Source organism: Polypterus senegalus, chromosome 16 (assembly GCF_016835505.1).
Source record: "Polypterus senegalus isolate Bchr_013 chromosome 16, ASM1683550v1, whole genome shotgun sequence".
Lineage (NCBI taxonomy): Eukaryota > Metazoa > Chordata > Cladistia > Polypteriformes > Polypteridae > Polypterus > Polypterus senegalus.
Genome location: NC_053169.1, coordinates 98,821,102 through 98,965,280, shown reverse-complemented (window position 1 = coordinate 98,965,280; position 144,179 = coordinate 98,821,102). Strand labels below are relative to the sequence as shown.

The 144,179-nt window shown below is 42.5% G+C and overlaps 1 protein-coding gene across 1 annotated transcript; it reads left to right on the top strand.

The window, feature by feature from the left end:
• The first annotated feature begins 45,590 nt into the window (after nucleotides 1–45,590).
• tmx4 (thioredoxin-related transmembrane protein 4) lies at nucleotides 45,591–139,947 on the top strand. Its single transcript, XM_039738130.1, has 8 exons — nucleotides 45,591–45,811; nucleotides 81,483–81,598; nucleotides 104,038–104,083; nucleotides 112,586–112,714; nucleotides 120,407–120,452; nucleotides 136,477–136,578; nucleotides 137,086–137,149; nucleotides 137,983–139,947. Exons 1-8 carry the CDS (start codon nucleotides 45,627–45,629, stop codon nucleotides 138,231–138,233), a joined length of 939 nt encoding a protein of 312 aa, XP_039594064.1. The 5' UTR covers nucleotides 45,591–45,626; the 3' UTR covers nucleotides 138,234–139,947.
• The last annotated feature ends 4,232 nt before the right edge of the window (nucleotides 139,948–144,179 follow it).

Genomic DNA, 144,179 nt, shown 5'->3' with positions numbered 1-144,179 from the left:
CCTAGTCGCACATGTGTAACACTGGAAAGGGGTCTCTCTTTGAACTGCCTTTCTCGAGGTTTCTTTAGTTTTTTCCCTACTGGGTATTTTTTGGGAGTTTTTCCTTTTCGTCTTAGGGAGTCAAGGCTGGGGGGGGCTCTCAAGAGGCAGGGCCTGTTAAAGCCCATTGCCGCACTTCTTGTGTGATTTTGGGCTGTACAAGAATAACTTGTATTGTATTTTATTGTGTGGTCTCAGGGACGTTCTTGCGACGTATCTTAATACGTATGACTTGCCTGGAGGATTTGGAGAGCTAACCCATGTATGGTCTCAGGGATGTTGTTGGGATGCCGGCGCTCACAAATGGACAGCAGAGAGCACCTGGACTGCCCGTCACGGTCACAAGATGTAAGAACATCCCAAAGCCCACCGATTAACCTGTTTAAATTAGTCGATCAGTCCAAAGGAGGCAGCGTTCAGAATAAAGTCTCCCTTTCCTGGCATACTGTATTGACTGTGGCTCTAACAGAAATTAAACACACAAGTCCACGATAGGTGAGTCGATGTTCAGAGTGAAAGCGTATGACAGCAAACAGCTGGCAAAGAGGTGCCAGAGGGAAGTTTCTTTTTTTTCTTTTTCGCCTCGTCTGCCTGCAGCAGAGCTGTCTGTCGAAAAGACTTTGCAATATGGCAGTAGCCCTGGGAATTAAACCATAAAGGCCGCTCTAGAGAAAAGCCCCGGGGTACAACAGTTGGCTCTGCTGGAAACTGATGGAGGTGTTTGTTTAAATTTGCCTATGGTCTTGTGTAACGTTTCTAAAATAATTGTACCTTTCCTTTACTTTCACAAATGAATGAATAACGCAGCAATTAAAAAGTATTCTTGGTAGAAAATGACTAAATAAGCTCAAATGACTTGCCCACCTTAATGAAAAGAAGAAGTGTCTGAGAAAAAAAAAAGCAGAAGACATTACAAAGGCTTTGGGGGGCACAGCCACCCCCTTATACTGAAACAATGTAAATCAGAAATCAAACACGTCTTTACAGAACACGCCTGTGAGGGTGTGGTCTGGAAACGGATACAAGTCGGATATGACATCATCACTGGGTGGGCCGGTGGTGACGTCACAGGGAGGGCATGTTCTTCGGCTGGTCTACAGAGGGACAAAAGGAGGAAGGATCTGATGACAGCGCCAACCCCTGGTCTGATGGAGAAATAACACCATTTGAGCCCCTCAGTTGTCTCCCATGCGCAGGAGGATGACACTGTGTATCCGTTGTGGGGGACTGCCGACTGCTCAACCCGGCCAGGATGCCCAAAGAGGGGAAAGATGAGGGAAAGCAGCTCCCCCAAGACGCCAGATGGCGATGTCCCTGCAGAACAGCGGTTCCCTAGATTCCCGCAAGGCATCATGGGATTTGGAGTTTAGCTTCTCAGCCCTGCTGGATTCCGTGGGTCCCGCCAGGAGACACAGCTGGGGGACTTGGAGACTCGTATCTTTTCCATAGTCATGGGGACAGAAGTTCTAAAGTATTTCCGGGCTGACAGAAAACTTAACTTCTCCAGCTGACCCGGAAGTGCAGGAATGTCACATGGATGGAAGAACCAAAGCACTTCCGGGTCAGACACTATATAAAGGACTGTTGGAGACCCAGCAAGTGAGCCGGAGTCAGAAGGAGTGTGACAGAGCTTGCTGGGAGGTGTGGAGGAGAGATTTGTGTTTGTTAGTTGTGATTATTATTGTGGTATTGTCTGTTTATTGTGCCTGAGGTGCTTTGGAGGCACTGCTTAAAGAAAGAAGCATTAAAATTCTTCATGGAGCTTTTATCCTGTGTCTGTTGGGTTTAAGGGTTGACAGCCACCCCTAGTGTTCTTACACCATCCAGTTGCTGTGTACCCTAACATTATAACCGATGGCACGTCACAAACATTAACACTGCTTTTACAAAATCCCACAGCAAATGGCACATATCAATTATGTTAACAGATGACTTACGCATCGTAGTTGTCATTCCAACACATGGTGCCTCACAGACATTTGTAGTCAGGCATTTTTATTGCTACAAATATTTATCATGTACCACCTGTTGGAAATGAACATTGCTTTTACACCCTTATACCAATGTTTGTTTGAAAACCGTGAAGCTGTAGAGGAACTGAAAGAAGTAACCATTTAGAAAATATTTGAAGTATTTACGGCGGGTTTGTGTGTTTCACTAGTAACACTTGTGAACACTTGAACTCCTCCGCTACGGGCAACTGTTCTCTTCTCTTCTAGAGAGAGCCATCCAGTCTTTTCCTAACCATGACCTCAGATTTGGAGGTGCTGATTCTCATCTTAACCCCTTAACACTCAGCCGCAAATCGCTCAAATGCGTGCCAAAGGTCACCACCTAACGAGGCGACCATGCTATCTAAAGCCTCTCCAACCGGACCCCCTCATACCCTCGGCTGTGCCTTGATGTCCTGTCCATGAAAACAACAAGACACAGCCTTGATGGAGCCCGACGCTCATAGTGACTTGACACCAGGTATTCAGACACAGCTCTCACCGCATCCATATAGAAGATGAGTGACACGTAAGAGTGCCCCCCAGTTACCCCCAAGTTCCTGCAGGACTTCCCACAACACTTGCTGAGGGTTCACGGTCACATGCTTTGTCCATATCTACAACACAAAACATTGTTGGGGTAGCACGTTTAATGCGTATATTCCGTGCCACATGGAAGACAGATAAAGCCCCCTTGGAATGGCAGGCGGTTGTGGTGGTCCCCATATTTAAGCAAGGTGACCAGACAGTGTGCTCCAACTACAAAGACATCACATACCTCACCTTCCCCGGTAAGGAATACACAGGGCTGCCGGAGGAAAGACTCTGCCTGATGGATGAGCCAAAGACACGTGAAGAACGATGTGAATGCCGTCTTGGTCGTGGAACAGCAGACCAGCTCTTCTCCCTCACTTGCTGGAGGGTGAATGGGAGTATGGTAACTGAGCCCACATTAATAAATCTTATTCATTTTAGTGTGGTTTCCAGGGTTTTATTTAGGATCTGGGGTCCACTTTGGTGACCCCTAATAATCCCCACTGCAGGTAGTTCTTTTGTAGGTTTTGCAAATGCCATAATGGAGGGACTGGCATCCCAAACAGAGATGGGTAGAGTGATTCCTGTCCTGGATGGGATTCCACAAAGGAAGGATGTGGATGGACGGACATTGATGTCCGCCGGGTTGATTGCCGGTAGCTTTCCTGGAATGACAGAGGTTGGCAGCGTCCATCTGGTGGAACTCCCATTTGTACAGCAGCAGAGCATATTGGGAGCTGTAGTCCTGCTGGGCAGCCCTGTTGACTGCCACTAGGGGGAGCTGCAAAGGAATGCTACCACTACTTTGGAGGGCTTCTGTCTGACCCTGAATGGTCGGGCACCACAAGTATTCCAGGGTCTGGCATAAAAGAAGCCTCCTGATTGGCATCGGGGGGGCAATGTAGATGTAGAAAACGGCGGCACCCTTTTGAGAATGATATGCTGCCGGACTGACTTTAACTCTCGGAAGATGTTATTGTCAAATTAATAACTTTTTATTTCACCTTAAATCTGTGTTTGGCTGAGTTGTGTTTGATGTTTGGGGGCTCGGTGAAGCCCCCCTAGTGTCCACAGTGTATTCCTTAGCCCTCCTTAGGGCAGCGTCACCTCATTTCCGTGCTTTGCCTGCTAGGCATTTCTCTCTGTTGTCCAGCAGAATACCAGGCTGCCACACATCACAATGTAAATAACACGCCATTCCGATATACCAATCCTAACAATTTCTGTTTAATTATATTAAAAGAGTCCTGTAATAAACTAGAAACTCTGCCATGACATTAAATTAGGCGATGAGGGCACTGCGATTCTTTTTTCAATCATGTCGGAGTTAGATGCAATAAAAATGTTAATTCAGTCAAGATAACCATTAATATTATAATGGAGCCTTTGCTTTGGCTACTGGTGTATTTTCATCCGTCAGTAACTTGCATTCAAAAAGCCCTGATGGCATTTCTCCCCAACGCATTGTGTGCCCATGAAGGAGGTAATCGTTTTGAATTAATATAATTTCCAGTCTGATAATAATAATAATAATAATAAAAAAATGTGTCAGAGATATACGGCAAGAAAGCTTCAATAAATGGGAATGTTCTCGTAAAGCCGACATCATATTGGATGAGCTGGGCTGCTTTATCTAACGTAGCCTCACAGTCCTGTAGCTCTGGTCGACACTTCTCGCCTCGGTCATTCATTTCTTTTTAATATTTTTGACATTTGAGTAATCGCCTCAGTCAATATGGAGCACACTTTCCTTAACACGTCTTCAGTGACATTCCCAGACTCAGCAGGACTTTGAGTTCTGTCACATCAGACGCCTTCATACAGGGAGACCCACCCGGGGGTTCATCGTGCCCAGGCTGTACTCTCCCTCACAGCTCTCTTCTAATTCTAATCTCTGGCTATCGTAAGGATCCTTAACTTGTCAGCCACACACATAGTTGATGCCAAGGAGGCAGGAGTGCCTTGCAGGAGGACTGGCCAGCGAACCCCCCTGCCGTTTGCTGTAATCCGCTTACAGCTCGTCTAGCAGCCATTCTCCCTGCACTGTGTCTCCAACTTCGACCCTTCCATGGAGCAGTAAGCTCCATAAGCTTGGAGGATTTGGAAACCAAGACCCTGAATGGTCTCAGTGATGTTCTTGCAATGTAAGCTGCATAAGTATGACCTGCTTGGGAGATTCAGAAAGCAAGACCACGTATAGTCTCAGTGATGTTCTTGAGATGTAACCTTAATACGTGTGACTTGACTGAAATTTGATTTCTAATTTGGAGAGCAAGACCACCTATGGTCTCAGTGATGTTGTTATAATGTAAACTCCATAAGTATGACCTCTTCGGTGGATTCGGAAAGCAAGCCCATGTGTGGTCTCAGTGATGTTCTTGTGATGGATGCAAGCTCCAGAAGTATGATTAAACTGGAGGATTTGGGAAGCAAGTCCATGTATGGTCTCAGTGATGTTTCTGTGACGTAACCTTAATATGTATGACTTGCTTGGAGGATTTGGAGAGAGCAAGTCCATTTATGGTCTCAGAGAATGTGTTGCAACTCAACCTCCATCAATATGACCTGCTTGGAAGATTTAGAGAGTAAGACCACATATGGTCTGAGTGATGTTGTCACAATGTAAGCAACATAAGTATGACCTCCATGGAGGATTCAGACAGCAAGACTATGTATGGTCTCAGGGATGTTCTTGCGACAAAACCTTAATATATATGACTTGCCTGGAAGATTTGGAGAGTAGAACCACGTATGGTCTCAGTGACATTGGTGTGATGGACACAAGCTCCATAAGTGTGACCTGCTTGAAGGATTTGGAGAACAAGCCCATGTATGTCCTCAGTGATGTTCTTGCAAGATGACCTTAATATGTATGACTTGCCTGGAGGATCTGGAGAGCAAGTCCATGTATGGTCTCAGTGAAAGTGTCACAACTCAATGCCCATAAGTATGACTTGCTTAGAGGATTTGGAGAGCAAGACCATGTATGTTCTCAGTAATGTTGTTGCGATGGATGCAAGCTCCATAAGTACAACTTGCTTGGGGGAGTTGGAAAGCAAGACCACATATGGCCTCAATGATGTTCTTGTGATGTAAACTCCAAAGGCATGATTAAATTGAGCGATTTGGAGAGCAAGACCATTTATGGCCTCATTTAATTTGTCACAATGCAAGCTCCTTAAGTGTGACCTACTTGGAGGATTTGGAGAGCAAGACCATGTATGGTCTCAGGGATGTTCATGCAACGTAACCTTAAAATGTACAACTTGACTGGAGAATTTGGAGAAAAAGACCACATATTGTCTCAGTGATGTTGTCACAATGTAAGCTCCATAAGTTTGACTAAATTGGAGGATTCAGAAAGCAAGACCATATATGGTCTAAGTAATGTTTCTGTGATAGACGCAAGCTCCATAAGTATGACCTGCTTGGAGGATTTGGAGAGCAAGACCATTTATGGTCTCAGTAATGTTGTTGTGACAGATGCAAGCTCCATAAGTACAACCTGCTTGGGGGATTCAGAAAGCAAGACCACATATGGCCTCAATGATGTTCTCACAATGTAAGCTCCATTAGTATGACCTGCTTTGGAGATTCGGAAAGCAAGACAACATATGGTGTCAGTGATCTTCTTGTGACGTAAACTCCAAAGGCATGGAAGCTGCATGAGTATGACCTCTTTAGAGGATTCAGAAAGCAAGACCATGTTTGGTCTCTGTGATGTTCTTGCGACGTAACCTTAAAACGTACAACTTGACTGGAGAATTTGGAGAACAAGACCACATATGGTCTCAGTGATGTTCTTGTAACGTAAATTCCATAAGCATGATTAAATTGGAGGATTTGGAGAGCAAGACTGTGTATGGTCTCATTGAATTTGTCACAATGCAAACTCCTTGAGTATGACCTCCTTGGAGGATTTGGAGAGCAAGACCATATGGTCTCAGTGATGTTCTTGCGACATAACCTTAATATGTACAACTTGCCTGTAAGATCTGGAGAGTAGAACCATGTATGGTCTCAGTGAATCTGTCACAACGTTAGCTCCATAAGTATGACCTGCATGGAGGATTTGGAGTTAATCTGAACTGGTGCTTAGCCCAGTTACATAGAGGGCTGTGCATTCAGGTTTTCAATGTATCTGATTAGAAGGCTAAATGGAGGCCACTTTCATATATAATTATAATAACTTTGTCTTTGTTGTATTTATATTAAATCTATTTTTTCTGACAAACAGAAATTCTTGTTTAATTTAAGAACTGCATTTTGGCTAAAAAAATACAAAACAAAGGCAGGTAGTAACTCAGATATCTAGCAGCATTTAGTCAGAAAGTCAAAGAGGAATGCAGCTACAGTTCTTGAAAAATAAAATTGTTGTCCTTGGCCTTGGCCTCGGATATGGGCGCAAGTATCGGACTACCAGTCGAAGAATCCCCTTTTTAAAATCCAACAGAAATGTATAATGGCGAAACAAAAAAATTGGTGACCTCCATGACTTCTCTTTCTTCATTCTGTCTGTGTTCATTCTTGTTATAAACTCAGAGTCCGAAGGCACGCAAGTCCCGAAAAGCAGTTCCTAAACTGCCCACCAGAGGGGGACATACCACCAAACCCAAGCAAGATAAAGTGCCCGACACAAAATCTGTATAAAAACAGTAAGGTTTTATCTTTCACGAAATGCTCTGTCACACGGTGAAACTCCATGGAGTACAAGAAGCAAAGGAATTGCCCTAAAACATCCCAATGCCGAGGCCAAGGTCACAAAAAGATTAAAAAGTCCAGAAAATCACAAGGTGTGGCAAAACACAATAAGTCACCCACTCCAGAGTGCATTTACAATGAAGTGCCAGGAACTATGGGAGGACCCCCAGATACTGAATGGAGGGCAATTCCTAACTGGTGGCCCCGCCTTTTGGCGGAGGGGACCACCCACAAAACACATGGGGCGTAACGCAATTAGCTTAAGGATGAGATCAAAAACAAAGAACAATGCTCATAATCAGCAAAGGCAACTGTGGTGGACGGCTGGAGCTCTTGCCCAGCTGGGACGCCTGGAGGATAAGAAGACTGGGAGAGAAGCCATATCTCCTCGGAAACACGAGAGAGCCTTTGGACAATTCCGGAGCCACGGACTGCAGCACATCCGCCACACCACAAAGATCATCAAGGAGCTCCTGTGGAGCACATCCGGTGACAATATAAAAGGGGCCGCATCACTCCAGTCAGGAGGAGGGGGACAGAGCTTGAGAAGGAAGGAGAAGAAAGAAAAGGAAAGAATAAAGAAGGAAAAGAAAGAAGGGACTGAGCTATTTTGGTGATTTGTGCACCATGTAAGCTGCTGTGTTGAGAATAAAAGAAAATAAAAGCGTGAGCTGTCTTATAAGTGCGCGTCTTGTGTCTGTCTGAGTTGGGGTGGGTAGCTGGCACACCCCCTACAGGTGTCACGCAACATTTGCATAAATAAATGGCACAAAACATGACAGGTCTCTTGCCTTTCTCCCATCAATGGGTCCATTGGCATGACAACCCTTTTCCCTTCTGGCACCAAACTTATAGCAGACTGTGAGGAAGGGGCGTGGCCTCTGGAGAGCAGGGCGTGGTCAAAGATCAGCTGGGTTTGGCCCTTCAGGGCTGTAGGGCAATAGAGAAGAAAAAGAAGGTTAGCAACAGCGCCCTCTATTGTCATGGAGTAGAACCTTTTATCTGTAAGATGTCGACTAGGCATGCAACCTTAGTGTGTGTGTGTGTGTGTGTGTTTGCATCTGCTGGTATTGTATTATCATCAGCTGTCCTGAGGACATGCAAGTAATCAATGGGGGAGCAAAGGATGAATATGGAGGGCCAAGCTCATTAGTGAGCCCCTTTCAAGCCCCGGCCATATCAATACAGTATGTAAGGGTGGTCAGTTGCAGAGGTTGGCGTCTGGAGTGGTGGGTTGCAGTGGATGGTTTTCCAGTCCTGGCACTGCCACTACAAGTTATGTACTATTTGATCAAGGGATGAAGAGCCTTCCAAATTTAAGTTTCTATGTTTCTAAATATTGGTGCTCACGAAATAATAAAATCTATGAGAAGCTGCATACTTTAGATGTGCATCGCCCATCTGAGGCGAATTTCATTAGAATTCCGTGGAGCTCCTGGAATCGCAGGCTGGCCTGGCTGGCAGTTGTCCGAAATGTGCGGCAGGTGGCACAGCCTGTCCCCGGGGACACAGATCTGAAGATGAACAATGCTGCTCCGAGCGAGTGACAAAGTGCACGGGTGGCTGAAGGCGGGTGGAACAGAACAATGAATAAAAAAGAAAATACGGCCAGCCGCCTCCCGAGCAGCACATTGGTCCTTAAGGTACGACCGTAGCTGTTCGAGGAGATGGAGCTCAGGGTCTGCTTGGGGACGTTCTGCTATGCATTTTAAACTGCAGCACTGGAGGCAAATGTTCTGGGAAGTGCATCACCAAGAAGAAGAATAAATAATGAAACGTGGAAAGAGCATCACAGACTGGGTGGTCAGGTTAATCAAGACAGCGTTGTCACTTATTGATTGGCTCTGTAAGGCTCATTATCTAAACGTCTAATCAGTGTTGCGGTCGTTTGTTACCATCATCCGCCCCTCGGTGGTCCCACTTAAACAAAATAAACCTTTTCAGAACAAGTCTCTCTATCAGTGCTGGACGTGCTGGCAGCCATTGTATAAGGAGACGAAGGGACAAGCAGAGGAATCAAAGGTCAGGGGGGCAGGTCTGCTAAAGAAATGGCAGGCGTATCACGCAGATGCGCTGCTGACATTTGCAAAGTATGGACAGAAGTGCCAATACTGTGTTTGTGGCTGAGCAGTTAATGAGGAGTCTGGCCACACTTCTGAGGCGAGGATGAAATCCAAATGGAGAAAACGGGGCCTTTGTCAGCTTTGAGGAAGAAACCCATGGCTACTAATATGAAGTGGGGAATAACAAACACGCGGTTACTGAATCAAATGATAGATGGGCGAAAAGGTGGTATATAGGTAGAGAGACGTGAAGGGCACTAGTAATAAACAGAGGAGGGAACGATACCAACGTCTGAAAATTATAGACAGATGGGAAAAGAACTGCATAATAAATAGATCAGCAGACGTGAAAGGCACTTTAGATTAAACAGTGTAACAAAAAGAGAAACAAAGCCTAAGGTGTTGGGGTACCACGGGGTGAACCCCTCAGGGAGTCTTCACAAAAAAATGGAACACAAAGAAAAATATGATCATCAGGTCAATGGCCACTTAATCAACATGTGTCCTCTTCAAGCATGAGTCCATTAAGGCCATCTTCTTCATCTTCCATTACTGCCAACTACTGGAAGGAGGTTCCCACTTCCTTCTTCTTCTTCTTCTTGTTTGTGTTCTTGTTGTTGTTCTTCTTCTTCTTGTTCATGTTCTTCTTTTCTTCTCCTCCCAGATAATGGCAGTCTGGGGTCGTTCATTATTGACAACTACTGGACAGAGATTCAAGCTTTCTTGTTCTTGTTCTTGTTCTTGTTCTTGTTCTTGTTCTTGTTCTTGTTCTTGTTCTTGTTCTTGTTCTTCTTCTTCTTCTTCTTCTTCTTCTTCTTCTTCTTCTTCTTCTTCTTCTTCTTCTTCTTCTTCTTCTCCCAGGTAATGACAGTCTGGGGTCATCCAATACTGCCAACTACTGGACAGAGATTCCAGCGTCCTTCTTCTTCTCCTTCTTTTTCTGGATAATATCAGTCTGGGATCTTCCATTGTTGCCAACTGGTGAATGGAGGCTCCAAGTTCATTTCACTATTTAACTTATAATTCCTTAATCTTCTAGAATGTCTTATACTTTTCTCTAGCAGTTTCCTACAAGGGCCCGTGGTGTAAGAGGCATGGCCACCAGTTTTTGACATCATAGATTCTCTAACCTGCAAATTTCAGATTGTCAGATAAAACAGGAGAAAATGCAGGTGAAATGTGGTGACAATGCCAACCCACAAGAGGTAACACAATCAAAGGATGGCATCAATTAAGCAGTTTTGGAAAATGGGAGGATTAAAGAGAATGTGACTGAAAATGGCTTCTCTGGAGGACTGTGATGTAAGCAGTTAGGGCCGAGAAACAAAACAAAAAGCTCTTAAAAACCACACAAAGCTTTTAAGTGACTTCCGCTAGCTGGAAATTATCAGTAAGTGGACAAATCATTATGAACTAAAACATCTGAGTAACTATAAAGTGACTATTGATATAGCTGAAGAACAGCAAAGAAGCGGCTCCTGTGAGAGAGGTGACACACTCTTGTGCCCCAGTGTACAGCAGTGAGGCCTTCAAATTAACGTTAGGCCCTTCACAAGTTGACTTGGATTTGGCCAAAAGTGCAGCATCCTTACTGTAAATTATTTGAGGCACATCAGATCACGTGTGGAATCCTTAATTCACACCCATAGTAGCATCCGTCACTAATTGAACGCTCCATCTGCTCTTTGGACGGATTGCATGTTAATAATAATCCAAAATGCTGCCTGTATTTTCTAGTTTTTTGTGTCATTAATTACTGTTTTCTTCTTTAATATTGTTTAGGACATTGTGACTTCATACCAGGCAGGGAAGATGGCGACGGGGTAAATCAGGACAGGAGACGAGAGTATATTGTGCTTTCTTGGGTACGAGCTGTACCCAGTATGACAGGTAGCAGGCGCCAGTGATACCCAAACCCCGGACACAACCCACTCAAACCACAAACAGAGCTTTTTATTATGCAGAGACCTCAACAAAGGTTTCTTGAAAAGGGTGCACAACCGCAATTACCATCATATTATTATTCCTTTCTTCTCTTTCCATCCACCTCTCTACAGTGAGTGTTGCCTTCCTTCCTCGCATCTCCATCTCCCTGAGGGAGGCTGGATGGCTTCTTTTTATGCCAGTGCTTCCAGTGCCAGGATAGAGCCCATTTGGGGCATTATCAGGTCAAATGGAGAGACAGGGATTGGAAAACCCTACAGCTCCTCTTGGCAGCAGCCAAGTGGGCTGACACATGGGACTACAACTCCCATCATGCCCTGCGGGTGTCCACATGGTTACTGAGGTCCTGGGATGATGCCATCTAGCAGATGGGGGTTAAAATGTTCCAAATTCAGAGTCTTCCACCACTGCTTCTTCATTTTGTCCTCCCATTCGGGTAAGGGTCCCATATGCCAAATAATCCTGCTTGGCACTTACAAGAGAAATGCAGGAATTCCTGATGAGGCCAAAATATCTCAAAAAATGGATGCTCAGTGCCCAAAATGAGGACCTATAGTCCTGGCAATGTGTGTCGATGGCCACTAAGGGGTAGCTTTCCCTGTAGATGTTCCAGTAGGAGCAGCATTGGTAATGGCAATGTGGGTCAGCAACATCATGGGGCAGCTTACCTGCGTGTAAAAGAGGACAAGACAAAGATTTGGAGCAACACCGCAACCCCGTATGTTGTAAAGGCAGCTTTTCAACAAAAGAACATCCCTAAGGACTCGACTATCCAAGATGGTGACACTTCCTGTTAAATGCCAGCCAGGCAGGAAGAGGCGGGTCCAGGCGGATGTGACATCAGAGGTAGTGAGGTTGTCGATCATCCAGTATGCCAAGGGTAGAAGAGGTGTTAGAATACAGCGCCACCCTCTGGAATGGGGAGTACCTACCACCACCAGAGCCTTTAAGCTGTCCCCATGGTGCACGTGTGTGACAGACGATAAATGAATAAGTAAAGGCAATTTAGAATGGAAATAGAAACCGACGCAATGCGACACGCTCGCAAGGGCTTATGGGTAATTGGACCATGCCCAGCACAGCGCTCTGCCGCTTGTCTAGTTGAAGCCAAGGTCAAGTGAACATGGACGCTCCACTGTGGGATTGCACCATTTGTTGAACGATACACCATCGTCAGATTTCCTTGGGTAGAGGGAGTGAATCCTGATATCTCCTTGGAATGCTTGGCCCGTAATGATACCAGTTAGAAAAAGTGGTACTGTGGATTGGCAACTGCTAGAGAGTGGTTATCCCCATACATGTAGAGGTAGAGGGCGTCAAAGCTGATGGTAATGTGACTTGGCAGCCGCTAGAGGGTGGGTTTCTTCAGTAGGAGGACCTACATGTAGTGCCAGTGTGGTCTGGAAGATGCTAGAAGGTCATTTACCCATTACTACCATATGATGGACCTACGGTTACAGTAAAATGGATTGACAGTCGGCAGAGAAGGTTTCCCAATTCTTTTATCCATAGGAAGATGTATGGCAAGGGTAATGTGTGTTGGCAGCCACTAGAGAGCAGTTTGTCCCATCCATAAACCTCAAGGAGGACCTACAGTAATGGTTATGTGTATCAATAGACACTGGGAGGTTCATTGCTCCATAGATGTACCAGTGGAAGGACCAATGGTGATGGTAATGTGGGTCAGCAGCGTCTTAAGGATGGTTTGTATGTGTATTGATAGGACAACATATTGGGTTGGCACAAATTAGGAGGAGGCCTGCCTCATTGTACCAATAGGAGGACTCGTGGTAACAGCAAAATGGCATGGCAGATCCTTGAACTGCTTTACCCATAATGGTACCAGCTCTAAAAACTGTGATAGTGATGGACTGGCAGCTGCTATCGAATGGTTTTATACCCTTCGTGTGTATAGGTAGTGAGGGCAATACGGACGGTAATGTGGTTCAGCAGCCACTAGAGGGTGGCTTTCTTCATACATTTTTCAGTAGGATGACCAACAGTAGTGCCAGTGTTGTCTGGAAGATACTAGAAGTTGGTTTACGCATTACTATCATATGCTGGACCTATGGAAATGGTAATAAGAATTGACAGTGGGTAGAGGGGGACTTTTACCGGTAGGGAAAAGATTGGCATTTGTATTGCGGGTTGGCAGCCACTTGAGGGCAGTGTGAGCCATACATAAACCTCTAGTAGGACCCACACTAATGGTCAAACATTAAGAGGCGATGTTCTCCAATCTGGTGACTTGTTTCTCTTTACAGTAAATTTAAGAATATTCAGCATGGCACAGTGGCACAAGGGTTAGTGCTGGCATCTCACAGCTTAGGAAAGACTGGGGTTGAATTTCGAGGCCAGTCACTGTCACGATGGAGTTTGCCCACTTTTCCTGTGTTCAGGTGTGTTTCCTGGAGGTGCTCTTCTTACACCCCAAATGGCATGCTGGTTAGTTGGGAGATGACCATAAACTGCTCTGGGGTTAGTGAGTGGGTGGGCACTGCAGTGGGCTGCTGTACAATTCAGCCTTACAGCTGACGATTCTTGGACAGGCTGTGGGTTCAACAAAGCTGCTTGGTGGAGAGTTTCACCACAAATGATATATGATGATAACTGGCAAATTAGCACATGAAGCGGGAGCTCAATCAAAGATTATCCAATTCTTACAACATGAAAGGTTATGATTGTTTCAGATCGCATGTTAAATATTTAAATTTGATGGACTTGTTCTCTGTAGTCAAGTTTTTAAAAGCAATGATTACTTAATGACCGACCATCAGCAGGAACACATAAGCGAGCTGTCAAAGGAAGAGCAGGCGTCTGACATTTGTGTGGAATAACACAGAATATGATTTGGAAACTGGAATGGTGGGAGACGGCCTTGGAGGGAGGCGCTGCTTAGACGCGGGCCACGGGCTGAACGATGTCCTGTGAATCACAGGATGGGAAAATGAAGGCCTGCCAAGTTAGAAATCTTTAATCTGAAACAGAAATCAGTGGGTAGGTAATGTCAAGTATGTGAGCACAGGGATGCTGGTTAAAAAGTGAGCTGTGAAAGGAGGCACTATAGATAGATAGATAGATAGATAGATAGATAGATAGATAGATAGATAGATAGATAGATAGATAGATAGATTATATGAATATATAATATAATATAATATACTATATATAATAGATAGATATATAGATTGGACTGTTTACATATTTCTTTCTTTCTTTCTTTCTTATTATATATTTAGCTGAAGCATTTTTTCATACTGTAATGACTTACATTGTCAGAATTTATCATATACTAGGTTTAAGAAAGGATACAACAGAGAAAAAAGTTTGGGGTAGGCCTGTGACACCATACAATGAAAATAAATGTAAATAAACAATGACCTTTTTTATAAAGATAAGATTGACATCTTAACAAATGGCATTCCAATACGGAATTGACTCAAAGATGGCTGAACCAGGGAGGAAGGGGCGGGTGCAGGAAGGCGGTCCGTGAGTGACGTCAGAGAGTTAACGGCTGTTAATCTTCAGTTCTGCCGCGGGAGGAACAGAAACAGCAGTAGAGCACAGCGCCAACCCCTGGAGAAGTGGGAAACTACTGTCACCAGATCCCACAAACTGCCTCCTAAGTACACATGTCAGACAATGGATAAATATTCATTTAGTATTTATTTTTCATTTGGAATGCTTACATTTATTATTATTATTATTATTATTATTATTATTATTATTATTATTATTGTTGTTGTTGTTGTTTGTTTTAAACATAGCTGACACCTTTAACCAAGGCAACTTATAAGATCAGGATTTGATTTAAAAATTTATTAATGTGTGTATTCATTTTTCATTTGGAATGCTTATTCATTCTTCTTCTTCTTCTTATTATTATTATTATTATTATTATTTTTATTATTATTATTATTAATAATAATAATAATAATAATAAGAAGAAGAAGAAGAAGAAGAATGTTATTATATCATTATATATTCAGGTGGGCACCACAGTGGCACAGTGGGTTGCGCTGCTGCTGCTGCCTCGCAGTACGGAAACCCAGGTTCACTTCCCAGGTCCTCCCTATGTGGAGTTTGCATGTTCTCCCCGTGTCTGCGTGGGTTTCCTCCCACAGTCCAAAGACATGCAGGTTAGGTACATTGGTGATCCTAAATTGTCCCAGGTGTGTGCTTGGGGTGTGTGTGCGCGCCCTGCCTGGGGTTTGTTTCCTGCCTTGCGTCCTGTGTTGGCTGGGATTGGCTCCTGCAGACCCCCGTGACTCTGTAGTTAGGATATAGCGGGTTGGATGGATGGATAGATTTACTCAGGTGGCACTTTTATCCAAGGTGACCTAAAATATCATGATTAAATAAATAATTTTATAAATATTAAATATATTCTTTCTTTCTTTCTTTCTTTCTTCTCTAAATTTAACTGAAGCTTCTATCCAGAGTGACATACAGTGTCAGAATTTATATTTATATGCACACAAATAATATTTATTTAGGTATTTATTTTTAAATTGGATTGGCTACATATTTTTCTTTCTTTCTTTCTTTCTTTCTTTCTTTCTTCCAAGTTACTATATATTTAGACACTTTCATCCAGTGTGACTTACAATATCAGGATTAAGTTAATGCATTTATGTATATGTGTATTTTTTAATTAACGAATACATTCCTTCCATAATGTCTTGAATAAATGAGGTATTTAGTTATTGATGCTCGTAATTTGTGTCGGCTTCTCATTTATCCAGCTGACGAGAAGCAAATGCTTGCCACTGCACTGGAGGATATCATAAATAAATAAATTTAATTGAATTAAAGAAATCCACAAAGTTTAAACTGCATTTCTTTAAGAAAGTATGTAAGTTGATGGATGGATGGATGGATGGACGGTAAGTATAAGTCCAGGTGACGATGGTCACTTCCGCTCCTCTCCACTTCTCCGATTGCAGACACTCTTGGATGGCGCGTCTCTCCCGCGGATTTCTTTGTAATTAGCATATCTGGCGCCTTCTTCTCCACCAGATGACCCCGCGCGGCTCCTCCGGTAAGTCCCGTTACTCAGTATCTCTTATCGGTTGCCTGTGTAAAGCAGCGGTGACCCTCCTGAGGGGTCCTTGCGGTGCAGAGCCACTCGTACACGTTCCCGAGTGTGCCAACCTGCACTTTTCTGCCCATAGATAACCAGCCTTGGGTGGAGTCCATTGTACAGTAGAGAAGGGACTCAACTACTAAATAAAATCAGAATAAACAATCGGACGTCTGTCACCTCAGTCTCGTTTATAAGTCACCCCTATACCACTTTCACAAACCGGCGTCCCTCGGCTCGCCTTCGGATGTCAGATTCTCTTTCTGGACCTTCCAGACCAGGCGCTGGTTTTCTACAGAAGGGAGAATTTCAAATCTCTCTGACCTTGACGATCAGCGCCCTGCTCGAGGTGGCTGAGAACGCTTCCGCTTGCCTAACCCCTCATATTAAAATGAAACCCCACGACGGCATTACACAAATGCATTTCGTATTCATAACTTCCTAGTCCACTGAAGCAGAAGCACCGATGTTCTGCAATGAGCCCACTGTCTCCGAAATCCCACGGTCATGTCAATTATTAGTGGATTTAAGATCTAAATCTGGTGCACGGCGCTACTGAGGCTTACTCGCGCATCAACAAAGAACACTCCATCCCTTTCCAAAATCAGACTCGTCTATTCGGGAGGCGAAAGGACGGCGAGTCATCAGTGAACGTATTAAAAATGCATATAACAGGACTTCACGCAGAGAAAATTCCAGAAGATTGTCTGCCTTTTTTTTTTAAGTGTCCGGCGTTATATCCGTGCTGGCATGAAGCAGCGTCACTTTGTGCCTCCATCTGAGAGCCTTCCGCTCCAATGCGTCCATCTCAGTCGGGCCTGATACATCTTTAATATGCCCTCCTTCAGAAGTGGTACAGGCGCCTCCATTAGCTTAGCCAGTTAAATCGCTCCACTTGGTTGGTACAGTAAAATCATCTTTGATTACATGGATTATGGCGTCCAAGATAGACTCCTGCTGCCCTTTAACCCTCTGAAGGAACTGACCAGTTCAGAAAAGTGGAGGAATGAAGTTATGCATTTGGATGCATTGTGGCACAGTGCTTGGCACTGCTACTTCATAACGCCTGTGACCTCGGGCACTGTCAGGGTGAACATCTGTGTAGTTTCCACTGGCAAATAGACACGCCCAGGGTTGATTTTTTGCCATGTGCCTGACTGCACCAGGACAACCCCCTCTATGCCAAGGCTTGTCACCATGTCCCTATATCCCTTTGCCCAGCCAAACAGACAGGCCATTTCTTCCACACTGTCACAGAGGTGTCTATTTATTAGCAGTAAAGGTGACACTGTGAATGGGACACACAAGGTCATTCAGCCACCAGGGGTTGGCCATATAACTCTTGTAATGACTGGCATGGAGCTGGTATGACTCCAGTGGTCTCCAGGTGACGCAACTCCAACTCCCTAAACTGCCATTGTCAGATATTTGTGAAAATTAAATTTAAAATCCGACGATGGATGTGTCAAAAGGAAAGACAAAAAAATGGACACATGAGGTGTGGCAGACGCCGATGTACTCCAGTGATCCAGCTAATGGGGCTGATTCTCCTAAAATCACAAAGAGTGCAGCATTAATGTACCGTCGAGCTGTCACTTGATGCCATCAGCACCAGTCAGCCCATGGAAAGCTTTGGGATACTTGCTGCTTTGCACTTAAGGTTAACAAGTTAGACTCTTGTCCCCAGCCTGTCTGTCTATGAATAAGCAGGGTGGAAAAATAAATGAAGGACAGGAAAATAAATGGATGAATGTCTGCTGCATTGGAATGACTTACAGTCAGAAGTAACGTGTAGCCTTATGTTTAATACAGACAGGGTAGGCTTTTGTCTTCAGCCTCCCTGAATGTATAGTATGGTATGGTCTGGTCTGGTCTGGTCTGGTCTGGTCTGGTCTGGTATGGTATGGTCTGGTATATAATGGTATGGTCTGGTCTGGTCTGGTCTGGTATGGTCTGGTATGGTATGGTCTGGTCTGGTATGCTATGGTATGGTATGGTATGGTATGGTATGGTATGGTCTGGTATGGAATGGTCTGGTATGGTCTGGTCTGGTCTGGTATGGTCTGGTCTGGTATGGTCTGGTCTGGTATGCTATGGTCTGGTATGGTCTGGTATGGTATGGTATGGTAGAGTGGCATCCTATCTGGGGTCGTTTGTGATCGCTTTGTCTTCAGCTCATCCAGCTAAGGCCATTCTCTCTTTAGTAATGCTGTATTGGACAAAGCAGGATTGAAAAAAGTAAATGAATGAAATAACAAACGAATGAATGTCGGCTGCATTGGAATGACTTACAGTCAGAGGTTCCTTTTGCTTATGTTATGCTTGACTAAAAATGTTTGGAGAATGAATGAACAAACGAACGAACAAACGAACAAAAGAACGAACAAACGAACAAACGAACGAACGAACAAACGAACGAACGAACGAACGAACAAATGAATGAATGAATAAATGAATGGATGAATGGATGAATATATGGGATGGTATGGTATGGTATGGGATGGTATGGTATGGTTGGTCTGGTATGGTTGGTATGGTATGGTAGAGTGGCATCCTATCTGGGATTGCGTGTGATCGCTTTGTCTTCAGCAAATCCAACTAAGGCTGTTCTCTCTTTAGTAATGCTGTATTGGACAAAGCAGGATTGAAAAAGTAAATGAATGAAATAACAAACGAATGAATGTCTGCTGCATTAGAATGACTTACAGTCAGAGGTTCCTTTTGCTTAATATTAACAGGGTAGGCTTTTGATCCAAGCCACCCTGAATGAATGAATGGCATCCCCTCTGGGATTTCTTGTGGCTTTGTGTTTAACTCTTCCACTCTTGGCTGTGGTCGATGCTATGCTTGACTAAAAATATTTGGAGAATGAATGCATGAATGAATGAATGAATGAATAAATGCCTGTTGCAAACTAATGTCATAAAGTCTGAGGTTACTTGTGCTTTTGCACTTAATGATGCCACGTTTGGCCCTTATCCCCAGCCACTCTGTATTAGAATATGCAGGTCTGGAAAATGAATGAATGACTGAATATTTGATATGGAGGGCAAAGTATCCTGTTTAAGATATGATGTTGTCCTCAGGCCTCCGTATTGGAATACCAGGCTTGGAAAATAAATTAGTGCATACTCTAGTGGATCCTGTCTGAGATTACGTGTGACTTTACACGCAGCACTTAGGCTGTTGACCCAGCAGTCCTATATTGGACTATGCTAGTTTGAGAAATGAATGAATGAATGAGTGACTGCAGGTCAGGTGAATTGACATTGCTATGATGTCCTGTGTGTGTGTCTGCTCAACCTGTGATGAGCTGGTGGTCTGTCCAAGTGTTATTCCTGCATCGTGCCCAGTGATTGCTAGGATGGGCTCCTGCTGCCCCAGAGAAGCGTGTTACGGAAATGTATTTATGAATGGATGGATGGCTGAGAAAATGAATGAGATTCAATTCAGGGTTGCTTACTACCTTTCTTTCAACACTGCTCAGATAAGCCCTACACCACATCACTCTATATTGAAATGTTCAAGTTTGGAAAATGAACGGATAAATGATCAGTGTACATGGACCCTGTCATGAGGCAGCACCTTGTCCAGGGATCATTCCTCCCCTGCATTAGTCGTTGCTGGAATAGACACCAGCTTCCTGCCATGCTGGGCAGAGTTACGGGGGAGAGAAGATGGGATGAGAAAGAGAGACCGACTGAATCAACTCCAGGGGTTTAACAATCCAACCGCTCAGGTAATAAAGTCTTGTGACACACACAAATACTAACAATTTAGGATATTAGAAAGGCCCTTCACATCATATTGTGAAGTATTACAGCCATATAAAAAAGAGCCAACACTTAATTTAAACCCCATGAAGCTGGTTTACTTGGTGAGAAAATATTATTCACGAAGACACCAATATCTACAAGAGAAACTGGTAAAACATAGATAGATAGATAGATAGATAGATAGATAGATAGATAGATAGATAGATAGAGTGAAAGACACTATATGATAGATAGATAGATAGATAGATAGATAGATAGATAGATAGATAGATAGATAGATAGATAGATAGATAGATAGATAGATAGATAGATAGATAGATAGATAGATAGATGATAGATAGCAGGATTAGACATAGTCAACCACACTGTTTCACTTTTTAATAAGACTCCACATGGTAAGCTGGGTGCAGGATGATGAGGGACAACTGGAATTTACACCACTTTTGATGTACCCTTGGTGTTGGGGTTATGGGTGATTAAGTTAATCTTACTCAGGACCTCACCTCTGGCCTTCTTTCCATTAATAGATCACATTCTATTGTTCATCACTGAGGTGTTTCTACACCTCATTTAGAGTCCACCTGTGGTCAATTGAATTGACTTCACATGATTTCGAAAGGCACAGAGCTACAGTATCTAGAGGAAGAATCAGGCTATGAGGTTCAAGTAATGGCCAGAAGAGCTCAGAGACACGACTGTGTCAGTCTAACATTCACTAATGTGTTTTTTGGAGTCAGCATGCAGCCACACATCCTCTTCATTCAGAACGTTTCACTCCTGCCAAGTGTGCTGGCAAAGGGAGGAATTCTAAGTGTATCAGTAATAATTACAGGGAGGAGTGACTTAATCGTGTGCGTTTATTACAGGGAGCCTCTTCCACTCTGGGCATTGCACTGAAAGATGGTACAAAATTAAGATATTAAAAATTTACAATGATGAGAATGTTCTGATGAATGCATAAGATTATTTTTTTTGCTTGGGGCATATGGAAGTTTAAAATTAGTTAGTTAATTAGAGCACAGATTCAGCTCACTCCATGCCAAGGAAATGAGAGGTAGAATCCTTTTGATTTTCACTCCTTTGTGAACTGGTAAACAGTAATTAAAAAAAAAGAAATTTAGTTTAATTAGAGGTTCTGCCTCACAGCACTTAAGCAATGGCTTGAGCTCCGAGCTGGAGTGCTTTGTGCATGGCTGTCATCTTCTTTCGACATTCAAGTATTATCTATCTATCTATCTATCTATCTATCTATCTATCTATCTATCTATCTATCTATCTATCTATCTATCTATCATATAGTGTCTTTCACTCTATCTATCTATCTATCTATCTATCTATCTATCTATCTATCTATCTATCTATCTATCTATCTATCATATAGTGTCTTTCACTCTATCTATCTATCTATCTATCTATCTATCTATCTATCTATCTATCTATCTATCTATTATATAGTGTCTTTCACTCTATCTATCTATCTATCTATCTATCTATCTATCTATCTATCTATCTATCTATCTATCTAATCCTGCCAACTACGCTATCTAATCTTGCCAACTACGCTATCTATCTATCTATCTATCTATCTATCTATCTATCTATCTATCTATCTATCTATCTATCTATTATATAGTGCCTTTCATATCTATCTATCTATCTATCTATCTATCTATCTATCTATCTATCATTATGATTAACATACAGTATAAATCTGAAAGGCATTGTATTAATAGACATATAGATATGAAAAAAGCTAAAAACAGAGTTACTAGAAACATTAAATGATGAAGTGCACTATATAATAAAATGTTTGGCAGACACCATGCTACTGCCGTTTTGAAAGCTCTATATAATATTCATACAGAAAACATGACATACAGTAAAGAAGGAAATGACATTTTAATAGTAAAGAGCAAGCAGTTCTGCACTGTTGGCAGACAAAAGACACTTGCAGAACATTCCATTTTGATAAAGAGCTGTTGCTATTCGTAATTAAAATTCCTGCTGCTGCAGGTGATAGAAATTACCATTGCTTTCATATTTAACACTTCACATTGAATGGCTTCAAGTAATTTTATTCAAAGATGGCATAAACATTTGTGCGCCGATCGTGTGCTCTCCTTATTACTGCCAACAGGTGCACACTCAGCTTTAAATACGCACCTGATGAATTGCGAATCTCATTTCTGGTAAAACCAAATCAGCTGCGCTCCCTCGGAAGGGTTTCTTTTTTTTCTTCTTTAATAGGAAACTTAACAAGAGGCAGCAGAAAAGTGTTTCAAGTAAAGTACTTATTGAAATGTTTTAATCAAGTATTTAATATGTATGAGAGCATCTCAAAATGCTAAGGCTGAATCCTGTTACTCTTTACTGTCGACTCCGCTAATCCTGGTAGGGTGTTGTTGTGGCTTGAATGTTGGACTTTAAACCTCAGGACTGCATATGTAATCTTTAGTTATGTTGTGTTACATCTTTCTGTTTTATTGATATTATTACTGAGTATTTTTATTATTTGTTATTGACACCTGGTCTCTTTAAATGATGTGTGACCATTTTGTGCACTTTGTGGGTGGAGCCCACAGGAGGTGGGTCATCATGATGTCACTGATGCTGGCTCCTCCCTTTGTCTTTTTTAAGTAGCCCAGAGGAAAGGATTCTGCTGCGGTTCATTGAGTTTGGGTGGAGTCTGTTTCTTTAGTATTGAGTTTTGTGATTTATTTGTTTTTCTTTTATGCATTTGTCATTTTGATTTTGCTTATTGATGCTTGTTTGCTTGGGATTGCTTGGCAACTCCTTTTTTGCTCTTTTGAGAATTATTCATTTCTTAAACAAACCTTCAATCAATTAAGATTCATCATTTGGGTTGTCTTCAGAAGCCATAGTGTTTCATGATTTCTCCCTGTTGTGAGGTATTTTGGTATTTTCAGACCGTTAAGAGCATTTTAAACTTGAAAAGCCAGTTGCCCCCATTTTGGGCCTAGCATAGGCCAAAGCCTCAGCTAAGCAGTTGGGGACTGGCTGGGATGTAGTGTGTTTCTTCTGGGCTGGCCAGTGAAGGTCCAGGCCTGCTTTTTGTGGATACATTTGGAGGCCTCATATCCTTTTCATTATGTTCCAGATTCTTCTTCACAACAAATTCTAAACCCTACATGAGTCACGTAACTGGTCTTGGGGTCTGATTGGAAAGAGGCAGACAAACATATATATTACTGTGCCCTTAATCTATAAATACTTCAAATCAATTAAATTACATTTATCATGGCACCCGAGAGTGGAGAGTGTATATGTCACAATAATGACCCTATAAACCTATAAATCTCAATGCTATGTGCAGAGGCCGATACAGCGACTGTCACAACAAATGGACTGAGGTCCCTTACAAACTACAGAACTTTGCTTCGTTTCTCTTTGTAACAATTCAAACCTGACCAATTCAAAAAACCTGAATATTCAAAATTAGGCCTGAGGCCTACACACTTCAAAAAGGCCTAAACAAGTCACTCAAAGGAAGAGAATAACCATAAAACCCCTGGCCCAAAGAGCACAACTATTATTAAAGAACTATTAATTATTAAAAAATGTAATTTAATTTATTAAAAGACCAGGCGATAAAATGTGAGACAAAGATTCATAACTGGGAAGACAGACACACACAGCTATCAAGCCAAGTCTAAAAATTGATTGCATAAGATTTGTTTGCCATGAACATTATCTGAAGAATATCTCACTAAACTCTTCATTTTCACTTCGTAAACTCGGGTGACGAAGACGAGCTCAGTGTGACCTCACAGCTGGGTCGATTATCTAGCAATGTGTGACGCCGTACCTACTGATAATTTCCACGGGCTCATCTTGTGGGATATCCAAGCAGAACAAGCCCCTCTGGTGGTGTCCGCACCCCTCTCAGCTCAGCTCCTCGTCTTTCACTGTGAATGATGAGAGGTCCTCCTCGATTCTGTCACTCTGTCACTCCGTCAGGGTAGCAGCACCACTGTGTTTCGGAGATGATTTAAAGCTTTAACACACCAGAGTCTAATCCTATTAAACGTTTCACAGGCTGATAAAGTCAAGGCCGTGTGAGAAGCTTAAATAGCAAGGCTGCCAACGGATATCAAGTGAAGCAGTAAGGGCTTCGGATTTTCAAAATGCTCGGCCAGAATGTAGAGGGGCTGCTGGTCAAGCCGTACAACTTGATATATTTAAGTTTTAAGAAGAAGAAGAAACCTTTATTTGTACAAAGAAATTTGGTGTGGCATCTCTCAAAAGCAGCAATGGGTCAAAGAAGAATAGCTCAAATTTTCAAAAGAACCAGCAGTAAAATAATCACTAGAAACTGTCATGGATGCCAGGTGTGGGTGGGCATCTCGGCAGGGATGTGTCTAGGTGCCCACCGCATGAACAAGAAGGAAGACAAAGAATGTTGATGATGGCAGAGAATTTAAGGCAGCTTGTTGTAATGAGTGTTTCCTCCTATGATGGCCCTTCTTCACCAGCTACTCATTTGGACAGGCAGTCAGTTCTTGGAAGATTCCTGGTTGTTCCAAACTTCTCCCATTGAAGACTTATGGAGGCTACTGTGTTTTTCATGATCTGAGAGTCCTTTAGGTGCCTTCTTGAAAACTCCAGATGGGCGTCTATGTGTCTCTTACTGAGTAGGGACTTCTGTCTGAACACTCTGCCGTAAAGCCCAGAATGGTGGAGTGTTGCAGTGTTGGTTGTCTATCTGGAAGTTTCTCTCACCTCCACACAGAATTCACTGGAGCTTTGTCAGAGGAGACTATCAGGGTCTTGGTCCCCTCTTTTACCCTGGCCGTCTTCTCATGACTACTAAGTATGGCTTTGTGGCCAACTCTAGGAAGAGTCATGATGGCTCCCGAAATCAATTATGGAGTCCACTGAGTTCCTGAGAACCTTCAATGCTGCAGGAATTTTTCTGTACCCTTCCCCAGATCTGCACCTCGGCAAAATTCTGTCTCCACAACGCTGCAGACAATTCCTTAGACCTCAGGACTTGGTTATTGCTCATTAGTAGGGCCCTCTTTAGGCAGGTGTGTGCCGCTCCAAATCCTGTCCAGTCAACAGAATTGATCACATCTCAGTGACGATCACCAGAATGGGAGGAACCCGAAACAAATTTCAAGTGGCCCAGCAAAGAGTCTGAATACTTGAGTCAAAGGGATAGTTCTTTTTTTTTTTTTGCTTTGTCATTCTAGGGTATTGAGTGTTGTTTGATGAGTGGAAAAATAAATTGAGATGATTTTAGAATACAGCCGGACAGAACAAAATGTGTAAAACAGGACTTTCTGAAGACAATGTGAACGTGAAAGGTACAAAAGGCAGTATGTTGAAAAATGTATAATAGATAGATAGATAGATAGATAGATGATAGATAGATATCTATCTATCTATCTATCTATCTATCTATCTATCTATCTATCTATCTATCTATTAATTATATAGTGCCTCTCATATTATCTATCTATCTATCTATCTATCTATCTATCTATCTATCTATCTATCTATCTATCTATCTATCTATCTATCTATTAATTATATAGTGCCTCTCATATTATCTATCTATCTATCTATCTATCTATCTATCTATCTATCTATCTATCTATCTATCTATCTATCTATTAATTATATAGTGCCTCTCATATTATCTATCTATCTATCTATCTATCTATCTATCTATCTATCTATCTATTATATAGAGTCTATCATATTTATCTTTCTATTATATTATGGACTTCCTGTCTGTCAATTTCAATGTGATCTAATAATTCACTGCCTTTGCATCTATATATTATACAGCACTTTTCATATCTATCAATCTATTATAAAGTGCCTTTCATATCTGTCTCTCTATCTATCTGAAACAGTGTGTCACAAGTTGAGCCCAACAATGTCATGATTTGTAATAAATAGTGAGTGAATGGCATTATTTAATACATACCTATATGAAAGCCACCATATCATAGATAGATATTGTTGTATTTATATTAAGAGACATTCAAGTGAAAAAGAAAGAAAGACTAGATAGATAGATAGCGTAGTTGGCAGGATTAGATAGATAGATAGATAGATAGATAGATAGATAGATAGATAGATAGATAGATAGATAGTTATCATAACTTCACTTTTTGCTCTTTCGTGTTGTATATGCTCTTTGATATTTTACCTTTCCAACCCAATGCCTGTTTCCTAACTTCACTTCTGTCCTCTCCCTTTAGTGTTATATGGAGGTCTACTTAGAGTTCTGTGGACTTCATGATGTTTTTTTTTTGGTCCTGTCATACAGTGTGAATTGTGAGACTCCCATACACGGGTACATGTGTGTCTTTCTCAACGACGTCCAAGCAATTCAATTTGCCACTGATGGACGCCACTCACGTTCTGTTAACATCTCATGGAGAATGAAAGCAAACCGGGTGGAACTGAGCACAATTCAAAGTGCCACAGCAAAGAGTTTTAATAGTTCTAGCAATGAGAGATTTCAATGTTTGATTTTTTAATAAATTTGTTAACTGAAATCATGTTCTCACTTTGTCATCATGGGTTGCTGAGTGGAGACAGGGAACAAAAATGGCAAATTTCCCCAATTAAAAATCCATCTTTTACACAGAAAGTGAAGGCGTCTGAATCCTTTCTCAGTCCTCTGCTCCTGTATTTTAAACCCAAACCTGTGGTTTCTACCCAACGTCTAAACAGCGAGAATTTCATCGAGCTGTCGTGTCCATAACAAAGTCAGTCACGGTTGTGGTCAAATATCCAGTCAAGTCTGTGATTTTTTTTTAGTTTTTTTTCTTTTTTCCTGTGGATGGCAAACAAAAAAGCCAAAGTGACGGCATATGGAGAGCAGCTGCTCTGAGTGCTCCTTTCCCCAGGAGGTGCCGACTTTGCCTCGTCTCCATCTCACTTGCATAAGGAGTGCGCGGCGTTCACTGCCTGTCAGAGTGATGATGCTGGTGTGCTCAAAATGCGTAATCACATTTGAAATTGCATTCAAGATGGATCAAGGCAAGACAGAAGAATATTTCTTTTCCTCCAGAGCTAGCTTTATTACCTGAATTTCAGTGTCATTTCCTTTAAAGAGATTATTGTTATTTTATATTTTTTTGAAGCTTGATGGGTGTGAATAAATTGAAATTCACTAACTGAATCTAACTTTGAACTTTCCTTTGCTGGAAGTCTAACAAATGACAGCGAGCTTCTCCTTTGGGAAAATTAGTGCTTAGCCTCTGTCATTCCACAGATTAAAGAAGCCGGCATTGCGCTTAACTGAAGTGAACTGCGTCTGCCTTTGAGATGAATGGCCGCACAGAGCTAAGAGTCAGATTGGACAATCTGAAGGAAAAGAAGAAGAATGAGGCCGCACTGCCTGGTCAATTAGTCACAACTGGGCGTCCATCTGCTGACTCAGCGTCATGTTACAACACCTCTCTAACGGGACCTCGAGTCTGCTCATCATGGGGGCACAGAAGAACAGGAAGGACCCGCAAACCGGACATCGTCTTCACCCCAACAGCATCCCTCGTGAATCATTTACTGAGCTTCTTCTATCCTTATGTTGAAAAATTTAACACAAGAGGAGAAAAAAAAGGAGAAATAAGAGAGATGTCTCTGGTGACGGCATTTCAGCTTTTATAGGTGGTAGACTTTGACAGGCTCTATAAAGGTTAAAATGGTGTAACCCTCCTAGAATATAAAATACAAGAAGGGGATACGAAACTGAGATGAAATTAGATAGATAGATAGATAGATAGATAGATAGATAGATAGATAGATAGATAGATAGATAGATAGATAGAGATAGATAGATAGATAATAGATAGATACTTAGACTTTTAGCTCTTAGATAGATAGATATATGCTCTTTGATCATTTTACTTTTTCTTTCGTGTTGTATATGCTCTTTGATATTTTACCTTTCCAACCCAATGCCTGTTTCCTAACTTCACTTCTGTCCTCTCCCTTAAGTGTTATATGGAGGTCTACTTAGAGTTCCTTGGACTTCATGAATTTTTTTTTGCCCTGTCAAACAGTGTGAAATGTGAAACTTCCATACACGTGTACACATTTGCCGTTCTCAACGACATCCAATCAATTCAATTTGCAACTGATGGACGCCACTCAAGTTCTGGAAACATCTCATGGAGAATGAATGCAAACCGGTGGAACTGACCACTAGTAACCACAGGACCTCAGGTGAAAGGTTGGTGTGCCACCCCTTATACTTCTTTGATCAAAGAACAAAATAATAAATACTCAATGGTGCAACAGCACAGCAAATCAATAAAATGTCAGCTATTACAATGTTAGTTAATCAGGCTTGCCATTGGACTCCCTTTCCGTAGGTGGGTTGTCTTCCAAGTGAGCATCCGCCTTCCAGCAGCGCCATCTTTTTATAGCTCCTTGAGTAGAAGGGATGCAGTTCTTTTCCCTCACTGGGCAGCTTCTCTGTGCTGTGATTGGAAAAGCAGACAAGGTGGTTAGCAATCATGTACCTTGGTGTCCCTGGGTGGTAGTGAGGAGCCATCTATCTATCTATCTATCTATCTATCTATCTATCTATCTATCTATCTATCTATCTATCTATCTATCTATCTATCTATCTATCTATCTAATCTTGCCAACTACACCATCTATCTATGATAATAAACAAAAACAATTCACCAGCACAAGGACGTGTGGTGCCACCACAACAACAGCCTGTTTAATGGAGTGTAAAGACATTTCCTAACTTGTTTCTTTTCCAGTTCCTTTCGAGTCTATGTAGTGCTACGGTTCTTTCTTTGACGTTATAGCCAGTGGGCGGTCCCAGGAGCAGTGATGTCAGGGTGGCCCCGCCTCCTTGGGTGCCTCCCATAGAACTAAAGGAATGGAGGCACATTTAAAGTGACAAAGTAGGGGTGGGGATCGATCTGTTCTTAACTCAATTTTTCTTTTTGTAAAAACTTGATTGCTTTGTATGGATTGTAATAAAATTAATAATAAAAAAAAAAAAAGTGACAAAGTAATTATAACAAAACATAAGCAAAACCAACAGAAATAACATAAAAACGGTAAAAAAATAATATTTGAAAATTAACCAAACAACAATAACAGAGAATCTAAATATGTGCCGGGGGGTAAAAAAAAAAAAAGACCTTGGCCAAAATACAAGCCTTTCTTCTTCAATTGGATTTTAGTCTTTGTAACTGGCAAAGCCCAGTGCACTGTGGCAACCTGACTTGCTCCGCACTGATTCATCATACAAGCCCCCTCAGGGTAGTGGGCTGAGCGCCATGCTGTGACTCTGTGGCCAGACACAGCTCCAAGTCCATCATTAAATCTGCTGACACCACCATCTATCATCTGATGTTGTGTTTAATGTCTGTGTTTGTATTTTTTGTCTGCTGTTGGCATTGTACCGCTGTCATTAGTCTGTAGGAGACATGCAAGTGAGAATTTCATTACATGGTAGACATAACAATAAACCTGGAGCCTGAACCTGAAATTGAATAACAAGTTAAAGTGCTCCACAGCCTTTCATTCTACACCTTTATTTTACTTTATTGCCTTAACACTGCCAGTTGAATGAACTCTGATTTGGTGATTTGTTACAAATAAAACAACCCTTGTAATCATCCCTCCCATGCAGCCGACAGATATCCAATTTATCTAAACCCTTAGACGTACAGTGAATTTGGAAAGTCTTCAGACCTGACCTTACTGTGCCGCAGATGTTATCTTAAACGGACATGTGGGTCATTTTTGCCCATCAATCCTATCCCATCATTGATTCTCCTAAATCCTGGTGAAGTTAGAAGTAGTTAACCTAATTTTGGAAAACTGATAAAAATCCCTGTGGTGGGCTGGCGACTTGCCCGGGGTTTGTTTCCTGCCTTGCGCCCTGTGCTGGCTGGGATTGGCCCCAGCAGACTCCCGTGACCTTGTGTTAGGATACAGTGGGTTGGGTAATGGTTGGATATATTGTGACAATAAAAAGTCTAAGACATCACCCATATATTGTTTCTCCCGGCTGCAAAAGTAGAAATACTTTTGACTGACTGACTGACTGATAAAAATCCTTTTACTTGTTACTCCTAAGAGGAGGACCAAAGGTGCAACACTCTGGCATTTTTGAACCAGTTAGGACCATTATGATATTTCAAGGTGCTTGATAAATGCGGACATTGATGCAGTTTTGTGTTTCACAGCAGTAACAGCTCCCTAAATTCCATCTTATCAGGGTGAAAGTTTATTATCCCCCTGTATTTCATCCAATATTTGAACAGTAGAAACAAATGAATTGATAAATTAAACCGCTTATAGAAAGAAAAAAATTGTACTTTGCCATGTCCTTCAGGTCACTTTTGTCTTTCCACTTCATTTAAGGTTGTTTGATTGTTCACATCTCATAACTGTCATCTGATTTAAATCCTACAGTTGTCAGTTCTACATGTAAAGATGGTCAATTGACTTAAGAAGGGTTTTGGGGATCGAAAATCTGATATCCAGAGCCCCAAAAAAGGGGTGCCAGATTTGGGTCAAAAATAACCAGTTAGTATTTGAAGTCATTGTAAACATTAAACAGGATAATCTCACATTTATACACTTTGTGGCCAAACATATGTGGAGTCCCCTCCAAATGATTGTTTTCAGATGTTTCAGTCACACCCTTTGGTAGAAGCTGCTTAAAATCCAGCACATAGCCATTCTGTTTCTATTGGCAGTAGAAAGGGCCATAATGAAGAACTCTGTGGCACTGCCATAGAATGCCACAAGTCAGTCAGTCATTGTCCAATCCGCTATATCCTAACACAGGGTCTCCTGGAGTCAATCCCAGGGCACATGGAAGGAACAAACCCCGGGCAAGGTGCCAGACCACAAACACACACACCAGGGACAATTTAGAATCACCAATGCACCTAACCTGCATGTCTTTGGACTGTGGGAGGAAACCCATGCAGACACGGGGAGAACATGCAAACTCCACGCAGGGAGGACCCGGGAAGCGAACCCAGAGTCTCCTTACTGTGAGGCAGCAGTGCTACCACTGCGCAACCATGCCGCCTTTGCCACAAGTGAGTGTGCAAAATCTCTACTCTAGTAGTGCTTCTCCAATCAGCTGTAAGTGCTATTATATAAATGTAACTTAAAGCTGAAAGTGCCCGAGATCTTTGCCTCATCTTAGAGAAGTTACCAACGTAATTTACCAAGGTTAGAAAGAAGTAAATGAGTAATGAGCCCCCCTCCCGAAAGTGGGGATAAACTGATTAGACAGCCCATAAACCATTCTTATGAAGATCAATAGGACAATCTGCAAAACACCACTCATAACAAAGAGGTGCTCAGAATAACGGGAGAATCAGCAAGAAATTACTGGTGGTGTTAGTTGATTGGATGAGGTAATAAAGTTCTGCATATTAAGATTCAGGTAACGTGATGATATATAAGATAAGGTATAAGTATAAAAGCAGATAAATTGTTTAATTGATTGTGCATATAAAGTACAAATAAATAAAAATTCTGCAGTCTCACCTTGGCTCTTTGAATACCTTCTTTGGAGATAGGAAAGCATTATTTTTCCATAACATCGGTGAATTGGAACATCTATTGCGAGACAAGTCTTCGCATCCAACATCCTTGCCGGACCTCAAAAATACTCTTTTTGAAGAAATTTCACAAATTCCCATAGGCAGACTCCAATATTCTCGAGGAAAGAAGAGTGAAGGTGGTTATGTGGGAGTGGGGGGGTCACCTCCATATTAGAGGCCATGGTTTTGGAATGGGATGTCCAACAACTTCATATGGGTGTGATGGTCAGGTATCTACAAATTGTTGGCCAGATAGTGTATGTTACGTGACTTCTGCATCACATAACATGTCAAATGTCAACAATACGTCCATTCGGAAAAATTAGCAACTGTGCCACCACAAGAAACAAAATGGTATTGCTAGAGGAACAATACAATATGTGAAAACACTCAGCAACAAAAGTACAAATGCAAAAACACATTAAGAGTTCATAACCTCAAAAAGATTCCTTCATACAGTATAATCACAGAGTGGTGGGCAAAAAAGACCCCCCCAAAACAAATCAAGGTTTTATTATAATAAGGACAAAAAAGAATCATCTGTATTCCCACCACCAGATCTCCTTTCCCAATGTTTCTATCTAAATAACTCACAGAAGAACATCAAAATTTAAATAACTAGCATCCACCAAGACCCCAGCTGTAAAAGGAAAGAAGAAAGCAGTACTTGACACAGTATGAGTAATGCACTCAGTTCTTCTTTTCGAAGGTCAAGGGCAAACATGCTCTAGTGTGGTCATTTGTAAATAACTCAGGAGACCAAGACACCGCTGTAGATATCCAGGATACGGTAATGGATTCCTCCTCAAGCTTATATTGTGCGGCCTCTGTAAATAACATTTGCGATGAGAGTCTTTGCTTTTCACAAACAGACGCACGCTTGAAAGAGAAAGATGGAATGCACTCGTTCAGTGATTATAAAATGGCACATCATAACGTAACATTCCCAAACCTGCTTAATCTAATGAAATGGTGCCAGAGGTAGGACAACTTCTCAAGTAACTTGAGACCAGGGAATTATACGGCATCCCTGCTACATTTTTACCAAACATTTGGGGCAGATAAGAAGAACATCTTGACGATGCTCAAAAGGCTCTATAAAGAGTAGGAGGTCTTCAATTATGAACAAAAGTGTAATAACTCTGCTGTATAAAAATGAAGGTGATGTCCCATTAGTCTATTTACTACAGACTACAAGATATTGACAAGAGTCCTTTGTGGATATTCAATACTCCGGCGGTTCTCAACCTGTGGGGAGGGGGCGCGAAGATGTGAAAAAAGAAAACAAGAATCGAAAATATAAAAAATACATCTATTGAAACCAAAACAAATTAACAGCAAAAAATATCGGAATACATTTTATTAAGGTTTCAAAAAAATGTTAGGGGAGCCAGATTAAAACTGTTATGAAGACTCGGGTTGCAAATACTTAAAGGTTGAGAAACGCTGCAATACTCTGAATTGCTACATTTGCTCAATGAGAATTTTTGGTCAAATCGAGTCACTTTTATTTTTTAGCACATTTAAAAACAGTAAAAACTGATTAAAGTGCTTCATAATAAAATCATCTTGCTGTGAACAAGGCATTCTGTTTGTAATGCTTCATCTATTAGAATGAAAACTTTAATGCATATGTCTCTGTTATATTCTATTTGGTGTGGCGATTCATAAATGCAGTGTTAAAGTTTGTGAAGCGCCGTCAGTTGGATTTACAATGTCATGGACTGGGAGCCCCAGACACTAAAGACTTCCAAAGCATGTAATCCCAAACACTTCCAATAATGCCCACTAGAAGGGGGATTTCACCATCAAAACCCCAGCTAGTAATAGGGGCAAGCACAGGACCTTTATAAAATAAAAAGGTTTGATTAAAAAAAGCATACTAGGCAAAAAGAAGTTGCCAGCAAGGGTGATCCATGGTGAACAAGATCCTGAAACAGAAATCCAAGGCAAGGACAAAAACCGAGCAAACAGATCTAAAATCCATAAACTCACAAAAAAGCACAGAAAAAAGGGACAGATACTCACCAACACCAAAGCAAATTCACAATTAACCCACCAGGAATTGTGGGAGACCCTCCTGGGTTTATAGGGTGGAGGGCAGTTGTGTCTCCCACAGTTCCTGGTGGATCATTTTGAACATGCTAGGGAACTGGTGGGTATTCATTGTGTTTCTTTAATGTATGTATTGATGTAATTTCTGAACCTTACTGCTTTGTTTTCTTTTTTTTTTGACCTCACATTTACTTATATGGCTGACGCCTTTTTTCATTTATGATACACTTGGTTCCATTTCTTTTTGGTTTTCTAATTGGAGCCCAGGCAGGTCAAGTGACTTGCTCACGGTCACACAGTGGTGTCAGTTGTGGGATTTTAACCTACAGCCTAAGGTTTTGAAATCCAAAGCCTTAAACACTATGACCGCAGTTTCCCCTTAATGATGGAAATGCTTCTAGACTTGCTTGGTTTGATCTTCATCTGGAGCTTTCTGGGCAGTCTCTGAGTACAAGCCTTGGTCGTGGTAAGTGTTGTAAGATCATCCATAAATGTCCTGATAGGTGGCATCCTCAGACCAGGTCTTATGTGTTGCCCTCCAACCACCCATTGAGATGCTCTATAGATCACCTCCGTAGGCTAGAGTGGAGATGGTGCAACCTGCCATGATTCGCAAGGAATTCGTTACATAATAAGAAAATCTTTGACATGATTGGTTACATCCAGTTGCTAATGGGACATGACAAACGTTGATACCTTAGATGACCACAATTTAACCGCATCCAATAGGTTGACTGATAGTCCTGTTAGCTTAGGGTGTACGTGACTTTTTAAATGCATTATTTTTATTTTTATTTTAAGAGACGTCTGAGTTTCTACACGTCCATCCTGTTTTCTTATGGATTTGAGAACAATGGTCAAATTTCTAATCCAGCTGGGTCCTTGCTAGAGTCGTCCTCAATAGGATCCGTGATCACTTACTCACCGACCAGCGACCGGTACAGTCTGGTTTTATGCAAAAGAAGTCTACCATCGACCGCATCCTGGCACTGAGGGTTCTCATGGAGCGCAAACGCGAATATCGGCAGAATTTCTTTGCAGCCTTTGTCGATTTTCGTAAAGCATTCGACTCAGTTGATCGAGGTGCCCTGTGGGACATCCTGAGGGTTTGTGGGATCCCCTCAAGGTGGCTGGATATCATGGCCGACCTGTACACTGGTACTGTGAGTGCAGTGCAGAGTGGAGGAAGGACCTCTGCGTTTCTCCCAGTTGATTCTGAGGTTCGTCAGTGGTGTGTTCTGCTCCAACTCTGGTCAATGCTTGCATGGACTGGGCGTTGAGCAAGGTCATGTGGGGCATCTGTTGGTGAAGAAAGATTCACGGATCTTGACTTTGCTGACGATGCTGTGATCTAAGCAGAGTCAATGGAGGCTCTGATCGGAGCGCTCAAGAGACTGGGTGAGGGGTCCAAGTGTCTGGGCTTGCGAGGATCCTGATAAAAACTGAGAGCCAGGCCTTTAATGACCTCTTGGGCACGGCCATCAGCAGTGTGTCTGTCTGAGGAGAGAGTGTCGACCTCATCATTAAGAGGTTTACTTACCTTGGCAGTGACATTCATGTCTCTGGCGACTCTTCCTATGAAGTCAGTAGACGGATTGGGAGTGCATGGGGGGTCATGAGGTCACTGGAAAGGGGTGTGTGGCGCTCCTGATATCTGCAAAAGGATGAAGGTCCAAGTCTTTAGAGTCCTGGTGCTTCCTGTCTTACTATATGGTTGTGAGACATGGACCCTATCCAGTGACCTGAGATGAAGACTGGACTCCTGTGGTACTGTGTCTCTCCGGAAAATCCTTGGGTACCATTGGTTTGACTTTGTGTTGCTCATGGAGTCATTGTGATTGCATTGTGAGGGAGCGTCAGTTACGGCACTATGGCCATGTGGCGCGTTTCCCAGAGGGTAATCCAGCTCGTAAGATCCTCATTGTTGGGGACCCGAGTGGCTGGACCAGGCCAAGGCATCGCCCACGTAACACCTGGCTGCGGCAGATAGAGGGTCATTCCCAGAGGGTAGGACTGGACTGCAAGCCTGCCTGAGGGGTTGCCAACCGGGATCCCAAGTTGTTTCGTCGTGTAATGGGTGTGGCAACGTGTTGTACCAGTGCAGGCTCCCCAACTTGATTTAACTTGACTTGGGTACATCAACAGGAAACTTAGTACTAAGCAAAGTACAGAAAAATGATTATACCATAAAATATAATATAAAATAATAAAAAATGCATTAATCATATTCAATAATAAAATCACAGCATCAGCTTTTAAGCCTAAGCGCCGAAGGCTATGAGACTCATACACATGCTAGGTGCACTTTGGACCAGGGTTCAAATTCAACTCTTACAAGCGTCATTCGTATTACAAGCATTATTGTAGAAATAAGTCTCTTGCAGGCGGTACGGTGGCGCAGTGGTAGCACTGGTGTCTTGCAGTAAAGAGACTGGCGTTTGCTTCCCGGGTCTTCCCTGCGTGGAGTTTGCATGTTCTCTCCATGTCTGCGTGGGTTTTCTCCGGGTACTCTGGTTTCCTCCCACAGTCCAAAGACTGGCGCCCTGTCCATGGTTTTTTTCCTGCCTTGCTCCCTGTGTTGGCTGGGATTGGTTCCAGCTGACCCCCGTGACCCTGTAGATAGGATATAGCGGGTTGGATAATGGATGGATGGATGAATGGATACATTTCTTGCTTCTATGTTGCCCTTATAAGGAGATGGTGTTTTGGGGGTATAACCCCCTCTAGTGGGCATTTTTGAAAGCGCTTTTGGAACTTTTTGGAAATCTTTAGTGTTTGGGACCTCTGTTTTGACGTGAAAGCACGGGGGAAAGTATTACCATTTGGGGTCATTAAATTTGCTCCAGAAAAAGCCAAGTCAGACTTGATTTTGTACTTTTTAGTTATTTTGAGGTATCGTGTACACCAGCTGATATGCAGCGTAGCCCACACTCAACAACACAGCTGAGCATCTTAAACTTACAACAAACTTTTTAGGCCTAAAATCTAAGCATGCTTGACTCCTTATGTGTCCTCCTCATATGTATATTCCAGGTGGTCCTTGCACTCATGTCATTTTCTAACCTGCTTAATCCGGATCAGGATTGCGGTGGGGTGCTGGAGCCTATCTTAGCCAGTATAAGCCACAAGGCAGGAACAAACCCTGGACAGGGCGCCACAGGGCAAACATACACACACACACACACCAACCACACACGTGGGACAATTTAGCATCGCCAACCCACCTACTCTGCACGTCTTTGGACTGTGGGAGGAAACTGGAGACCCCGGAGGAAACCAACACAGACACGGGGCGAACATGCAAACTCCACGCAGGGAGGACCCGAGATAAAAACGCTGGCCTCATGTCTGCACAGCCATGCCGTGTGGTCCATGCAGCGTGAACTTTAATTGGTTTGCAACATAAACAGTTTGAATCGGCTGTCAGCCTCTATTTACACAAGATGACCCCCATCTGTATTCCATAAAGACATTGCAGCTTCTCTGTGCGGAGGCTCGAATTATAAATGGATGGAGATCATTCCATATATCGACATTTTCCAGGACGAGTCGAAATGGGAAAGCCACGGGGCCGTCTGTGCTGTTTATCATGGCAGCCTATCCATTAACGGGGGTAAGGCGATGCCTTTTCGCTTTGTTTTTCTGTTTGATGAATTAGGACAGAACGTAATCTGTATTCATATGAAATGTATGCACGGCAGTTTATTTCCCACTTTGCCGCTTATGGTTTTACGGCTGCTTTTGAATTGCTTCAAATGGTGCCACGCACATAAAGGGGGCATTCGTTTGTGAGAGAATGAAAAACGAAAAGCGAAAAAATTTTATCAAAAGATGAAACCTCATTCATTTTTTTTATTTTTATTTAACCACTGAAATTACTAAAAATCGACTTGTGAATTTTCAATTGTAGGAGTGTTAGTTTTAGTCTTCCGCTCAGTTCTACCAGTATGGCCACTCATCCTCAAAAGGCTCCTCATACCATCACTCTGTGCTTCCTGCGTCTGAGCCCATTTTGGTCCCATTTATTATTATATAGTGCCTTTGATATCTGACTGAAACACTTGAGTCACCCTGAACCTAACACTGTCATGATTCACAGTTAGTAAGTAGGCAGATAGATAGATAGATAGATAGATAGATAGATAGATAGATAGATAGATGGCAGGATTAGATAGATCAGATAGATAGATAGAGATAGATAGATAGATAGATAGAGATAGATAGATAGATAGCGTAGTTGGCAGGATTAGATAGATAGATAGATAGATAGATAGATAGATAGATAGATAGATAGATAGATAGATAGATGAGAGGCACTATAGATAGATAGATAGATAGATAGATAGATAGATAGATAGATAGATAGATAGATAGATAGATAGATAGATAGATAGATAGATAGATAGATAGATAGATAGATAGATAGATAGACATCAAACTGAGGTCACAAACCAGTGAAAGTGGGGCCACAAGATGACCTAACAGCCTGCATATTCATTCAGCCTTACCAATTCAGAGTCTTTGAAAGCGAGAATGTGACTTACAGTCAGAATAACACACATTTTATATGTTTTGTTTTTAAGTTATTTGAAAAGACAACATCAAAGTAGTGATAAAGTGACTGCTGAGGATGTCATGCCCCCACACTTCTTCAGAAGCTGCGCCTGTGCCGTATTCATACTTCTCATCGGGAGGCTGTACTTAATAAACTGTGCAATGTGGCCTAGTTCAGTTTTTTCATCTCTTTCATACTAATGTATCTATTCATCTTTCATCACAGGCAAGTACTTTCAATTTAGTGAATATGTTTTTTCCAAGGTTTCATTCTACAGTATATTGAATTTGCTGTGTTGGTGTGGTTTTCAATTGATATTATTCATTTTTTAAACTTATGTTTGCTACCAGCCTTTTATTGTAACCAACTACTGCTGGGTTTTTTGTTTTCTTGTTTTCTTTTCGGTTAACATAACTTGGGTCCTAAAATAAGAGATTACATTTTCAATATTGAGTGGGGTCTCTACATAACTTTAATGTCAAGGAGGTGAAACGCCCTCTCTGCTACAATTTTATGTTATTCTATACACAGATCAGGAACATTACTGTGAGTGAATTCTTGTAAAGTTTGCTCACAAAAGGATGAATTTCAAAAGGTGCCTAAAATAAAAAATAAAAAGGGATGCCTTTTGTGAAAATGGAGTCACCATTTTCTTCACTGTTAAAAAGAAAAACTAATAGATAGATAGATAGATAGATAGATAGATAGATAGATAGATAGATAGATAGATAGATAGATAGATAGATAGATAGATAGATAGATAGATAGATAGTATAGTCGGCGGGATCATAAAATTAGATAGATAGTAATTTTAGTGTAGTAGGCAGGATAAGACAGATAGATATAATTCTAATGTGTGTTCATACTATAGTGTATGTCTATCTATCTATCTATCTATTATATAGTGCTTTTTATTTCTATCTATCTATCTATCTATCTATCTATCTATCTATCTATCTATCTATCAGCATGTTTTGAACAGTCTGTATTAGTTGCTTGAACAGCGCCCCCTATCAATCGCTCTACATTTCTCCATTTGATGGAGGCAATTTTGGACGGTCACTTCATAAAATAAATTAGCCTTAAATAATGATTTATCATCTTCTTTTTTCATAACAGCTCTCGGTATTATTATAGCAGTTGTCATACAAGCATATTGTAGAACAATAAAAAACTATCATCCACATTTCATATTTTCTGACCCAGAAGATTTCAGTTCGTAAGGAGATTATTTAAACTGTCACAGGAAGACATGAGCAGAACCCCTGAAGCGGGCTACAGATCACTCGTGGCCAGTGAAACTCTTATGCTGAATATGTTAAAGCCGCTGTTTAATTTACAGACAAAATGCATTTCATTTCAAGCTTCAGATCTAATCAATTAACTGAGGCCATGCTTATGCGCTATAACATGCTGCCTAATAGTGAAAGATATGCTAGCACTCACATTGCCTCTATATTGCTTACCCTGTTCTTTAATTTATGTAACCAATTATAAATATAACAGAGTAAAAATCATGCAAAAAGAATATTATTTAAGGCTCATAATGGTTTAAGCTAAAACTTCCTGACACCAGGGAAAAGAAAAACAAAAATGGCAGTTAATTCCAAAGTCATTTGCTTTCTAGGAACACAATCAGGTGTTGTGCCACCAGCCACCTGCTGAGGCAGACAATTGACGAGTCATTTGGGACCGACTGGGACGAAGGTTGATGGTGTCCCCCATTTTCACCACCTTTTACAGGGATTCATTGAGAGAGTTCTTACCTGCTGCATTACTGTCTGGTTTTTGACCTGCAATGTCTCTGACTGTGAGGGTCTGAATGTTGATCCCAATGCCCCAGTGCAGTGATAGGGGACAATATGCTGTCAAAATGGCACCGTCCTTCAAGGTAAGATGTAAAACCGAGGTCCTACCTCTCTGTGATTATGAAAGATCCCTGGGCATCCTTTATAAAGAGTAGGGTGTATCCTGATGTCCTGGCTAAATTGCCCACCATAGCCTGATCATTCTGGCCCCCTAATTATCTCCTGTCTCTAATTGGTTCTCTCTCTCTCTCACCACTTCACCACCACTTCACCACCTAACCTAAAATGGCTGCCGTTCGCATCATCCAGGCAGATGCAACACGTTGTTGGCAGTTGAAGTGGCTCCCTACTCACTGTGTGAAGCAGTGGTTCTCAACCTGTGGGGAAGTAACAAAAAGGGGGGCACGAAGATGTGAAAAAAAGAAATCAAGAATCAAAAATATGAAAAATACATCTATTCAAAACTAAATATAATTAACTTAAACTACATTCTGATACTAGAAAAATTATAAATATAGAGTTAGATAAATGTCACTAAAAGTTAATTAGGTATAATAAAATATGCATCTATGATATATCATTAATTAAAAAAGAACAAATTGGTATTAGTGGGCACCTTTCAAAAAGAACGTTAGGGCACCTTTAAAAAAGCGTTAGGGGCTTAATTAAAACTGTTATGAAAACTTGGGTCGCAAATATTCTAAGGCTGAGAAACGCTGGTATACGGCACTTTGAGTAGCGAGAGAAGAGCTATATAAATGTAAATAAATATTATTATTATTATTATTATTACTTTAACGGGTAATGAACTTGAAGAATCCAGCCGGGCATGGGACCCGGCTGTGCTGGATATGTACTGAAGTAACGCTAACCCCTGCGCCACTGTGCCTCCCTCCTACAGTGCCAGCCGAAGCCCATTTAGAGTAGTCCTACTGTATACTGGAAGTTGTGTGCCCCTTGAGCTACCAAAACATTGCCCCTTGGTGCACATAGTGCAGATGGGTGGGGGGTGTGGATTTCAGAAAGTTCTGGAAAGTTCATAAATGGTGTCTCTCGTTGTCTGCGCACCACGGGTGATGGCACCCCAGGTCACCTAACGGATCTGCCCTCCTACTGTAACACTTTGCTCCTTTCCTCGGTTTCTAGTGTCCCTTTGTCACCTGCTAATGACAACTCTGAGGCAGACGCTTTTTCCCATTTCTTTCAGCTCATCCCGCCTTGTCGAGTCTGCTAGATTATGGACTCTGCGACTCCTGCTGGACCCGAGCACAGACCGTTATCTTTTGCTTTGAGTAAATTCAGCTGAACCCTCGTCCCATTCTGCTCAGCCCCCCCTATGGTCTTCCTGTATGGCCGCCGTCATGATGACTTCACTAACCCTCGGCCTTGTGCCCTTTTCACGTTTTAGGTGGTAGCGAATCTCAGCTCAGTTGCATTTCTGTCCCTGCAATTTCCAGTCTAGCGAGACACTGGGAAGACATCGTTGATCCTCATCTCTGGAGGGCTGTCGGGCGAGACGCTGTTTGATTTGCTATTGCTGGGGTTTTAACGGATTTGCTGACGTCTCCTCACTCTCTCTGTCTCTCTCATGGGTCTTAAATCTTTATTATTGTTCCTTGATTTCAGCACAGCTTTTGACACTGTCAGGCATGATGTTCTTTGTACAGATTGTCTAATCGGGGAGTTGGCACAGTTGGTTCAACTTGTACTTAACGGTCTGAAAGCGCCTCGTCGCCGTGCCGGGCTGTGTATCTGATCTCCCTTCTACCACTCTTGGCGCTCCCTGCGGCTCTGTGCGCGGCCCACCGCTGTTTATTATTTATACGCTGCCATTTGTGGAGATTCTTTAATTATCACTTGCATGCCGATGGCACTCCGACAGATTATGAGCATCAAATCCACCACCAGTTTACTCTTTATATGTCTTCAAACCTGCTTAGTGAAATTTAAATTATGGAGGCGAGCAGAACTTCTTAAAACCCAAGTGTGACAAATGTGAAATCCTGCTGGTGGGGTGTAAATCTGTCATGAATAAAATAAAAACAAGTTAAGGATTTGTATTTGATTTTGGCATGAAATGGGTGGCACAGACGTTAGCACTACTGCCTCCCAGACCCCGCGTCCAGAGCTTAAACCCCACGCCTGTTTGATGTTTGTTTGGGGTGTGCGTGTTCTCCTTATGTCCAGTTGCTCCGGTTTTAATCTCACAGTCATTTGGTAGACCACAGTTGTTGAGGTGCAAGGACTCTGTGTCTCCGATGAGGACTGTGTGACCAACACTGGAGCACCACGACAAACAGGCCTGTCACCTTTCCTGGTCACTTTGTACACCTCGGAACTACAAACATAACAGCAGGTCAGGTCACTTGCAGAAATTCTCTGATTATTCTGCACTTATGGGATGTATGGATAAGGGGGATGAGGCACAGGAGAGGAGTCAAGGGGAGAACTTTGAGGACTGTCACCAACTGAACATCAGCAAAACCCAGGAACTGTCCGGACAACTTTCCTGTTCACTGTGTACAGCTTAGACTATACAGCGCATCCGGAAAATCTTCACAGCGCTTCATCACTGTTTCCACATTTTTTTATGTTACAGCCTTATTCCAAAATGGATTAAATTCATTTTTTTCCTCAGAATTCTACACACAACGCCCCATAATGACAACGTGAAAAAAGTTTACTTGAGATTTTTGTTAATTTATTAAAATTATAAAAATGAGAAAGCACATGTACATAAGTATTCACAGCCTTTGCCATGAAGCTCTAAATTGAGCTCAGGTGCATCCTGTGTCCCCTGATCATCCTTGAGATGTTTAATTGGAGTCCACCTGTGGTCAATTCAGTTGATTGGACCTGATTTGGAAAGGCACACACCTGTCTATAGAAGGTCCCACAGTTGACAGTTCATGTCAGAGCACAAACCAAGCATGAAGTCAAAGGAATTGTCTGTAGACCTCCGAGACAGGATTGTCTCGAGGCACAAATCTGGGGAAGGTTACAGAAAAATGTCTGCTGCTTTGAAGGTCCCAATGAGCACAGTGGCCTCCATCATCCGTAAGTGGAAGAAGTTCAAAACCACCAGGACTCTTCCTAGAGCTGGCCGGCCATCTAAACTGAGCGATCGGGGGAGAAGGGCCTTAGTCAGGGAGGTGACCAAGAACCCGATGGTCACTCTGTCACAGCTCCAGAGGTCCTCTGTGGAGAGAGGAGAACCTTCCAGAAGGACAACCTTCTCTGCAGCAATCCACCAATCAGGCCTGTATGGTAGAGTGTCCAGACGGAAGCCACTCCTTAGTAAAAGGCACATGGCAGCCCACCTGGAGTTTGTCAAAAGGCACCTGAAGGACTCTCAGACCATGAGAAACAAAATTCTCTGGTCTGATGAGACAAAGATTGAACTCTTTGGTGTGAATGCCAGGCGTCACGTTTGGAGGAAACCAGGCACCGCTCATCACCAGGCCAATACCATCTCTACAATGAAGCATGGTGATGACAGCATCAAGAACTGGGAGACTAGTCGGGATAAAGGGAAAGATGACTGCAGCAATGTGCAGAGACATCCTGGAAGAAAACCTGCTCCAGAGCGCTCTTGACCACAGACTGGGGCGACGGTTCATCTTTCAGCAGGACAACGACCCTAAGCACACAGCCAAGATATCAAAGGAGTGGCTTCAGGACAACTCTGTGAATGTCCTTGAGTGGCCCAGACTTGAATCCGATTGAACATCTCTGGAGAGATCTTAAAATGGCTGTGCACCGACGCTTCCCATCCAACCTGATGGAGCTTGAGAGGTGCTGCCAAGAGGAATGGGCGAAACTGGCCAAGGATAGGTGTGCCAAGCTTGTGGCATCATATTCAAAAAGACTTGAGGCTGGAATTGCTGCCAAAGGTGCATCGACAGAGTATTGAACAAAGGTTGTGAATACTTATGTACATGGGATTTCTTGTTTTTTTTGCAAAATTTGCAAAAACCTCAAGTAAATTTTTTTCACGTTTTCATTATGGGGTGTTGTGTGTAGAATTCTGAGGAAAAAAATGAGTTTAATCCATTCTGGAATAAGGCTGTAATTTAACAAAATGTGGAAAAAGTGATGCGCTGTGAATACTTTCCGGATGCACTGTACAAATAATAACAGGTCAGGACACTTGCAGAAATTCGTTTGACGATTCTGCACCAATGAGATGTCAAGGGGGATGAGACAGACAAGAGGAGTCAGGTGAAGAACTTTGTTGGTTTTTGCAACTAAGTAACAGCAAAACCAAAGAACTAGCTTGTCACATTTCCTGTTCGTGTTCTACACCTCAGACTATGAATCTAATACTAGGTCAAGTCACTTGCTGAAATCATCAGATGATTCTGCACTTGTGGAGTGTATTAATTAAAGGGATATGACAGAAGAGAGGAGTCAGATGGAGAACTTTGAGAACTGTCACCAACTGAACATCAGCAAAATCGAGGAACTGTCTGGTCACCTTTCCCATTCACGCTATTCTCCTCATACTATACAAATAATTTAATGAGGAAATGGAAGTGACATCAGTGATGGTGTGGCTGTCAATCTTCTGATCTGCAGAGGGAGGAGAAGAGACGGCAGTAGTATACAGTGCCATCTCCTGGTCCGGCAGGTAATTACCACTTTTAAAGCCCTTAAGCTGTCTCAACGTGTGACAGATGACAAAAGCAAGGGTTTTGCTGTGCCCTCAAAAAGGTTGCAGGTATACGAGAAAGGGGTGCCGTAAGCTGAAATTTGACCATTGAGATCCTTTGACAATCAATAAAAGACCAAATGGGGGACAGGGATTTTTCTCAAGAGGGTGCAGGTACTCATTGGCATGCGTACTCTGTGTTAAAATATTGGAAGAGGTGCCATTGAGTTATAGCCCATTTCTAGCATTTTCTTTGTTTAACTTGATCCTCTCTTAGAATGTTTGCAGCATATAAACTAATAATAAACTAAACCCAATTGGAATGCCAATTTTTTCATTTTTTTATAATGATGATGATAACAGTAATAGAGAGAATAATGGGGAAACACATCTATAGGTCTAAAATATATATATATATATATATATATATATATATATATATATATATATATATATATATATATACATATATATATATATATATATATATATATATATATATATATATATATATATATACTAACAGAATATTAAAAGTATGGTATTTTGGTTTCGGTTCACACCTTCGCGTGTGATCTTATTCCAAGACGACAGTACTGCTAAACCGTATGGTGCTCTTAAGGAGGTCTTGTGATAACTGACCATCTTCTGCCTCCATGTTTAAAATCTACACAGTTTTATTCTGCTTTCAGGGAAAACTGATAATGAATTTCATAAGGAACCGCTTGTCTGAGCCCCTCCCCGAAAGCCCCCTCTGTGTTTAACGTCTCGACCGTCTCGCTCCACCTTAAAGAGCTGCCAGCTCTACTTCCTGGTTTGCTGCCACTTTTTCTACTGTAGCATCATGGCGGGGAGAAAGTGGCAGCAAAGTGTAACCCTCTCATTTGAGGCTTTACTGTTTCATCAGCTTCTGATAGGATTCATCTTCATCGGCGGGGTAGGCACCAGCTCGCTGTCTGATAGCCAGGTCAAACCTGTCAGCGATGCAAACTGGACGCTTATTTTGGAAGGAGAATGGATGTTAAAATTGTAAGTACGATTCGTCGTCTACGGGGCATGGGATACATAAACAGGAAAAAGGTGTGCGTAATCGATCCGTGCCCGATCCTGGGCCAGGGGTGTCGTGCCAGGACGGTGTGGCAACTCCAGCTTTGAAAATCTGCGATCGCGGCAAAAAAAGAGCGCGTGTGGCGAAGGCGGAACTCTGATCCGCTGCAGCCAATCAGCTGCGGACTCGTTGTTTTTAAAATGAATAGGCCTGCGTAGAACAGACGGCGTCGGATCTGCCGTAAAAACTGAGCACAGTTTGAGCACCTCGGAGTCGGACACACCTCCTCCTCCTCCCCCTCCCTCTGCAGTCTGTGTGGTTTTATCCGGCCTGAAAGCCGAGGGTAATCTGCCTGGGACTATGAAGGATCGAGGGCAGCTCTTAATTAGAAGGCTGCTGGAGACGTCATTACCTGATTAGATAGGTGTGAAGGACTAGGAGAGATCTGAACCCGTCATTTACATGGGAATCGATCAGTTAAACATGACATAGATACAGAGTCTGCCGTGGGCTATGTTTCCTGCCTTGCGCCCTATGTTGGCTGGGAATGGCTCCAGCAGACCTCCGTGCCCCTGTGGTTAGGATATAGCGGGTTGGATAATGGATGCATGGATAGATACTGTACTGACCTTCTGGGCTGTTAGAGACGGTGCCAGCTGATTATATGGACGAGAGGAATTCGGAGCGCCCCCGTACCCCGGATTTTTATAGGAACCAATCGATCAGTTGCTTATTATATACAACTGTTAGACTGCTAGAGACGGTATGACCAGTTTATTCCATCCATCCATTATCCAACCCGCTATATTCTAACACAGGGTCACAAGGGTCTGCTGGAGCCAATCCGAGCTAACACAGGGTGCAAGGCAGGAAACAAACCCCGGGCAGGGCACCAGCCCACCGCAGCCAGTTTATTCTGCTGTGAAGAAATATGAGGGTCTTGAATCATTCATTTTCATTTGTGTGCATCAATTGGTCAGTCACAGATTAGGTCCGATCTTTAGTCAATGGTAGTCCACAGTCCTTTGTATACCATTTATACCATTAAAACATAAAAGAAAACAAACAACAAAACCATCATTACAGCCACACTTTAGTCTTTAAACATATTATTATTATTATTATTATTATTATTATTATTATTATTATTATTATTATTATTATTATTATTATTATTGCCCTTTGATGTGGTGGTGCACATTCCATGTTTGGTTCTTGCCTTGGTGCCTGAAGGTGCTAGCACAGAGTGTTGATGGTGGCAGGTCTGAAAAGGTTATGGTTTGTTGCTAATAACAACAACAACAACAACAACAACAACAACAACAACAATAATAATAATAATAATAATAACAGTATTGTCATTAATGCCCTGTGATGTGTTTGTGCTCTTTTCTAATTTAGTTCTTGCCTTGGTACCTAATGGTGTGTACGTAAGCTCTTGATGGTGCTCTGAAAATGTTATGGTTTGTTGTTGTTATTTTTATTATTATTATTAGTTTTACCATTGTTTTTGTTAATATTACTATAACTTCTGAGGGTTCCTGTTGATGGTGACATATCTGAGAATGTTATGTTTTGTTGTTATTTTATTATTATTATTATTAGAATAATAATGGGCAATGCTTGGTGGGCCGATTTCTGTTTCGATACTGCTACATTTCGGTTAGCATATATATTATTGCAATTTATTTTATCTCATATAGTATTTAAATTCTTCAGTACTAATAATTAGTTTACATTATGTATTATGCATTTAGAGAAAAGCCAAGCAAAATGGCCCCTTTTATTGGCTAACTAAAAAGATTACAATATGCAAGGTTTCAAGGCAACTCAGGCCCCTTCTTCAGGCAAGATGTCATACAGAAACTGAAGTTTCCTGTGTTTATATACACACACTAGGACAAGAAACTACATTAGTACATCTTTAAAGGAAAAATCTTAAATGTAAAAAATTAATAGATTCATTCAGGCTAAGATTAATTTAACAAGAGAGAGAAGAACAATGTATGGTCAAGATCTCTGGATAAGATAACTGTCCAGCAAAGTCCTCTGAAGTTTGTGAGTTTTTCAAAACAATGTGGGTCTGTAGACAGGTGATCTGTGTCAGTCTGAGAGATGCAAACAATCCTCATATCTGGCCATAAGACCAATGTCTCTATTCAAACCATATTGTAATGTATTAAATTTTAAACAAGTTTAACTTCCCATTCCTTTCTCTCTTGCTGTGTTCTGAAGTTGCCCATAAGCTCCGTGACTTTAAAGTCCCTCTCACAGTGTCCATTTCTGTTGAAGTGGGCCACTATAGGACCATCTGTGTTGCCACGTTTAATGTGGCACCTGTGGAAATTCATTCTCTGGCAGAGTGTTTGTCCAGTTTCTCCCACATAGAGTGCAGTGACGGGACATTTCATGCAGAGAATTAGAGAGACCACATTAGATGATCTGCAGGAAAATGATCCATTTATGTGATGTTCAAGTCGGCAGTGTGGTATAACTATACGGTCTGTATTATAAATGTGGGCACACGTTTTACATCTTTTCTGTAGGCAGGGAGATGTGCCATTTTCTGTTGGTTCATTTAGGGAACTTTAGTTGCTGAAGGTTTGGTGGTTGTCTGTATGCCAGGAGGGGAGGTTCAGGAGATACATGAAGTGTTTCAAGATGTGGGTTTTAGGTGACAACAAGGGGGGTGTGGGTCTTGTTGTCTTTGTTTTTATATTCCAGAAGGTTGTCTCTGGGTATGACAGTAGCTCTTCTTATTTGATTGTCTGTTGTCTGTCGTTTCTGATGACAAAGTTATACCCCCAAAACGACAGACATTTAAATAAGAACTACTGACATACCCAGAGACAACCTTCTGGAATATAAAAACAAAGACAACAAGAACCGCATCCCCCTTTTTGTCACCTACAACCCACATCTTGAAACACTTCAAAAAATTATAAAAGAACTTCAGCCAATGCTAAATAATGACCAAACACTGAAAAACGTATTTCCTGAACCTCCCCTCCTGGCATACAGACAACCACCAAACCTTCAGCAACTAATTGTCCGAAGCTTCCTAAGTGATCCAAGAGAAAATGGCACATCTTCCTGCTTACAGAAAAGATGTAAAACGTGTGCCTACATTTACAATACAGACCGTATAGTTATACCACACTGCCGACTTGAACGTCACATAAAGGGATCATTTTCCTGCAGATCATCTAATGTTGTCTACCTAATTCTCTGCATGAAATGTCCCGTCACTGCACTCTATGTGGGAGAAACTGGACAAACACTCCGCCAGAAAATGAATTTCCACAGGATCCACATCAAGCATGGCAACACAGATGTTCCTGTAGCGGCCCACTTCAACAGCCATGGGCACTGTGAGAGGGACTTTAAAGTCACAGGGCTTATGGGCAACTTCAGAACACAGCAAGAGAGGACAGAATGGGAAGTTAAACTCATGTTAAAATGGAATACATTACAACAGGGCTTGAATAGAGACATGGGTCTTATGGCCAGATATGAGGATTGTTTGCATCTCTCAGACTGACACAGATCACCATATTTTTTTGAAAAACTCATCACAAACTTCAGAGGACTTTGTTGGACAGTTATGTTATCCAAAGATCTTGACCATACATTGTTCTTCTCTCTCTTGTTAAATTAATCTTAGCCTGAATGAATCTATTAATTTTTTACATTTAAGATTTTTGTACCAATGTTGTTTCTTGTCCTAGGTTGTGTATATAAACACAGGGTACTCCAGTTTCTGTATTACATCTCGCCTGAAGAAGGGGCCTGAGTTGCCTCGACAGCTTGCATATTGTAATTTTTCTAGTTAGCCAATAAAAGGGGCCATTTTGCTTGGATTTTCTCTATATTCATAATGGCTAACACGGTACAACACCCTAGTATTACGCATTTGGAATTATTAGTATGATGAAATAAAGCTATAAAGCACAGGGTTGGAATTTTTCATATTAGAACTGAACATTTGTAGTTTATCGTTAAGTTAATGGAACATTTCAATCGTGTGAGGTTTTCATTATAACCTTGGTTATCATTTATTCTGTTGTAAATGAGCAGTTTGATTATCGAGCAGAGTTCATATCATAGGCTCAGAGCAATTAGCATGCCGCATACTCATCATAAATTTTAAGAAGACTGCAATGAATGGGCTGAGTGGGTCAACCTCGTCACCTCACTGGGCCGGTTTTGAGACCCAGTCTGCTTCTGTCACGGAGGCACGGGAGTCGGAATGCTGGCCAGCCTTTCAATTTTGGATTCATATCGCTTACCACAAAATAATGCACAATGTTCACATTTACCTTTCAGCTTTTTGGGACTCTGCGGACATTTCTGACATATCACGCTTGCATCTAGAAAGGAGGATAGGAGATAAATTCAACTGGCATTTGATCAAGTAAAAGTTTTCCTCCACTCATCTGAGGATATTATGTAAATGATATGATATTAAAATCCGCAGGATCGTTCCCTTACGCTTCTTGCGGGCTGCTCTGTTGGTGGGTTTTTATGCCAGCCTGGTTGCCATTTACTTTATGATCCTGCTTATTTAGACAGGAAATTACTCACAAATGCAAGCCACGGCATTTTGGATACTAAGTGCATTTCTGAGATAAGAAGATTTATTTTTTTTAATTACAAAATTAAATGAAATATTAATTAACTAACGTGATTATTACGTTGATGAAGCGGAGTCGAGGGATTATTTGGCAAGGAAGTCCCTTAAGGGCAGGAATCACAGCATGCTGCTCCGTTATGAAGGCTGTCACTTTTTTTTTTAATATCTTGTTTTATTTATTGACTAGGGGGCTTCGTCCCCCTACTCGCTTCTCTCGCCAAACCCCCGGCCTGCGCTACATGCCAACCACTTTGAATCTGCACCACTCGCGTATGTGGATTTCACTTTCACCAAACGACAAATCTTTTAATTCTCGCAGATACGCCTCTTCATTGGGAAGAAACACGACTTTTCCCTGATGGCAACACAAATTAGACGATATCTGCAAGTCTCCGACTTAAAGTTTGAAGTTAAACAATATCTCCCTACTCCTGTCAGATCACCTATGTCCGTATATTCAGTCTCTTTTCGCTTTTACCTTTTCGTCTGTCGCATTGAATTTTGATTCCGTGTTTGGAATTCCATCGTGACAGCGCCATGTATACCTGCCCGTGAGGGAATATCGTTTCATTCTCTCTACACCAGGGGTGCCAAACTCCAGGCTTGGTGGGCCGCAGTTGCTGCAGGTTTTCATTCTAACCCTTTTCTTAATCAGTGACGAGTTTTCACTGCTAATTATCTTTTTTCCCCCATCATTTTAATACCCCCTGTTAGAATTATTCAGCCTTCTGAATCGATTAATTTCTTCACTAAATGACAGTCAAACAAAAATGAGCCAATAGATGACCAGCTAAACTGGGGCTTCAAACTCCAAACAGTTTCTTAATGAGAAGCCGATTCTTGCTGTTAATTAAACCCGTTATTTAATTCCATGGCTTGTTGCTGCTCTCATTCTGCCACAGCAGACATTTTCAAAATTGTTTTCTATTCTTTCTAAGAACATTGTCAAAATGTTTTGGTGACCTGAGAGATCAACCTTACCGAGACCTTCACCTTTCTTTCAAATATTATGTGATGGGCACAGGTGAGCTGCTCATGTGGTCAGGGCTGGATTAAGACAAAATTGGGCCTGATGCTGCATTGCAGAAAATGTCTGTTTTTTCTCGCCATTGTTGTATTTGACACTCACCGTACGTGTGCACTCAGACCGGCCAAGGAGCCTAAATTGCTTGCAACGCAACCAGCCAGCCTCTGTTGAACAGGAATAATAATAATGATGTGGTATCGTAACAACTCGAGATTAACATCAAACAATGTAACATCGCTAGCCATCCATTCATTTTCCAACCCGCTGAATCCGAACACAGGGTCATGGGGGTCTGCTGGAGCCAATCCCAGCCAACACGGGGTGCAAGGCAGGAACCAATCCTGGGCAGGGCGCCAGCCCACCGCAGTGTAACATCAACATTCAATAGCAATTGTCTGAAAAGTGCACTTAATACAGAAAACCTAACAATGAAATACACAAAATTTCACAATTCTCTTATGAAACAGAGTAAGAAAAAATGAATTTGCAGAGATATTGGGTCAAAGTGACTCAGTTTAGGCTCTTGAGGGATTTTAAAAATTCTAAACATCCACGCCAGGCCCTTTACAGATAACCATTTAAATAGCCATCGATTTTTACTGTACAACTAACTTTCAAGGTGAAAAATTTACTACGAACAATAATAAAGTGGCAAGAATTCCCAAGATATTGCAAAAAAATGCAGCTAATTTACTAAGTAAACTGCTTAATGTAAAATTGATAGCATTAACTTGAAATCTTTGGTTAACAATAAACACAACGATGTTATAGTTACGTCACAGCGCAAAGAACAGTAGTAACTGTATAATAAGTAACGCTGTGTCTAGGCGTCTGAAAGTCGGACTCCAAATTTAATTCTAAGAATTATTTTGAGGTTAATATAGCAAAGGAACCCAATTGTGCTCCACTCACTTAGAATCTGGAACCAATGTAGAAAGCATTTTAAGACGGAGAAGCTTCTATCTGTGGCACCTCAGCAAGAGAACCACCTCTTTCAACCTTCACAAACATATGCAGTTTTTAATATCTGGAAAAAAATTGGAATTAACTTGCTTAGAGATCTTTATATAGACAACGTCTTTGCATCCTATGAACAATTACATTCCAAATTTAACATTCCAGCTACACATTTCTTTCACTATCTTCAAATCAGGAACTTTGTTAAACAGAACCTTCCAGATTTTCCTCATCTTGCACCCTCATCCATGCTGGAAAAAATATTGCTCAATCTCAAGGACTTAGACTCCATCTCTACAATATATAAAATCATTTTACAATCCTTCCCTTTTAAAGATCCAAGAGGACACTGGGAAAAAGATCTCTCAATTAACATATCAGAAAAGGAGTGGAAAGTAGCAATGCAGAGAATTCACTCGAGCTCCACATGCGCAAAGCATACAATTATACAACTCAAAATTATATATCGAGCACATCTGTCTCGACTAAAACTCTCCAAAATGTTTCCAGGGCGAGATCCAACCTCCGGACGTTGCAATCGAGCTCCAGCCTCACTGGGTCACATGTTCTGGGCCTGCACCAAATTAACATTATTCTGGACAAACATTTTGAATTCCCTCTCAGACAGCCTTGGACTCACAATCCCTCCTAATCCATTAACAGCTGTGTTTGGGGGTCTTCCAGAGGGGCTTAAAGTGGAGAAGGACAAACAAATTGTGATTGCATTCACTACACTCTTGACACGCAGACTTATTCTGATAAACTGGAAGAACCCAAACTCTCCTCTTTTAAGTCAGTGAGAAACCGATGTGTTATATTATTTGAAATTGGAAAAAATCAAATACTCAGTTAGAGGATCCGTACAGACTTTTTTCAAAACATGGCAGGATCTAATCAGTAATATTTTAAAATAAGCTCATAAAGCACAGAGAATTTATTAATTTAGGTATGTTTACAAGCCTTAAAATTTAACGCGGCTTGGCTTGTTCTCTCTCTCAGGGGTGGGGATCGATCTGTTCTTAACTCAATTTTTCGTTTTGTAAAAACTTGATTGCTTTGTATGGATTGTAATAAAATTAATAAAAAAAAAAAAAAATAATAATAATATAGCAAAGGAAGACTGTTCAGCTTCCGGAAAATTCTCGTCTGTTTTCATCTGGGCCGATTTCAGGAATGGTCCTCATGCTGCAGCATCAATAGCACCCACCTTAATCAGGCCCTTCATGTAGTGAGTTGTTTTGTGTCTCGTTATTGTTTGGCTGCTAATTAAAGAAAAAGAAACAGCTAAGAGGTCTGAGTGAAGCTAATTATAAGAAGTTAATTAGCAGCAAAAACTGGTCACTAATTAAGAAGATGGTAAGAATGAAAACCTGCAGCCACTGCCGCCCTCCAGGACTGGAGTTCGACACCCCTGCTCTACATGAACTGTGTTTGACAATCGCATTCACACAAATGAGAGATGATTTAGCCGTGTGTGTGGTTGTAAATGTTTTAGAGGTGGGCGGGACTTTACCAAATCTCTTTGCATAAAGTCTTATCTCGCGGGGCTTGAAATTTTCTCTCGTGGGATTTCACTTTCACCAAACAACCAGTCTTAATTCTCGCAGATACGCCCCTTCATTGGGAAGAAACATGACTTTTTCCTGATAGCAACACGAATGAGACGATCCACAAGTCTCGACTTAAAGTTTAAATCCAAATAATATATTCCATCTCTTTTCGCTGTTGTTATTTCATTGAGTAATAATTTACTTCCTATGTAGGAAGTAAAAATGTGAGGTTTGAATACACAATGGGCGGTCGGAAAGTCGAGGGTCCACCTTATGAGAAGGATTTAGGAGTGATAGTGGACTCTACGCTATCGACTTCCCGTCAGTGTTCAGAAGCCATTAAGAAGGCTGTCAGGTTATATAGCGCCTTGATGTGTGGAGTCCAAGTCACAGGAGGTTCTGCTCAAGCTTTATAACACACTGGTGAGGTCTCATCTGGAGTCCTGTGTGACGTTTTGAGCCCACCAGACACAGCAGCACTAGAAGAGGTCCAGAGAAGAGCGACTCGGCTGATTCAGGGCAACAGGGGATGAGTGATGAGGAAAGATGAAAAGATCTGAGCCTTTAAAGGAGATGAAGAGGAGACCTGAGTGAAGTGTTTAAAATGATGAAGGGAATTAGTCCAGTAGATCGAGATGGTGACTTTAAAATGAGTTCATCAAAAACACGGGGAGACAGTTGGAAACTTGTGAAGGGTAAATTTTACACAAACATTAGAAAGTTTTTCTTTACATGAAGAACGATAGACGCTTGGAATAAGAGACCAAGTAGTACGGTAGACAGTAAAACGTTAGGGACTTTCAAAAATCGACTTGATGTTTTTTTCGAAGATATACTGTAAGTGGACATGACTGTCGAGCTTTGTTGGGCTGAATGGCCTTAATCGTCCAGGGTGTTCTAATGTTCTAATTTCCGTTTGTTTTGTGCTAATGCCATCTTTACTATCATTTTTTTTGAGACTTTCGAATTTTTGTACTTCCATTACCTCTGACCTGCTCTGCATGTGTATCCTTTTTGAATTGTTTACGACGTTTTACTTTGTCTTCTGCTCTTTGTCTTTTATTTCCGGCCCTGGGCCTGATTAAATCTCTTGGCACAAAGTCTTGACTCGCGGGACGTGAAAGTGCCTCTCTTAGAAAGTCACGTCTCGTCTCTCTTCCCAAGATAGAGAGGTTTATTTATTTTTTCTTTTTTGTGAGATTTTGCTTAACATGAAGCCTTGGATGAAAAGACAGAGTTCAAATTTGCTTCACCATAATACAGGGGTGTCCAACTCCTGTCCTGGTGGGCCGCAGTGGCTGCAGGTTTTCATTCTAACCATTTTTTGAATTATTGAGCTGCTGTTTGGCCTTTGTTTTAATTGACGTGACTCAGACCCCCTCAGTTGTTTCATTTCCCTTAATGAGCAGCCAAACAAGCCAGCTAACCTGAAAATAAAGAAAAGTGAAGGTCTCGATCATGTTGGTCTGCTCAGGTCACCAAACACATCTTGACGGTGGTCTTAGGAAAAAGCAGAAAATCAAGAGTCTACTGCGGTAGAATGAGAGCCGCGACAAGTCAAGATATTCAAAATCGACTTCTTATTAAGAAACTGGCTGGACTTTGAAGCCCCAGGTTAGAATGATCATCTGTCAACTCGTCTCACGTCTCATTTCTGTTTGGCTGCCAGTTAATGAAGAAAAAAATCAATTCAGAACACTGAATCCTTAAAAACAAGGAGATTAAAATGAAGGGAAAAGGAGTTCATTAGCAGTGAAAACTGATTAGGAAAAGGGTTAGAATGAAAACCTGCAGCCACTGCAGCCCACCAGCACCAGAGATGGACACCCTTGCGTCTAACAGATAAATTGTGTTATTAAGTTACCAGCAGTGGAGGTCTGCCATTTATAGGAAGTCCGAAATCCAATTTCAGGTTATGGAGCTTGGTGATGATCTTTGTGTTTCTTCTGTAGTTTTGCGTTTTGCTTGTCACTACTGGTAGTTTGAGGTGGTATCTGTTGCCCCTTCAGGTGGCACAGGTATTCCATAAACAGGTTTTTACATTTCTAAACGAATGTGTTAAATTATAAAATATATTAGTTACATTAAATTGAATGAAATGAACTCTTGTGGTCTTAAATCTAATATATAAAGTAGAGTCGATGTATGTATGTGTGGTGTATGTATGTTTGTTTGTTTGTCCGCCATGCAAATCTGCACCGGGTGTCCGATTGGCACCAAACTGGGCATGGGGCTCCTTTGTGACCAGGAGGAGGTCATGGGGTATGTTTGGTTGGGAAAAATGTTCGGCACACCAACAGACGTTCACCGCGGCGCCATCTAGCAACAGCTTTGGTACCTGTGTGTCACTCTTTACCCATGTTTCTTTAAATTGCCAAGAGATAGATAGATAGCATAGTTGGCAGGATTAGATAGAGAGATAGCATAGTTTGCAGAATTAGATAGATAGATAGATAGATAGATAGATAGATAGATAGATAGATAGATAGATAGATACTTTATTAATCCCAAGGGGAAATTCACATAATCCAGCAGCAGTATACTGATACAAAAACAATATTAAATTAAAAAATAATAAAAATGCATGTAAAAACAGCCAATAACTTTGTATAATGTTAACGTTTACCCCCCGGGTTGGAGGAATTGAAGAGTCGCATAGTGTGGGGTCTCCTCAGTCTGTCAGTGGAGCAGGATGGTGACAGCAGTCTGTCACTGAAGCTGCTCCTCTGTCTGGAGATGATCCTGTTCAGTGATTCTCCATGATTGACAGGAGTCTGCTCAGCGCCCGTCGCTCTGCCACGGATGTCAAACTGTCCAGCTCCGTGCCTACAATAGAGCCTGCCTTTCTCACCAGTTTGTCCAGGCGTGAGACGTCCCTTCTTCTTTATGCTTCCTTCCCAGCACACCACCGCATAGAAAAGGACGCTCACCACAACCGTCTGGTAGAACATCTGCAGCATCTTATTGTAGATGTTGAAGGACGGCAGCCTTCTAATGAAGTATAGTCGGCTCTGTCCTTTCTTACACAGAACATCAGTATTGGCAGTCCAGTCCAATTTATCATCCAGCTGCATTCCCAGGTATTTATAGGTCTGCACCCTCTGCACAGTCACCTCTGATGATCACGGGGTCCATGAGGGGTCTGGTCCTCCTAAAATCCACCACCAGTTCCTTGGTTTTGCTGGTGTTCAGGTGTAAGTGGTTTGAGTCACACCATTTAACAAAGTCCTTGATTAGCTTCCAACTATACAGGGTGTGCACAAAGTCCATATACCCCTATCTTTTGGTGGATTTTGAAAGCTAAAGGTTACCACTTAGGAATCCAAAACATCTGTATGGGTCCCTCCATGATCTCTGCATAGCCAAATGCGCCGCCAGGTTCTCCTGCTCATGTTTTGCAACATTTGTGGGGTGACTTTCTGGAACGCTGCGCGAATCGCATGTTTCAGTTCAACGCAGAATAACTGCGTTTCTGCACATCTTCTTTGATAAACCCCCAGAGTGCATTATCTGGAGTTGTGAGATCAGGGCTTCTCGGAGGCCACGGAAGAGGAGCGGGATTGTTGTTTGATCCTCGTCCGATCCAACGATTCCCAAAAACTTCATTGAGGCAATCACGCACGGTGATTGCGAGATGGGCAGGTGCTCCGTCTTGTTGAAACCAAACACTATCAAGGACGTGGGATGAGCCAGCCATTCAGCATTTCCAGATAACTGATTTGGTTAACAGAACCATCAAAAAAATAAGGGACAAACAAATACTGTGCTGTCATTCCGGCCCACATCATCACGTGTGGTGGGTTATGCTCAATTTCTTCAAAGAAATGTGGATTTTCTTTTCCCCAGAAAAACACGTTTCGATTGTGGGAGCTGCGATAAATCGCGCACTCGTCAGAGAACATAACCTTTTCCTTCTCAGCATTTGTTGGAAATTGGTGCAGCATCAGATCACAAGCTTCCTGGCATCTGTCTAAGTCAGCATCCAAACGCTCCGTGATCGTGAAAACACTTGTGTCACCCATCGCTTCGTCTTGGAACAACCGCCACGTTGTTGCAATTTCTTGAGCGGCAGCAGGTGGCAGCACCAGACAGGATGTCGGAAACACACCTCAAAATACCGGGAAGACTTGGGCTGATGTCCACAGGAACCGAATTGTCATGGTTATTCCTGTAAATGCTCCTAAAGATAGGGGTATATGGACTTAGTGCGCACCCTGTACAGCTATACTACTTGAATAGGCAAGTCATGGCGCAAGAGATGGCGCAAGTGTCCAAGTATGAGAAGGCCGACTGCTTTGATCGGGTGAAGACGAACTGCCAAATGGATGTAAAACGTGAACGACCCAGTGCGCGTGACCGGCTGACACACCCGCGTTTCCGCACGTCACACTCCCACACACACTGATAGTGCTGTATTTCATTCGCCAACGTCTGTTATATGGCAGCATGTTTGATCAGAGACTCGTCTTAAAAAGGCAGCATCCTTCCCCCACCATTTTCCCCACACTTCTTTCTGTATTTACCATCGCCAACGTCCGTTAGATGGCATCACGGTTCGACACAGGCGCTCCTTACAAACAGAGCACCCCTCCCCGCCATCTTTGCCACCACGGTTTCAGTGCTACTCTTTCTCACTGGCTTTCTGTATTTGTGGTGCTATTTGCTCGCTTTCCGACTCACAGTACGATTTCACTGTTGCTCTTTCTGACTGACTGGTGCTATTTGTTCGCTTTCCGGCGTATTGTAAATAACGTAAATTCATCTCACTGTGGTGCTTATTCCGTACGTAATACCATGTAACACATTATAATTGTCCTGCTTTTCGCTAATATACCCATGCCACCGAAAAAAAGACGTAGAATTGGAAGGTCCACTTCAGGTGCCACAATAAAGTCTATTTCAAGGGTGTCTGTAATGCCACAGCAGACAGAATCCAGAGTGGAGGACTTAAAATAACATGTGAATCAGAAAACTGTTCTATTTCTATGTTCTGTTTCTTTCATTTGGGAGATTCACCAGTTATTGATTCCCGGGCAACGCCGGGTAATTCTGTTAGTAGCCCTATAAAGGTTACTATTGAACCTTTAGCAGCTCTTCCAGCCTTAAGTGTTCCTTGGGTCTGATGCAACGAGCGTCAAATGCACTTTGAGATTTGAGGATTTGCTGCCCTTCTTCTCTGCAGATCCTTTCAGGCTCTTAACATCGTGGATGGAGAACGTTGATGGATACTCCAAAAAATGAAGGCAACACTTAATCATCCCAGTCTAACACCAAGTCAGTGAAGCTTCAGGGATATCAATCAGTCTGTCCAGTTAGGAAGCACAAGTGACTGTGACTCATCGTCGCCTGCTTTGGCGTGAATGAAAGTGACAACAGGGGCACCGGAGAGGCAACAGCGAGACACCCCCCGAAAAGGGAATGGTGGCCACAGACAGTTGCTCTCTCCTGATCCTTCTTGACTGATTCGTCTCTAGATTGGTGTTTTGCTTGTCAATACTGGTAGTATGAAGTGGTACCTGCAGCCCATTCAGGTGGCACAGGATGGCACGTCAGGTTTGCTGCGTCTCTTATCACAGTCTCAAGGGCATGAAGGAGATACCAGGACACGGGCCGTTGCATCAGGAGAGCTGGACAGGGCTGGAGATGGGCATCAACTCAGCAGCAGGACTGTTATCTGCTCCTTTGTGCCACAGACTACAAAATGACCTCCAGCTGGCTACTGGTGTGCATGCCGCTGACCAAACTGTCAGTAACAGACTCCATGAAGGTGGCATGGGGGCCCAACATCGTTTAGTGGAATCTTGTGCTCACGGCCCATCACCATGCAGCTTGATTGGCATCTACCAGAGAATATCACAATTGACAGCTCTGCCATTGGCATCCCGTTCACACTGAGCACGTGTGACAGATGTGAAAGAGTCCAGAGACACCATGGTGAATGTTATGCAGTCTGCAACTTCATCCAGCGTGACCGATTTGGCGATGGGTCTGGGGAGGCATATCCTTGGAAGGTCGCGCAGCCCCCCTACATGCTAGGCACCCTGAACTCCTCAGAGCCATCCCGTGCGGCACGATATGAAAAACCTTAGAACTGAATGAGGGTGCACTTTCTTTTTCACACGACCATATTCGCTCTTGGTCACCTTTGTCCCTCCTCCCACAACTGATTGTTTTGTCTGCCCGGGTGACAGTGTCGGACCGCTTCCATTGAAGAATTACGGAGACCGCCACACCCTTTGGAAAGCTGCTGCCGACATTTTCGTGAAGCTCTCCCCAGATGTGCACCTCCACACACTGTCATCCCGTCCTTTCCGTTGACTTCACGGCTTGCTTTTTGTTACTCCGCTGTGAGGACCTCCGAAAAACAGGCGTGTGCCTCCCCTAATCTCGTGCAAGTGGACCCCGGACAAGGTGTAGAAAGGTCTCAGTTGAATGGGATGAGCCTTATTTCAAGGGTCATAGCAGAGGGGCTGAATTCTTTTCTCACTCTTCTCTGCCCGGTGTGGGATGAGTGACGAGCCCTGGGGGGCGCTGTTGATTTTCTGATTTGTATTTTTCTTAAGTTTGCCAAAAAAAAAAAAAATCCAAATTCTCGATTTCGTTTTGTCATTCTAGGACATTGAGTGTCGCTCGATGTGAGGGAAAAATAACAAATGGAAATGATTTTAGCATGCGGCTGCCACTATCCAGTCGGAGATTCTCGTGCTTATCGTTTGGACAACATCACAGCTACGCACGGGAAGAATGAATAACTGCCGGCAGATCGACAACTGTGATAAATGTGTGAACAATTAAGTTAATCTCCAAAACAAATGTGTTAGTCACAAAAGTTAATTGTGGCAAATTAACATGAGAACAGCGCCCAAAACACAAATATATTAACTTAAATTAACAAATTAGGCCGCAGCGGAAAACAGTTTGGGAATGAATTCTGATTAACGTTGCAGCGATTCAAATATTTATTCTCGCTTTTTAGCTGCACATTTTTTTTTTTTTTGTGTGAATAATAGAAAATGCAGAACGGCGTTGATCACGAAGCTCGCCTTGCCAAAACATTTTATAGAAATAAATATTAAAAAAACATTTTAATGTGTCAAATCCGGGTGGCAGCAAGGAATGTGACAAGTTCGCACATTAGAGTCTGATGAGGCTGTAACCCTAGTTGGCTCAGACAGGTGCTGCTCTTTTCTATGCAAGGTGTGGGATGGGTGACGAGACGTGGGACAGGGTGGGCTTGTTGATAGAGCTCAGGATTTCTCTCCTCTCCTAACATCCATCTGTTTGCTTCCTGAAGATCTTCAGGCCATTTTGGGGTTGGAGGTTAGCATCACAAGCTAAATTGCCCATGTTAAAGTATACGGTATATGGTACCGTGGATTCAGAAAGTGTCCGGACCTCTTTGCTTAATCAGGCCGAAACCTTTACTGGAGAAGTCCAGTCAAAAATCCATCCATCCATCTATCCATTCATCCATCTCCGCTTATCCGAGATCGAGTCACGGGGGCAGCAGCTTGAGCAGAGATGCCCAGACTTCCTTCTCCCCGGCCACTTCTAGCCCTTCCAGGGGGATTCCCGATGTGTTCCCAGGCCAGCCGGGAGACATAGTCCCTCCAGCGTCTTCCCCAGGGTCTCCTCCCAGTTAGACGTGCCTGGAACACCTCATCCTGATCAGATGCCCGAGCCACCTCATCTGACTCCTCTCGATGCGGAGGAGCAGCGGCTCTACTCTGAGCCCCTCCCGGATGACTGAGCTTCTCACCCTATCTTTAAGGGAAAAGCCCAGACACCCTGTGGAGGAAACTCATTTCAACCGCTTGTATTCGCGATCTCGTTCTTTTGGTCACTACCCATAGCTCATGACCATAAGTGAGGGTAGGAGCGTAGATCGACTGGTAAATTGAGAGCTTTGCCTTACGGCTCAGCTCCTTTTTCACCACGACAGACCGATGCAGAGCCCGCATCACTGTGGACACCGCACCGATACACCTGTCGACCTCACAATCCATTCTTCTCTCACTCGTGAACAAGACCCCGAGATACTTGAACTCCTCCACTTAGGGCAGGATCTCGCTCCCAACCCTGAGAGGGCACTCCACCCATTTTCCGGCTGAGGACCATGGTCTCAAATTTAGAGGTGCTGATTCCCATCCCATTCTGTCCTATCACCTCTGTCCATATTTTCAATCTCTTTTCACTTTTACCTTTTCGTCAGTATCACTTTGAATTTTGATTCCGTGTTTGAAGTTACATCGTGACAACACAACGTATGACTGCCCGTGAGTGAATATCGTTTCATTCTCTCTACACGAACTGTGTCTGACAATAGCATTCACACAAATGAGAAATGATTGAGCCGTGTGTGTGGTTGTAAATGTTTCAGATGTGGGCGGGGCTTTTAAAGTCTTGTCTTGCGGGGCTTGAAATTTTCTCCCACAAGATTTCACTTTCACCAAACCCACAAATCTTTTCATTCTCACGGAGAGGCCTCTTCATTGGGAAGAAACACTACTTTTTCCCTGATGGCAACACGAATTAGACGTGCTTCAAGTCTCAGACTTAAAGTTTAAATTCGAACAATATATTCGATCTTTTTTTGCTGTTCCGTTATTTCACCGAGTAGTAATTCCCATTTGTTTGCTCTGCATGTGTATTGTGCCAACATTTTTGAATTCTTTACAATGTTCTACTTTGTTTTCTACTCTTTGTCTTTTATTTCCCGGCCCGGGCGTAGTTAAATCTCTTGGCACAAGGTCTCATCTCGCGGGACTTGAAAGTATCTCTCTGAGAAAGTCTTGTCTTGTCCCAGGCTAAAAAGTCTTGTCCCATCCCAGGATTTTTTTATTATGATACAGAGAAATAAAATCATTACTTAAAAACTGTGTTTTGTGTTTACTTGGGTTATTGTTGCCTAATATTGAAATTTGTTTGATGATCTGTAACATTTAAGTGTGACAAACATGCAAAAAAATAAGAAATTTGGGAGGGGCAAATACTTTTTCACAGCATTGTATAAAGGAGGCTGACACAGTAATACATTGAGTTTGCCTCACCGACAGAGTTAACAAGTGGATGTTGTGACCAGTAGGGGGCGTAATCGCACCCCAAAACCCAACCAGACACCACACAGTCCTGGGTTCAAATATAAGATATTCTTTATTCTTTTCCTCCACCATTCTTCCATTCCTCTTCCACAATAACACAATGTGACAATAAATCTCTTTCCTCCCTCCTCACCTTCCTCGTCCACACTCCTCCTGACTGTGACTACCCTTCCAAGAAACTCGGCTTCCTTTATTCTAGACCCGGGTGTTCTTCTGGAACTGGAAGAAGTCTATTAAAACCAATCCTCTATCGCTCCCTCTGGTGGCACTCAAGATCCCCAACAAGGCTGTCCCATTGGACTACAATTCCCAGCCAGCCGTTGTGGATATTGAGATGGGTGTCCTACCAGTTGGATGTTGCCACTTTGTGTACTGGGGGAGAATATAACTTTGGGTGGCAAACGCCTCTCATCGTTCCCTCGTGGGTTCCTTTTCTGGTCAGAAGTCAACATCCATCCAGGCTGAGATGCCCGCCCGTCCTCCATGACACTTAATATTTATCACCTTCTTCATTGATCTCTGTTTGATCTGTTGGGCTATTTCTGCCACTTTCAGCCATGAAGATCAATGGTTCATTGCCCACTGAGACTTTATTCCCATGCTGTATTATACTCTCAACCCAAAACTTCACCTGAAATGCTAGACTTCCATCCATTTTCTTAAGCTGCTTGTCCAGGGCAGGGATGCGGAGGAGTTGCAGTCTGTCCCAGTGTCTCTATGAAAGGATTGAAGGGTTTATGTAACTCTTGCATTCTTTCCCTGGCATTGAAAATCTTGTTGCTATGGCACAGCTTTTGCCAGTTAATGCACTTTATGTCTGTGTTATTTATTTATTAATTTTGTTTTTCACATCTTAAGCTGTTAATGCAAAATAGTCCAAAACAAGGAGAACTAAAGCTGACACACTGTACCAGTCAATGATGGAATTTACGTGGTACACGATGTCATGGAGTGGCAGGATAAACCCCTGTAGCCTTACCTGGCAGAGAGACTAGTGTTAGTGGATGGACAAGAGGTGTTGGGGGGCTGCTTTCCAAGAGCACATATACACGACACAATGGATGAAAGCGTTCCTGAGCCATTCATTTACCTGCAGGGCATGATGGGAGTTGTGGTCCTGTTTAGGTTCCCTGGTCACTGACGGGTTTGGAGAGCTGCTGGGGAGGGCTGTCCCTACCTTCTGGGGCTTCCACCTGACCTGGGAGTGCTTCCCCCCTGACACCAGAAGTATTCCCAGCTCTGGCATACAGTTAAAGGGGCCACTGGGTGGTCAAAGTCGGGAGAAGGTGGAGGAGACTTCATGGGAGGCGTTGAAGGAGAAACATATTGCTTGTTGTGTGGTCTAAAAAGAAGGAGTCTGAAACCCTGAGGAGGTGTTGACTGAAGTAAAGGCCTTTCATTTGAACCCAGGACTGTGTTGTGAAGCTGTTTCTGGAGGTTGAAGGTGCTGCAATGCCCCCTACATGTCACAACAATTTATTCATACAGTAGACTCATTCAGGTGTTTGCCTTTTTTGATTGGGATAAACTACAAAAACAGTATAAAACTGAAGCGCTTGGGTAAGGAGCTATATTTTGTACTGATGTATAGGATTTTTCTCTATTACATTTATTTTCAAAGCAAATGTTTTAAGTCAGTCAAACCTTTTTTCCCTCTTAAACATAGCCATGTCATACAGAGCCAGGTTTCAGGAAATTAAATTTGCAGTGAAGTCATTCATTCATTCATCTGTTCATTTATTTTCCACCGCTTATCTGAAGCCGGGTCACAGGGGCAACAGTCTTAGCAGTGAGACCCATATGTCCCATCCCAATACCACACTTGCCAACTCATACTGTGATATCCCAAGGCATTCCCAGGCCATCTGGGAGAAATAATCCTCCCAGCAAGCCCTCGGTCTCCCTCCAGGGTTTCCTCCCAGCAGGTCGTGCCACAGGGAGGCATCTGGGGGTGCATCCGTATGAGATGCTCGAACCACCTCAGCTGGCTCCTCTCGACACTGTATCAAACAGTGAAACTGAGAAATGTACACTCTTTTTGAATTTGATATTGGCAACAAAAAAGGTTGGCACAGGGAAGACAAAAAAAACTTGTGCAATGCTGAAAAATTTCTGAGTTTCAACATTTGATATGTTTGCTTTTACAAATTCCATACTAAATAGCATATAACAGAGGCATATTTATTGCATCTGTCATTCCAACAGATGGCATATCACAAACATTTGTTGAAATGCATTTTATTTCTATAAATGTCTGTGATGTGCCATCTGTTGGAATGACAGATGCAATGAATCACTGTTCACTGTTATGTGCTATTTGGTATGGAATTCGTAAAAGCAAAGTTAGCATTGGTGATGCACCGATTGCTGGAATGACAAATATAGTAATACTAGCCATGTGCGCCCAACTACGTTACGCATATTAAAGTTGTCTGTGAAGGGCTCCCTGTTTAAACGCAGCTGCCAGTCGTGAACTGGGCCCTTCGTCGCACAGCATTATGATTTTTTATAAGGGAAACAAAATTACAAAAGAAAACCCTTGGACATTGATTCAATAGGAACGGCCTACTTAGAATCACTGTCCGAATCGTAATTATGTGGTGGTGTAGGAGCATTTCTGCTTCTGTCCGTTCACAGTCCGTCTCGTTTTCACGACGCTATCGTTTCCTCTCACGATGTCTTCTCAACCTTTCTCCAATCTCGCAGGTTGCTTTGTGGCAATCCAAAGAGTAGGGCAATATACACGGAGCAATGGTTATAAAAGGGGGACACATAGGTATCCAGGCTCTTTAAAGCATAAATAGGAATCACTTCACTGACATGTGAGCAAGCCACGGTACAACTGTGAGACGCGCAGCACTCGCCGGCTACAATGTAACAATAATAATTTCCGGAATGTGCTGTTACGTTGTCATTCATTGTACCCACTGTCTTTCTTTTATGCATATGTCACGTAGGCACGTACCTTTTATCTTCGGCAATCTCATTCTCTAACCAGGCCTCAGGAGCTAACCAGCGTAACACTGTCCACCACCCCTTTCGTTATTCCGGCACATTGTTGACATCCGTGAGTAACAACAACGTACTAAACTGGAAGGTGGTCTACACATGCGTGGAATTCGCAGACAAACAAAGATCAAGATCTAAATGAAGATCTCTTTAGTTAATTTAAAGCACAACAATTTGTTAAGTTTGAATGTCTGTGTTTTGAGGTGTGACTGGCGTACTGCAGTCTTCAGTAGTGTAAGCCTGGAGGAGATTCTTAATGCAATGCCTATGTTTTAGCTGTCTCTCTACTGCCATCTAGTGCTTCTTCTTCTAATTCATTCGCGGACAAACAAAGATCAAGATCTAAATGAAGATCTCTTTAGTTAATTTAAAGCACAATAATTTGTTTAGTTTGAATGTCTGTGTTTTGAGGTGTGACTGGCGTACTACAGTCTTCAGTAGTATAAGCCTGGAGGAGATTCTTAATGCAATGCCTATGTTTTAGCTGTCTCTCTACTGCCATCTAGTGCTGCTTCTTCTAATTCATTCGCGGACAAAGATCAAGATCCAAATGAAGATAGTAATGCATTTCTGTACACATACTCTCTCTCTCTCTCTCTCTCTCTATATATATATATATATATATATATATATATATATATATATATATATATATATATATATATATATATATATATACAGTGTGGGGAACAGTCCGGACACAGACAGGCAGACAGTGATGGTTTACAACCCAACACACGTTTATGCACCATATTTACACAGACGCACATGACCCAGTGCTCCCGCACCAATCACCCTTAGTCCAGGCCTTTTCCTCAATGCCTTGCTTCTCACCACCTCCACTCCTCTCCTCCAGGCTTCGTCCTCTTCCACCCGACTCTAACTCTCGAATGGAGGGAGGCGGCCCCTTTTATATCTACGGCGCTCTCTTCTCACCTAATGTGATTAACAGTAACGTCGTCTCACTTAATTACAGAGCACACCTCTTTGTCTCACCATGGCTTGTGTTTAGCCACGTTGAATTTCCGAAAGGCAGTTTTCTTGTATCCGGGCCATACCAGGTACTTTTGCTAGGCATTCAATAAGCAGGCATTTTATTGAAACCAACCAAGTTATTATGACTTATTCATTTTTATGCCATCCATCCATCAATTATCTACTGCTTATCCGAGTTCGGGTCGCGGGGGCAGCAGCCTAAGCAGGGAAGCCCAGACCTCCCTCTCCCCGGCCACCTCGTCCAGCTCCTCTGGGATGACGCCAAGGCGTTCCCAGGCCAGCTGGGAAATATAATCCCTCCTGCGTGTCCTGGGTCTGCCCCGTGGCCTTCTCCCAGTGGGGTATGCCCGGAACACTCCCCCCCTCCAGGGAGACGTCCAGGGGGCATCCTAACCAGATGCCCGAACCACCTCAACTGACTCCTCTCAATACAAAGGAGCAGCGACTCTACTCCGAGTCTCTCCCTGATAACTGAACTCCTCAACCTATCTCGAAGGGATAGTCCAGCCACCCTGCAGAGAAAACTCATTTCGGCCGCTTGTATCCACGATCTAGCTTGTGGCCATAGGTGAGGGTAGGAACGTAGATTGACTGGTAAATCGACAGCCTCGTCTTTTGCCTCGGCTCTCCCTTCGCCACGACGAACCGCTGCAGAGCCCGCATTACTGCAGATGCCGCACCGATCCGTCTGTCAATCTCCCGCTCCATTCTTCCCTCACTCGTGAACAAGACCCCGAGATACTTGAACTCCTCCACTTGAGGCAGTAATGTGTTCCCAACCCAGAGTGAGAATTCCACCCTTTTCTGGCTGAGAACCATGGCCTTGGATTTAGAGGGGCTGACTCTCATCCCCGCCGCTTCACACTCGGCTGTGATCCGCTCCACTGAGAGCTGGAGGTCACTGTCCAATGAAGCCAACAGAACCACATCATCCGCAAATAGCAGAGACGAGATTCTGAGGCCACAGAACCAGACCCTCTTCGCTCTTTGGCTGCGCCTAGATATCCTGTCCATATAACATGAACAGAATTGATGACAAAGGGCAGCCCTGGCGGAGGTCAACCTCAATAGGAAAATAGTCTGACTTATTACTGGCAATGCGGACCAAGCTCCTGCTCCTCCTACAGGGACTGAATGGCTCGTAACAATGAGCCCTGTACCCCGTACTCTTGGAGCACACCCCACAGGATGCTTCGAGGGACACGGTTCTAATGCCTTCTACAAATCCACAAAACACATATGGACTGGTTGGGCAAACTCCCATGCCCCCTCCAGGATTCTGGCCAGGTTGTAGAGCTGACGGAATCTGCATTGTTCCTCTTGAATCTGAGATTCGACCATCGACTGAACTCTCTTCTCCAGCACCCCTGAATAGACCTTACCGGGGAGGCTGAGGAGTGTGATCCCCCTATAGTTAGAGCACATCCTCCGGTCACCCTTCTTAAAAAAGGGGACCATCACCCCGGTTTGCCAATCCAGTGGCACTGCCCCTGATGTCCATGCGATGTTGCAGAGACGTGTCAACCAGGACAGCCCCACAACATCCACAGCCTTGAGTTGTCTAGTATTTACCGCGTTGAATTTTTAGTAATCGTAGCTGAAATGTAACAGTAATATGTAACAGTAATACATTCATCGTGTTTTCATAAATTCAGTAATCCCGGTCCAAGCGACTTGCTGGTTATATTTTGAACAAAAAGAATTGCGTATTTACAAGAAGTCACCATCTGTGAGCTTCTTCATCGCCTTCTCAGAGTCTGAGTCAGAGAACACTTGCGTGACTGAGTGGAACACCGCAGTACATTTGCTGCGCTATGTCATTTCAAATGTGCTGGCATTTTTTTTTTAAGCATTAGTCTGCATTTCTTGTTCAAGTGGCACTGCATCTGTTGGAAGGTGTGAGCTCTACGGAAATCACTGATTTTTTTGATTTTTATAAGCTGTATACGATTATTCTTTGCTGAATGTCAAGGTGTACCATCTGCAGCTGAAATATTAGCAGGGGTTCGTCCAGTGCTGTTGCACCCATCTTTAGGGTCAGTTTCAACTTCACACATCATGGCTACCACGCGTTTCCAGCTGAGCGTATCCTCAAAAATGAACGAGTTGCAGTACCAGCAAAACAGTCAGAAAAGTCGGAATGTGACATCAGAGTCTCTGTTGACTGTCAACATGTGACAGCGTTGCAGATCCCACAGGATCGACGTACGTGCCTCGATGTTTGGTGAATGGGCCTACGCGGCGAAGCAAATCATCAACCTTAAATGCTGACACACAAATGTACTTGTGGTGGTTTAGGCAATACAAAGCGTCGCATATTCCCCATCGTAATGACGCGATACATACCATCTTCTGCGCCGTCTATTCGCACCTTCGCAACAGCATCAGAATGGTTGGGAAGCATATTTGAGTCACAGAGAAAAAATAAATTAGAGACACAGTGAAGAAAAATCAAGGGTCTATTTTGTGGCTAAAGTGGAAATTTCGACTTTAATCTCTGCAGTAGTCGGGTGAGAAGTCAAACAAAATGACCCCTTTTACTGGCTAACTAAAGAGATTACAATACGCAGGTTTTCAAGGCAGCTAAGGCCCCTTCTTCAGGCGAGATGTAATCTCGTAGTTGATTTTGACAGTAGAGTAGAACGTTGTAAACGTCATCTTAATTAAAAGCGACCCAGCTGTTAATCGCTACGTACTCCTGGGGCTTCCTCCCGCGCTGACAGCAGCGGCAAGAAGCGATTGCCACACAGAACACATTCAATGTATGATATTCCAGCTCTCTGCACGTTTAGAATCCTTAGATTTATACTTGATATCACTTTCGTGATGAAGTGTGTTAACGCATGTATGTTCCATAAATCATTAACTTCATCTAAATAATGAATATCGTTAATAATTACACGCGGTGGTGGAGCGGTAGGAAGTCACGTCCCCGGTGTTCCCTACCTGGAGTCTGAATGTTTTCCTGCAGGGTTTCCACAGTGTGCTCCGGTCTCCTCCCATGGTTTGGGGATTTTGGTGATGCTAACATGACGCTAGTGTGTGTGTGTGTGTGTGTGTGTGTGTGTGTGCGCTTGTACTCACCTTGTGATGAGCTGATGCCCCGTCCATGAATCGTTTCTAACCATGCAGCCGATGCTGGCTGGAATGGGTGCGTCCCTGGATTGATGGATGTAATCATTGAACGCCCATCCTTTTCGGAGATAGTGTGGCAAGGTGTCCTGAGAATTTAATGAATGCTTCAGGCTTCAAGCCTAAGGTTGTTTTCTCACTGTGATGATATCTCGCACTGCCACCCGGTGGAATCCTCCAGATTTACATTTACAGCACGTGTATAAGTATTAACAGTACACCGCTTGCACAGCAGTAGAGTCCACAGGCACACGCATCATGTCACGTGAAGTATAAACCCAGCTTTATGTGTTTTGTGCCTGCTGTTCTGTTGTCAGATTCGGCTGGTCCCATAACACAGAAGAACTGGAGAAGAAAGGGCAGAGCAGAGTCTTCTTCCATAGGAGGCTGCATTTCATTTAATGCAGGAAGTACGTGCACAAGTATTAACAGTACGCCGCTTATGTTGCAGTAGGGTCCGCAGGCGCGTGCATTATATCACGTGAAATATAAACCCGGCATTACGCTCTTTGCACCTGCTGTTCTGTTGTCAGATTCGGCTGGTCCCATAACACAGAGGAACCGGAGAAGAAAGGGCAGAGCAGACTCTTACTTGGGAGGCTGCATTTCATTTAATGCAGGAAGTACGTGCACAAGTATTAACAGTACGCCGCTTATGTTGCAGTAGGGTCCGCAGGCGCGCCCATCACGTCACATGAAGTTTAAACCCGGCTTTACGTGCTTTGTGTCAGCTGTTCTGTAGTCAGATTCGGCTGGTCCCATAACACAGAGGAACTTGAGAAGAAAGGGCAGAGCAGACTCTTCTTACTTGGGAGGCTGCATTTCATTTAATGCAGGAAGTACGTGCAGAAGTATTAACAGTACGGCGCTTATGTTGCAGTAGGGTCCGCAGACGCGCCCATCACGTCACATGAAGTTTAAACCCGGCTTTACGTGCTTTGTGCCTGCTGTTGTGTAGTCAGATTCAGACAGATAACTATTGCCCCACCAGTAGCCTGCACAAGGTGGGATCCATGGATGTCAGACAAGTGCAGTTACACACACAATCACACCGATCCGGAAGTACGCAATAAATCAGCTATTATATTGGGATTGGCCGATAATGGAGTAAAAGTAATTTTGATAGTAATTCTAATGCCAATATGCCAGACCAGTGGCTCTTAAACTTTTTTTTTACCCATTTACGCCTTTTTTTGTGTTTTTGTGTCACCTACGGAATAGAGGGATAGTGCCTGTCGGACCTTCTGGCTTTCCCCATCGAATCTGCCTGATGCAGTTCACGGTAACTCCTTGCAGGACAGGGGAGGCAAAGCAAGAACCGACCCCCCAAGGGACACCAAGGTTCTATATTTAGGATGTTATTTAGGAAAAAACCAAAAACATTTCCAGGACCGAAATGAGAAAACGTTAATGAGATGTGGTCAGGGAAACGGCTCCAATACATTGACGATCTTCGCTGTTAGGCTAAAATAAAAATTAAAGAAACGATTTAATGCCTGAATGTTTGTGTATCAAAGTGTCAGGCAGTCAGATGAAGATAACACGCCAGCTTTCACGGCTCTTGAAGAACAGGCTGCTCTGTAAGCAGAAGAAAACAGTAATTGGAAGGGACAGTGAATTCCCAGCATGTATTTCTTTTATGTTTTGCACGGTTACAAAATAGGACTTAATCCTGCCAACGGCAGAAAAAAGAAAAAAGCTGAAAAAGGCCGTTTGGATCGTCTAGATGATAGGAACAGATTTCATTTTTTTTTTGTGTGTGTGTGTTCAAATGTACCATATCCAGAAATCCAACCTTAAGATCAAGCTGCTTCATTATATTTATTTTTAGTGTTACTTTTTTTTTTTATAACTACCCCCATGTTCCCTCTGAAATTGCAAGTAGACATTTTCTCCTCAAGAAATCAAAGGAATGCAAATTTAAAATCTTGAGGTTTTATAGCTTATAAAACTGCTTACGTATTTATCTTGCAGGGCTTAGGACTGTGAGATGTTGCGGAGCAGCTGGTGAATCATCATTTGGAAAGCCGTGCAAGGCGATGTGACCTTGTAACAACTGCAGATTTTAATTAGGGACGTTGGGGGCTTCTGTTGATGCTTCGGTTTGATGACAGTAACTTGTAAGTTGTCTCATTATATAAGACTCAAAAAAACTGTCAAGACGCTTGGCGGAGGGAAGATTGCTTGCCGAGTTTACAAACAATTTGAAAGTGCGTCAGATAAAAATAGACCATGTTGAGTGCAAGGGGGTCTTAAAATGACATCCACTTGCTTTTGGAGACATTTAGTGCTTAAGGGATTAAGTTTTGGTACGTTTTAAATGGAAGCTATTTCTTCAAAATGAGAGTACAAATCTGAGCTGGGCTGGCGCCCTGCCCCTTGTTTGTTCCTGCTTTGTGCCCTGTGCTGGCTGGGATTGGCTCCAGCAGACCCCCGTGACCCAATGTTAGGATTTTGCAGGTTGGACAATCACTGACTGGCTGACTGATAGTACAAATGAAATTGTACTCTTAATTGAAGTATTTCTTAAAAATTAAAGGAAAAAATACTTTTGAAGTGTTGGGCCTGGTATTTACGATGGGAGCCCACAGACTCCCAGAATTGGTCAATAACAGCTATGCGTTAAACTGGGCCTACAGTCTGGTTAATCAGTCCACCAAGTGGCATCGTGCTGAGTCGATCCTCTATTCAAGGAGTGGATGTAGAGGTGGTCCGCTCCTACTAGTACTTGGGGGTCCACATCATTAATGGGCTAGGCTGGTCCCATAACACAGAGGAGCAGAAGAAGAAATGGAAGAGCAGACTCTTCTTCCTTAGGAGACCGAGTTCCGAGTCTATAAACAATCTGAAAATGTGCCATATTAAAATAGATCACGTTGAGTGCAAGGTGTATTAAAATGACGTCCACTTGCTTTTGGAGATATTCGGTGCTTAAGGGATTAAGTTTGGTATGTTTTAAGTAGAAGTTTTTCTTTCAAAATGAGAGTACAAATGAAATTGTGCTCTTAATTGAAGTATTTCTTAAAAATCAAAGGAAAAAATGCTGTTGGGGCATTGGGTCCACAAATGATGGGGGGCCCACAAAATCCCAGAATTGGTCAATATCAACTATGCATTAAACTGGGCCTTTAGTCTAGTTAATCAGTCTGCCGAGTGGCATCATGCTGAGTCGATCCTCTTTTCAAGGAGTGGATGTAGAGGTGGTCCGCTCCTACTAGTACTTGGGGGTCCACCTCATTGATAGGCTAGGCTGGTCCCACAACACAGAAGAGCAGGAGTAGAAATGGCAGAGCAGACTCTATCTATCTATCTATCTATCTATCTATCTATCTATCTATCTATCTATCTATCTATCTATCTATCTATCTATCTATCTATCTATCTATCTATCTATCTATCTATCTATCTTCTATCCATCTATCATCTATCTATCTATCTATCTATCTAATTCTGCCATCTATCTATCTATCTATCTATCTATCTATCTATCTATCTATCTATCTATCTATCTATCTATCTATCTATCTATCTATCTATCATGGAGGTATATGAGCAGGCCATGTCCCGTGCCTCATTTCCAGCTCTTATTACCTTTAAACATACTTACAAGAAAAGTTACAAAGTATTGTTAAATGCTAATGCTTATAACACCCTGACCACTTCTTTGCTGATGTATATCATCTTCTGATCTTTTTGTCTGTCACAATGATCTCAAGACACTACTTGTGTCTCATAATTGCAGTGTCCCTCACCACAAAAGTGACCCGAGAGAAGACGCTTTAAAAAAATAATCAACTACAATTTCAATGTAAATTAGCTACAGATCAAAACAATACAGAAATGACAGAAATCCGGTGTTAATTTGTGACCATGATATTAATATTATGATCATGAAAAATAATCACAAATGTCAAAAAGGGCCAACACAGGAGAGAAATCAAAAATACATTTCTAACAAGGAAAAGCATCAGGATGTTAACATTAGAACACGCTAGATGAGAACAGGCCATTCAGCCCAGCAAACCTCACCATTCCTATCCACTTAATTCATCTAAAATAAATCAAGTTAACATCATTATTCAACAGCAAGATTGGTCTATAGGACATTCAAGATGGTCTTTTTTCTTCTTTTGATTGACAATGAATGATGCCTAGCATCAACTTTTTGGTAAAATGTTGTGTTCCCCAGCTTTCTCAAACATGGCTGGCATTAATGGAGCTCGCCTAACAGACATCTCTTTAGAAAATGCCGCTGGATAGCCATCTGGACCTACAGCTTCCTCACTTTGTGAAGATATTATTTGACCACCCTTGGTTGTTTGTTCAGTTCTTCTTTGATCAACCTTGTGGATCAACCTTTGGCGGTTCTGTTTTAATGAATGTCATAAACTTAATATTAATTGCATTTTATTTTTTATAGAGACTGATAATTTTACTTAAATATGCTATTTCTTTATGGTCACTAATTGTAGTTCTAGCTATGTTGTTGATTTTCTGCAACTGTGCTCCGAACTTCCATTTCACATTATTATATTTGTTGAACTAAATTCGTATTAGCCATTTCTGTATGCTCTTAATAAGAATGACATGACTTAAAAATGAGTTACTCTGTATCTCTTGTGGCCGAAAGATTAAATTCTGATTGTAATGGCAGCCCCTCTTTTTTGTAGAGCATATCATTAGGCAGATTTACATATCCTTGGTCCATCGTAGAAATCTCAGTAATTACTTCTGATGTCTTTCTACTTTGCAATTTATTTTTATGCTAAACCTATGAGATGATTTCTCCCCTGAGATATACTTTTGAGTGTTTCTCAGAGTGTTCCTGCATATCTGTCTATCTCTTGTGAAGAGATAAGTTGAGACAAAATGAAGGCTTGTGAGTTCAGAAACGGATGCCCCACTTAATAATGTCTTGCCAAACAGTGTGAGCCACTAGGGGGCGTACTGCCACCCTAATCCCCAACACAGACAGGCAGGACCCATGTTCAATTCAACACCTGTGTTTATCTACAGTCTGTGCACGCATTACCAACACAGCAATACGCAGTCCATTCCCTTCCTTGCTGCCAGTCCTTCCATTGCCACTCTTCCTCCCGACTCTGACCAACTTATGGAGTGAGGCGACTTCTTTTTATGGGGCACCTGGAAGGACTCCAGGTGCCTAACAAGCTTCTTCTGACCACACTTCCAGGTGTGGAGGAAGGATGACCAAATAAGGCCCTGGAAAGGTCAATGCACCCCATGGCGGTGGCCACGGATTCCAACTGGGTTGAGCTCCCATGCTCAAAGCCCGTGACCCCACTGGAAGCCGAGGGGCTGCCCTCTATCGGCCCAGGGGAAAAACTGTCCTGAAACTGTCTTTCCCTCGATCCTTCCACACCTTGGGCGTCCTGGCCGGGTAAGGATTCCAGCCACCCGCCACAACAGCAAGAAATAATGTAGTGACAGCATTAGTGAACGATCTGTTGACCTATTGATTGTTTTTAAAGTGCCAATGAAATGTTGAGACCATCTTCTTTCTAGTCTTTGGTCCTTGAGTGATTGCTGACATCTCGTTTGGTGGTTTTATGAATTGTTCACCAGGTGGAAGAGTGGGAGCTTCTGCCATATGGGAGGAAATAATGTCACATCTCTTTTTTTTAAATCTTCATCAGTTCTGAGGGTAGAGAGGGCTTCCTCTGTCGAGATTTGGAGATGTTCCTGCAACGTGCCTGTCTGAATCTATCTATCTGATCCTGCCAACTATGCCATCTATCTATCTATCTTATCTTATCGAGCAGGTTATCTGGGTGAGGATCATGGTGATAGCAGGCCAACGAGGTTAAGCAGGTCACCCATACTCCTGTCCCCAACTATAAATTCCAGTTCTTCCTGGGGAACTAGCACGCATTCCTAAGCCATCTGGGACATATAATCCTTCCAGTATTATCCTAGTTCTGCTGGAGGTTCTCCTCCTAGTGTTTCGTAACCAGAGCAGCTCCAGGGAGAGTCAAGTGGCGAGGATCCTTACATGTTCAAACCACCTCAGCTGGCTCCTGAGGTAATGTTCCCAAAGCCAGTCTCCATTGCCTGGACCTACTCTGCCTAGGTCTTTCCCTACTGTGCCTGACACTAAACTATCATCTCACCCGACCTTCACCCTTTATCTTGTAGGTGATGAGCCTCCACATTTTTAACACAAGAGCAAAACATAAAACTCTCCTTGTAGGATCCAAGTCGTGTTGATAGAAAAGAATGAATTGAAAAAAGGGAGTATGTGGTATGTTCTCCCCGTGTCTGCGTGGGTTTCCTCCGGGCGCTCCGGTTTCCTCCCACAGTCCAAAGACATGCAGGTTAGGTGGATGGGCGATTGTAAATTGGCCCTAGTGTGTGCTTGGTGTGTGGGTGTGTTTGTGTGTGTCCTGCGGTGGGTTGGCACCCTGCCCGGGATTGGTTCCTGCCTTGTGCCCTGTGTTGGCTGGGATTGGCTCCAGCAGACCCCCGTGACCCTGTGTTTGGATTCAGCGGGTTGGAAAATGGATGGATGGATGGATGGATGGAGTATGTGGTTCTCACCAAGCCTCAATTGCAACAGTCAATTATAGCTTCCCAATGGCATAGCCTATGTGAAGAATACCGTACATCAGGACACACTCTGTGAACGTGAAGGAAAACCTGGAAATACTCAAGGAGCAGTTTAACTCTAACACTGACGGACATTGATTTTGAGTCACTGTATGCTTCAATGAGGGGGGCTATAATAACAGATGATGTAAATACTGTAGATAAGTATGGCTTGAGGACAAAACAAAGGGTGATGGTAGTTCACATATTGGAACAGTGACAAACAATATGGAATTGTGGAAGAATAAAATGGAATCATTTCAATATACATTTTAAAAAGGAAAGGCCATTCTGGGTAGGTTTACGTGAGGTTTTTGTTTCTTTAGGGACAACATAAACCACACAGTCATTACACCTATTAAACAGAGGATGTGGTTCTTAAGCCAGAGAAAAGGTGATCAATTAGCCATTGACTTCCTTAAGTCTTTTCCTGCAAATTATAATTTCAGTTTGTTTTTTTTCCATTTGTTTGGTCAATTAGTGGCTACACCAAAGCCACTGCAGTTGATCATAGCAGACACAGAGATATACTGCATTGTGTGAGGCGTAATGGATCTTCTACTGAGTGCTGTGCATTTAACTCAATAATCATCCATGGACTGACCATCTCTTCAGGGCTTCTGCACAGATAAAGAAATACAGTACATTCCAAAAAATGAACCATTGAATCAACTTAACAAAAAAAACTTCAATTGTTCACAGTTAATATTTTTTTAAGTTGGGTTTTTCTTGATTAGTTAAACATAAATGTATTATATAAACCAACATATTTTCTTAAATTTGTCCAAAACCAAACCAGAAGTTAATTCAACTAATTAGTAATGGATGATTTGTGAACCATTTATTCTTTTTGAAGGCCTTTTTTTCAGTGAATCATATGAAACAATTCGTGATAACGACAAATTGATTTAGTTAAGCTCAACAGGAGTGCTAAAGTGCATACATGTCCTTCCTGCAGTATGTCGTCACCGTCTCTCATTTTGCTGATAGGTGTTTAATGCACATGTGCAAGAACCACCTGTATCATAAGTCTTGACTCATTTAATTTGTGAACGAGTCGCTACTCAAAAATCAGTCTAACGATTCTCGTTCATTTGCTTTGTGAACAAGTCACTGCCCAAGAATCAGCCTAACGAGTCTTGTTCACTTTCTTTTCAAATGGGTCACCGCCAAAGAATCGGTCTAATGAGTCTCGTTTATTTTCTTCGCAAACTAGTCACCGCTTGAGAAACAGTTTAACAAGTCTCGTTCATTTTACTTGCAAATGAGTCACCGCTGAAGAATCAGTCTAATGATTGTCGTTCATTTTCTTCACAAATGAGTCACCGCCCGAGAATCAGTCAAATGATTGTCGTTCATTTTCTTCACAAACGAATAACCGCTTGAGAATCAGTCTAACAAGTCTTGTTCATTTTCTTTACAAACGAGTCACCACCCGAGAATCAGTCAAATGATTGTCGTTCATTTTCTTCACAAACGAGTCACCACTCGAGAAACAATCTTACAAGTCTCGTTCATTTTCTTCGCAAATGAGTCATCATCCGAGAATTCAGTCTGACAATTCTTGTTCATTTGCTTCACAAAAAGGAGTCTCCATCCAAGACTCAGTAACGATGCTTATTCATTTGTTTTGCAAACGAGTCACCACCCGAGACTTAATCTAACAACTCTTGTTCATTATCTTCTCAGACAACTCACTGCTCAAGAATCAGTCTTATCAATTCTCGCTCATTTGCTTCTAGAGTGAATCACCACCTGAGAATCAGTCTAACGGGTCTTGTTCATTTTCTTCATGAACAAGTCGCTTGTCGAGAACTAGTCTAACGACTCTTGTTCGTTTGATTTGTGAATGAGCCTCTACCTGTGATTCAGCTGAATAACTCTCATATGTTTGATTTGCGAATAAATCATTACGAGGTCTACAGTTCTTATTCACTTGTGAATCTGTCACAAAATGCGCTATTTTAATTACACATCTTAAATGTTTTATCAAAATTTATGTATGTAAAGGGGACAGTGGCATATGAATTATCCTGTAAAATATATAATTAAAAAGCTGGGATCAGCGTAGTGCTAGCTGCAAATTCAAGCTTTGCTTTTTGGAACTTTTTGGAATTTTTTTTTTTTATTTTTATATTTTCTCTCTGAAGGAGTTTGAGGTATCAGGAACAAAAGTGTCAGCATCCACCATTAAGAGAGCAATTCATTACAATAGCCTGAAATGTTGTTGACCAAGGAAGATGCCATTATACCAAAATCTAAATAAAAATGTTAGAGTACAGTTTACAGTTTCTCACCCAGGACAAAGACGTAGCGTTTTGGAGGAGTGTTCTCTGGTCAGACAAAACAAAATATGAACTGCTTGGTCATAATGATTAGTAAAACTCTTAATATAATAAAACACCGTCCCAAATGTGAATCATGGGAGAGGCAGCATTGTATTGTTGGGGAAGTCTGGCTGGGAAAGGTACTGGTGCACTTCATAATATAGAAGGTTTCATGAAGAAGGAGCATCATCTGGAAATTCTAAAGGAATATCTCAAGATAGTAGCTAGAAAGCTAAAGATTTTCTGACATGACAATGATCCCAAGTATACTTCCAAAGTTGTAACGAAATGGTTTGCAGACAGCAGAAGACCTTAAGAAGACTAACAGACTGTGAGGTTATATAGCGCCTTGATGTGTGGAGTACAAGTCCAAGGAGGTTCTGCTCCAGCTTTATTACACACTGGTGAGGCCCCATCTGGAGTCTTGGGTGCAGTTTAGGTCTCCATGCTACAAAAAGGACAAAGCAGCACTAGAGAAGGTCCAGAGAAGAGCGGCTAGGCTGATTCCATGGCTACAGGGAATGAGTTATGAAGAAGAATTAAAAGAGCTGAGCCTTTAAAGGAGATGAAAAGGAGACCTGATTGAAGTGATGAATGATGAAGGGAATTAGTCCAGTGCATCGAGACAATTACTTTAAAATGAGTTCATCGAGAACACAGGGACACAGTTGGAAACTTGTTAAGGGTAAATTTTGTACAAACATTAGGACGTTTTTCTTCACACATAGCATCATAGACATATCGAATAAGTGACCAAGTAGTGTGGTAAACGGTAGAACTTTAGGGACCTTCAAAACTCGACTTGATGTTATTTTGGAAGAATTAAGAGGACAGGACTGGTGAGGTTTGTTGGGCTGAATGGCCTGTGCTCATCCAGATTGTTCTAATGGCCTAATGTGACAATATCGGAATGGCCATCACAAAGCCCTGACCTGAAAATCCAAGGAAAATCTCTGGGCTGAACTGAAGACATATGGCCGAACAAGGAGGTCCACAGATTCTGTCAGGAGGAATGGGCCACAATTCTGGCAAAATATTGTCAGGGAATTCTGGAAAGCTATCCTAAGCAACTTAAAGACAACACCACCAAATCCTAACTTGGTGTAGGTAACCTTCTGACCTCCTGAAAATCTGTGATTAAAAGTTCTTGATCATTTTGGAGAAAAACTCTTCAGGAAAAAATTGAGAGTAGTCTCCCCGAGACTTTCTTGTACACTCAGATATGAGATGGATATTTGAGGTGTAAACCGCAAGACAATGATTATATTTTTATATCATGTACATTAAAGAACCATCAACAACAAATCAAATCAGATTAATAATATATTGAACAATTATTATAAAAGTAAAGTTGAATAAATCGGACTCTGCAGCTGCATGAATAAAAGGTAAAGTACACTTAACGGAAATAGCCCAAAAGTTCTTGTATGCAAAATTTGGTTAACCTAAGTGAAAGCGTACTCAAGTTATCGGGTTTACATACACACACAGACACACAGACGTAATTCAATAAATAGTATTTTCAGACTCAGGAAGGTCTAAAATGTCGTGATTCATCAAAATCTCTAAATCGAATTTTTTGGAGGATTCCAATGCTTTCCCAATACTATACTTTGTATACCAGAAAGTCAGAGAGGTATAAAACTTTAAGATTCATCAAAATCTCAACATTGAATCTTTAGAGGATTCCAATACGTTCCCTATTCTTCGTATATGAGAAAGTCAGGGAGGTCTAAAACGTTGAGAATCATCAAAATCTGGACATCGAATATTTGGATGATTACAATACTTTACTTATTCTTCGTATTTGAGAAAGCCAGGGAGGTCTTAGATGGCGAGATTCATCAAAATCTTGAAATTCAATTTTTGGAGGATTCCAATACGTTCCCTATACTTTGTATACGAGAAAGTCAGAGAGGTATAAAACTTTGAGATTCATCAAAATCTGGACATTGAATCTTTGGATGATTTGTCTAAGATGGCGAGATTCATTAAAATCTCAACATTGAATCTTTGGATGATTACTATACTTTACCTATAATTCGTATATAAGAAAGTAAAAAGAAGTAGATGCAATAATTCATCAACACATACATTGTTTGGTAACGTGATATGTGTGAAGTTGAGGAATTTTGAGTCGGAACCTTTTTAGCCAAGGTGTATTTAGACTTGATGGCCTCAACTTTACCGTACACAAGAGCACATGTGGTACTGTTACTCTGGTGGGCTGTTCAGTAATCTTATGACCTGCACAAATATTTCTTTGTGAGGGACAGAATACTCATTGAGTGCTTTTTGTTGGTTTCACTTCCAGCTATGCACCATGGTGCCCTGCATGCCAACAGATACAGTCGGAATGGGAGGATTTTGCTAAGGAGAGTAAGGCCCTTGGCATCACAGTGGCAAAGGTGGATGTCACGCAGGAGCCAGGTACTTCTTAATTGCTTCTATTTCTTGATTTTCTTTCTGTGTCTTCAGTGTGTGCTTAATTGAACGTGCACTAATCATGACTCTATACAATTCTGTGCAGTATGCTGTGAAAATCTGATTATTTCATCCATCAAGCATTATAAAGCAAAGTACTCTTTTATTAATGGCGCTCGTACACTGTGTGCCTCTATGTGCGAAAGATCAGTCACTGGAAGAGGGCATTAAGGAAGGTCAAAAGAACAAAAATAAATTTAATCTCACACGCTCCTCTGTCATTTTTTTTTTACTCTTCTTCTAATTAGTCAAGATTAAGCCGTCACTCTGCACCATTTCCAGCCTCAAATGCTACGTGGTAGAGGGCAGCTTATTAGCATCTACATCGTGATGTATGACCAATGATTAGTTGTCTCCTGAAACTCTCAATGCTGCATTGCAGTGCACATTTTGAAGCAGCAGGACATCAGAACCTCCTCTCCGTCTGCTCCGTCTCCCCCATCTGTTACACACCAAACAGATCTGTGCTTCTACAGAGGGGGAGAAAAACCCATACACTCTTAGGAAGCCCTCATTCTCCAAACCAGGAAAAGCAATCCCTGGAAAATAGTTCTGCCCTCTGTCTTTGCAGTGCGCTCTCCTTTGTAGATCCAATAGCTGAGTCTTTATTCTGAGTTTTCAGTTGAAACTTTAGGAATCATGCAATGGTCACAATCCATCGTATCAGGTCCTAAGAGACAAGGGGGCAACATATCTGGCCAGGAGTAGTGAAAGCATGAAAACATGTGAGAAGAATGCACATCAAGTTACATAGTGTCATCTGAAAATATGCATGATGGTGCAGTGGGTAGCGCTGCAGCCATCTAATGGATCCAACATCCAGAACCGGAATCCTGCGCCCAGTCATTGAATGTAAGCCATTTTCTTGTTTTGCTGTGTCTGCATCCCATCAAACCAATTGGTATTGGGCCAGAATAGACCCACTGTGGGCAACCAACAATGAATGACCCAATTGGGATTTGCCACATCAGGGCAGGTCAAATTTGCGAGGTCAAATTTGGTCTTGAACCTGAAAAATTCCAGACCTTACATTGATTAATTTTCGATACCTGGCTTAACCAAGGTAGGGTTGTAGGGCATCTGGAGCCTATCCCAGCAAGCAACGGGTGCAGTAAGGAACAGACCCAAGACAAGGTACCAGCCCATCACAGGGAGAACACATTCCTACCCACAGCATAGGGCCAACCTAACCTACACTTCTACACTTCTAGACTTCTTGAGGGGACATAAGGAGAGACCAAGGAATGGAGAAACTGAACCATTCAGTGAACTGTGGGTCGAGACAAGAGTTTTGAACTAGATCCTTGCAGCGACAGAAAACAAATGGAGAGACCAAAGTTGAGGAGTAGTAGGAGTGAAGAGAGGAACAGAGAACACCAGCTGGAGAGGTCTGATAAAAGGCTGAAGGAAATCCCACTAGAAGAGAGTTGCAGTAGTCCAACTAAGAGGGAACCGGTACCTAAACAACGAGCTGTGTGGCATAATTAGTGAGGAAGGGGGAAAGAAGAAAGAACAGGACTGGGTCATTGAAGATACCACCATATTGCCAAAAGTATTGCCTTTACACACACACAAACCTTGATGACGTCCCATAGGCTTTAATATGGAGTTGGCCCACCCTTTGCAGCTCTGACAGCTTCAGCTCATCTGGGAAGGCCTTCCACAAGGTATAGGAGTGTGTTTATGGGACTTTTTGACCAGGAGAGCATTTGTGAGGTCAGGCACTGATGATGGACAAGAAGGCCTGGCTCGCTCGAAGTCTCTGTTGTAATTCATCCCAAAGTTAAGGTCAGGGCACTGTGCAGGTTAGTGAAGTTCCTCCACACCAAACTCACTCGTCCATTTCTTTATCGACCTTGCTATTGTGCACTGGTGTGTGGAACAGGAAGGGGCCATCCCCAAATTGTTCCCACAAAGTTGGGATCATGAAATCGTCCAAAATGTCTCTGTATCCTGAAGCATCAAAAGTTCCTTTCACTGGAACTAAGGGACCAAACCCAACCCCTGAAAAACAACCCCAGACCATAATCCCCCCTCCACCAAACGTTACACTTGGCACAACGCAGTCAGGCACGTACCGCTCTCCTGGCCAGACTCGTCCATCAGATTGCATGATTCGTCACTCCAAAGGACACGTCTCCAGTGCTCTAGAGTCCAGTGGCGGGGTGGTGGGCTTTACACCACTGCATCCGACGCTTTGCAATGCACTTGGTGATGCAGCTGCTCGGCCGTGGAAACCCATTCATCCTACGCACTGTTCTTGAGCTTTTGGAAGTCTGTAAGCTGTTGACTCTCTAGAAAGTTGGTGACTTCTACACACCTCAGCATGAGCTGTCCCCGCTCTGTGAGTTGACTTGGCCAAACACTTCATGGCTGAGTTGCTGTTGTTCCCAATTGCTTCCACTTTGTTACAATACCACTAACAGTTGACAGTGCAATATTTAGTAGTGAGGAAATTTCACGAATGGCACAGGTGGCATCCTATCACAGTACCACGCTTGGGCTGAGCTGCTGAGAGTGACCCAATGTTTGTCGAAGCAGCCTGCATGCCAAGGTGCTTGAGTTTATACACCTGTGGCCATGGAAGTGATTGGAACCCCTGAAGTCAATAATTTGGAGTGGGGGTCCCAATACTTTTGGCAAAATTGTGTATATGACTGATGAATGGAAGTGAGCAGTCTAGAACAATACCAAGATTCCTGACCAATACTGATGGTGAAAGGGTGACGTCTTCCTGGGTAATACTTAGAAGCAAATCCATGGAAGGAGAATCAGAGTGGCAAGTACAAGATATCTGCCTTTGCAAGGTTAAGTGTAAGGTGATGAGATGGCAGCAACACAACTGGAGATCTGCACTGAAACCTCTGGACTGTACAAGAGAAATGAGAGAAAGATCTGTGCATCAGATGGTAGGAGAAGCCGTGAGAAGAAATAACATCGCCTAGGGAACGAAAGAACGAGTTAAGCCAGGTCTGAATCCTTTCCTCGCTCCAGGTCTTCGCCTCTTCCATCTCCAGACGAGCTTGAAACTTTTATCCTTGCTCCATATATTCACCCTTTTGCCCTTTTCATTTTCGGACGAGCAGCTCTTCTGATTGGGCGTAACGGGGGCTCTTAAGACGCCTACAAGGTGAATACGGGAATGCTTAATGAATCTCACTTTACATCCTTCAAAATCTTTTATGTTCTCAGATGTTATGGACATAGGCAGCCGTTGGATTTTTTTTTTGCGCTGATAATGTCGTGTCTGAAAGGCAGTTAGATGTGCAATTGAGATTAACGGTTGATTCCTAATTAACCCTGTGTATAGACTGGTGACTTTTTGAGGTCTGTTTTATGTTTTGTGCCCAGTATACCCAGAATAGTCTTGGTGGAAATTTGTACCTTTACCACCCAAAGAGCATTTGTGAGGTCAGGCACTGATGTTGGACAAGAAGGCCTGGCTCGCAGTCTCCGCTTGAATTCCTCCCAAAGGTGTTCTGTCCAGTTGAGCTCAGCGCTCTGTGCAGGCCAGTCAAGTTCCTCCACACCAAACTCGCTCATCCATTTCATTATAGACCTTGCTATTGTGCACTGGTGTGTGGAACAGGAAGGGGTCATCCCCAAACTGTTCCCACAAAGTTGAGATCATGAAATTGTCCAAAATGGCTTTGTATGCTGAAGCATCAAGAGTTCCTTCCATTGCAGTGAGGTCAGGTACTGATGCTGCACGTGATCAGTGTCAGTGTCAATGCCAATTTATTTATATAGCACATTTAAAACAACATAGGAATGCTGTGGCCAAAGTGCTTTACAATACAAGAAGAAAAAAAAAGATACAATTAACATAAATAACATAAAGAGAAATAAAATAAATGAACATAAATAAAATAAACAAAAAATTGAAGTAAGATTACCTGCGGTTGTTTCCTGCCTTGCAGCCTGTGTTGGCTGGGATTGGCTTCAGCAGACCCCTGTGACCCTGTAGTTAGGAAATAGCGGGTTGGATAATGGATGGATGGATGGAAGTAAGATTACATAATCACAATGAGGAAGCCATCAGTATTACTGAAGGTCACGGAAAGCAAGTGACTAGAAATGAGTCTTTAATCTCGTTGTGAATTGTCGACGACTCCTTTATGTGACGAGGTGAAGAGTTCCACAGGCGAGGAGCAGCAGCTGCACAAGTCCTGTCTGTCCCCTTAGTGTGACACTTGGTATGAGGGACAACAAGAGACAACTGACCAGAAGATCTAAGCACTCTAGATGGCTGGTGTAAAGCACACAATTCAGGTAACTAAGCAGCAGCGAGCCCATGTAAAGATTTAAAAACTAGCAGCAAGATTTTAAAATCAATTTGAAAACTGACAGGCAGCAGCCACTGTAAAGAAGCAAATATTGGAGAAACAGAATCAGACTTTCTTGCCCCAACCAGAAAGCGAGCGGCAGGATTCTGGACCAACTGTAACCTTCGGATCAGAGATTTGCTAATCCCAGAATACAGCGAGTTGCAGTAATCGAGGCGAGAGAAGATAAAAGCACGAGTAGCTTTCTCAAGATCCCTAGAAGATAAAAAAAGACTTGATCTTAACTAATAGATGAAGCTGGAAAAAGCAAATCTTGACTACAGAATGAACTTGTTTCTCAAAAGAGAGGTTACTGTCAAAGATAACACTAATATTGTAGACTTGAGGTTTGCAAAAGACAGAGAGAGAGCCGAGGAGTCCAAGACCAATTTGGCTTTAGCTGATGGACCTTCTATAAGCACCTCCATTTTATTTTGATTCAGAACCAAGAAGCCTATCCCAAATCTTGGAAATCAGCCCCAGACCATTATCCCTCCTCCACCAATCTTTATGGTAGACACTATGGAATCCTGGAATCCACCAAACCCACTACTCCAGTCAAGACATGGCATTGTGCTTAGTTACCTTAGGCCATTTCGTGAAGCTCCCGACTCAAAGTTCTTGTGCTGATGTTGCCTTCAGAGGAACTTTGAACCTTATTTGTGAGGGACATAACAGTGGAGAGGTAGTTTTTACTCGCTTCAGCACTTTGTGGCCCCACTCTGTTAGTTTCTGTGGACTACCACGTTGTGTCTGAGCTATTGTTGCCCCTTAATGCTTCCACTTCACAATGATTACACTTGCAGTAAATGACATGTACTGACTTGTGGCAATGGTGGCATCCTATGGCAGTGTCACAAGTCACTGTGCTCTTCAGTAGGACCCGCTGTTTGTCAATGGAGATTGCACTGCTCTGTGCTTGATTTTATGCTGAAAGACCAGATATCAATTATTTGGAGGGGTGTCCACATACTTTGGCCAAAAAAGTAACAAAACTGAATATTCAATAAGTGAAGACAATGAAGATATCAAAGTAAAAGAAAAAAAGCAAAAGCAAATAAAGAAGATCCAAATTCCTAACCGAACTCTAAACCAGATAATAAAATATTTTTCAGTCTTTCTACAGTACACACCATTTAGCCACAGCATTACTTACCTCGGCAATGACATTCATGTCTCTGGTGACTCTTCCTATGAAGCCAGTAGACCGATTGGGAGAACATGATGGGTCATGAGGTCACTGGAAAGGGGTGTGTGGTGCTCCCGATATTTCTGCAAAAGGACGAAGGTCCAAGTCTTTAGAGTCCTGGTGCTTCCTGGGTTGCGATATAGTTGTGAGACATGGATGCTATCCAGTGACCTGAGACGAAGACTGGACTCCTTTGGTACTGTGTCTCTCCAGAGAATCCTTGGTTCAGGTTCAAGGTCATGTTTATTGTCATGTGTACAGTAAGGAGACATGTTTCCCTGTACAATTAAATTCTTTCTTTTACTGTCCACACCAAATGACAAAAGCAACGTATAAAGATAAACATAAATAATAAGTAGCAGATAGATAATAAGTAACAGAGGCAGCATAAAGTATAAAAACATAATAGAAGTATAAAGTGTGATGTACAGGTAGGTGTCCAATACAGTTGTGTGAGGTCAATAGAATGAGGTGGACCACGGTTATAAACTCCAGTCAGTTATTTACAGTAGGAGTCTAATGGTCTTGGGAAAGAAAGAGTTCTTCAGCCTGGAAGTCCTGCATTTCATACGTCTGTACCTCCTGCCTGAGGGTAGAAGTGTGAACAGTTCGTGTTGGGGATGAGTGGGGTCCCTGAGGATCGACGCAGTTCTCCTTCAGACTCTGCAGTTGTAGATGCTCTGCAAAGAGGGCAGTGGGGTCCTGGTGATCTTCTCAGCAGTCTTCACTACTTTCTGCAGTCGTTTGCGGTCCATAGTAGTGGTGTTGCCGTACCACACGGTGATGCAGCTGGTCAAGATGCTCTCAACAATGCAGCTTTAAAAGTTGCAGAGGATCTTAGTCAACATACCAAACTTCCTCAGCCTTCTCAGAAAGTACAGCCGCTGTTGAGCCCTCTTGACCAGCTGTGTGGAGTCCAAGTGAGGTCCTCACTGATGTAGACAGTAGGTATTTAATGCCGCTCACCCTCTCCACTTCAAGCCCTCGGATGAACAGTGGCTGGTGAGGTCTCCTCTCCTTCCTCATGTCCACTATCATCTCCTTCATCTTGTCTGTGTTGAGGGTGAGGTTGTTGTCCTCAAACCATGACGCCAGACTGTCCACCTCCCTCCTGTAGGCCGCCTCATCTCCACCAGTGATGCGTCCAATCACTGCGGTGTCATCCGCGAACTTCAGGATGATGTTATCTTTGTGGGAGGCGACACAGTCGTGGGTGAACTGGGTGCAGAAGATGGGGCTGAGGACACATCCCTGTGGGGTGTCTGTGTTTGTGATAATGGTGGCTGAAATCCTATTACCAATCCTGACAGACAAGGGCCTGCCAGTCAGAAAGTCTAGGAGCCAGTCACAGTGGGTACCACTAGGTTGACTTTGACTCACTCAGAGTCCCAAATGAGGCATATTACTTGCATTATAAGGGAGCGTCAGTTACGGCACTACTGCCATGAGTGATCTGGCTCACAGGATCCTAATCGTTGGGGACCAGGCCAAGGGAATGCCCACGTAACAGATAGAGAGCCATTTCTGGAGGGTGGGAGTGGACTGCGTGTCTGCCTGGGGGGGTTGCCAACCAGGATTCCAAGCTGTTTTGTCATATGGTGGGTATGATAATGCGCTGTACCAGTGCATGCTCCCCAACCTGACCTGACCTGATTAAAACCACCTGCCTAATATTGTACAGGTGCCCCTCGTGCCACAGAAGCAGCTCTGAAACCGTGCAGACACAGACTCCACAAGACCTCTAGCTGCAGGTCCATTAGGTTATGTAGGTTGCAAGGTGTGGCCTGCATGGATCAACCTGGTTTTTCCATCTCATCCCACAGATGCTCAATTAGTCTGACATCTGAGGAATTTGAAGGCCAATTCAACGTCTTGAACTCTTTGTCATGTCCCTCAAACCATTCCTGAACATTTTTTTGCTGTGTGGCAGGGAGCATTATCCTGCTGAAAGACACCATTGTCATCAGGGAATATCGTTGACATGGGCTGTGGTATGCATTTAAGTAACATTCACATCAATGTCAGGATCCAAGATTTCGTAACAGAACATGGCCCAGAACATCACAATACCTTGGCCCGCTTGCCATCTTCCCGAACTGCATCCTGCTACCATATCTTTCTGCAGCTAAATGACGGACACACACACACAGCTGTCAATAAAAACATGATTCATCAAACCACGCCACCTTCTTCCATTGCTCCATAGTCCAGTTCTAAAGCTCATGTGCCTATCAGTGGTGGACAGGGGTTAGCATGGGCACTGTGACCAGTCTGTGGCTGTTCAGACCCAGTGTTGGTAAGCTGTGATGCACTGGGTGTTCTGACACCTTCCACTCAGCCAGTTTTAAATTTTTCAGCAATTTGTGCTACAGTAGCTCTGTACTGTGGGCTCAAACCAGACAGGCTAGACTTCACCCCTCATGTGCATGAAGAAGCCTTGGATGGCCACGACCCTGTTGTCGGTTCACCATTTTTCCTTCAGTTGACTACTTTTGGTAGGTAATAACAACTGCATACCAGCAACAACTCTCACGATCTGCCATCTTGGAGATGCTCAGACCCAGCCTTCTAGCCATCACAGTTTGGCTGTTGTCAGAGTCACTCACATCCTTACACTTGTCTGTTTTTTCTGATTCTGACACATCACCTTCAAGAACTGACTGTTCATTTGCTGTCTTGTATATCCCACCGCTTTGAAAAGGGCCATCATGATGAGATAATCCACGTTTTTCACTTCACCTCTAGGTGGTTTGAATATTGTGGTTGACTGGTGTGTATTTAACTAGCCGTTCCCCGCCGCTCCACCCGTGTAGGAGTGAATCAGGACAAACCTTTAAAAATCAATAAACAAAAAGGTATCGTTAGCTAAGCAGAGGTAAGTTTCGCTCGAAAACACAGAGGAAGGCCAACTCCTCACTCCTGATGTCACGCTTCCCCCTCCCCTCGGCCTGCAGCCTCTGTTTCGGTTTCTCACAAATAAATCAGTACCGCAAGTGAACTTTGATACGTAACACGATGAGAGAGGTCGCAAAATCAACTGGAATGTTCAAGCAAATTATAGGAAAAAAACCTGATCTAAATCCGCTAAGTAGTTCTCTCGTTCGCTAGCTAAGCAGAGGTAAGGTACACACCTCCAGGCTGGAGCGTGAGTGATGAGGGTCCTGCTCCCCTCCTCTCGGCCCTCTGTATCTCTCGATTTCGCACATATAAATCAGTACTGCAAGTGACCTTTGATACGTAGCACGATGAGAGGGGTCACAAAATCAGCTGGAATATTCAAACAAATTATAGGGAAAAACCCAATCTAAATCCATTAAGCAATTCTCTTGTGAAAAGCGGACAGACATACAGACAAGACAGACGTTTGATTTTATATATATATATATATAATATATATAGAGAGAGAGAGACTAGCCATCACCCACACCTCCGCCTGCGCATTAGTGAAAAGGGACAGTGAGGAGAACCCTGCCCGGCTCCCCACTCCTGACGTCACGCTTCACCCTCCCCTCAGCCCGCAGCCTCTGTCTAGGATTAGCGTGAATATATCGCTCCTGCAAAGCAAACTATGATACATAGCGCAATTAAAGAAGTTGCAAAATCAAACGGAATGTTCAGGGAAATTCTACAAAAAAACCCGATCTTAATCCGTTAAGTAGTTCTCTTGTGAAAAGCAGACAGACATACAGACAAGACAGACGTTTGATTTTATATATATATATATAATATATATATATATAGAGAGAGAGAGAGAGACTAGCCATCACCCACACCTCCGCCTGCGCATTAGTGAAAAGGGACAGTGAGGAGAGCCCTTCCGGCTCCCCACTCCTGACGTCACGCTTCACCCTCCCCTTGGCCCGCAGCCTCTGTCTAGGATTAGCGTGAATATATCGCTCCTGCAAAGCAAACTATGATACATAGCGCAATTAAAGAAGTTGCAAAATCTAACGGAATGTTCAGGCAAATTCTAGGAAAAAAATGATCTAAATTCGTTAAGTAGTTCTCTCTAGCTAAGCGGAGGTAAGGTACGCCCTGAGGGGCCTTGCCCCCTCCCCTCGGCCTGCTGCGTCTCTCTCGGATTTACACAAATAAATTGGAACCGCAAGCGAACTGTGATACTTAGCTCGATGAGAGAAGTCGCAAAATCAACCGGAATGTTCAGGCAAATTCTAGAAAAAACCTGATCTACTGTAAATCCTTTAAGTAGTTCTCTTGCGAAAAACGGACAGACAGACAGACGGACATTGGGTTTTATATACTGTATATAGTGATGTTTAAAATAAACCAGTGCGGCACGGTGGCGCAGTGTTAGCGCCGCTGCCTCGCAGTAGGGAGACCTGGGTTTGCTTTTTGGGTCCTCCCTGCATGGAGTCTGCATGATCTCCCCGTGTCTGCGTGGGTTTCCTCCGGGTGCTCCGGTTTCCTCCCACAGTCCAAAGGCATGCAGATTAGGTGCAGTGGTGATCCTAAATTGTCCCTAGTGTGTGCTTGGTGTGTGTGTGCCCTGCGTTGGGCTGGCGGCCTACCCTGGATTTGTTTCAGCCTTGAGCCCTGTGTTGGCTGGGATTGGCTCCAGCAGACCCTGTGTTAGGATATAGCGGATTGGATACTGACTGACATGACTGGCTGACTAAAATAAACCATATGACATGTTGATTATAACAAGGAAAATTTTAAAGGTAATCATAAGATCAGTCGTCTGTCATTCCCACACTCACTTAATTCATGGCAGGGTTGCTTGGGTCATGGCCTACCCCAGCAGTGCTGGACACCAGGCAGGAAAACAGCACATGGCATGTCATGCTCACACACACCCACTTAGACTCACACTTGCACTTATATTTTGGAGACATTGGAATCGCCCATCAACTTAGCCTGGGGTGTCTTTGTGGGTTTTTTGAGCAACGCAGACGCAAGAACTGTGCAGTTTCTACACGAATGACATCCATGTGTGGGATTTCAATGCCCGATACCAGATCTATGAAGCAGCCGTGCTAATCTCTATGGTGCTGTGCTGCACAAATATTAAGGTTAGGCAAGGAGGGAAATTTACATAATAATGAAGATGCTTTGCTTAACGAGATTGCTAGATAAGAAAAAAAAAACATATTTAAAAGAGTATTTTCAAGGAAAATTGTTAATGTGTTGAATAAACTGGAAATCTAAAGGAACTTACGAGCCTAAATGAGCCTCTGTGATCAGAAGTGCAAAGCGTTAACTAATTATCCACCGTATTGAAAAGGCAGCTGATAAGAATGCAGCTAGAGAAGATTATAATGTGTGAAGGTTGCAAGGAGCAATTAAACATAATCTACAGAGTAAATGACCATGGGTACAGCGTTCAAAAAAACAATCGTGGATTTGAGAGAGCAAATTAGAATGCTACCCAGGAACATAAAGATGCCTGAGATGCTGAAAGTTGAAGCAGGTACGGATTTTATACTGCAAGCTCAAGCTTGTTAAGCTCCTCTGACCTTGAAACACAGCTCACTTTTGTTTAAGAAATGAAAGAAGACTTGTGTCATAGGGCATTATCTTCCACTGAGAGGCATAAGTAGGTCAGTGACAAGCACGCCAAGGCTTTGTCCGCACTGCTAAGTTTTCGTTTAAAAATGCAGACATTCATCACCGTTTTTTTCCACCCCATCTGTCCGCACTACCCCAGCCTTTTTCACCTCTGAAAACGGAGACTTTTGAAAACACCCACCTGTGCCATCGACTGCTGAAAACGCCAGCTCAGCATTGCAGCGTGGGTGGGTAAAAAGTTAGATTTTTGGAAAACACAGACTCTAATCGTGCTCTGATTTGTTTCTTCTTCTGACGTAGTCCTTTCCTGATTACAGCGTCTCATTCTCCATGGGAGAAAACCATATTCCAGCATAGCGGACACAGAGGAGTTGCTTTCTATGGCGCTTGTTGTGTTGCTTATTTATATGCATCTGTATCAGAGAATAATATTTATCTTCTTCTTCTTTTGGGTGCTTCCATTAGGGGTCGCCGCAGCAGATCATCTTTTTCCGTATCTTCCTGTCCTCGTCATCTTGTTCTGTCACCCCCATCACCTGCATTTTCTTTCTCACCACATCCATAAACCTCCTCTTAAACCTTTCTCTTCACCTGTTGCCTGGCACGTTAGCACCCTTCTCCCAATATACCCCTCATCTCTCCTCTGCACATGTCCAAACCAACGCAATCTCGCCTCTCTGACTTTGTCTCCCAAACGTCCCACCTGAGCTGACCCTCTAATATCTTCATTTCTAATCCTGTCCATCCTCGTCACACCCAATGCAAATCTTACCATCTTTAACTCTGCCACCTTCCAGCTCTGTCTCCTGTGCCACCATCTCTAACCCATATAACATAGCTGGTATTACTACTGTCCTGTAGTCCTTCCTTTTCACTCTTGCTGATACTCATTTGTCACAAATCACTCCTGACACTCTTCTTCATCCACTCCAACCCGGCTGCACTCTCTTCTTCACTTCTCTTCCACAATCCCCATTACTCTGTACTGTTGATCCCAAGTACTTAAGCTCATCCACCTTCGCCAACTCTACTCCCCTCATCCTCACCATTCCATTGACCTCCCTCTCATTCACATACATGTATTCTGTCCTGGTGGTCCTACTGACCCTTCATTCCTCTCCTCTCTAGAGCAGATCTCCACCTCTCCAGGGTCTCCTCAACCTGCTCCCTACTCTCGCTACAGATCACAATGTCATCAGCAGACATCACAGTCCATGAGGACCCCTGTCTAATCTCACCTGTCAACCTGTCTATCAACGTTGCAAATGAGAAAGGGCTCAGAGCCGATCCTTGATGTAATCCCACCTCCGTCACTCCCACCGCAGACCTCACCACGGTCACACTTCTCTTGTACATATCCTGTACAACTCTCACATACTTCTCTGCCACTCCCAATTTCCTCATACAATACCACAGCTCCTCTCAGTCACCCTGTCATATGCTTTCTTCAGTTCCACAAAGACACAATGCAACTCCTTCTGTCCTCCTCTCTTCTTCTCCATCAACATCCTCAGAGCAAGCAACACATCTGTGGTGATCTTTCTTGGCATTAAAACAACCCGGTACTTGCTAATCATCTCCCTTCTTAACCGAGCTTCCACTACTCTTTCCCATAACTTCATGCTGTAGCTCATCAGTTTTATTCCCACGTAGTTACTACAGTCCTGCACACCCCCCTTATTCTTAAATAGCGCCACCAGTACACTTCTTCTCCACTCCTCAGGCATCCTCTCACTTTCCAAGACTCCTTTAAACAATCTGGTTAAAAACTCCACTGCCATCTCTCCTAAACACCTCCATGCTTCCACAGGTATGCCATCAGGACCAACGGTCTTTCCATTCTTCATCCTCTTCATAGCTGTCCTTACTTCCTCCTTGCTAATCGGTTGCACTTCCTGATTCACTGTCTCCACATCATCCACCCTTCTCTCTCTCTCTTTTTCTTTATTCATCAGCCTCTTGAAGTACTCTTTCCATCTTCTCAACACACCCTCCTCACTTGTGAGCGCGTTCCCATCTTTATCATTTATGACCTCAACCTGCTGCACATCTTTCTTAGCTCTGATATATCTAGTGTGCAGGTTAATATATTTTTTATTTATTATTAATGTCTTACAATATAAATATTTAAAGTTATTGTTTAATTGTATTAATGTTCAAATGCAGGGAAGCTTTATGAGCCAGTCCTTGCTTGGGGGACATTTAGGACCTACCAGATCAAATTAAGACCTTATGTTAGGGGGAGAGTTGAGCAGGTGTGCAGGACATTCTATGTGCTATTCTCTTAGGAATGAACAATTAAATTTATCCTTTGAAACTTTCCAGCTGGCCTGGGGGAATGCAGGTGGTTAGGACATGGATAGGCTACAGCTGGACTGGACTACAATGCAATACAATTTATTTTTGTATAGCCCAAAGTCACACAAGGAGAGCCGCAATGGGCTTTAACAGGCCCTGCTTTGATCATCTAAGAAGACAAGGAAAAACTCCCAAAAAAAGACCCTTGTAGGGAAAAAATGGAAGAAACCTTGGGAAAGGCAGTTCAAAGAGAGACCCGTTTCCAGGTAGGTTGGGTGTGCAGTGGGTGTCAAAGGGATCAATACAACACAAAACACAGAACAGAACCGAAGTTATCCTCAATACAATACAATAGTACAATATAAATATTACAAGTGCAGAGCAGAATTCAACAGAAGATGATATCACATAATAGGATTTGGATTTGTTCAGAGTTGTGGAGACCTCGGCCATCAAGCTGCCTCCCCCCATTGGCCATTCCACAGCTGAGTCAGCTCTGGGCCAGCCAATCCAATGAAGGGACTCTTCAACCCGATGATTCCTGCGTTCCTCCATCAGAGATGACTTTCTTTTAGGCAGGAAAAACAACTTGGCAGGTGGGCAGTGGCACAAGTAGGGTCAATAAGAGGAGGCTGAGGACATACCATATTTGTCCCACTGTTCACAATGGACAATCACAAAAATGTTCCATACAGCTTGTTTATGGCAAGTATTATGAGTGTGGGACAGTTTGGGATTCTCAGTGCCTGCGCCATCATACCATATAAATAACGATACACTGCAGATATCTTTTTGACTTACCCTCGAAATTTCATTTTGATTTTTTCTAAGTTTACATTTCTTTTTTTTTTTTCCTTAAAGCCAGATCCTGATTTATACTTTAGATGTCACAGTTTAATTTCACTGAATTATTAAGTAATGTTCATGTATGGTTTGATTTAATAGTAGTTAGCAAAAGCACTTAGGCAAGGAGACGTGCTCCAGGCTACTGTAGTGTTTGGTGAAATGAATCAGGAAATTATCATTAGGATTCATTTACAGAAGAGAAATAGTCTAGAAAGTCTCTCCCTTTATTTTGCTTTTATTATTAAGCTTCAGGGAACAATACATAATTGACGAATTTTCATGGCTCTTTTTTACATTCTGTCTTCTTTCCCCATCTCTTTCTATACAGTTCATCAATTTTACTTTGGCTAATTGCGAGGCATCCCAAGGGAGATGAACCAAGCTTCGTAAAAAAAAAAAAAAGGACTGTTGACCAAAGCACCAAAATGATGCTGATCAATTTGTGCTAATTAATATTCACGCTCAACTGCACTTGGACTACTGCTTTGCCATTTATAATGAATAGCGACCTGAGAGGAAAAGAAAATAAAGCACTTCTCTGAGTGCAACAGAAATGGTCCTCAGCCCTTTGGAAGACAAATTTGATGGAAGGATCGGTCATTGACTTGTTTTTGATGACTTTGCTACCTGAGATGGGTTGTGCTCAATGTCAAAAATAACCCCGTGGTAAATTGGGAAATCCCATTGGCGCTCCAGTGTTGGCTGATTACCATCTACCATTGTGTTTAAATGGTTTTTAGGTCTGTTTGGTTTGGGGAAGTTGTGGGTGGCCTCAACATTTCTACCTTGACTGATGGATCTGTTGTTTTCAATAAGGAGTCGCAGAGACTGGTGGGCAATGGGAGGTCGTCTTGCCTGCAGGCTTGATGTTATTTTTTCAGTGCTAATCTACATAAATGGCCAGTGTTAGGATTGTGGAAACGTGATGCATTTGCATCCATCGAAGCCTTTAAAAATGTTTGCTGAAACATTGTTAACGATAATTTACAGATTAATAATACTTTTAAAAATTATTTTTGAATACTTAACCTTCTGAAATGAATTCTGTTTTACTCAACCTGTCAGTTCTCAGTCTGTCTGTAGACAATTTTGTTGCATCCCACTTTCAATTTGTCTGAAGGTAAGGAGGCTATGGAATCCCTGTGCTCTGGAAAATCATCTGGCCCTGATGACCTACCTCCTGAATTCCCTTTTGGGCACCCTCATTTATGCAGATGCTGAATGTTGCCATTGCTTCTACCAGGTTGAAATCTTCAATTAATTTTGCCAAGGTTTTCAATTTAGAAAAAGGCCGATAACCATCAGAAAGACTATTGTATCATCAGATTTCTTAGATGAATGCTGATATAAAGTTCTTTTCACATTGTCGGCTACTATCTATCTATCTAATCCTGCCAACTTCACTATCTATCTGTCTATCTATCTATCTATTTCAGGATCACAATGATAAAACACATAGAATTTAAGTAAATATTTCCACCTAGTAAAATTCAAGTTTTGTTTTTTCTTATTCACTTGAAAATCTCTTAATATAAACACAACAATATCAGTCCTTTCAGATATTTCCCATATGCGTAGATCATGTTTGATGTTAATGCAGACACTTTATGCCACTCTTCCCCACCTACTCCAGCCTCACTAGACTGTTGCGGGGCCCAATGGCGTTTGCAATTGATTTGACACATTCATTTAATTGAACAGTAATGTTGAGTAAGATAATAGACTTGAGAATATTACATTATGAATATTAGAAAAGTGTTTTTTATAAAAAGATGGCAGAAGTATATGAAGTGAGTCATGATTCTAATTTCACTATGTATTGAAGTATCTGAAATGAAATAATATCAGTGGTGCCCAGTCATCTTAGACTAATGATCTTGTTAAAATATACATTTTTTGTTCTGTTTAATCTAAATTGAAAATTCTTTTGGGGAATAATATTATGAATTGTCTTGACTCAGTAAATGCAGAAAGTGAGTTAGAAATGACAGCTTCTTATTTTAAGCGAAAGTAGATCTGATAATGGATTCTTAATAAAAATCTACATACTGGAATTTTAGCAATCTTGACCTAATTATGTACAGTACCTTCATAAAACAGGGCAAGATACAAATAAAAATTCATTTTTTATTAATTTTCAGCTGCATACCATATGAAAGCCAGGTGCTTTTTAAGAGTTCTTGATAATGTTAAAAATCCAATAATTTTAATTAGAAGTATTATTTGTATATAATCATTTAATTAAATGAAGCTCTAGCGCTTTACACATCAAAAACATTAACACTGCTTTTAAGAGTCCCATAACAAATGGCATATAACAGAGAAATGTGCATTCCATTTCTTATTCCAACAGATGGCACATCACAAACAATTGTAGCAATGCATTTTAGTACTGCAATTGTTTGTGATTTGCCATTTATTGGAATGATAGAAGCAATGCATTTTATTACTGCATACATTACAATATACATTCTTAGTCACAGGTGTTGGACTGCAAACTTTAACTCTGAGTTCTGTGTTGATTAATTTGATTTCAACCCATCTTAGACAAATAGTCAGTCAGTCAGTTATTATCCAACCCGCTATATCCTAACACAGGGTCACGGGCGTCTGCTGGAGCCAATCCCAGCCAGCACAGGGCGCAATGCAGGAACAAACCCCGGGCTGGGCGCCAGCCCACTGCAATAGACAGATAGTATAGCTAGTCAATATAGAGAGTGTGTGTGTGTATATATATATATATATATATATATATATATATAGTGATAATAGCACTATATAGGGCCCGATCCGGCACAGACTGATACAGAGGCATGTGTAACATCCAAGCAAAGACTTCATTTTCCTCACCTGTGGAGCTTATCTTCCCCGTGAACCCCACAGGCAATACCTAGTTCCAGCAAGCACTTCAAATAAATCACAAACAACACTCCCGTTTCAGTTCCACCACTCCTCCTCAGCAACCTCATCCTCTTCCTCCCAATTCTGGCTCTGAGTGGTGATTGCCTGCCCTTTTTATAGTCCACCCGGAACCCAGCGGGGCTGAAGAGAAGTCCAGACCAGCTCAGGGACCCATGCAGCACCCCCTGGCGGCCACCCCAGATCCCAACAGGGCTGTGGAGAACTCCATCTCTGTGGAGCACTCCGGGAAAATATGGCACCATCCTCAGCAAGGATATATACAGTATATATATATATATTGTAAGAACGCTAGAGGGTGCTGTTGTCCCGTGAACCCAACAGACATACTCAGACATAGGGTAAAAGCACAAAGAAGTTCTTTTAATTATTCTTCTTTCTTTAAAGTGCCTTTTAAGCACCACAGCCACCATACACAAATAAACCAATGAAAAACAATACAATTTTCTCCTACACACCTGCCAGCAAACTCTGTCAACTACCTCCCAACTCCGGCTCTCTTGCTGGTTCTCCACCAGTCCTTTATATAGTTTTTACCCCCCGAAAGTGCTCCTACTCTTCCTCCCATGTGACTTGCCAGCACTTCCGGGTCAGATGGAGAATCCTAAGTCTTTAATCAGCCCGGAAGCTATAAGGTAAGTATGACTCCCCAGGTCCTTTAATAGCTCCCCCTGGTGGCACCGACGGCACCCAATAGGGCTGAGAAACCTGACTCTGAGTCCCTGGATGCCCTGTGGGAATCCGGGTCACCGCCATCTAGCGTTTTGGGGCAGGCAGTGCCCTAAAAAAGCTGCCTTACCTCATCCTTCTACTTCAGGGGCATTTTGGCCGTCCATCACAATATATATATATATATATATATATATATATATATATATATATATATATATATATATATATATATATAATAGATGTGTGTGTCTGTATGTGAAGAAATTGCAAGAACAACAAATAAGGTTTTGGGGTAGTCACCCCATATACTTCAAAATTCTTGAAAAATTAAAGCACATTAATGTTTTTCAGACCAAGCTCAATACAGAACTGGATATCAAATGACAAAATTGAGTTTATATAAAAGTCAAAAGAGGAAGTGAGGTCATCAGAGCTGGGACAGGAAGTGAGGTTGTTGCCCTCTTAATGAGCTTCTCCTGAAGTGATGTTACCAGCCCAGCACACCACAGCATAGAAAACTGCATTGGCCATCACAGAATTGTAGAAGATGGGAAGGATGTCACAGTCCACATTCAAGCAATGCAGTCACCTAAGTAAAAAACAAAAAGCCTGCTCTACCCTTTCTTCTCTAGTTTTACTGTATTCCAAGATCAGTCCAACCTGTCATTGATGTGGACCCCCAAGTACCTGTAGGAGTGGACCACCCCTCATCAACTCCCTAAATTGTGACTGGACATAGAGGCTCTTTGGTGCTGTGAAAATCAATAACCATCTCCTTGGTTTTGCTGATGTTAAGGTGCACACAGTTCTCAAAGTTCTCCCCCCTGACTGCTCTCCTCTGTGTCACCCCCTTTATCCATACACCCCATAATTGCAGAATCATCTCAGAATTACTGCAAGTGACCTGACCTGCTCTTATATCTCTAGTCTAAGGTGTTCAGAGTGCAGAGTAAAGCAGACAGGCCCGTTCCTTGTGCTGCTCCAGTGTTGCTCACACAGTCCTTGAGTCTCACAAACTGCGGCCGACCAGACAGACAGTCCATCACCCAGGACACTTGGATAGTGTGAAGAATGACTCTTCTCGGCTCATCTTTTAAAGCTGCTTTTGATTTATTATTAATTTTTTTCTCACATCCCCAAGTTTTTACCTACTGCTTCTTCTAAATTTGGATCAATCTGTCGATTTTTGCCACGCTCAGTAGTTTACAGAGATTATGCAGATAGCCTTCCAATCACTCGGCCCCTGGTTCAATCCAAGTTCTTGCTCAATTTGTGACTCTGCACAAGTCATTTAACCTGCCTGTGCTTCAGACTTAATAACAATAGGCACTTCGGTAAATTGCCCTGAAATGATGAGTTTGGATTTGTATCAACCATGAAATTGATTGACTAACTGAGGCATGGCGTGGAGGCACACCATCTCCTGAAATGCATTTACAGCTCTTTCAGAAAATATTCAGTCCACTTCACTTTTTAAACATCTTGTTTATGTTGCAGTCTGGTGCTAAAATCGTTAAAATCCATGATCTTTACCTTCATTTTGGGCTTTTCTGCAATGACAGATTTATTCTTAATGTCATTTCATTTTTTTATGTCTCTGTTTAAAAGATGATTGTGTTTATAACGCCATGCCATCTTTGTTTATCAATGGGCGCTGCTGTTCTTGAGCTTTGGTGTGCTCTGGTACTCAGAGATCAGATCTTTCGAGATTTTATGTGAAAGACTGGGAGAAACGTTTATTACCAAAAAGTCAATATTGATCTGTCATAAAGTGATCCTAAAATCAAAGTCTACAAACAAGGCTGATAGTCAGAATAGACAGAAGAGCATTCAAACAAATTGAATCGGCAAACATTTTTATTTTTGGTCCAATCTCAGATTAATCGAGTCTTGTATAAGTCAAGTCAAGTTGGGGAGCATGCACTGGTACAAAGCTTTGCCGCACCCACTACACGACAAAACAACTCCCGGTTGGCAACCCCCCAGGCAGACACGCAGTCCAGTCCCACCCTCCGGAAATGACCCTCTGTCTGCCATGGCCAGATGTTACGTGGGCGACCCCTTGGCCTGATCCAGCCACTTGGGTCCCCAACAATGAGGATTTTACGAGCCACATGGCCGTAGTGCCATAACTGATGTTCCCTCACAATGCTGGTAATGTGCCTCATTCGGGACTCCATGAGCAACACAAAGTGACACTTGACACACACACACACATTTCTTTTAGCATGCCAATGTGATGATATATTATGAGCCATGAAAATGTGGCCGATGAAACACCAATCTGGTTTTAGAGCAACTATCAGAGTTATATAAAGTACTCAGAAACGATACTTGAGTAAAAATCAAAGTACTTTGTCAAATTTTTATTTTTACCGAAGTAAAATATATTTCCATTAAAAAAATTCTTGAGTAAAAGTAAAAAAAAGTATCTGCTTTCAAACGTACGCAAGTACCAAAAGTAAAAGTACCGTATATACTCACGGATAGGTTCTCCCATGGATAAGTCAGGGTTTGATTTGATAGTATAATTTCTGGTATTTTGTAATGTCGAATGCGGAAAACTCCCGCTATTGGTCCAAGAGATTATGAAACGCTAACACCCCCCTGAGAGAGTAATCACAGGGCCTTTTTTTTCTGTGTATTGTGCCTACGTGACCACATGGTATTTAATACCCAAACTATTCCAAAGCGACTTTTGGACTGTTTAGTGTTTTTTGTATCTCACACCCTCATACACCTTTACCGTAAGAGCATCCCTTATCTACAATGGAGCATTCGATCAGAAGAAAATATGAAGCTGGTTTTAAATTAAAAGTCATTGAAGTGGTGAAAGAAATTGGGAACTGTGCTGCTGCAACAAAATTCAGTGTTCCTGAAATACTGATGCGAGATTGGAGGAGACAAGAACATGTAAAAAAAAAAATGTAAGTGTTGCATTTTTGAACGGGCGTATAAGTCGGGCTTGATTTTACAATCAATTTTTCAGGTTTCAAGACCCGACTTATACGTGAGTATATACGTTACATTTTATAACACAAAGAAAGTGCAAGGCTTTGTCTGGAGAATGCATTTATTTTTTTTGAAACCACACTTACACAATACTTTTTCTACATAAATGAACTACAGAATATTGAATCATACTAATGCAGCCCTGCCTTTGATGAGTACATAATTCAGTCTGTGTCATGGTGATGACCTGAACTGTGTTACTGGTGAGTGTGGATACGACTTACAATGTGCCTCCCCTACTGGGATACCCGGTGGCAGTAGAAGAGGTACCCCTAAACAATAGAAAAAAAGAGTAGTAACAAATCACCAAAATAACAATAAAACGTGAAGTGAATAGCTCACAACCTTATTGTTTGAATAGATACACAATATGAGAAAAACGGAATGAAAATCAACACAGATAAGAGTTTATAATACTTCTCTAAAGTAAAGATGGATTTTAGAAGGTCATTATTAAATTAAATAGTAATGGAACAATTTCAAAATTGTTGTTTATCTTTAACAGGAATTCTCTTAAGAAAGCTGTGGTTCCCTTTGCTCAATTTGGTATCCAATTTCTTCTTTAAATTACCCGCTCAAGCGTTCACGTAGACTGTAGAATTAATCACAGTCTCCAGCATGACCAGATCTCACCTTCTGCTTTTGGCTGCTCCCGTTAGGGGTTGACGCAGCAGATCATCTTTCTCCACTTTCTCTTAGGCCTTCCTCTTCTCCCCTTACCTGGCTGCTCTATCCTTAGCACCCTTCACCCAGTATACCCCTCATCTCTCCTCTGCACATGTCCAAACCAACGCAATTTCGTCTCTCTGACTTTGTCTCCCAACCGTCCAACCTGAGGTGACCCTCTAATGTCCTCATTTCTAATCCTGTCCATCCTCGTCACACCCAATGCTAATCTTAACATCTTTAACTCTGCCACCTCCAGCTCTGTCTCCTGTGCCACCCTCTCCAACCCATTTAACATAGCTGATCTCACTACCGTCCTGTAGACCTTCCCTATCACTCTTGCTGATACCCGTCTGTCACCAATCACTCCTGACACTCTTCTCCAGTCACTCTATCCTGCCAGCACTCTCTTTTTCACCTTCTCTTCCACAGTCCCCATTACTCTGTACTGTTGATCTCAAGTATTTAAAATCATCCACCTTTGCCAACTCTACTCCCCTCATCCTCACCATTCCACTGACCTCCCTCTCATTCACACACATGTATTCTGTCCTGGTCATCCTACTGACCTTTATTCCTTATATTTTATGTTAAATTTAAATGGTCTCTCACGTAAAGGACTAATAAAAAGGACAGCCCAGAGAAAATAAAAGACACAACGCTTTGCAATTCAGTGGAATACAGAATAACAGACGTGCAATAATCCATGACATAATAAAGCACTAATATCAATGTGTGTGCGTCCAGTCCCTCAGAGCAATCTGATTGGTCAGTTTGGCTTTGGTGATGCCATCGAAAGAAGAAATGTGAATGTGAGATGAACAAGGAGCAGGAAAGGCATGGGAGGCAAGCTGAGAGTCGCCATGGTTTAAATTTTAATTGATTTTTTCTTATTTTTTTTAATTCTCGCTTTTTTATCTTCCTTTCAGGTCTAAGTGGACGTTTCATGGTGACAACACTGCCTACAATATTTCAGTAAGTACCTACCATTGCCAGAGCGAATTCAGAAAGTATTCAGGCCCCTTCACTTTTTTCACATTTTGTTTTGTTGCTAAAATCGTTTAAATTCATTCTTTCCTCAAATCAAGCATTCCTCAGTATTCCAGAATGACAAAGTAGCAACAGGATTTTAATGATGTTTGCACATTTAATTAAATAATAAAAAAACAAAACAAAACTAGAATATATCCCACTGGCACGAGTATTCAGACCCTTCACACAGTACTTAGATGAAGCAACTTTAGCGGCGATTCCAGCTTGGGGTCTTCTTGTTTGGACCCCAACATGCTTCACACAGCCTGGTTTGAGGATTTTCTGCCATTTATCTCTGCTGGCTCTTTCAGGTTTGATGGAGAATGTCTGCTGACAGCTATTTTCAGGTCTTTCCAGAGATGTTTGTTTGGGTTCAAGTCCAGACTCTGGTTGGGTAACTCAAGGACATTCTTAATGTTGACCCTAAACAAAGTGTGCTTTCTTTGCTCTGTGTGTGCTTAGGGTCATCATCCTGTTGGAAGGTGAACCCCTCCAGCCCATTCTGAGGTCCAGAGCACTTTGGATCAGGGTTTCATTAAGGATGTCTCCATTCAGGTTTCTCACAATGCTGTCTTTTTCTCTCAGTCACCGCCACTGACAAACATCCCAAGAGCTTGATGCTGACACCACCATGCTTCACCACTGGAATGGTATTGCACAGGTGATGACCGGTGCGTGGTGCCCTCCAGACATGACACTAATCGTGGGTTCATCAGACCATAAAACCTTCTTTCTCGGAATCCAAGAGCCCTTTAGATGCTCTTTTTGCAAACATTCAAGCAGGTTTCCATTTGTCTTTTACTGTCGGGCCACTCTGTCATAAAGCCCAGATTTAGTAATGGTTACCCTTCCAGAAGTTTCTCCCATCTCTAACGCTAGGGAGAGTTATCAATCCATCATCCAACCCACTATATCCTGACTACAGGGTCACGGGGGGGTCTGCTGAAGCCATTCCCAGCCAAGACAGGGCTCAAGGCAAGAAACAAACCCCGGGCAGGGCACCAACCCACCACAGTAGACAGACAGTACAGCTAGTCAATACAGAGTGTGTGTGTATATATATATATATATATATATATATATATATATATATATATATATATATATACATAGTGATGGTAGCGCTATATAACAACAACAACAACATTTATTTCTATAGCACATTTTCATACAAAAGAATGTAGCTCAAAGTGCTTTACATAATGAAGAATAGAAAAATAAGAGACACAGTAAGAAAATAAAACAAGTCAACTTTAATTAACATAGAATAAGAGTAAGGTCCAATGGCCAGGGGGGACAGAAAAAAACAAAAAAAATCTGCAGGGATTCCAGACCATGAGACCGCCCAGTCCCCTCTGGGCAATCTACCTAACATAAATGAAACAGTCCTCTTTGTATTTATGGTTTTCATGGAAGGACTTGATGATGATGATCACGTGGACTTCTGGCTTTTAGTCCATCAATGCTGGGGCATCATGGTGGTTTGAGTAGGTTGGTGATGGCGGAGGCCGCCACCACAGAGAAAATCTAGCAGGGCGCACACACACCAAGCACACACTAGGGACAATTTAGGATCGCCAATGCACCAAACCTGCATGTCTTTGGACTGTCGGAGGAAACTCCATGCAGGGAGGACCTGGGAAGTGAACTCGGGTCTCCTAACTGCGAGGCAGCAGCACTACCCACTGCACCACCATGCTGCTGGGAGAGTCATGTTTGTACTAAATTTCTTCCATTGAACTATTAAGGCAGCTCTCCTTTTGGGAACCTTCAGAGCTGCGGTGATTTTTTTTTGATGTCTTCTCCAGATTTGCACCTCGGCCCAATCCAGTCTGTAAGCTCTGCGGGAAATTCCTTTGACCTCATGGCTTGATTTTTCCTCTGATGCACATTGTCAACTGTGGGACCCTCTCTAGGCAGATGTATGTGCCTTTCCAAATAAGTCCTCTCAATGTAACTGACGACAGGTGGCCTGTAAACATCTCATTGATGAGTAAGTGGAGTGGGACACACTTGAGCCAATTTTAACCCTTAAACCGACACATACTTGGGGGGTGGTTAATGCACCCCTGGACTCCAAATACTTTTTTGCTGCATTTTTTTATCAAACGTCACAATTCACCAAGAAAAAGTGAAGTTTTAATGGAACTCGTATTTTTTTCATGCAAAGAGCATCACAATTACTGCAACCCTGATCATTTTACACACTGCCAATGAACTGTAAAAACTATAATAAAAACTACTGCAACAATCTATTATGATATGTAGAAGGTGCAACTGACGCCATTGATGAAATTCAGTAAATCACCGAACCAACTGTGTTTGAACGGGCTGCACGCCAGCACACAGAGGCCAACGCTAATGCTGGCAGGCTAGTCTAGTGCAGCGGCTCAATCCCAGGGACAGTTACGCTGATTCGCTGGCATGGCAGTGGTCATGAGCTGGCTGCTCAACGATTGTACAGCACGGACTGATCGGCTCTGGCGTGCTGGCAAATTTTACTAGGAACCGACACTAGCCAGTTGCGTCGTTCAACGAATGTACGTAGCAGAATATACTCGGCTCCAGCGTGCTGGCAAATTGCATTGGGAACCGAATATAGCCGGATGTGGCAGTTTAAGGGTTAAAGTGTATGACCAAGACAGACACCCACTGCAAAAAAAAAAAGGAATGTTGGGGCACCCACCTGGTCACCCCTTTAATAAGTTCATGAAACAAATCAAAACAGTGCGGCGGGCACAACAAGAAGGGTCCTTCTACGTTTGCTCCTTGCAATGCGAAAACAACGGCTTCATCAGGACGTCTGTCATCGGCGATGCTCGGTCCTACTTTGACACCATTCTTCAGTTTGCGTCTGTTTTTGACTGGAAGGGGCGTGGCAAGTGTGGGTGGAGCATCGGGAGTGCTAGGCAACCTCCTCACACTTTGATCTGGACTGAGGCAATGGAGCAGACCCTGTCAGTGACAGCACCCCCTCTCGTCCCAGGGTGGTAGTGCTTACCTTATCGGAGCTAGGATGGCACGCATGTGTGACAAGTGACATGATAAAGGATCTGCATATTTGTGTCAATGTTAGATTTCAGGTTTTTTTTATTTACAATACATTTGCAAAAGTGTCTAAAATCACGTTTTCACTTTGTCATTCTGGGGTATTGAGCGTTGGCTAACGTTGGGAATAAGAAAATGAACCTAAGCGATTTTAGCAAAATAAAGAAAAGTGAATACTTTATGGATCCACTGTATATGTTGCAAGCTTCCTATATAAAACACATCGCCTGTTTGCACAAATGGCTTTCTGGCAAACACCTCTCGTCCTCAAAACACATTTTCTTTTCAATTACAGTATTTACAGCTGGAAACGTGTAAGCCATGCCGTTCAAAGATTACATGAAGCATTAACTTTTCAATTTCCCATCACACATTGTGTCAAGGATCACCTTGACTTGTCTACTAGAGACTATAGAAAGCATAAGAAATGAAATACTGTGGGGCATTCGGCTACAATATCTGTCTTGAGAGTTGAGATAAAGGACATAATAAACGAGTCGAGTCTGTATTTGCAGGAGAGGGTGGACTGGCATACCAACTGGGTTCAAGGAAAACTCCCCACCCAGCTGGGAGGCCTTAATGGAAGGAGCGAGTGAATGGAGGCACAACCTGGCTTAGAAGATCCTATGTTTTCATCCAAATCGGAAGGAACAATTAATGAATGGCAATTTGTGCCCCAGAACGAGAGATGGCAAAGCTCCTTTAACTGGGTTCCGGTTTGGGCACCCACAGGGTTGACTGGAATTTTTAGTACAGAAGGGCAACCCTGTTGGGCTCCTTGGGTTCTGCCAGGGGGTACAATTGGGTGAGGACCTCCCCGTTATGGGCAGCTTCCGTCATTCACTGCTGTGGCACTGGAACTGCTAGAAGGTCCAGCATTACCTGGGGAGCAGGAGTTGGGAGGTAGAGGACAGGGTTTTCCTGCACAACAGTGGAGAAAATATTGTATTGGATTGTGCTTGTGATTACTGGTGTTGGAGGAAGAACCCTGTGAAAGGTATTTAGTGAAATAAAATACACTTCATCTGCACCCTGGACTGTGCTTGTGTACTTGTGTCTGGAGTCTGGGGCTCCGGGGCGCCCCCTTTTGGTCACAAGCCGCTATTGCACAATGTAGAGAATGGGATTCTGTTTCCCAATACACTCCACTTGGAAAGGGATTTTGGTGTATCTGGTGTGAATTATTGGCCAGGATGTTTACTCTCATGTCTCAGCCAGGGATCCACATAGTGGAAAAAACAGAGGAGCAACTTCAGTGTCATATGCGCATATTTTAGGAGCAGCTAACCAAGTCAGCTAGCAGGGGGTCCCCATTCACCTTTGCTTTGTTCTGTTAGTTGTTTTATTTCTGGATTTGCTGGACAGAAGACTTTCCCTATTCATTAGCGTAGTGTATCTCAGTTATAGAGCTACAATTCTTACAGCCTGCCCCAAGCTGACATATTGCTGAAGTGCCCAATTGAATGCACTGAAGTCATCATGGATCACATATAGAGTCTTCATAGCCCGATGTGTGGACTACAAGTCAATGGAAGTTATACTTAAACTATATAAGGCACTTGTGAGACATTCTCTGGAGCCCTGTGTGCACTTTTGGTCTCCATATTACAGAAAAGACATAGCAGCACTAGAGAGAGTCCAGTGAAGAGAACTGAGAGGTGTGAGCTATGAGATCGCACTCCAGGAGCTGAGCCTTTTTAGTTTAGTCAGTCTGAGCAAATAGGGACTAGGAGGTGCCTGTTGTGATCAGCAATATGAATTCATTTTTTGTGTGTTCCCCAGAAATGATTTTATTAAAGAATACATCTATTTAGGGGTTTAGGAACCCAAGGATTACAAGGATTTTGATGAACTTTTAACAGGTTGTACCTTCTGGTATTTATGGCCGTGATTTTGCCTCCTTCTCTTCTCGGTTATTTGATCTCCTGGTTTTTTGCTCTGTAGTGTCCACTTTTGAGGAGAGCCCTTCCACAAAATGTTCATAACAGATGGTATGTATGTATGCTTGCTCACCAGGCCTGTTCCAAAACTGGACCTTCTTCATTTTCTGGGTTTGCAATGTGAGTAAATGCACATTCAAATTTGAAGGCTAATTTTTCTCATTGAAAAATATTAAGGTTTCAAGTACTTAATTATACAAGTCAAGTCAAGTCAAGTGGGGGAGCCTACACTGGTACAGCGTGTTGCCGCACCCACTACACGACGAAACAACTCAGGTTCCCAGTTTGCAACCCCCCAGGCAGACACGCGGTCCAATCGCACCCTCCGGAAATGACTCTCTATCTGTCGCAGCCAGGTGTTACGTTGGCGACCCCTTGGCCTGGATCACCCTCGGGGAAACAAGCCACATGGCCGTAGTGCCACAACTGACGCTCCCTCACAATGCAGGTCATGTGCCTCATTCGGGACTACATGAGCAACACAAAGTCAAACCAATGGTACCCAAGGATTTTCTGGAGAGACACAGTACCAAAGGAGTCCAGTCTTCGTCTCAGGTCTTTAGATAGCGTCCATTTCTTGCAACCATATAGCAAAACAGGAATACCAGGACTCTAAAGACTTGGACCTTTGTCCTTTTGCAGATATCGAGAGCGTCACAGACCCCTTTATGGTGACCTCATGACCCCCCATGCTCTCCCAATCTGTCTACTGACTTCATAGGAAGAGTCACCAGAGTCACATGAATGTCACTGTCGAGGTAAGTAAACCTCTCAATGACGAGGTCGACACTCTCTCCGCAGACAGACACGCTGCTGATGGCCGTGCCCAAGAGGTCATTAAAGGCCTCCATCTTAGTTTTTATCAGGACACTCGCAAGCCCAGACACTTGGACCCCTCACTCAATCTCTCGAGCACCCCGATCAGAGCCTCCATTGACTCCGTTAACATCACAGCATCGTCAGCAAAGTCAAGATCCCTGAGCCTTTCTTCACCAACAGACGCCCCACGGCCACTGGACCCCATGACCCTGCCCAACACCCAGTCCATACAAGCATTGACCAGAGTAGGAGCAGAACACACCGCTGATGAACATCAGAATTAACTGGGAAAAATGAAATGAAAAAAAAAAATTATACAGTTGATGCAAAAGTTGCATAATGTCAATTCATTTTTCAACCAATCTATTTACCTTATATCCTAGATATCTCTGTACATACCGTATATACTCATGTATAAGTCAGGTCTTGAAACCCGAAAAATCGATCATAAAATCAGACCCTGACTTATATGCTCGTTTAAAAATGCGACAATTTATATTTTATTTACATCTTCTTGCCTCCTCCAGTCTCACACTAGTTTGTCAGACTCATCGAATTGTGTTGCAGCAGCGCAGTTACCAATTTCTTTTGCTACTTCAACAACATTTAATTTAAAACCAGCTTCATATTTTCTTCTGATTGAACGCTTCATCTTAGGTAAGGGATATTCTTACAATAAAGGTGTATAAGGGAGGGTGTGAGACACAAAAAAACCAAATCAGTGCAAACGTCGCTTCGGAATAGTTTGGGTATCACTGTGTGGTCACGTAGGCACAATACATAGAAAACAAAGGCTGTGTGCTCTGCAGTTACTCGCTCAGGTGGGCATTAGCATATCGTAATCTCTTGGACCAATAGTGTGATTTTTCCGCATTCGACTTCTACGACTGACATTATAAAATACCAGAAATTATACGGTAGAATCAAGTCCCGAATTATCCGCGAGTATACATGGTATATAAAATCCAACATTTCTGTGTCTGTCTGTCTGCTTTTCACGAGAGAACTACTTAACAGATTTAGATCAGTGTTTTTTTTTCTTGAATTTGCTTGAACATTAGGGCGGCACGGTGGGTAGCGCTGCTACCTTGCAGTTAGGAGACCCGGGTTCACTTCGCGGGTCCTCCCTGCGTGGAGTTTGCATGTTCTCCCCGTGTCTGCGTGGGTTTCCTCCCGCAGTCCAAAGACATGCAGGTTAGGTGAACTGGTGATCCTAAATTGTCCCTAGTGTGTGCTTGGTGCGTGTGCCCTGTGGTGGGCTGGCGCCCTGCCCAGGGTTTGTTTCCTGCCTTGCACCCTGTGTTGGCTGGGATTGGCTCCAGCAGACCCCCGTGACCCTGTGGTTGGATAATGGATGGATGGATGGATGGATGGATGCTGGAACATTCCAGTTGATTTTGTGACCACTCTTGTCGCCCTATACATCATAGTTTACTTTTGGTACCCATTTATTTGCGCGAATCTGAGAGACACACAGCGGGCTGAGGGGAGTTGGGTGGGGCCCTCCTCACTCGTGTGCCAGTCTCAGAGAGTACCTTACATCCGCTTAGCTAGCGAATGAGAGAGCTACTTAACAGATTTAGATATTTGCTTGAATATTCCAGTTGATCTTTGCAACTTCTCTCACCGCACTAAGAGTGGAAGTTCGCTTGCAGGAGCTATATATCCGCGCTAATCCAAGACAGAGGCTGTGTGCTGAGTGGAGGGGGAAGCGTGACGTCAGGAGTGGGGAGTCGGTCTACTGCTGCGTTTTGGAGAGTAACTTGCCTCCACTTAGCTAGCGATACCTTTTCATTTATTGATTTTTAATGTTTTCCCTGTTTCACTACTACACGAGCAGAGCCGCGGGGGACGGCTAGTTGGAAATAATTGCAAACTACACGAGAGATTTGACATCCATGTTGCCCTTCCAAGTAGCAGTAAACATGTTGTGACACTAGAGGGCACTGTCGCTCCTCTAAACCCCAGAGACAAACATCCAGATGCCAGGTAAAAGTATCAGAAATAATTTTAATTTCTCCTTTCTGATATTGTGCCACAATAGACACCACAATCACCACCATAAACAATAAATCAATCAATAATAACAATAATGATCCTCCTCTCCTCCCAGCAGCTCCGTCACTCTACCACCCAACTCCGGCTCAGCTTGCTGGGTTTCCCACAGTCCTTTAAATAGTCCATGACCCGGAAGTGCTCTTGTCCTTCGGTCCATGTGATTCACTAGCATTTCCGGGTCAGTTGAAGATTCATATTTTTCTTCAGCCCAGAAGTACTTCTGTTCTTCCGTCCCCGTGACTTGGGAGTACTTCCAAGCTATAGGGAAAATAAAAATCCCCCTGTCTCCCTGCAGCGTCACACGGCGGCACCCACGGCACCCAGCAGGGCTGTGAAGCCGAACTCCATCTCCCATGGTGTCCTGCGGGAATCCGGGGCACCTCTAAGCTGCAGGGAAGATTCCACCTTGCAGCCTGGATGTGTTGGCCAGGATGAACTGCTGGCCGTCTCTCACAATGTCTACCTTGGTAAAGCATCCGCCTCATATTACTGTACCAACTAACACTCAGTACTCTGTGGTTGGCCAGTCATCCTTAAGCAACCTTGTGTCCATTAAATTCCTTGTTTTTGTTTTGTTTAGTGCAAAAGATGGATCATTTCGAAGATATCTGGCATCCAGGAGTGTCGAGGACCTCCAGAGTTACATTTCAGAGAGGAAGTGGGAAGCTGTAGACCCTTTACCCAGGTGGAAGTCCCCTTCTTCAATTCCGTAAGTCACTTTTGATATTCCTCAGTAAAGGCTTGGAAACGGAGTATGATAAGTTCAAAGCTTTGCAGGATTTATTTCATACTGCCGTAGTTATTGTGTAAATTGTTAGTTGTAAAAGAAGGACAGAAACACGATAAAGGTTTGGGGGGATCCACCCCATATATTACAAGGTTTGCACAAAGAGTATTCATAAACAACTGAGTGTATCCAGCAGGGGGCGTTAGCTCCCTTATTGGAATGAGTTCTTTTGTAATTGCGGCCTGTTAAATAATCCAAATCTATAAAGATATGAAATTAAACGGCGATACCCCTCCTTTAGTGATACGGCGGTAAGAAGTCACATAGGAGAAATAACTTAGCTTTCTTTAATGACGGTTTACTCTGCATGACAGAAGAAGGAAGCCAATGGCAAGAACCTTCGGGAGTTGAGGGCCCGATGTATAGAGTCTGCCATTTTTGTCGCTGCACTGGAAGGATTTTCAGGATCAGATGATGTAATCTCCCATCCGTCCGTCGGGTTCAAAGGTGTGCCGGGTAATGTTCCAAGGCTTTATACTCTTTCTTCATGTGCAGGCCCCCACTTAGGTGAATCATGCCATTCCAAACAAGGCAAAGAGAGGATACAATTGACACACAGAAATAGTATACAATGGCCCTCAGTGTGACTGCCATTTCGCAGTTGTCCCTAACTTGTCTTAAAATGCTTGCCTAGCAGTTCATATATGGTGAGCCCCTGTGCTAAATCTGGCTCTGTGTCAACTGTGCATGTTAGTAGAAAGAAAAGTAGATTTATAAAATATGTTTGGACAGAGGACAGTGACATACTAAACGTATGTTACACTGAATCATAAAAAAAGCCTGCTCGGGATTTATGGGTGCCGAGCAGGAAGTAGTGGGTTCTCAACGAGGGAATCCATTCCCAGACGGGTTTATCCATTCCCGGGAATTTGGGAATCCTGCATGTCACTCCCAGGAATCCCGGGCCCCCAGGGATGACACAGTGCACGGGCATCTCACATGTGAACGGTTTTAGAACGACCGACACTTATTTTTAATAAAACTACTGCAATATGTTGACACCAATAAAGGACTATCCTGCTCTACAAGCAGTTCATGCTGTCATATAAGTACATGTATCTAGTTAGTTGCGGTCATAAGAGTGTAGAAAGCACAATGTGTCCAGTGTGCGGTCGTCCAGGCGAGAGCGCACCTTCATGCAGAGTATGCCAGCTGCTGAGAAAGGCAGCACAGCCATCAGATACTGATACACTTGTTCTAAACAACGCCCGCGCTTGCCGTTGCTCTGAAACACCGCCATTTTAGCTTTTACTGAACCATCCAGTTTCTTGTCATCATTCTGTGATGGCAAGTGTCTTTGCACCTATAATGCGGATGCAACAGACTAAGGCATTGCAATTTCAAGTTGCTGTTCAAAGCTGTTGTCTGACAGACGTCAATGAAGTCTGCCCCGTCCTGGCATTCGTGAGCTGCAGAGTGCAGACTCCTCCCAGTCCACTGTGCTCAGTCCTAGTGGGAGCCGGGAGACTGACTGCTGCTGGTCTGTTGTTGACTGAATTAAACGGCAACACACTACACTGGGGGCCAAAAAACCGTGCCACTTAATTATTTTCAAGTATAACTCTCTGTTATTTCTTGATCGATTTCTACACTTTTACACGCTATAAATGCGAGCTTGGCCATTCCTGATTTCCCAGGAATTACAGCAGTTTCAATGTCCGAGAATCCCGGGCTCCCGGTGATCCCTATTCTCACCCCGAAATGAGGTCTGTCGGAGGGTGTGGTCTGGAGCCAGAAGTGGGAGGAGTTCTAGGCAGGCTTTCCTTCTGGTGGTCTGTGGAAGAGTGCAATTCATCAATCCCCGACTGTGTGTCTTACTCTCACCTAAGCCCTTAGACTGCCTCCCATGCGCATATGTTTGTGACATAGTAAAATGAGAGACTAATCGATTTACTAAGCATCTGTGGATTATGTGGCCTGATCCACATGGAACATTTAAAAAGAAATCTGACGAGAACAGGCCCTATGGCTCATCCAAGCAGGCCAATTCTTTCCACCGAATTTCTCCAAAGTAACATCAGGTCGAGATTTGAAGGTCCCTAAAGTCCTACACCTGGCTGCACTACTTGGTTACTTATTCCACCACATTGTCCCTTCAACTTAAGATTTATTGTTGAGGTGAACTGCAGACTAGTTGGTTTGAGTCGCTGGGCACGTCAGACTACACAAGTGCATAACTACAGAAGGAACTAGTGGTGCAGTTGTCAGGTCTGCCAGTCCTCCCAGATCATATGTGGTAGAAACAGATAGGGGTACTTTGAGGTGAAATAGAAGCCATCTTCGACCCACAGAAACTATTACTAGGTCTGGTCGAAGATGGCTTCTATTTCACCTCAAAGTACCCCTATCTGTTTCTACCACATATGATCTGGGAGGACTGGCAGACCTGACAACTGCACCACTAGTTCCTTCTGTAGTGATCCAAACCTTCTGTCCAGGTGTGAGTTGTGACAGAGGTCTAGACCTGTGTCTCCTGTTGTAATATTTTGCCTGCTGATGCCGTCCCTCTTCAGAGACGCAGCAGGAAGTTTGGATCCTGAACGCGAGAGGAACAGGGATTTACCAACCAGGATGGCGACAACTGTGCAAATAACTCCCCCAGAGCCGTTCGACTTTTCCTCAGCTAGTGAAAGAAGCTGAAGCTTTGCTATGATCAGGATCCTTCTTCCACAAGTCCTTTATAGTCCGCACTGCACGTTCGGCCTCCCCGTTGGCTTGGGGATAACGTGGGCTGCTGGTGACATGTGTGAACTGATACTCCTCTGCAAACATTTTGAATAGCTCTGAAGAAAACTGTGGCCCGTTATCAGAAACAACAGTCTCTGCGGTTCCATGTCTTGCAAAGATCTCCTTGATAGCTTTAACGGTGACTTCAGTCGAAGTGCACTTAAGCTCAACTACCTCAATATATCTTGAGAAAAAGTCTATTAAGAGAAGGTATTGTCTCTTGGACCATTCAAAAAGATCCATACTGACCTTTTGCCATGGGCGGTCTGGGACCTGAGTTGGTATCAGTGGTTCGTGAGACTGTACCCTGTGTTTTTCAGCTATCCACCATGCGACCAATCTCTGTGGAGATGCCTGGTCACCACACAGCATATCACAGGTGGCACCTCAGCTGTCCCCGACTCACTCAAGTTTATGTTAATGAGGTTTGCGAATGAAGATCGCTGGAAAATTTGCGTTACGTGACATTGACCTAACACGTAGCTCACCCTTACTTAAAATGAATGCCATGCTGCACTCACACACTGGCACGGAGAGACAATGTACCATCATTACAATTGGCAAACTAAACAGCAAAGCCAGTGGTGTCAGTCATCAGTGAATGGCACTCAATGTGACAATGGTAATCAAAACAACAGTGAAACTAAAGGAGAAGAAAATGGCTTCTAGTCAAACAAACCTGGGAGGAATTCTAAGGATATCATCTGCAGGGTATCCTTGTGAGGTCAGAGCTTTTTTATAAAACCCCCGGGCCCATGAGCCCCCAGTGCCTGAAGAGCCAATGCTCCCTTATTTCCCAAAGCCACCCGAAGTGTTGGCTTTACGATGGAAGGACTGAGTACTTTGCCTGCTGCCACCTCTCAGCTTTGACTCCACAGGTGTCTCCAGTTTCTACTCGATTTTGTTGCACCCCTTTTACTAACTGAATAACCAAAAATACAAGGCATTCAAAAGTAAAATGACAACCTCCCTCAGAAACAGAAGAGAGCGCTTAAACGTGACATGTTCTCAAGAGCACACATAAGAACAAAAATGTGTTTCTCAAATGCCTGACATTAATGGGATTTTGTGTGGCGTATTTATCGGACACTTGCTGACATTTTCAATTTTCTGCTTTATAGATTTATGTGCAGATTATTCATTTTCTTTTCAGTCTGAAAATGTTTGTAAGCCGTATATAAATGGAAAAAAAAAAAAAAAGACTGTCCTTCATGTGTATGAAATGAGGAATGGGTGGCAGTTTGATTTGTTTAAATATATTTAAATTGCGTCTATGCGTGGCACTGTTTTCTCTTTTATTGTTAAAAAGAAAAAGCTTTATTACTCAAGGAAGAAGTACGATCTTAAAAATAACGTATTTAATTTATGTTAAATCCAGGGAGAGATCAAAAATAAAATAAAATTGTACAAGAAGACAAATGTGTGTGTTTTGGGGATCATAATGCATTTTCCCTTCACTTTCATTTCCTTTATTTTTTTAAATGCTTTAAGAGAAAGGAGATTCATTAATGCATGAAAACTGTAGAATTCACCTTAGAATATGGAAACTGAACACCCCATCCAGGAAGAGTTTCTGCTTTATGCCCAATGCCTCCAGGGTAGAGTTTGCCCCATCACAGCCTTGAATTGAATGAATGAACAATCGAATAAATGGTTTAAGTGAAGAGAGCAGTAGGTCTGCTGAATTAGGCAAAAAATAACATTCAGATTACATTCCAATGGGGCGGCACGGTGGCACAGTGGGTACTGCACTCGCTTCCCGGGTCCTCCCTGCGTGGAGTTTACATGTTCTCCCCTTGTACGCGTGGGTTTCCTCCGGGTACTCCAGGTTTCCTCCCACAGTCCAAAGACATGCACGTTAGGTGCATTGGCAATTCTAAATTGCCCCTAGTGTGTGCTTGGTGTGGGTGTGTGTGTGTGCGTGCGTGCCCTGTGGTGGGCTGGCACCCTGCCCGGGGTTTGTTTCCTGCCTTGCACCCTGTGTTGGCTGAGATTAGCTCCAGCAGACCCCCGTAACCCTGCAGTTAGGATATAGCGGGTTGGAGGATGGATGGATGGAAACATTACAAAGTATTTGAATTCACATTCTTTATACCGTATTATTATAATAATGGCCGCACAGGCAGCCTCAGCAAGAACAAATACAGACTGGAAGACAAGAAAGACTCCGAGCGGTACTCGGGGAAAATGTTTAAATTTTAGAGCCATCAAAATCCCAATCATCTGCACTGCTGTCATTTTTTCAGACTAGTACTGACAGCTGTGTGCGAAGGTTCTTCACAGGATAGTAAGTTGTAAACGCAGCCACTAAAAAGCAAGTGAGAGGCAGGTGGGGTGAAGGCACCCAACGGGCAGCGGCAGGGTGCAGGTAACACCACGACATTCAGAATAAAAAGTCAGTCGGCACTTGTGGACTCGCCCAGAAAAATGGGCCTGTCACAGTATCGAGTCACCAAATCTGTATATACAAAGTATAGGGAAAGTATTGGAATCGTCCAAAAATTAGACTTTGAGATTTTGATGAATCTCGACATTTTAGACCTTCCTGAGTCCGAAAATACTATTTTTACTTTCTCGTATATAGTATAGGGAAAGTATTGGAATCGTCCCAAGATTCAGAATCTCGGCATTTTAGCCCTCCCTGACTTTCTTGTATACAAAGTATCCGGAAAGTATTGGAATCCTCCAAAAATTCCATTTCTAGATTTTCATGAATATCGATGTCTTAGACCTCCCTGAGTCGAAAATACCATTTTTGAAATTATGTCTGTGTGTGTGCGATAACTTGAGTGCGCTTTCACTCAGGTCAACCAAATTTTGCATACAAGTATTGGGTACAAAATGTAGATTTCAGGCAACTTTTGAGCTATTGCTGCTAACCAGAAGTGGTACTTTATCTTTTATTCATGCAGCTTCACAGTCTGATTTATTCATCTTTACTTTTAGAATTATTGTTCAATATACTATTAAATTGATTTGATTTGTTGTTGATGGTTCTTTAATGTACATCATATAAAAATATGATTCTCTTGTGGTTTACTCCTCAAATATCCATCCCCATATCTGAGTATACGATAAAGTCTAGGGGAGAGCACTCCTGATTTTTCTCCTTTACAGATGAAGCCATTTTTTTAGTAAAGGTGGCTTGAATGTTTTTAATTACACCTCATTGTTTTAGGCATTATGGATCAATCCAGCAGGCCAAGTAAGACTGAGACTACCTGTGGGTCAAGGTGTGTTGGGTATGTGGTTGTGGTGCCCTCTGTCACCTGTTCAGTCTGTCCTGAAGGCTCCAGAAAGTGCCACTGCTGTGGAAAACATCCTGCATCTTGGAGGAGGCAGGTAGCCATTAAGCTAATGACCATCATGGAGACCATTAAGAGGCTGGTCCTGGACTACGTGAGTCCTCTTGTGGTAGACCACCTGGATCCACTGTTTGCCTGTCAGGAAAGGATTGGTGAAATCCTCTGTCTTGTCACCTGGACAAAGATTGCCGAACTGTGAGGATGATGTTTTTGGATTTCTCCAGTGCCTTCAAATACATCCAGACATCCCAGTTAAGGGGTCAGCTCAGAGATAAGCAGGTGGCTGAGCCTGTGGTGTCCTGGATGATGGACTGCAGTTTGTGAAGTTCAAGGACTGGTTGAGCAACACTGGAGCACTACAGGGAACAGGCCCATTTCCTTTATTCTTCACTCTGTACACCTCAGACTAGAAATATAACAGCAGGTCAGGTGACTTGCAGAACTTCTTAGATGATTCTGCACTTGTGGTGGGTATTGATATGGGGTCTGAGACAGGGGAGAGGAGTCGGTGGAGAACTTTGAGAACTGCCTGGAACTCCACATCAGCAAAACCAAAGAGCTGCTTATTCAGGAAGTGGATATAAAGGTGGTGCACTCCTACAAATACTTGGGGGGTCCACGCTAGTGACAGTCTGGTCTTGTAATGCAGAGAAGAAGGGGCAGAGCAGACTCTTTTTTTTTTTCCTTAGGAGACTGCGCTCCTTTAATGTGGGAAGTCACATCCTTCACATTTTCTACAACTCTGTGAAGGCCAGTAGGATTTACTACACCAGTAATATCACTTCATGAGAGGACCACCGAATCAAGAAGCTAATTAAAAAAACAGGCTCAGTTATGCGGGGTGCACTGCGGACCCTCTGGAGGTAGTAAAACAGAACTGAGTGCCATTTTGAATAACGCTGCTGCACATCCTCTCTGAGGGGCAAATACTTTTTCACGCCACTGTCTTTAGTTTCCTGTATTAGCTCAATATCATACAGTTTAAAAAGCATTAAATAAGTGAAGTAAATGTGAGATAAATGCAAATAAATAAAAGATCTAATGAAGTGTTAGTTGATTTCTTATTTGTATTTCCAGTGTTCCCTTGATTATTATTCTGTCATTGATATCTCCTTATGGAACTGTTTTGTCAAATATTTTCCTAATATTCATTTGAAATTTTAATAAAGTATATGATGGCCAAGCTTCATTGAAATAGCAGCTCTAATTGCACACTAATTTATTTATTTGATGGTTATAGTTTAATAACGAAAGTTATGAGCTGTGAACTTTTACTTAGTATTTTAAAGTCTTTCAAGAATAAATTATAAATGATACCCTTGTGAATTAACGCAGTGACAGTTTCCGTGCTATTGAAGCCGAGTGTTGGAATCCTGTCCTTTTTAATTATTTATTAAATATGCCCTCTTGTGCTGTGACTCAATGGAATGAAGTTTTCTGTTTTCATTTTACAACGTTATTTAAATTTGGAGGAATAGCTGTAAAGCCTGCCTCCTCCTTCTCACATCGGATTCTCTTTGAGATTCTCTTCTAATTGCTTTTTTATTTTTTTATTTTTTTATCATTGGTGTCTTTCTAACAGGATGATGGCAATGGCTGGTCTCTTTCGCCTGTCTGTCTGGATACGAGTGAGTAAGCTCTGCTGTATTTCTTCCATAAGTGGCATTCACAGGCAAGTTCTTGACACATCACAAGGGGAAGTCAAGCCAACCAGATCTGGAGGGCCGATGTGAAGGGTTCGAGGTTCAAGGTTGCTTTACTTAATCAGGTTTAGGCAAGAAAACATGAAATTCACCTTCTCGGTTGCAGCTAATAACAAGACAGAATGAAATGAAATGAAACAAAGAGAGACAAGACAGGTTAAGATAACATAAGATTAGATTAGATTAGATAGATGGCGTAGTTGGCAGGATTAGATAGATAGATAGATAGATAGATAGATAGATAGATAGACAGACAGACAGACAGACAGACAGACAGACAGACAGACAGACAGACAGATAGATAGATAGATAGATAGATAGATAGATAGATAGATAGAAACTTTATTAATCCTAAAGGGAAATTCCCATACTCCAGCATCAGCATACTGATAAAGAACAATATTAAATTAAAGAGAGATAACAATGCTGGTATAAAGACAATAACTTTGTATTATGTTAACGTTTACCCCACCGGGTGAAACTGAAGATTCTCATAGTGTGGGGTCTCCTCAGTCTGTCAGTGAGCAGGACGGTGACAGCAGTCTGTCGCTGAAGCTGCTCCTCTGTCTGGAGATGATCCTGTTCAGTGGATTCTCCATGATTGACAGGAGTCTGCTCAGCGCCCGTCGCTCTGCCACGGATGTCAAACTGTCCAGCTCCGTGCCTACAATAGAGCCTGCCTTCCTTACCAGTTTGCAACAAGTCCTGATAGTCACTGAGAGAGGACAGAGCCAACTATACTTCATTAGAAGGCTGGCACCCTTCAACATCTGTAATAAGATTCTGCAGATGTTCTACCAGACAAAATGCCTGCAACTCCCCGTAAATGCAAATCTACAACATGCGCTTTAATCACATCTGAAAGTGTTTGATTTGTAATTGTAATCCATGGAGCGGGGGGGAGATCAAGGAACAATGGGTCTTTATCTCCAACATTATGGAGGGCTCTGTAAATAAAGAATTATAAACACACAGAGAACAAGGTAGAAACTGAATAAACATTAACGCAAACCAACAGTATCTATCCATTCATTAATTGATGACAATGGAGGAGGTGAAAGTCATACTGTAAAAGTTGCAGAGCCCTGGAGAATTCGGCCAAATCTCTGCCTACCTACTCCCGGGTTTTCTATAGTGGAGTCTGTGCTGGCCGTCCAATCTGCTGAGAGACTCTTTCCATCAGATGATTCCAGCGCTCCTTTTTCCGAGATGACTTTTCACTAGATAGGAGAGCAGCCTGCACCAAGTGCCACATGCAAGGTAAACAGAATAGAGGAGGATTATTAAAAACACCGTATGACTTCTATTTGTGTACAAATGAGTGACAATCAGAAAGGCAGTATGTACAGCTAGCCAGCAGCTCTAGTCAGGGTGTGCCAGACTAAAGGCCTCAGTCTTCAGCCTGATTTAAAAGCATCTCTTCTATTATTAGCAGGCAGAACATCCAAAATGTGTGGTCCCCGTGATGGAGTGGCTCACTGCTTCTCTGAGGCTGGTTCATGCATTGCAGTCCATGGATTTGTTTTAGGACTCCGTTCAATTAATTTTTGCCAGTAAATGGTGCTGCTCATTTCTCTGGGAGGATCCGTTCTCGCATGCTGTTTTTGTTTTTTGTCTTTTCTGTTATTTCTTGGCATGTGGTTGTGATGAATGGAGGAAAGAAATAAACAGTTGTTTTCAGGGCTCATTATCTGCTTAATCTTGCATTTCCATACGTAACACAATCAAAGCAGCCTTCAGTGTAACACCGGCGATACGACGGCAAGCAAGACGTTCATTCACGAGATTGATTTACACGTCTCAGCGGTAAGCGGCTATAAAACAACTGAAATGTGAAAGGTCATTTTCGCACTTTTTAACGTCTGCAATCTTCTCTTTGTGGCCATTACGGTGTAACGCTTATTGATTTGTTTTTTAGGGTTACGCTGAGTGCAGCTCAGAAGGCAACCCTGGATAGAGTGTCAGTGCCACTGCAATATAGATTTAAGTGCCTATTAAAATGTTATCACTCCCTTGGACGTTTTTACATTTTTGTTATTATACAATGCTGAGTCACAGTAGATTTCATTTGAATATTTTGACACTGATTAATGAAGAGCGAATCTTGAACCTCCGTAGCGTTACATTGTTTCTCAAAAACATGTGTAAAAAAAGTGTTGCATTTTCGGGCTTGAAAAACAACATTTTTATTAAATCTCATCTTCCTACTGTTAAACATGCGAAACACTAGAGGCATAAACTCAAAACTGTAGAAATGGTATTAATGAAGCAAATGATAATGATGAATAATAATAATATGAACAGCACACTGCGTATGAGCGAGTTCAGATCCATCAGGATCACTTTGGGTTTCACTGACCGTTCCAACTCCACTGCCTGAAGACTGTTGATGAGAGGCGTTTCTTATGGGACACCATAATGAGGCTAGGTGTCTACACCGTTGCCCGGGTAATGCTCCAGCCTCATGCTACGTAAGACTTGCCAACATAGTTGCCCAGGTAATTCTCAAGCCTGGCACTTACCATGAAGCCCCCATACCATTGCTTGAGTAACAGGACAGGACAGGTTAGGAGCGGGCACTGATACAGTGCATTGCCGCACCCACCACATGACAAACCAACTCAGGATCCAGATTAGGACCCGAGTGCAGCCATGCAATGGGTGATACCTCAGCACCACACTAGTTCAGATGTGTGAGGTTTTTTTATGGTGGCTGGAGTGCCAATTCTGCCACCAACCCCAAAGTTTTTCCCTGCAGGTTGGAGGGCCTACATACAGGGGTGGATGCAGATTAGCGTCATACCTGGTACGGAGCAATTGCAGGTTAAGGGCCTTCACCAGGGACCCACCAGAGCAGAGTCCCTATTGGCATTTACGGGATTCGAACCGGCAACCTTCTGCCAGTGCAAATCCCTACCTCAGACGCTTGGCACTAATGCTGTTGGCACTTTTACAGCCTGAGTAATCCTTGGGCCTAACGCTTAACGTGAGATGCGTCTATTATGGTTACCTGAGTGACACTCGGGACTAGCGCAACGGAGATTAATGTCAAAGTGAAAACAGATCTTGGCAAAGCGGTGTAAATTACTCAAACTCATGACTGTCCGCCGATCCGACAATGATGCTCTCCATCCATTTGTCCATCTCTGACAATCTTCCTTCTTGTGTGTACGCTGATGGGAGATAGATAGATAGATAGATAGATAGATAGATAGATAGATAGATAGATAGATAGATAGATAGATAGATAGATAGATAGATAGATAGATAGATAGATAGATAGATAGTTGGCAGGATTAGATAGATAGATAGATGTGAAAGGCACTATATAGTAGATAGACAGATAGCGTAGTTGACATTATTAGATAGATAGATAGATAGATAGATAGATAGATAGATAGATAGATAGATAGATAGATAGATAGATAGATAGATAGATAGATAGATAGATAGCGCAGTTGGTAGGATTAAATAGATAGATAGATAGATAGATAGATAGATAGATAGATAGATAGATAGATAGATAGATAGCGTAGTTGGCAGGATTCGATAGATAGATAGCATAGTTGGCAGGATTAGATAGATAGATAGATAGATAGATAGATAGATAGATAGATAGATAGATAGATAGATAGATAGATACTTTATTAATCCCAAGGGGAAATTCACATAAGAGAGCAACCCAATTTGGAAGTAAGCAACCGTAATCCACTTGTGACTCATCCAAAGTGAAGATATTTTAGCAGTCCATGTCATAGTGACAGCAGACCACCTTACTGGCGCTTTGTTTGTGTTAATTAACACCAGCAGAAGACTTTCTTAAGGTCTTCTTACTTAAAAGTAGATGCATTTTTGCCATATCTGACCTAAAGTGTTACCGTTTTCTGTTAAAAAAAAAGAATAACAACATTTATTTCTGTCGCACATTTTCATATAAATGATGAAGCTCAAAGTGCTTTACATAATGAAGAAAGAGAATAAAGACAAAGTGAATAAGAAAATAGAGTTAGGGAACACTAATTAACATAGAATACAAGTAAGGTCTAATGGCCAGGGAGGACAGAAAAAAACAAAATGGCTGGAGAAAAAAATAAAATCTGCAGGGGTTCCGAGGCCACGAGACCACCCAGCCCCCCTAACATAAATGACCACACAATCATTCCTCATTGTATTCAGGGTTCTCATGGAAGGACTTGATGATGACGGTCATGTGGACTTCTGGCCTTTAATCCATCAATGTACTGTAGATACATCACGGTACTTTGATCAGGTGGTGGTGGTGCAGATCACAGAAAAACAGAAAAAGAATGGAAGAGAAAGTAGGGGTTAGGATGGATTACGGAGCCACCAGGAATGATATTGATAATTAAATGCATATACAGAGCATCAAGATTAAACTAAGATGAAGCTCTGAGAAAGCCATGTTAAAGTAATGAAAGAAGGATCAAAAGGATCATAAAACCATTGCGCTTTTTCATAAACTATTTTGCTTTTGCTTGCCAAAGATTACCGATAATAGTAAAGGGCTCTGTACCCCTGCCCTTTCCTTATGGAACCTCGGTTAACTTGGTGGTGGGGGTCCTGTGAAGTTGCATTTCTACTGGTGCATTAGTTTTGTGTATTTTTTTTTCTTTGTTTTATTATAAAATAAAACATTTGATTAAAAAACTTGACATATTGTTAATGTTGCACTGTAGACCAGGCAGCAGACAGCAGTTTATTAATCACTCAAAAAAGCATTCGCCTGATAAATGAAAGCAATTCCACGGAAGGTTAATGGCTTTATTATGCCGAAGATATTGCTGCCGTTGTCCTTGATCGGTAGCCCTTAGTTACAAGGGGTGGCTCTTTATTTGTGCTTCTGTATTTATTTTTCTCTTGTGATCAGCAAGCTTTTGACTTATCTTTGAGAACAGCAACATGAGCATCCATTAACTCAGTACCGTTACTAATTGTGGTGTATTTTTATTTTTTTTTTTGGGTTAAAAATGGCTGTTTCATCACCTCACGCGTCGTTATTTTTGGATCCGTGCTGATGGCAGCGTTCATTTTCCCTGTCCCCTTATAAGAACACAGCAGCGTGGAGAGCTTACAGTGCTTGATATCTTTGAACACTGATGGCCACCGACATCCATCTATTGTTTGATTCTGTTTCTAGCATTGAGAGACAGGGTGGTCTTCTGTCACAGTTTTTTGACTTACAAGATAAGAAACAGAATCCGTTGGATGTTATGACTTTAGCAGAAGACCTCACACTCCTCTCCCTTAGCCATCCGACAGATACAAGAAGAAGCCTCAGATTTGCTCGGCATCTCGACACACGTGGGGCTTAATGTGAACACGCTATTGAAGATCAACTCTGAATGTGATGTTGGACAATCAACCACTGGAAGAAATAGAATCCTTCATCTAACTGGTGTGGCCGCTAGGGGTCGCTGTTGCCCCGTGAAACCCACCAGACAGACGTCCAAGGCACACGTGTAAAAGCACCAAAAAGAATCTTTTAATATTTTCTTCAAATACTGTGCACAAAGCTCCACACTCACCACAATTCTTCAATAATTATACAATAAACAATAATCAATAATCACAATCCTCCACTACTCCTAGCAGCATCCGTCACTCTACCACCCAGCTCCGGCTCTCTTTGCTGGGTCTCAACCAGTCCTTTAAATAGTCCTCAACCCAGAAGTGTTCCTCCTCTTCTTCCGAGTCAAACAACACATCATTAGTCCTCAAGTAGCCCGGAAATATTGCGGGCTTCCGTCCTCATGACTCCGAAGTACTTCTGGGTTGTTGTAACAGTAGTAGTCCCCCAGGACTGAGGAAATAGACTCCACGTCCCAGGATGCTTTGAGGGAATCCGGGGAACTGTTGCCGTCCAGGGGAGCTGCCACCTAGCATCCCGGGTGATGCAGTGTCCTGAAAAGACTTCCTTTCCTTCATTCTTTTCTTTCTGGGACGTCCCGGCCGGACAGAACCGCCGGATGTCCATCACACTGGGTAGTGTGGTGGATAAGATGGACGGGGCAGAAGCTGACATCAAGGCATGGATCAATAAGGAAAGAAGAGTGTTTACTCAAATGAGGAATATGCAGAACTCCGAAACGGTTAGCCAAGTCACCAAACTGCAATCGTTCGATACAAACGTCAAATCAGTATTACTATACAGACCGCAGACATGGTGGACAACAAAGGCCACTTCAAGGGGGACCCGGACCTTCACAAATGACTGCCAACACCACATCCTGCGAATCCACTGGCCAGAGACCATCGGCAACAAAGAGCTGTGGCAGAGAAGTAGGCAACAATACTTAGAAGAAGAACAACAACACCATTTATTTCTAGAGCACGTTTTCATACAAATGATGTCACTCCAAGTGCTTTACAAGATGAAGAAAGAAGAAAAGAATAAGATTAAACGATACTAAGTAACAAATAATAAAGCAAGGTCCGATGGCCAGGACGATACTGTATATAAAAAAAAAAAACAAAATCTGCAGGGGTTCCAATGCCATAAGACCACCCGGCCCCCACTAGGCATTCCACCTAACATATATGATCTCAGTAAGTCCTCATGGTTTACAGACTTCACATGGAGGAATTAGATGATGATGATGGTCATGTGGACCTCTGGCCGTCAATCCATCAATGTAGGGACTGCATGGTGCCCTGATCAGGTGGTGGGGGCACAGATCGCCACCACAGAAAACCAGAAAAAGAACAGCAGAGAAAAGTAGGTGTTACTATGGATCACGGAGCCATGATAAAAACGATAATTCAATGCATATACAGAATACCAGGGTTACACTAAGGTGAAACTATGAGGAAGCCATGTTACAATAACGGGTTTTTAACAGTGTTTTAAAGTGCTCCACCGTATTTGCCTGGTTAACTCGTATTTCATATTTTAGGTGCATAACGGTAGAAGGCCGCCTCACCACTTCTTTTAAGTTTAGCTCTTGAAATTATAAGAAGACCCTCATTTGAAGATCTAAGGGTACAGTAAGAGGCATTAGGATGGAGCGAGATGATTGAAGGCTTTGTAAACTGTCAACAGTATTTTAAAGTCAATTCTAAATGGCACAGGTAACCAGTGTAATGACGCCAAGACTGGTGTGATGTGTGCAGATTTTCTTTTCCTCTTTAAGATTCTAGCAGCTGCATTCTGCACTCATTGCCACCGATTGATGTCTTTCTTGGGTGGTCCTGACAGGAGTGTGTTACAGTAAATTTAGCTGACTAAAAACAAAAACGTGAGCTCATTTTTCAGCATCTTGCAAAGTTATAAGGGGTCTATTTTTTGCTATATTTCTTAAATAAAAAAATGCTGTCCTGATAATCTGATTAATATGTGATTTAAAATGTAGGTCCGAGTCAATAATCAACCCTAAGTTCTTTATCTTACAAGAGGTGGTTGGGTCACATTCTGGGAGAACCAGGTGCAAACTTCACAAAGCAGGCTGTGACCTGCAGCCCTCAAGGGACACCAAGAAAAACTGGGTGCAGAGACCTGGGAAATAGCATGGGGGTTAGGATGGAGACAACTGGCGGTGACAGAACAGAACCAATGGGTAGTTTTTGATGGCCTGTGCTCCAGGAGGGGTGAGAGGACGAGATGTTTATACTACTATAGACCTCTGTCCATATTTATCACGCATCTCACAGGAGGAAACCGGTCCTAACTGACTCAAACATCTCACAGTGACACAAATTTGGTCCCACTTTTATTATTATTATGGGTTATTGAGAGTAGATTGATAGGCAAAAGTGGCAAATGGATCCACTTAAAATGAAATCTATAACATAATACAGTGAAGGGGTCTGAATACTTTCCCATTCCACTGTATCCTTTTGGTTTTTATTGCGTCCTTTCCCTTTTTTAACTGATTTGATCCTAAACTTCAGGTGTTGGCCGTTTCACTGTAGGTATTTCATGCCTATTCAATTTTCCTGGGCAGTGGGTGGTTGTGAGGCTCTCAGTTTATTTAACCATTAAATCAGCGTTTCTCAACCTTTACGTATTTGTGACCCGGGTTTTCATAACAGTTTTAATCGCTCTAGATGCACAACATTTTTTTGAAATGTAGATGCATATTTTATTATACCTACTTAACTTTTATCGACATTTATCTAACTCTATATTTATTGTTCTAGTATCAGAATGTAGTTTAAGTTCATTTGTTTTGGTTTCAACAGATGTTTTTTCATATTTTTCATTCTTGTTTTCTTTTTTTCACATCTTCGCGCCCCCCTTTTTGTTACTTCACGCCCCCCTAAGGGGGTCCGCCCCACAGGTTGAGAACCACTGCATTGAATGTATATTATACTGTATATATATATATATATATATATATATATATATATATATATACAGCATCCTCTTTAATAAAATCCCTGTGTGCGTCCAGGTGTCCGTGTGTGTGTGTCTTCTGGTGATGTGCGCATGCGCGGGGCCACACGACACGTGTTCAGTCTCTTCCTGTGCATTCCCTGTGTGTGCAGAGAGAGAGAGAGAGAGAGAGAGACACACACACACACACACACACACACACACACACACACACACACACACACGCACGCAGGCAGGACCGCGCGAGAGACACACACACGCAGGCAGGACCGCGCGAGAGACACACACACACACACACACACACACACACACACACACAGACAGACAGGCCCATGCAAGAGACACACACACACACACACACACACACACACACACACACACACACAGACACAGACACAGGCAGGACAGCGTGAGAGACACACACAAACCACACACACGCACACAGGCCCGCCACAGAGTCAGACACACACACACACAGGCGCACGCTTGCATTGTTGCAATGTTACTTTTCTTGGTGGTTTATTAAATTTCAGATTTTTCAACTGTTCATTTTTTTCCCTGTGCTTAAAACTCATTAAAAAAGGTGTTTTTAGCGAGCGGGTCGTAAGGCTGCAGTGTTAGTTTTCTCTGTTATTCAATGTTTTTACATTTAGTTTACTATTACCCTGTGCATTCGATGGTATAATTAACTATATTTGTGCTTAAAATCTTTAAAAAAATCTATATTTACATACAGTTCATACGGTCTGGAACGGATTAATTGTATTTACATACAATCTTATGGGGGAAATTACTTTGGTTCCACCGAGGTTCCACTGTATTACTGTCCGACAAAATTACAGACATTTTACAGAAATACAAACCAGTATTACTGAGAGAGAAAATGAAAGGCACACAATACAGTGACACATATTACAGCCACATACAAGGTCCCTTGCCATTTAATATCGACTGTTCCTACTAATGTTTATGCACTACTTACTGTTCTAGCGCCCGTTATTGTAACGGGCTTAATGTCTAGTATATATATAAAAGCTAAATACCACTGACTCACTCATCACGAAATCTCCCGAACCATGAGGACTTGGGACTTGAAATTTGGAATTTAGGTTACCCTTAGCCCAGAGGTGCTCACTAACAAATGGTTTTAAAAATTTTGCGCTCCTAGCTCGAAATTTCTTATAGTTTTTTAGACCTGTTTGTACGTCTGTCCGCTTTTCAGGAGAGAACTACTTAACGGATTTAGGTTGGGTTTTTTTCTGTAATTTCCTTGAACGTTCCGTTGATTCTCTCATCGCGCTAAGTATCATAGTTCACTTGCTGTACCAAGTTATTAGCATGAAACCGAGAGAGACTCATCGGGCTGTGGGGCCCCCCGCACTCACGCCTGTGCCTCGGGGCGTAACCTTAACTCCGCTTAGCTAGCAAACGAGAGAACTACTTAACGGATTTAGATCTTTTTTTCTGTAATTTGCTTGAACATTCCGGTTGATTTTGCGACTTGCGCTAAGTATCATAGTTTGCTTGCAGGAGTGATATATTCGTGTTAATCCGAGATGGAGGCTGCGGGCCGAGGAGAGGGGGAAGAGTGACGTCAGGAGTGGGGAGCTGGGCGGGACCATCGTCACTGTACTGTGTCACTAATACGTGGGCGGAGCCGCGGGGATGGCTAGTCTTCTTATATAATACCCCACCGTGGCTGTTCGTTTATGTCTAGGATTTTAAAATCACCCGTCACTCACACACCGTTTGACCTGAAATTCGGTACACAAGTACTACGTGACGTCTACTGTCCACTTTCAAGGTGATGATTGACCTCCAAGGTTATTCCTCTTTTTACTGTTATTTTATTTTATCGTAGAATCAAATGCGTGCAGGCGCCATTCTCACCCCTACCACCTTCACCATCACTTCCCCTACCTCTTCATATCTTAAATCATTCTTGAGGCCGATTGAACACTTAAGTGGCAGCTTAAGTGAAAAATTAAAGAAAACGTACTAAGTAATTGCAACACAAACACTGACTTAATCAGTTTGAACGTGAAAAGATGGCGATGGAAGAAGAGAAGAAGTGGGCCGCTCAGCAAGCACATCAACCTCTGAGCAAACGAATGATAAACGTACAGAGAAAGAGGATGAGAACTAGGAATAGTCAAGTCAAGTGTATTCACTGCGCGTTATCGCGCAGTTCGCCATTACTGGTATTGCATATTTTATTTTGTCTGATTAATTCAGAGGTTATCATAATGATCTGATGGCAACATAGACATGCCAGGCACCAGCGTCAAGTTGTTGGATTGACTTTTGTGATGAAAATGACATGTGAACTTGCATGTCTCACTAGTAATTGCTGAATTGTTTTTTTTTTTTATGATATTTTTGTTAATTTTATTGCACTCCATACAAATCAATCAAGTTTTTACAAAAAGAAAAATTGAGTTAAGGACAAATCGATCCCCCACCCCTGAGAGAGAGAGCAAGGCAACCGGCGTGAAATTAGAGGCTTGTAAACATACCTAAATTAATAAATTCTCTGTGCTTTATGAGCTTATTTTAAAATATTACTCAGTAATTGCTGCATTTCACAACTGTATTTTGAGTTTTACCTGTTTTGTCACATGACTGCCATCGAGTTGTCACGTGATCCATTCCCCATCTATTAGTTCCAGTGGCTCTGTGTGTCCCTATTGGTTAGGATTATCGTGACTGCACGTCAACTTGGGGGTCAAGCCAATTACCTCTGGGTGTCACTGATGCTCAGTACCCCTCTGTCGATCAATTCGAAAACCATTCTTTTGTGAATAAGTTAGCGGCAAAGGTGGTCGGGCAGTTAGGTGGCGTATTCGGTAATTTTTGTTTTGTTTTCTTTTGTCCACCGGCCTCTCGTTCTCATCTCCTGGTATTTCAAGCTCACAGTGATCCCGTGGTTCGTTATCCTTATCACTAAGTAACAAAGAGGGACAGACGTGATTTGTTACGTAAGTTGATAGTGTTGATATTTGAGAAGTCTGCACACATATAGAAGCAGTTTAAGTTGGTCCCACCACAATGTCCTTGCTAAAAATGCCAACGATTAAAAGCATTTTTTTTTGCATTTCAAAAGGTAAAGTGTGACAAGTGAGTAAAACCTTTGACACTGTTTAGTCACTGTGACATCCTTAATCTGTCTGGGCTTTAGTTAGAGTGACACGTATGTCACTGCGCTCTACTGTTCCTCTGAAGGGATCTGCGATGCTGTTTGTTGTAAAGTTCACTAAGAAAATTTAAGGCTACTTTCCAGACATGAAATTATCTTGTTACCACCAAATACCTTTGTTTGATCCAGCAGAGTCTCCTCCCTGGTAAACCGTTAGAAAAAATGAATTAAATAAAATGTAATATTGTCAGTGGACCTCATTATTATCGAGGAGTCGATAACTTGCAGTAAGAGCAGCGCACCTCGCCGAGTGCTTTGAGTGACAGCACAGATGTGGAGACAGCAGACTCATTTAAAATTAAAGACAGAAATGAGAGGCAGAATGTGCAGAAGCGGAGAATCTATAAGAAAAATGAACAGTTAAAAAAATAAATAAATTAAACAGGAAGAACTTTACAGGCATGTGTCTTCATTGCTGATCTATTGATCCCTTTAATCTCTGTCTGAGCACACATACATGTCTCTAGCGCTGGCCAAAACACTCACTCCGTCAGCCCATGTTTACTACGTCAGAACTGTAGGACCCCTGGGTAAGTGCCTCCTTACAGTGGGGCTGCACTGTGCCTTAGTGCCCTGGCATCATTATGTGTACACAAGACTTTTACTGGGGAGGTAAGTAAGTATGCCTGGCCCCTCCATATCAGTCTGTTGCTAAAGTTTTAATGGGTAAGTAAGTTAAATGTTAAGTATGTCTGGTCCTTCTGTATGAATGAGCATGAGAGCTTTACTGGGTTGGAAAGTGAATATATCTGGTTCCTCCATTTCAATTAGAATGAGAGTTTGACTGGATAGGCAAGTAAATATGTCTGATCCCTCTGTGTGAATGAGTATGAGAGCTTTACTGGGTCAGTAAGTGAATATGCCTGGCCCCTCCATTTTAATCAGAATGATGGTCTTACTTGAAAGGCAAGTAAGCACGTCTGGGTCCTCTGTATCAGTCGGTTGCTAGAGTTTTATTGTGTAGGTAAGTGAGTATGTCTGAATCCTCCATTTAAATTAGAATGAGAGTTTTACCGGATAGTTAAGTACCTCCAGTCCCTCCATTTTAATCAGCACAAATGTTTTACTGGATAGGTAAGCTAGTATGTCTGGTCCCTCCGTATGAATGAGTATGAGAGCTTTACTGGGTCAGTAAGTGAGTATATCTGGTTCCTCCATTTCAATCAGCGTAATAGTTTTACTGGGTCAGTAATAAGTATGTCTTGTCCCTCCATATCAGTCAGTTGCTCGAGTTTTACTAGGTAAGTAAGTTAAATGGTATGTATGTCTGGTCCTTCTGTATGAATAAGCATGAGAGCCTTACTGGGTCAGTAAGTGAATATGTCTGCCCCCTCCATTTTAATCAGAATTAAGGTCTTACTGGGTAGAAAAGTAAGTATGTCTGGTCCCTCCGTATGTGTCTGTTGCTCGAGTTTTCCCCTGGAAGTAAGTGAGTGAGTATGTGTGAACCCTCCATTTAAATTAGAATGAGAGTTTTACCAGATATTTAAGTAAGTACCTCTGGTCCCTTCATTTTAATCAGCACAAAAGTTTTACTGGATAGGTAAGCTAGTATGTCTGGTCCCTCCATATGAATGAGCATGAGAGCTTTACTGGGTCGAAAAGTGAATATGTTTAGTGCCTCCATTTTAATTAGAATGAAGGTCTTACTGGATAGGTAAGTAAGTATGTCTGGTCCCCCCATATTAGTCAGTTGTTGGAGTTTTATTAGGTAGGAAAGTATGTCCAGTCCCTCCATTTTAATCAGCATAATATTTTTACTGGGTCGGTGATAAGTATGTCTGGTCCCTCCGTATCAGTCTGTTGCTAGAGTTTTACTGGGTCAGTAAGTGAGTATGCCTGGCTCCTCCATTTTAATCAGAATGATGGTCTTACTTGAAAGGCGAGTAAGCACGTCTGGGTCCTCTGTATCAGTCGGTTGCTAGAGTTTTATTGTGTAGGTAAGTGAGTATGTCTGAATCCTCCATTTAAATTAGAATGAGAGTTTTACCGGATAGTTAAGTACCTCCAGTCCCTCCATTTTAATCAGCACAACATTTTTACTGGATAGGTAAGCTAGTATGTCTGGTCCCTCCATATGAATGAGCATGAGAGCTTTACTGGGTTGGAAAGTGAATATATCTGGTTCCTCCATTTCAATTTGAAGATCTTACTGCATAGAAAAGTAAGTATGTCTGGTCCCTCTCTATCAGTCTGTTGTTAAGAGTTTTACTGGGTCGGTAATAAGTATGTCTTGTCCCTCCATATCAGTCTGTTGCTCGAGTTTTACCCTGGAAGTAAGTGAGTATGTCCAGTCCCTCCATTTTATTCAGAATGATGGTCTTATTTGATAGGCAAGTAAGTATGTCTGTTCCCTCTGCATCAGTCTTTTGGTAGAACTTTCCTTGGTCAGTAAGTAAGTATGCCTGGTGCCTCCATATTAATCAGCACGAGAGCTTTACTGGGTTGGTAAGTAAGTATGTCTGAAGTGGAAAGATGTAGAATGCAGCCGAGCTCACAAGAATACAGAACAGAGACACAGAAGCACAATTCAGTGAGAATATAGTCACACATGCGCACACATTTATTTATTTTCTTCATTGAGTTAGTTTTACAGCTTGTGACGATGTGGGTTCTGGCTCCACGCTCCCTTTGATGTTTGAAGCACTTGAACCCAACACCGTCGATAATGTAACCGAGTGAGCTAGTCAATGGAGGCAAATTACTGAGCAAGGGGAAGGTAAAAAGTGCAAAACAGTGCTTTTATTAAAAACAGTCAACAAAATAAACAGTGTTCATAAAGTGCAGTTCTTCAATAAATAAATAATCCATTAAAAGAACATGTGGAGGTTAAAACCAATAGAAAAAACAATCCTTTAAAAACCAGAGGTTAAAATCTTCTTTAGGAAGCAGTCTTAAAAACCAACAACCAATCCGGTGCATCGTTTATTAGCGTCTCACCTGCTTATCCCGTTTGGGCCAAGCAGCAGGCAAGACGCTCTCTGCAGCTGCCCTCCTACAACACACGCATGAGACTGGAGACCTCCCGAACCCTGGCTCCGGTATGGCACTCATCCCAGCCTCGGAGAACTTGGTTTCCACCAACGGCCAGGTCGCTCACGTTGGGGATTCCAACCACCAAGTCTCCCGACTTCCGCTGCCTTTCCGCGGCTTCTCTGCGGCCAGTCGCTTTCACCTGCTCACTCCCGCTACATGGTCGCTCAGCGGGAGCAACCTCAACTCAAGCGCCTGGGTGTCGGCCTAACACCCAGCTTCCTTGCAGCCTGCCATGAGCGCTCGATCGCGCGCTCACCACACGCACGCTCCACGTGTCTGTCTCTCCTGCACCGCATGCTTCCTCGCTCCCTCTAACCTCTGTCCTCTTTCCTTTCCTTTTTCTCTCCGATCGTTTCCTTACACCTCTTCACCCATCGAACGTTTCTTGTACACCTCCCCGCAAAACCAACTCGCGCTTCTTTTAAAACGTGAGGGGCCATTCCAGCTGTAGCATTAGCCACGGGAGCAATCACGAATGTGGGCAGTTCCTCACCTGTGCACATGGTGAGAAACGCCCACATCGACGACTGCCCCGCGGCTCGCTACAACAACGCCCCCTCACGAAGCCGCCTCGGGTGCGGTGATTATCTATTTAAAATGAATGGCCTTTTCTCAACGAGCTGTGGACCCATAACACCACACAGCTGTGATTGGCGCCTTAATGTGATACGGGTGGGCAATTTGCTGCGGCCCCTTATAGAATTCCTTTCTTTCTTTTTCCTTTTCTGTGAATGTGCTCTCAGAGTCCCGTGTGTCTGCGCTGGTACTTTGGGAAGTGCATAAAGCACAGGGGAGTCTGATTTTCACTCGACGAGTCTGCTGCCAATGTGCAGTATGTCATATTTGTTTATGGTCATTTTAGTTTGGGCAGACATACTTATGTAAATGATACGAAAACTGCAGTGTGGACGGAGATCACTTGATAATGTAGCAGTGTGGACGTAGCCTTAGATGGATGTACTGCTAGAGGCTTCAGAATAGGAGGTCCATGGGACAACATGGAGGAGGAGGAGGTCTGCATTCCCTATTCTGGTTGGTGACTTTAGGATTGGCACATATCATGCATGGTGTGCAGGCTTCACTAGTAGTTTGACAAAGAATGAGCTGTCTCATATGAAATAAAAATTGCGTATAGCCTTAAGTGTGCAGACACAGCATGATCAACAGCTGAACAAAAGCTAGAGCACCCACCTCGCTCTGTAAATTGCCTTGTGATCGTTCACACTGTTAATGGTGCCATAATGCTCTTTATGAAGAGTGAAGCCTGTTATGAAGTATTTGGAGTCCTCACACACTTTTTTGCATGCGTGGTAACTTAACAAATGAAGGTAATGGCTCACGGAATTCTCTTTGTTTGGTTTTAGCACATCCACATGTACTTGACCGAGAAACTTCACATTCCAGTGTGGGGATCCTACGCCATCTTTGCCTTTGCTACTCTGCTGACTGGACTTTTCTTTGGCCTGGTAGGTCATCCTCATAACTCCAGTAACCTCTTTTCTTGAATTTCAGCACGCGGCGCCCTCCTAAGTGTGAATGGATTGATTGGCCCGTTGTGCACGCAGACTACCCTTTATCCTCGGAATTAAGGATTATGTGTAGCGAATGCTATTAATTATGTAAACTTAATCCCACCACTCAAACAACATCATGTATTAACGTGATTTTGCAACTATTGCCAGCTGCGCTCAGTTGTCGCCAGGCAGACGTGTGCTCCGGTCATCAGGTGACAACAAGTGAGAAGGAGAAACTTTGAATATGACTTTTGTTCAGTTCTTGTCACTTGACTGCACACTGTATGGACAATTTTACTGGAAGCAACAGGCAATATCTTTGGGAAATAATGCAATACTTTTGCAAAACTCCACAATTATTATTATTTTTTTTTTGAGTGGCAGGAATAAGTTTCCATAGATAATTAATTTTTTTTCTTTTTTTGATTAATATGGCTGTTCTTTTTTTCACATTCACAGATACTCGTACTAATTGCCGACTGTTTATGTCCATCCAAGCCGCAAAGTAAAGATACCAAAACAGGTAAATTCTGTTAACGTTGTGTAACCCTTGTGTAGTTATACTTTAATTTACATTGAGAAGGCAGGGCTCACGAAAGCGTTCATCAGTGATTTTGATTCACATTTAAATGTCGTGTGCATTTTCAGTCCTTCCAACAGATGGCACCTATGACGTAGATCATGTGATGCCCTCGACACCAATCACAAAATACCCTTTGACTCAGATAACCCTAATGTTAACCATAGTGTAACCGGGCATGCAATGTCCGCTTTGTGACTGGTTTTGAGGGCATTTTGTGATGTTGGGGCATTCATTACATGACTGACCTTACAAGTAATGCTGTCTGTTGCTGTCTATTAATAATAATAATAATTATTAAGGCAGTTTACAATTACAGTACATCCTGCTAAACATTTGTAGTAATAAAATGCATTACTTGAAATGTTTGTGATACACCATTTGTTGGAATGGCACAGATACAGCAACTGGACAGGCACACAGATACACAGACAGTTGCCCTTTTATTAAGGTGGTCTGGCTGTGTTACCCGTCAAAGATGGGGTTCAAATGTAAGTAAGCAACGTAGACCTCAGGTTTTATGTTTGCAGTGCGCCATCTAGTGGAATGTATTTTGTAATGCATGTAGTAATAAAGAGCACCGTATTTATTATTCCCAGAACTTGACACAACAAAAAATTGGGAAGGATACTGTCCCAAAGAGGTTCTCTCCCTCGGTCCTTCCACCCAGTCGGCGTTCTGGCCGGGTACTGGTCCTGACCATCCGTCACACACTGTTACTTGCTTTTAATTTTAATGTCATCAGTATCTTTTATTTATTTATTTTCTTTCTCCAGAGGTCTATTTAAAGAATCTCTCGTCAGATGATGAGCCAGGTAACTTTTCAGAAGATACCAAACTGTCTGAGATGGACAATGAGCAGGAGGATCAGGCGTCAGGAGAGGACATGGGAAGTGATGAGGCATCTGGGACAGAGGGCCAAGAGGACGAGGACGAGCTTCACAGGAACTCGTATGATGACATTGCAGCAAGTGGTGTAAGAAAGAGAAAACAGCAGGATTCGGGGGAGAACGAAGAAGACGACTGAGCAGCAATAGTGCTTTGTTTTTTTTTTATCCAATGGGGACCAAAGAAAGAAGCCACTTTTGGACTATTTCATAAAATGATTACAATGCATAGCTTTTATAGTTTTATACAGTTTTCACTGTACTCAGAATTGTTACTTTATATTTCTTAAATTGTATGCATATACTATGTGCGTGTGTGTATTTATATATATATATATATATATATATATATATATATATATATATATATATATATAGTAATGGGATCTGAAAGTATGAGAACATAATACTATGTTTTATATTTATATAGTGTATATATATCCCCATCAAGCAGGATGCATATTTCTAGAATCCTTGACCTAAAAAAGAAAACATCAGATTGACATATACTTTGCCCAAAAATATTCAAAGAAACTCACTAAAAATTAACAAATACACAAAACATCACCCCACAAAATTGTGTATGCAACCAACCCTGCAACTTGATAAGTGAAATTTTAAATAGGAAATAAGAAAAGATGACAGAGTCGTCTCTGACCTGTGTACTAATGAAATGCATTGTGCTTTTCATTCCAAGAGATGGTGCAGGCAGTCAGCACTTTAACCTAATAAAGGAAATTTTAACTAGAAAAAAAGACAAGAAAATGAAGTTTTTGTTTGTGGTTGCCATTCCATCTGCATGTTTTGTTCTTTGAGGCATGGTGGCGCAGTGGTTAGCACAGCTGCTTCCCTAGTGACCAGGAACAATTACAACACCATTAAAAATCCACTCAAAATGTTTCTGAACATTCCATAATTTCACCGAATTTGAGGATACGTGAACTCCGCAGGGTTCCCTCGTCACTAATGATAACGTATGACACACACACACACACACATTGTGACCATTGGAGAGTGTGAAGGTTTACACCATCCAGTGTTGTGTTAATACAAAGACAACATAAATCACTTGGCTTTGCTATTGTATTTCATATTTTCTTTCTAGTTGTGAATCTGTTCATTTTTATTTTTATATTCTGTATGCATTGTTTGAAAATATGTTTAGCATTTTGCACCTATTTATATTTTAAGAAAGTCTTTTAAAGCTTTGTTCATTCTGGCAGAACAGAATGCAAGAGATACAGCAACAGTATTTTATCAGAAGTGTTTGTATTTTGAATTGTTTGATCCTTATTTTTGAATATTTTTTTAGCATTCACTTTTATTGAAACAAATAAGAATAGTGGACTGTAGACCTGCCACAGATGTGTCTGTAAATGAGTTTGTAAAGACAAACCTCACCCAACAACTGCTGGGCTGGTCCATTGTTTGTATTAGAGTCTCCCTCTAGTGGTGGAAATTAGTACAGACATTAACTGTTCTATCGCAGAGCTTGTTTTTAACAAAGAAAGTAGTTTTATATTTGTAATTCATTACTGCCATCTGTCCTCGTTATAAACCATTTAAAATCTGGGATAATAAGAAACATAATGCATTTCTCCTTCTGTGATTAACCTGCAGTATATTGGGAGTATTGGCAACTTGTTAAGTATACAAAATGTTTTATGACACAGGAGTGTAACATTCAGTGTTTAATGAGATTGTTATTGTTTACGTGTTACTCGTTTAGATTTTGAAGGAGTTCCTAATGAAGACCACCCTGTAGTCCGTCCCAGCTCTCTATGTTTGTCCCCAAATTCCTTCCAGTTGTCTTTTCTTTTTTTCCATAATAAAATTTAAGCTACCGCCATTTCACTGTTGTGTCCGAGTGCTTGAATGGTCACAATGGATAGTCAATGGAGTAAACTTTGTCTAGTAATAGTAATACCGCCATTATTATTATTAAATATCATTTCATGGGAGGTCCCTCATGGATTCCTTATAACTTGATCAAGAGCTGCTGTAAGTATATAATATATATAACAATAATATATAAAAATAATAATAATAATAATAATAATAATAATAATAATAATAATAATAATAATAATAATAATAATAATAATAATAATAATGGTGGTGGTGGTATTACAATGAATGTGTTATGTCATAATTACTATTGTTATGGGGTTATTACTTTAAATTTCAACAACACCTTTATAAAAAGTCATAATACTAACTCGGCATACAATACAACTGTATAGATAGATAGATAGATAGATAGATAGATAGATAGATAGATAGATAGATAGATAGATACTTTATTAATCCCAAGGGGAAATTCACATACTCCAGCAGCAGCATACTGATAAAGAACAATTTTAAATTAAAGAGTGATAACAATGCAGGTATAACAGACAATAACTTTGTATGATGTTAACGTTTACCCCCCCGGGGTGGAATTGAAGAGTCACATAGTGTGGGGTCTCCTCAGTCTGTCAGTGGAGCAGGATGGTGACAGCAGTCTGTCTCTGAAGCTGCTCCTCTGTCTGGAGATGATCCTGTTCAGTGGATTCTCCATGATTGGCAGGAGTCTGCTCAGCGCCCGTCACTCTGCCACGGATGTCAAACTGTCCAGCTCCTTGCCTAAAATACAGCCTGCCTTCCTCACCAGTTTGTCCCTCTTCTTTATGCTGCCTCCCCAGCACACCACCCCATAGAAAAGGGTGCTCATCACAACCGTCTGATAGAACATCTGCAGCATCTTATTTCAGATGTTGAAGGACGCCAGCCTTCAAATGAAGTATAGTCGTCTCCGTCCTCTCTTGCACAGATCATCAGTATTGGCAGTCCAGTCCAGTTTATCATCCAGCTGCACTCCCAGGTATTTATAGGTCTGCATCTTCTGCACAGTCACCTCTGATGATCACGGAGTCCTTGAGGGGCCTGGGCCTCCTAAAATCCACCACCAGCTCTTTGGTTTTGCTGGTGTTCAGGTGATGGTGGTTTGAGTCTCACCATTTAACAAAGTCCTTGATTAGGTTCCTATACTCCTCCTCCTGCCCACTCCTAATGCAGCCCACCATAGCAGTGTCGTCAGTGAACTTTTGCACATGGCAGGACTCCGAGTTGTATTGGAAGTCCGATGTATGTTGGCTGAACAGGACCGGAGAAAGTCCAGTCCCCTGCGGTGCTCCTGTGCTGCTGACCACAATGTCAGACCTACAGTTCTCGAGACGCACATACTGAGGTCTGTCTGTAAGATAGTCCACAATCCATGACACCAGGTATGAATCTACTGCCATCTCTGTCAGTTTGTCCCTAAGGAGCAGAGGTTGGATGGTGCTGCAGGGTAGAGTGTTGCATAGATTGTGTGTGTGTGTGTGTGTGAGTTTGTGAATGAGTGTGTGTATGTGTGATTATTTCTGTGTATGTGTGTGAGTGAATGTGTTTATGTCTGTGTGTGTGAGTGAGTGCATGTGTGTATGCATTTGTGTTGTGTGTGTGTGTATATTCTTTTTTCAAGTCTATGACCAACCACAAGTGTTACCTGTAAGTCACCACCTAATAGTCAGACGTAATACACAACCTGCCAAATAAGCAAACCAGCCACTGTGGCGCAGCATCAGAGACATCGTGTCAGGTGCTGACGTCTGAGGTTCGATTCCCATAAGAGAATGCAAACCTGACAAGTCCCAATAAGGGCGAAACACGCGTCGTTTACTCTTTCTATTATTTGGCAGATACAGTTTCATCTATATCTATATATATATATATAGTGAACTGGGACCCGGACACAGGCAGACGGACAACATAGTTCCACTACACACTGTTTATTTACAATAATATTTACAATTTGTGCTCACGTGCACCCCCAGTGCCTCCAGCACCGTTCCCCCAACTGTCCAGGCCACACAGTCTCTGTGCCTCTCTCCTGGCCACCTCCAGTCCTCTCTCCAGCTCTGTTCTCTTCCACCCGACATCCACTGCTGACTAGAGGGAGACGGCCCCTTATATGGGAACCCGGATGGGCTCCAGCTGCTTCCCGACAATCAGTCCTGGCCACACCCCAGTATGGCGGAAGTGCCGGCTGCGCACCCGGAAGCCATCCGGGTGTCCCCTGTCGTCTTCCCCCCAGCACTTCCTGGTGTGGTGGAAGTGCTGGGCTCCAGGGATATGCAGGCATTGGGGCTTCCAAGCCCTTTACCCGAGGCCCCCTACATAACCAGGACGGACACAAGCCCTCCTCCGGTCCTCCTGGGTGTCCCAGCCGGGGATGGCCGGCCGTTTATCCCTGCCAAAACCCCTAAGCCACCAGGTGGAGCCCTCCCTGCAGTATGGAGGTTCTCCGAAGACCAGCAGGGCATCATGGACATTGCAGTTTTTATACGCAGCCCTGCTGTATGCCGTGGGGGCCACTAGGAGACGCTGCAGGGAGGAACAACGGGTATTTTCCCTACGCCTCAGAATCACACATGGACAAGGGGAATGATGTGCTTCCGGGGTGAAGAAAAGGACTTTTTACCTGACCCGGGTCAGGGAATATTAAAGGACTGTGGGAGCTCCCAGACGGTGAGCTGAGCTGGGTGGAAGGGTGGCAACGCGTTTGGAAGTGGAGGATTGATTTATTGTATTGGTTTGTGATTGTTTAATGACTTTAGTGGAGGAGAGGGCGTTTTGTGCACTGTGGCAATTAAAGAAAGTCAACTTGTTAACTTTTACCTGGTGTCTGGAGTCGTGGACAGGGGTTCAAGGGAGCGAGAGTGCCCGCTATCTGTCACAATATATATACTAGCTGTCCTGTGGCTCTTCCCACATAGTAGAGCCACATGTTGGAACGTACCTTTCATATATGTACTGTATATATATATATATATATATATATATATATATATATATATATAAAGTCCAATATTTGTCTGTCTGTCCGCTTTTCACAAGAGAACTACTTCACGGATGTGTGTCGGTTTGTTTCTATAATTTGCTTGAACATTCGGTTGATTTTGCGACTTCTCTCTTATTTCATTAAGTATCATAGTTCACTTGTGGTACTGATATATATGCGCTTATCCGAGAGAGAGACTCAGCGAGCCGAGGAGAGGTGGACGAGGTGTATTTTGTATCCACTTAGCTTGCGAATGAGAGAACTACTGTATGCATACATAAGTATCTAAATTTATATAAATAAAATATGTACTGTAGTGCCCACCGTAATGACAAAGATCCATTTTTTCTTGATGTCCCCCCACTGCTCCACAGTTTACAATTCCAAATTAAACATTTCCGACGTGGTGATTAAAGTGCACATTGCAGGCTGTCATTTAAGGGGAGCTGCAGACATTTCGGTCACACAGCACTTTCTGTCTCCGCAGTCCCCCCACTTCTCTAAAGTCTGTCACACAGCACTGGCAGGTCTCTTCAAGCCGCTGTCATATTTAGTTCTGTGTCCCTCACATGTAATGACTGCTTGATGTCTGCCATTCACAGGTGCTGAGGGTCTTCTCTGCTGATGCTCTCTTAAGGTTGTTGAAATTTTACAGATTTTTTTAAATTGTAAAATAAAATAAAGGACCAAACAAAATGAAACAAGAACACAATTAGTAAGAGAAAAAAAAAAGCAGCAACTGCAGCCTGCCAGTCCAGTTTGTTTAGCTGACACTTAAAAACGTCCCCTGCAACTGAACAGATGACTTTCTACCACTAAGAAATGCCAATGGCGGTTTTCGCTGCTTTACTGCTCAGAGTCCACACATGGGGTCACATCCCGCCCTCACACAATCGCCCTTTACTGGATGGCTCCGGGGGGTCTGGGTGGGCTGCCATTATCACAGACCTTTATTTGTTTGGCTCTTTCTAAACTGATCAGATACACTTGTGCTTTTTAATCTTGTCTTCAGCTTCTGTGATCTCAAAAAAACAAACAAAAAAAAAAGTTACACACACAGACATACAGACACACAACACACACACAACACACAGACACACACACACACACAGACAGAGACACACGTGCAGACACACAGACATGCAGACACACACACACAACACACACACACGCATACACAGACACACACACACACAGAGACACACATGCAGACACACACACA

What these genes read in the sequence shown, in the direction of transcription:
- tmx4 (XM_039738130.1), top strand. Translation starts at nt 45,627, where the DNA reads ATGGCGGGGAGAAAGTGGCAGCAAAGTGTAACCCTCTCATTTGAGGCT. An exon ending in GGAGAATGGATGTTAAAATT is followed by an intron (nt 45,812 to 81,482) that starts GTAAGTACGATT and finishes TTTCACTTCCAG; the next exon opens with CTATGCACCATGGTGCCCTG. An exon ending in AAGTAAAGATACCAAAACAG is followed by an intron (nt 137,150 to 137,982) that starts GTAAATTCTGTT and finishes TTCTTTCTCCAG; the next exon opens with AGGTCTATTTAAAGAATCTC.